General features: G+C 44.1%; 2 protein-coding genes across 2 annotated transcripts; both read right to left on the bottom strand.

The window, feature by feature from the left end:
* Window positions 1-11,457: 11,457 nt before the first annotated feature.
* On the bottom strand, window positions 11,458-27,025 carry CCN3 (cellular communication network factor 3). Its single transcript, XM_081950860.1, has 5 exons — window positions 26,859-27,025; window positions 26,547-26,769; window positions 23,453-23,701; window positions 16,413-16,621; window positions 11,458-11,961 (listed from the first exon to the last, which is right to left on the bottom strand). Exons 1-5 carry the CDS (start codon window positions 26,994-26,996, stop codon window positions 11,689-11,691), a joined length of 1,092 nt encoding a protein of 363 aa, XP_081806986.1. The 5' UTR covers window positions 26,997-27,025; the 3' UTR covers window positions 11,458-11,688.
* A 30,156-nt stretch (window positions 27,026-57,181) lies between these two features.
* On the bottom strand, window positions 57,182-87,399 carry MAL2 (mal, T cell differentiation protein 2; the record flags this gene model as incomplete). The annotated part of the gene is made up of 4 exons (XM_081950866.1): window positions 57,182-60,377; window positions 66,434-66,607; window positions 72,199-72,369; window positions 87,262-87,399. 4 exons carry the CDS (start codon window positions 87,397-87,399, stop codon window positions 60,306-60,308), a joined length of 555 nt encoding a protein of 184 aa, XP_081806992.1. The 3' UTR covers window positions 57,182-60,305.
* Window positions 87,400-111,664: the final 24,265 nt, after the last annotated feature.

Genomic DNA, 111,664 nt, shown 5'->3' with positions numbered 1-111,664 from the left:
TGAGTTAAATAGTTCTGCTTTCTCCCTGTTGCTTGTCACCTTCTTGCCACTTTCTCCTAGCAATGGACCAATTGTTTCCTTAACTTTTTTCTTGTTTTTAACATGTTGGAAGAAGCTTTTTTTGTTAATTTTTACTTTTGTGGCAAGCCTTTCTTCATTGTGAGCCTTAGCTTTCCTCACTTCATCTTTACAGGCTCGGGCTATTTGCTGATATTCTGCCTTAGTTATGTCCCCCTCCTTCCACTTTTTATACTTACTTTTTTTGTCTTTCAGTTTGTCAGATAGTTGTTTATGCAGCCATGCTGGTTTCTTTTGGGAGCTGTTGTTTTTCTTCTTCATTGGTATTGTGTTAGACTGGGCTTTTCTAATCTCATTTTTCAAAATTTCCCAAGCTTCTTGAGTTGTTTTCCCCTCGAGGATTCTCATCCATGGAATTTTTCCCAAGCTCTCTCTAAGTTTATTGAAATTAGCTTTCTTAAAGTCCAAGACTCTAGTTTGACTTTGTTCTACTACTTGTGTTTGGATAATGTTGAATTCCAATATTGCATGGTCACTTGCCCCCAGGGTTCCTATGGCTTCAACACCTTCTATCATTTCCTCTCTGTTAGTGAGAATTAAGTCCAGTATGGCTGATCCCCTTGTTTCCTTCTCTACTTTTTGGAAAACAAAGTTGTCTGCTAGGTTTGTTAGGAACCTGTTGGATCTTCCACTTGGTGCAGAGTTTGTTTCCCAGTTGATGTCAGGGTAGTTAAAATCTCCCATTACTATTGTGGTGTGCTTCCTACATACCTTAGTTAGCTGACTATCAAAAAGTTCATCTTCTTCCTCTGCTTGGTTGGGTGGCCTGTAGTATAGACCTATGGCAATGTCATTTCCCCCACAACCTTTAATATTGACCCAAATGCATTCAAGATAGTTCTCATTATTGTTGTGCTCTATTTCTGTAGAGACATAGTTATTTCTTATATATAGTGCAACTCCACCTCCTCTTTTATTTGGTCTATTTCTTTTAAATAATTTAAATCCTTCTAGCTGTATGTTCCATTTGTCAGTTTCATCCCACCAAGTTTCTGTAATGGCAATAATATCATATCTGCCCTCTTTTACTTGAATTTCTAATTCTCCCTGTTTATTCCTCATACTCTGTGCATTGGTATATAGACATTTGAGTCCATTTTGATTGACCTTGTGTTTACTGTCTACATAACCTGTATTATGCCTGACTGCCCCTATTTTCTTGCCACTTGTGTGATTCATGCACATGGTATGACAATCACTATTACATGCTTGGTTTTGCTTGACAGCAGGAGTGATAATCTTACCCACACACACATCTATGTTACATGCATTTATAACCCTATGAATTTTAGTTTGCTGGGGACAGAGATGTTCTGTATCTATTAATTCTCTGTCCCCGCTCTTCAGTTTAAATGTTTATCAAGAAAATCTGTGAATTTAATGCCAAGTAACTCAGTTCCTTTCTTGGATGGGTGCAACCCATCTCTTTTGTACAGTTTTTCATTGGACCAGCTACATGCTTCATGACTAATAAAACCAAAGCCTTCCCTTTTACACCACTCCTTTAGCCAAACATTAAACTCTGCTACACGCTGGCCCTTCCCTTTTTGTTCCTTATATACAGGTAAAACCTCTGAAAAGATAAGCCTACAACCTATACTATTAAGTTCATACCCCAAGTTCTGGAAATCATTCTGCACAGAAAGTACATCTTTCTGGGATAGATCATTAGTGCCAAGATGTATAATAGCATCAACGTCACAGTCCTTACTTGCATTCTTGACTATCTTAAGAATACGCCTCTTGTCTCTGCTGGCAGTAGCACCTGGCAGACACCTGACCTCTTTTAAAACCTCCTTATCCTCTCCTAAATTAACATCTCTTACGATTGAATCACCAACCAGAAGGTGACTTCTCTTTTTACATACCTTGATCTTCTTCTGCGACTGATGTGTGATACCTGGTTCCCCTTTTCGCCTTTCCGAAGAAAGTTCTTCGTTTTGGACCACGATCCCCTGCTTATTTGAGTCATCATTATCACAACTGCCTTGACCTATCTCTTTAGTGTCCCCATTAAGGTCAGCAAGGGCACTATATCTGTTTTGCTGGGTCACAGCAAAAGCTTTGGGTTTATGGTTCACAGCTCTCAACCTGCCAGATCCCACAGTTGTCCAGACAGCTCTTCTCCTGCAAGATCTTTGTGGTAGAGGGGGCTGATAGTGTGGCTTCACCATAGAGTGGAATGGCTGACGTAGAGACCTAGTTTCTGCTTGGAGAGCACAGATTACAGATTCTAGATAGGTAATCTGCCTATGTTCTTGTTCTTGTTCTTGTTCTTGTTCTTGTTCTTCTTCTTCTTCTTCTTCTTCTTCTTCTTCTTCTTCTTCTTCTTCTTCTTCTTCTTCTTCTTCTTCTTCTTCTCTACTTCTTCCTCTTCTTCTTCTTCCTCTCCTCCTCCTCCTCCTCCTCCTCCTCCTCCTCCTCCTCCTCCTCCTCCTTCTCTTTCTCTTTCTTCACCTAACTGTTCACAGGTGGTCGGTTGGATTTATGAATCAATTGTTCAGAAGAAGCTGAAGGCAGTGGGAAGGGAGGGAAGAAGTCCGTACACTGGGATTTAAGATGAAAGAGCTGCTGGGAGGGAGACTTCTGCAAAATTAGATTGCTGTTTCCATTTAGAGACGAAAAAGATAGTGAGGCCAGTTCTGGAGCCATTAATCTTCTTGAGGCAGTTCCTTCCAATTTCTGCTGCATGAGTTTTCAGATACCAGGTTCCATATTTCATGGAATATATGGGACGTTTCCAATTAATCACAAGAAGGGTTTCTCCCCCCCCCCTTTGTCTCATGTAGGACAGACATTCACAAGCTGAAATCCTATATCGCCTGGGTGCAATGCCCAGGGAACTGCAAAACGTGCAATCGAATTGTAATTTTTAATAGGAGAGAAGCTGAGTTTTATGACACAGCCAGCATGCTTTGCCAATGATCCGGAAGAAGGGCTGTGGGATGTTCAGGAGCCCAACATCCTACTGTTGCTCATTAAAGCAGCCCAATCTTCTCCAGGCTTCTGTCCGTAATAGTGTTGGTGAACCTTTTTGCCGAAACGGGAGCACGGACACATGCAGGAGCACCAGAAACTGGAAGAGCAGCTGCCTGTTGGCACGGGCAGGAGTGCCAGAAACTGGAAGAGCAGTTCTAAAGAGCTGAGCTTCCAGTTTCTGTCATGCATGCGCATGTGAAGGCCAACTGACTGGCGCGCATGTGCATGCCAAAAACTGAAAGCTCAGGGTGTGTATGCATGTCAGGGAGCTGCTCTTCCTGTTTCCGGCACTCCTATGCTGGCTGGCGCACATGTGCATGCTGGAACCCAGAAGAGCAACGGACGACGGCTGGAATTCCTAGAGAGGTCCAAGAGGCTTCTTCAGCTCTGACTGGATGGTGGGGAATAAGGATTTATACTCCTTGCAGACATCTGGACATCTACATTCTTGTAGCTGATTGTTAAGGTCACCTGGGGTCATCAGGGTCATCTGAGTGGTGCAAATTGGTGTGGAGCCTTCTTGGATCTGTTGAAAGGATTGTGTTGTAGATTGGCAATAGATGAAGTTCCTTCAGAACTGAAGAAGCTTCTTGGATGAAAAGCGAAATGACAACCATGACCTGGATGACTGAGAATCTTCATAGACATACAGAGCTGAAAAGACAGGACTCTGCAGAAGTGATCTGCAACGCTTCTGACATTTGCATTCCTCCTGGAGAACTAACTATATATTTGCAAGTTCAACCTTTTAGAAAAAGTCAAAGATGAAGCGATGAATAGCTGCACTCCAGTTGTTCTTGGACAGATAACTACCTCTAACGATTGGCATTTTGCTTTGCACTTAAGATAGCTCCCCTGTTTAAAATCTGCTTTATGAAACAAGCATCTAAAAAGAAAATAGGAACAATAAAATTCAGTAGAAGAAGAAACTGTGGCCTTCAAGGAAATTATCTATAGATGCCCTGGTGGTGCCCAGACACACCATGTTCATAATCTCAGATACAAAATCTTACACAGCAGATTGTGTGGGGGATTCTAAGTGTCAACTTTTCTATTTAAAACCAAGATGGAAAAGAGGGACCTGTTAAAAAAACCACTCAGTGCCTAAAATAAAGATTCCTTTGGACTAATCTTCCTTTCTCCTGGTCTATGAAAACTGTGACTTGTCTAGATTGTGGAGAACATATTCACTCATGCCTCCAAAAGTTATGAGTTATCATTTTCACTTTTGTCTTTGGTCATGCTGGCTGGAGAAATACTTAAATTAACCTTAGGGGTTGCATTCAGTTGGGGCAACCTCTTGAGATCTACTTCTAAACTTCCCACCCAAGCACTAAGCAGGTCTGACTGGATAGAGGATTCTTGGTTTGAAAGAGGGGTAAAAGACACTATCTGTGTTAAAATTAAACAGTTGAAGAAAATGATATTAAGTTACTCTTTTATAAAATGTTAAAAGGTTACTTTTGTATTATTTTACAATGTTAAATGTATAAGCCATTCTATTCTTGCCTAAAAGGTGTAGTAAGTTACTGTGCTTTTGCTAACGACAAAATGTGTTCAGTAAACAGGACAAGATAACCTTTGTTATTCCAAGCTATTTACAGGTGCCTACATACAAGTTACATAGGAAGCCATCTGCTCAGACAAAAGGCACCAGAAAAAACCAAATAAGAGACAGGGGCCTCTGAAGAAAAGGTCAAGTTGACCCTTTAGAGTATGGAACGATGAAAGAAATGGCTTATATGAATGAGCAGGAGGAAGAGAGATTCTTAGTATCAGAGTGTATAAAATGTATTGTTTGAATGCTATTCTTTGCTCTCCTTGTACTTGATCCACTTGGGAAGAGACTTGGAGGCCCGCTTTGCAAACACTTTATTTTTCTGTAAATAAACCTTTTTGAATTGTGAACCAGACTTGTCTCTGTGTGGTGAGGATTTAATAATTGGGTTTTTATCTCACACAGTTCTCTCTCTCAACAGAGGGGAGGAATATGACACTAGCTATCTCCTGTTTACAACATAATCCTTTCAGCAGGTCCAAAAAGGTTCCACACCTATTTGCACTCTGATTCAGGTGACCCGGAGTAGCCAGATAAATCCCTTTGTAGCCTCAAAAGGTCTCAGAGAGTGTGCTAACAAGCAGATGATTTCAAAGGAGTATCTATCCCCCCCCAAACCATTCAGTCCAGGGGTGGGTTTCAAATTTTTTTACTACTGGTTCAGTGGATGTGGCTAGATGGGGGGCAGGTGACTGTGTGGGTATGGCCAACTTGATGTCACTCATGCACACTCAGTCACATGACCCCCACACCAAGCCATGCCCACCGAAACTGTGGTGAAAAGTTTTGACAAGTGGGGTGGCCCTCCAGCCTCGCCGGAGCTAAGGGAGTGCCTGCAAACTACCCAGTAAGAAAAAAAAGTTTTTTCCTCCCCGGCCCCCAGGAACACTCTGCAGGTTTTAGCAAGGCTGGGGGAAGGTAAAAACACCCCCGTTTTTGTGAAAATGGCCAGCTTTTTCCCCTTTCCCCAGCCCTGCTGAAGCCTGCAGAGTGCCTCCCGGGGCCAGGGAAGGAAAAAAATGCCTCTGTTTTTTCTGAAAAATGGCCCATCTCTTGGACCTCCCTGGGACTGGCATGCACACAGTGTTAAAAGGTGTGGAGTTTTTTACATTTTTTCAATGAAGATTGTCCTGCACATGTGCAGAACAGAAAATAAAGATGGTGGTGGCCAGGATAGAACCGGTACGGTCACGTGTCCAGCCGAGTTACTACCTATTCGGCCTAACCAGTAGGAACTCACCTCTGATTGAGTCAGAACTGAGGACGTTTATTGGATGAAAAGTAAAATGTCTTCCTCAAGAAAAGAAACACGCAGCCCATTTTTCCTTTTGAAAAGCCCCTTTGAGACAACCATGACCTGAATGACCGAGAAGCTCCGCAGGCAGAGCTGACCCGATTTTTCAACTCTGAATAAGATGCTGCCATCTGCTGAGATAAAGGAGACTTCCCTGCTATAAATGCTAGTATGGAAGAAACGGTTCATAAGGTACTCAAGAACTAGTGGGAAGGCAAGAGACGAGATCCTGAGTGCACAAAGGGGGCAAGCATTAAAATACAAGAATAGAGAAATAGCCATTCTGAAACAGATCCCAAAGAAAGTTAGAGATAAAAGAAAAAACTATTCGCTGTTAGCGAAGAAACTATACCAGAAAGGGGTGTGGTTTAGATGGCTTTTTCCAGAAGGTATGCTAATATTCTGGGAGGACACGAGAGTTAGAATCAACACAATTATGGAGGCCGAGGCTTTCATGGAAAAAAATAAAGTCCTCCTAGATAAACCTGATGACACTACACCGGACATACAGGACACGGGAGGTGCCGGAGCTCTGCTGGAAGGGGGAGAAGAGGCAACATCTAGAAAACTCAGATCACAAAAATGAACTAGAAAATCTGTTTGATATAAAATGATTGAAATTATTTGAGGATAAAAGTTTATATGCTGACAAAATACTATTTAGTAGTAACAATCTAATGTATTGATAAATGAAAGTGATGAGAATGGGGGAGAGGGCCATTTCCTGCATAATGTAACTGTCAAAATTTGTAACTTTATCCACTACCCCTTTCCTTGATTATTTTTTTAAAAAACCAATAAAATTTTGTTTAAAAAAAAAGAACTAGTGGGAAGGATGCCAACGCTCAAAATACCACCCCAAAAACTCAATAAAAGTTGACCCTTCCTTTTACGATGAAAAGGAAAATTATTCAGTAGGTGGCAAGTAATCACGTTAATTCAACATGGCTTTGCCTGCTTCTTTATTGTGGCTCCATCTGTTTGGTGTACGATTGAAGCAGGGGTGCGTTGCTGCTGGCATGACTGTCGGCTCGGCATGCATTTGCAGCTAAAAAGGTCTGCGCATGTGGACAAACTTTAGAAAAGGGGAAAAATTACATTTTTGTAATAAAAGATTGTTCTGTGCATGCGCAGAACCGAAAATCAAGATGGCATCGCTGAGGATAGAATCAGTTCTGGTGTGTGTCCAGCCGAGTTACTACCTAATAATAATAATAATAAACTTTAATTTATAGACCACACCCTTTCCTAAACAGGACTCGGGGCGGTGTACAGACATATTAAAACAATGTAAATACAAAAATATAGGTAGATATACATAAATAGACAGAGGAGGTAGGTTATACACTGTACAATAGATTAAAATTCAAATATAAATTAAAATTTATATCCCTACTTCGCCAAAGCGGTCCCAACTGGTAGGAACTCACCTCTGGATTGAAGGTTGTCACTCAAAAGGCAAGGATTATACAGCAATATATTTGTTGAAGGTCAATTTCTCCCTGCCCTTCCTTGATCGTCTACAACAGGGGTGTCAAACTCAAGACCTGGGAGCCGGATCCAGCCCATGGGGTGCTTAGATCTGGCTTGTGGTGCTGCCCTGTAAACAGCGAAGGACCCAGAGGTGGCCGAACCGGTAGTGATATGGCGGCCTGGGTCGCTGGAACTGGCAGCAACCCAGGCCTGCCACTCCCCCGAACTGTTTCCCTGCTCGCTGCCATCGCCATCTTGTTTTTTAGTCCTGCACATGTGCAGAACAATTTTAATTGACGTGCACCTGCGCAAGCCAGCCAGAACCCACCCCTGGAAGGACCATCCCACGGTGCCTCTGCCAGTGAAAATGGAGCTCAGGAAGCCGCTGGTAGAGTGCTTGGGCCACCACAGGCACCCCCCCGACATGGGTGACATTGAGCTGACCACGCCCATCCCGCCTTCCTCTCCCCCCCCGAGGTAAAACACAACCCTGATGCGGCCCTCACTGAAATCGAGTTTGACTAGAATCTAGCCTAGATTAAGGATTAGCAACAAAGCAGGTGCATCACCAGTAGATGGCAGTCACTGCCCTCCAAAAGAAAGAAAGCAAAATGTATGTACACCTATTTTTCTAAAATATCCTCTTTTTGGTCTAAATATGAAATTGTGGGAATTGGCTGCATTTTTACATGTAACTCCCAGGATTTGGAACATTTTAAATTTCTTTGCAAGGTTGCATAGTCACACTTACTACCAGAGAGGTTTGTAGACCGTTAGGCAGAATATACTAGACTTAATAACGCAATTATAGGATTCATTCCTAACTTTATTTCCAACATATAATCCAAAATGAAATATTGTTTGAACCTGCCTTATAGCTCAAGAATGATTTACTTTGTCCCACCAGTTCCATGATGGTGAACCTATGGCACGTGTGCTACAGGTGGCACGGGGAACGATTGCTGTGGGCATGCGAGGCGTTCCCCTGTCAGCTCCAATGCGCATGCTGGCCAGCTGATATTTGGCCTTGATTTTCAGCCATTTTTCCTAGAAAGCATCTGGAGCCTGGGGAGGGTGAAAAACGGACCTACCGTTTTCGCCCTCCCCAAGCTCCAAGAAAGCCGTGCGTGCATGCACAAGGCGGGGGGGGGAATCACATGTGCATGAGCAGAGGGCATGGCAGGGGGGAGTATTAAATTATAGGGGGTGGGCATACGTTCATATGCGATAGTGCACGCGCTCTTTTGGCATCCGAGGCAAAAAAATGTTCACCATCTCTTCACCAGTTCCTTTATATCTTATGTCGAGAGGTTTTCTTTACTAATATTAACATTCCAGGGGTGGGTTGCTAACCAATTTATTACCGCTTCGCTCGTGCTTGTGTGCAACACTTCTACGCATGTGCAGAAGCATCTGGGTGGGTTGGCGGAGTCTCCTGCCGCCGTCACTACCAATTCGGCCAAACCGGGAGCAACCCATCTCTGCAACATTCACAGGGGGAAAAGGAGGGTTATGCAACATATGCTTTCCATTTCCATTTGTTGTTTCTAAAAAAAACCACAAGCCTTCTTCAGTTATTTACAGTGTTTGCTTTTTCCCTTAGCACAAATGCCAGCTGGTCTTTGATAGACTGTACACAAAATGAATACTAAGTCCAACTGTAGAAAATTGAGTGTCAACCCACCAAGACAACTGAAATATCTTGGGTCTATAAGACTCAAACGTCCAATGACCTCTTGGCAGTCTCCATGTTTACAACTTTATCTTCACCCTTGCACAAGGCAAGTTCAGTATATTGTCTTTGTAGTGTCTCTAAAAGATGCATAGTTCTGTGCATTTAAAGAAAGAAGGGACTTTGGAGGTCTTCTAGTTCAATCCCCTGCCCAAGCCAGGAGACCTTATACCATACTGGACAAATGGATGTCCAATCTTTTCTTGAAAACCTCCAGTGACGAAGCACCTACAATTGTGGGAAGAAAACTGTTCCATTGATTAATTGGTCTCACTGCCAGGAAATTTCTCCTTAGTTCCACGTAGGAGCTCTCTTTAACAAGCTTCACACATTGCTTCTTATCCTACTCAGGTACTTTGGAGAGTAAGTCAAGCCCCTCTTCTCGGCAACTGCCCCTCAAGTACTGGAAGACTTTAACTGGTCAGGGTAGTTGACGTCCCCCATGATTACAGTGGTATGTTTCCTGCACATCTTTGCTAACTGGTTAGCAAAAAGTTCATCTACTTCTGCTTCAGGTGGGCTTCAAAAATTTCAGCAACGGGTCCTCTGCCCGTTGAGTGGGCGTGGCTGTGTTCGGCATGGCCTAGTCGGCCTCCTGCACCAGTGTGGTGGGAGCATTTTCGCCTTCACCAGGCTCTGGAGGCTTTCCTTTAGCCTTTGGGAGGGCAAAAAATGTATCCCCCGGGCTCTGGAGGCCGTTCAGAGGCCAGAAACGAGCATTTCCGGCCTTCCGGAACTTCTAAGAGACCCAACCCGGAGCATCCTGCACTTACCTGCAAGGGCCCTGCACTTATCTCCCATCCAAAATGTGGAGACTCTTGGGAGGGGAGGGATGAGTGGGGTGGGGCCAGCCAGGGATGGGATTTGGATATTCTCTGAACCAGCCATAATGTTAGCTACAGGTTCTCCTGAACCCAGGTGAACTTATAGCAGCCCATTCCTGTATACACCTATAGCAATGTCATTTCTTTTTCCTCCAATATTCCCCCAAATGTATTCAAGAGGGCTTTACATATTGCCGTAGAGGTGTAATGATTTCTCACATACAGTGCAATCCCCCCTACTTTTTTGTTGGGTCTGTTTCCTTTGAACTATTTATAGCTTTCTGTAGAAAAAAAAATATTGATTGAATTCTAAGGAGGGAATTCTAAGGAGGGATTAAATAAAGTCTACCAGTGGTAATAAAAACATTCCTAGTTGCTGAAGGTATGTCCCTCCCCCAACATAGACGTTGCCATTTTTGTGTATTTGGGGAAGAAAAATCCACACATCTGTAGGCACCAGCTTGGGGAGGTCAGCTCTGGGACCATTTACCATTTAATCAGGATGTAGCATCTGCTGAAGAGCAAGATGAGACAAAGGAGAAAATACAAACTTCAGGGGGGGAAATGGCAAAAGAAGGGACAAAAATAGAGAGGATTTTTTTAATTTGTGGGAGAAAAATGAGCAAGGAATTTTGCACTCAGTATGTTTTTCTGGATAACCCAAGTAACGCTTTTCTTGGAAGAGAGGACTTCAACTCTGATGTGCCCAATTCCTGGCAGATGTAGCTTCCTACTAGTTCGGACCGGTTCGGCCGAGTAGGTAGTAACATGGCCGGTCACGCTCCCAAAATGGTTCTATCGGCAGTGCCGTAGGCGCCGCCATCTTGGTTTTTTTACTACTGCGCATATGCGCCTAGAGCACATCAAGCATGCAAGCGCACAAAGCATGTCCCTGAGCAAATTGGCAGTAATAGAAGCCGGAACCCATCCCTGATTCCTGGCTGTAATAAACATCAAGCAAGAAAGCATACTAGATTACAAGCATCTCACGTCCATTAAGGTCAAACAATTAGTCCAGGGAATGTGACTACAGGGCTGTGGTGGGTTTCAAATTTTTTTAGAACCTCTTCTGTAGGTGTGGCCTGCTTTGTGGGAGTGGCTTGCCAACCATGTGACTGGGAGGGCGTGGACAACTTGTAAAATGTGGTGAAACTCACTTAACATTCTTGCTTAGCTCAGAAACTCTGGCATTTGAAGCACGCAAGTCTTAAAGCTGTCAAGTTACAAGACCCTCGCACCCCTAACCCTTTAGAAAAAAAACCCAGGGGTGTTCAAACTTGACAGCTTTAAGACTTGTGGACTTCAACTCCCAGAATTCCTCCTCTCGCTCTTCATCTTGATGATGTGCGGATGGGCGGGGGGGGAGGGAGCTGGAACCGGTTCTAAACGGCACTGTAGATTTGTGGAACCTCTTCTATAGAAGAGGTTAGAACTGGCAGGAACCCACCTCTGCTACAGGGTAATACATGTAATTCATCTCCAAGAAAGGAGAAACGGCTAAGAAAGAAAAGCTGCACACTTCCCAAGTGACAATATTTTAATGTGTCTCATGTTGTTTGAAGCAAGCACGGTTTCAAAAAAATAATAATCCCACAGGAACTGAACTGGTTTATCTAGAAATCAATATGATAGACAGGATTGGGAAACAAAGCATCTGACCCTTCCGCCCTTCCCCCCCTCAAAAAAGAGAAGATACATGTTACATTAAAGCATCAGACGGCTAATCTGGTGATTTTTTTGAGCGGCTCATTCAACTGAGCTTTCGCCCAAAAGCGTTGCTATTCTGAGGACAGTTCTTGTGACACACGCAGCTAACAATGGACATCACCGGATGTTGGATGGTGTTGCCTTGAGGGCAACGGAATTCCACCGGGATTGTTTTTGTCGTGTGTGGCGTGCAGCACCGTCCATCATTGCAGATGCCACAGTAACGGGGTTTATACATCTGGATGCTGGTGCAGTTCTGGTACTCCAGATGGACAGCAGTGGGAGGCTTTATAATTCGGAGGCATTTTTTCCCCTTCTACGAGAAAGCGCAGGTGGACATTAATTAGGTGGACACTCACATTCAATTTGATGCAACATAGCGGTGATACATTAAGATGGAAGGGGTATCATTTCAATGGCTGGAGGCCCACTTGTAATTCTTTTTGGATTAGAATGGAATCCAGAATGTCTGGGCAAGGATGCAAAACAAGAAATGTGTGCAGAAAAGGTTTATGGAGATTTTTAGTCATCTATGTCATGGTTGTCTCAAAGCTGCTTTTTGAAAAGACAACTGGAGTTTGTTTTTTCCCTTGAGGAGGAAGACGACGTCTCACTTCTCATCCAAGAAGCTTCATCAGTTCTGGCTCGATGGGGGAGTGGAGGGGGAGGGAAGGATTAGTTCTGTGCAGAAACGTGTTGTATGGAAAACTATACCCTTAGGCAAAAGTCTGGCCTAATAAAAATACCTTTCACATAAAGAGGCATTTAAAGGCCAGTCATCTAACAGATGAGCACAATTCAAAGCACACGGATGGGGGTCTCCTCAAGTGGTGACGAAACGTTTGCAACTAAATTGCCAAGCTCGGATCTCAAACCAATAGCCCAAAGTCTGGCAATTTCAGAATTGCATGATTATAGTGAAACTGCAGAAAAAAGTGAGGAATTAATGGAGTTCTAGGCTGCTTAAACAGAGGGATAGAATCAAGGTCACGTGAAGTGTTAGTACCACTTTATAAGGCCTTGGTAAGGCCACACTTGGAATACTGCATTCAGTTCTGGTCACCACGATGTAGAAAAGATATGGAGACTCTAGAAAGAGTGCAGAGAAGAGCAACAAAGATGATTAGGGGACTGGAGACTAAAACATATGAAGAACGGTTGCAAGAACTGGGTATGTCTAGTTCAATGAAAAAAAGGACCAGGGGAGACATGATAGCAGTGTTCCAATATCTCAGGGGTTGCCACAAAGAAGAGAGAGTCAAACTATTCTCCAAGGCACCTGAGGGCAGGACCAGAAGCAATGGGTGGAAACTTAATCAAGGAGAGAAGCAACTTAGAACTAAGGAGAAATTTCCTGACAGAACAGTTAATCAGGGGAACAGCTTGCCTCCAGAAGTTGTTAATGCTCCAACAATGGAAGTTATTAAGAAGATATTGGATAACCATTTTTCTGAAGTGATGTGGGGTTTCCTGCCTGAGCATGGGGTTGGACTAGAAGACCTCTAAGGTCCCTTCCAACTCTGTTCTACTCTACTCTTCTCTATTCTATGACACCTCTTTTCTTATGTACACATTTTGTTTTTGTTTTGTTTTTTGTTTTACAAATGGGTGCCTACAGGCTGTAAATCAACAATTGGCAGGTTAAGATGGACCTTATGTCACATATTTACTTTTGGGGATTTTAATGATATCCCAGGATAACCTTATAGTACACTGGGAAGTCTGACACAGAAAGTTTGACATCTTTGAAATATCATTGGAGGTAGACCCCAATTATTAAACCATAACAGCTGATTATTTGTTAAAGAAATATGGAAAGTTGGGATATAGATGGAATCAATTCTTTAAACTGAGAGTTGAACGATCACCACATTATTGTATGGTAGGCAGGAATACATTTACTGCTACTTCAGATTAATTAATTAATTTAGGATAGAGCTGGAAGGGACCTTCAAGGTCTTCTAGTCCAACCCCCTGCTCAAGCAGGAGATCCTATGCTATTTTAGACAAGTGGCTGTCCAGTCTCTTCTTAAAAAGCCTCCAGTAATGAAGCACCCACAATTTCTGAAGGCAAGCTGTTCCACCGATTAATTGTTCTGTTAGGAAGTTTCTCCTTCATTCCAGGTTGCTTTTCTCTTAATGTCAAGAACTACAAAGGTCTTCCATCTAAGACACTGCCTAGATGGCCTTATTTTGATGGTCATCTAGTAGCACTGCAAGCTACTGTTTGGACTCAGCTGTTACTATGGTACTGATGGTAGCACCTACATAAAGCCATATAGGCTAGCTCCCAAAGACATCTGTCACAAGCATAGATTTTCATCAGTCTATTTTGTACTGGGATCCCCCTAAGGCAGGGGTTGGCAACCTTAAACACTCAAATAGTCACAACGGTCCTAACCAGAACACCCACCCACCCTGGTTCAATTCTGAAGCTGACCGGAAGTCCGGTTCCCCCATCACAGTCTCCTCCTAGCATGATGTCTTTTTTCTTCTACCTGTCCTAACCGAAAACCCTATCAATTGTGGAGCTGACCGGCGACAGGGAGCCGCAGCAGAGGGATGAAAGAGCCACATGTGGCTCCAGAGCTGCAGGTTGCTGACCTCTGCCCTAAGGGAATCTTGCTCAGCTTGTACTTTCTGGTTTTGCTGGGACTACAATTCTCATAACTCCTAGTCAACGTGATCATCAGGAAATCTCAGGAACTGCATCCAACCACATATCAGTTTGCTGATACGTTCACTGCAGCATCAGATTCCACATTGCACTCACAGTATATATGAGTTCTGACCAAAGGAATGTCCACATTGAATCGGTTTTGTGAGTAGAACTATAAAATTAATAAACGGCTTGAGAGATCATAGACCATCTTTTGAGACATTGGCTAGTCTGCAACAGTCCCATTACTCTGGTTGCACCTGTGTTCAATGTGCACCACCAAAAAACTATGTTGTCGCAATGACAACTCCACTTCAGAGTTGTCATTGTGATTCTGCAGATTCTGCAGATAAATGCACCCTAAATGACCTGCTGGATCAGGCTAAGATTCATATCTACTCCACGGGTCTCCAAACTCGACAACTTGTGGACTTCAACTCCCAGAATTGCGCAGCCAGAATTTCTCAGAGTTGAAGTCTACAAATCTTAAAGTTGCCAAGTTTGGAGACCCCTGATCTAGTCCAGCATGGCATTTCCCACAGTGGCTCAATCTAAGACCCCCCCCTATACTGTTGTGGCCCGCCAGCAGCATGTGGAGCTGGCAGCAGATTCGGACAGTGAGGGGGTTGGGGAGGAACATGGGCCAGTCCTGGAGTCTGGGGAAGGCTCTGATGAGGGCTCTGTGCCGGAGGCAGAGAGGGGGCCAGGGCCGTCTGACAGTTATCAGCTGCCTTCAGAGTCAGACATCAGTGGGGCAGACGAACAGCTGGAGCCTGTTCCCAGTGTGTGCATGCACAGAGTTGCCAGACGAAGAGAACAGCTAAATAACAGGGATCGACTTGGAAGTAAGGCCAGAGGTGGACGATGAACGGCCTCTCCCACATGAAATAAAAGAAGAGCGAAAGGGAAGCGAAGTTTGCAGGAGACAATTAGTTCGCTTATTTGGTTCGTGACTCTCTGAGACTCCTTACCAAGTTTTGCAGATATCGGCTTGGCAGCTCTCCAAGCCAGAGAAGGTCTGTGACCGTAAATCCTCCCTTGGAAGACTTTGCTGAATGAGCAGAATTCACAGTAAATTAATAAAAGGGTTTTTTGTCGGGACAAGGAATTTGCTTCATGCTCTTGGGAAGCCTCGGTCAGAACAGCTACTCACAAACAGGTTGGTAGAAATAACTGAAATAAGGAACTTAATAACCATCTCAACCTTTACAATACAATAATACAATACAATACAATAGTAGAGATGGAAGGGACCTTGGAGGTCTTCTAGTCCAACCCCCTGCCTAGGCAGGAAACCTTATACCGTTTCAGACAGATGGCTATCCAACATCTTCTTAAAGACTTCCAGTGTTGGGGCATTCACAACTTCTGGAGGCAAGCTGTTCCACTGATTAATTGTTCTAACTGTCAGGAAGTTTCTCCTTAGTTCTAAGTTGCTTCTCTCCTTGATTAGTTTCCACCCATTGCTTCTTGTTCTGTCCTCAGGTGCCTTGGAGAATAGTTTGACTCCCTCTTCTTTGTGGCAACCCCCGAGATATTGGAACACTGCTATCATGTCTCCCCTAGTCCTTCTTTCTCTTAAGCTAAACATACTCAGTTCCTGCAACTGTTCTTCATATGTTTTAGCCTCCAGTCCCCTAATCCTCTTTGTTGCTCTTCTCTTCACTCTTTCTAGAGTCTCCACATCTTTTTTTACATCGTGGCGACCAGAACTGAATGCAGTATTCCAAGTGTGGCCTTACCAAGGCATTATAAAGTGGCATTAACACTTCACGTGATCTTGATTCTATCCCTCTATTTATGCAGCCTAGAACTGTGTTGGCTTTTTTGGCAGCTGCTGCACACTGCTGGCTCATATTTAAATGGTTGTCCACTAGGACTCCAAGATCCCTTTCACAGTTACTACTACTGAGCAAGGTATCATCTATACTGTACCTGTGCATTCCGTTTTTGTTACCTAAATGTAGAACCTTACTCTTTTCACCATTGAATTTCATTTTATTAGATAGTGCCCAATGTTCAAGTTTGTCAAGATCCTTACCTCCAAGCCAAAGTTCAATATGCTCTTCTCTCCAAAATTAATCACTTGAACATACTGTAAGCCATACCTTATCAGGTGGTGGACTCCTTTCACAGGGGCGCACTTCACATAGCCTCATCTCTTTCACCATCTCACACGTTGGGTTCTTGTTGGTGACTCTGGTAGAGGCTCCCATGCCACAGCTGGTGGAACATGCACTCCACTGCGTTGTCTGCTCAATGCAGTTAGAACTGGAGTCAGAACCTTCAGCCCCCAAGGTAGCTTCCTTTCTGAATCCTGAAGGCAGAATTGCAACAATGAACTGCTCAGTTGCCCACAGGTTCTCACACAGTCAAAGATTAAGATATTAACTCCAAACTGGAAAGGATATAGTTGGCTATCAGTGCATGGCTTAATCGTGTCCGGTGGGCTACAAACCACTTTATCACCCTGTAACCCCTTTGATTAAGGTGGAGTTGGAGCTGTAAATGGAGCTGAGCATTTACAGGCCGGATGCCCTTACTGACACCTATGGGGAGTTCACAGCAGATATTTTCTCTTTGCACCCTAACAGAGAAACATGTGTCGCTGCCTAGTATTGACTTCTCAACCGTGCAAGTGGAGGCTACTAAAGATGATAACTTCTGCAAAAAACTCCAAACAAATTCAACCACAAGGGCCATACCAAGAAACATATTATACAGGTCCTGCTGCACATCGATTGCATTATAGTTTCGATCTATTTCTGTGTCTAATTTAAGTTGTTGTTATTTGTAAAGTTCTAGGATATCTGACATGCCATCTTCTTCCAACATGGCCCAGCCCTTAACGACTACATACAGGTGCTCCTTGACGTATGACAACAGTTGGGAATAGAACTTCCACCACTAAGCAATGTGGTCATTAAGTGCTCACTGCTGTGACACTTTTGCCATAGTTGTTAAGCAAATCGCGCAGCTGTTAAGCAAAGCTAGCTTCCCACACTGATTTTGTCAGAAGCTCCCATGGAAATGTGCAAATGGCGCTCATGTGGCTGCAGGATGCATGCAGCAACTGTTATGACTACATGCCAGTTGCCAGTGCCCAAATTTGAGTGCATGGATGCAGCAACGATTGCAATTGTGAAGACCTGTTGGAAGTCACTTTTTCAGTGCTATCATAACTTCAAACAGTCGCTAAACAAATGGTCATAAGTGGAGGACTGCCTTATAATTCACCATCAAAAGACATTAGGTGGATGAAGATGATAAAATAAGAATTTACCACAGAGGAAAAAAATGTACTAGGGAAATAGAAACATTACACTTAATTTCCAGCTGTTATGTTATTCCTCTTCTGAATGTTCATTGATGTAAGTAAGGGTTGACAACTAATTTCTCTTTCTCAAGGTATTTATTGTCTTCCTTTTTTGTACGCTACATTGATTTAACATTTGCTTAGTTTGCTGCCTTGGGTTCCTCTTGATCAAGAGGAAGTCTATAAATATTTCCATTTGAGTAAATTGTAATTTAAAAAAAATGATTTTCAAGAAACGATGCATTTTGTAATATAGCAAGGATAACCTTGTCTGTGAGGTCCCAAATCTATACTCAAGATGGATTTGTAGTCAATCTAATATAGACACTGAGGTTTGAAGGGCTGCATTTCTCTCTGGGCTAAACTTAATTTTATAGAAAGATAGTTCTTGACTTATGACCACAAGGAAGCCCAAAAGTTTTGTTGCTGCTTTTGTTGCTAGGAAAATTTTGCCTCATTTTATGACATTTTTTGACACAGTTGTTAAGTGAATCATTGCAATTGTTAAGTCAGTAACATGGTTGTTAAGTGAGTCTGGCTTCTCCATTGACATGACCCCGGGACACAGCAACTGTCACAACTATGAGTCAATTGCTAAGCGTCTGAATCTTGACCGTATGATCATGTGGATGCTGCAACAGTCGTAAGTGTGAAAGACGGTCATAAGTAACTTTCTTCAGTGCTGTTCACTAAATGGGCTGTTGTAAGTAAGTCGAGGACTACCTGTATAACTACAAATTTTCACAGCAATTTCTAATTAATACCAGCAATTAAAGGGAAAAAAATCAAAAATAATAAAAGCACACATGAAAACATCACGTAAAATATATACAGGACAAAATCAGCAGTAATCTAACAAAATAAAAGCAGCAATTTAAATTCGTAGCAAAATTGTTATTCAGTGTTTGAGGAGAATAAAACAACTTCGTCTTAAGGAAAGCCTTATGTGGCAGAATGCAACAGCTAGACTGTTTCTGGTCTCTGTTTTTTTTAGCTAGGAAAATAAATATTTTTAGATTTTAGGGCTATGACTGGACCGCCAAAAATTTGAGCACTGTTCTCAGAGTCCCTTCAAAATCAACCACTGAAGTGCAATTTTTCATGACACAGAAAGATAAAATTTTGGGGAGCAACCATACTGAACGTAACTTTAAAATAATTCTCAATTATATTTCAATCCAATGATTGACACATACCCCATACCCCCAATTGTTCAACTGTGGCCCAGGGCTTGTCCCTCCAGGATCCATAGATTCACTATGTTGGTTTACAAGTTTCTCCACACAACTTTAAAGAATTAAAAGCTTCAAGGCACCAGTTTTCATGTTCCATAAATGTCTTCTGTTCGTTCAATGCAGTTGTCAAAAGATATCCAGGATCCTTAAGATCAGCCTTTCTCAGTGGGGGGTCTCTGGAATTCTAAGCTTCTACAAGAGGTTGTGAGAGAGAACTTCTACAATCATAATCCGTGAGAGATTATGATTTGGGGGGAAAAACTGTGCAAACTTTGCATGCCAAAATGGTGGGAATTTTTATGCATGATGACACAGTTGCCAGCCTGCTGTTTTGCTGTTGCTGTAAACATTGTCAAACATGGATTGTGCAGGCTTCAAGAAAATCATTTGGTGGAGCTTGTATGCAATTGCTCCCCCCCAAAAAATTTTTTTATGCACGGGTTCATTGGTGGTCACAGTAATTGAAAATACCACACAGGATATTCACGGTATAAAATTAGTGAAATCTCCCTCCCTATGAACTGCATACATAAGGAGAGGACATAATATCTCCCTTCCTTGAGAGCTTAATGGAAGATGGACAGTATGTATGTATGTATGTATGTATGTATGTATGTATGTATGTATGTGTATGTATATATATATATATATTTGTTTTTTTTCCCGTGTAAGGTTGAGATTGTCTTTGCAACGTTTCGGCAGGATCTCACCTGCCATCTTCAAGCTGTGGGCTTAAAATGTGATCGGAGCTGCCGTCTTTCTGTAAGTCTTGGTGGGAGGGGATGGGCTGCTGGCTTTGTTTCAGTAAGTGGAATGATTGGTTGTGTGGTTGTATCATGATTGGTAGATTGGTGCTGATTGGTGCAGGCTGCGTGTGCATTGTTGTTTTGTATTGTAACGGCTTGGGTGGTGGGTGGTGTTTGTTTGTTGGCTAGGGCTGGTTTCCAGATGTTTGGTAGGCGGGAGGTATCATCACGTTTGTTCATGCTGTTGGGGGTGTTTCTCTATTTCGATGGCTTCCATGATTATTCTCTTGTGGAGGTGTTCTGTTTTGGAGATTAACCTGGCTCCTTCAAAGTTGATTTCATGTCCTGTAGCTTTAAGGTGCTGGAAAAGGGAGGAAGTTTTTTCTTTTTTTCTTACTGCGTTCTTGTGTTCTGTGATGCGTGCATTTATCCTTCTGTTTGTTTGTCCTATGTATATTGCTGGGCAGATTTTGCATGGTATTTTGTAGACTCCTTGGTTTTCAAAATCCAGCTAGAAACAACAATGCACACGCAGCCTGCACCAATCAGCACCAATCTACCAATCATGATACAACCACACAACCAATCATTCCACTTACTGAAACAAAGCCAGCAGCCCATCCCCTCCCACCAAGACTTACAGAAAGACGGCAGCTCCGATCACATTTTAAGCCCACACCTTGAAGATGGCAGGTGAGATCCTGCCGAAACGTTGCAAATACAATCTCAACCTTACACGGGAAAAGACCCGAATACAACAAAACCAGCATATATATATATATATATATATTGTATATGTTGTATTTGTGCTGATAAATAAATAAAGGGAGACTAGTATAGATCCATTTCAAGCTATTTAGCTCTCATCAACTAGCCATACCCTTACTGGGATTCGAACCAGGGCTGTATTACATATTAGGCAGTTATATTAGCCACTAAGCCACAGGCTCTCTCCTTATCAGCTGAGCTGGTTGTAACACAAATACATATATATATATGTTATCGGGCTTGATAAATCGACACTTACAGCTTGAAAATTAATGAGTAGTTACATCGGCCTCTCCTCTCCCCTTCTCTCCCTCAGGCTGGCCCCATTGATCCTCTCCTATCCTCTTCTCTCCCTCAGGCTTGCCCCACAGAGGCCTCTCCTATCTTATCTCCTTCTGTCCCTCAGTCTAACTCCTTAGCATCAGAGCATTTTTCAGGTGGGGAGACGGAGTAGAATGTCTAATCTGCCAGCCTGCAGGCCGGATGAGTCACGTGCTGGCCACGCCCACATGGCAGTTGGAACAGAGTTCTTTTCAGGTGGGGAGGGGGAGTAGAATGTCTAACTCCTTAGCATCAGAGTGTGTTAATAATAATATAAGAAATACTAATGATCTGATGGTCGTTTTTTAAAAAAACTTTCTTAATGAGCACCTAGAAGTCCTGCATGTTATATGAAGGTAATTATTAGCCATGAACTGTCTTGTGTTAAATATGGGTAGTCCTTGACTTACAACAATTCATTTAGTGACCATTCGACAGTGTCGACAACACTGAAAAGTGACTCACAATCATTTTTCGCACTTACGACCTTTGCAGCATGGTCACATGATATACATTCGGATGCTTGACAACTTGACTCACATTTATGACGGTAGCAGTGCGACCTTCTGACAAGCAAAATCAACAAGAAACCAGATTCATTTAACAACCGTGTTACTAATTCAACAAGCGCAGTGCTTCATTTAACAAACGGGATGAGCAAAGTCATAAAGTGGGGACAAAACTCAACACTTTTTTGCACACAGCAACACATAAGTTGAGGACCACTTGTATTTGTCGCTCAGCGTGGAAATGAGGAGTCTTTGGTGCTCTCTGAGCCAAGTTCAGAGAACACCAAGGAACTTTCATTTATTTTCTGTTTCTGGCCTTTGGCTGTTATAAAGTTGGAATGTATATCCATGTGTGCCATACCTGGCTGTTTTATATCGATAGCCATAAGCAATTTCATTAAATGCCTTTTTTTAGGTGTCTTTAGGTGTCGCAGTGGCTCATTGGCTAAGATGCTGAGCTTGTTGATCAGAAAGGTCGGCAGTTCGAATCCTTAGGGCCTCATAACGGAGTGAGCTCCCGTTACTTGCCCCAGCTCCTGCCAACCTAGCAGTTCAAAAGCATGTAAAAATGCAAGTAGAAAAATAGGGACCACCTTTGATGGGAAGGTAACAGCATTCCGTGCGCCTTTGGCATTTAGTCATGCCAGCCACATGACCACAGAGACCTCTTCAGACAGTGCTGGCTCTTTAGCTTTGACACGGAGATGAGCACCACCTCCTAGAGTCGGGAACGACTAGCACATATGTGCGAGGGAAATGTTTACCTTTACCCTTGTAGTTTCCTTAGAGAGATTTCAGAAGTAGTTTGCCATTCCCTTTTTTCTAGGGCTGAGAGGGAGGGACTGGCCCAAAATCATCCAGATGATTTCAGCCTTAAGGGGACATAGTCTCCCATTTTTGAGCCTAGTGTCCTAACCACTACCCCAAACTGGCTCTAATGCCAGTTGCTTATTATAGGACATTGGGTGGAGAAGAAGGCTTTTAACTTAAGGCTTTCCCACAATTTGTTGTTAGTTGCGAAGTCGTGTCCGACTCATTGTGACCCCATGGACAATGTTCCTCCAGGCCTTCCTGTCCTCTACATACCATCCTCTGGAGTCCATTTAAGCTCACGCTGGCTGCTTCGGTGACTCCATCCAGCCACCTCCTTCTCTGTCATCCTTGTTCTTCTTTTGCCTTCAATCTTTCCCAGCGTTAGGAACTTCTCCAGTGAGTCCTTCCTTCCCATAACACTAGAGGTTTTTTAACAGTATCACACTGATTTCACACAAACCTTATGCTATAAGATTTAAACTGGAAATTTTATGAGTGGCAGAATCTGGTGGCATGGAACCAAAAATGAATCTTTGGATGAAGCCTTGGATGACTAATTCTGCATGGCTCTTAAGCATTATATTTAACCTCAGGGCCATCTTAAGAACTGAACATTTGATTTAAGGTTGTTTTGCCATGCTGAGAAGGAAGCCAACACAAACAAGATTTCTCCTGTCTCCCATACCATGGATAGTGCCTTTTCCAATACAGTCCAGAGAGACACAACCATTTTAAAGCTGAAGACCTTACTTGGTCCTTGAATAATGTGCCAAGAAGTCTACTCTAAAAAAGAATTTAAGACCAGGACAAAGAAATGTGAATCACCAGAAGCAGAAAAAAACCCACACTTAACGTAATTGAGTATTAAACACAAGTAACAGGGAACAATCAATTAACTTAAATACAGATAGTCCTTGACTTATGACCACAACTGAACCCAAAATTCCTATTGTTGAGAAACGGTTAAGTGAGCTTTGCCTTATTTTATGACCTTTCTTGCCACTTTTTTAAAGTGAATCAGTGCAGATGTTAAATTAGCACAGGTAGTCCTTGACCTACAACCAGAATTGAGCCCAAAATTTCTGTTGCTAAGTATGGCCTTCCCAAGGCATTATAAAGTGATGTTAAACACTTCACATGGTCTTGATTATATCCCTCTCTTTATGCAGCCTAGAACTGTGTTGGCTTCTTTGGCAGCTGCTGCACACTGCTGGCTCCTATTTAAGTGGTTGTCCACTAGGACTCCAAGATCCCTCTCACAGTTACTACTTTTGAGCAAGGTACTACACATACTGTACCTGCACATTTTGTTTCTCTTAGAAACTTATGTTCGTATCTGCCATAAATTCCCTCTCCATGACTGGCATTGATAACTGGTCTTGAAGAGCACAGTAGATACTTCCAGAGAAGCAAAGACACAACTATAAAGCCTTTACACACCTTCCATTGCAAAACCTGCGGTGTCCTCTGTGTTAGGATCACATGACCACTGTTCACAGCATTCCTGGGGAACTTCAACTTTCCTTGGGAAGGGGCATTCGGGACCAGGAAGCAACAAATCAACATTGCAGAGGGGCACACAGCTGATCTGTCCATCCCTGCAGGTACAGTGGTATTTACAGTTGGGCTGGAAGGTCTCTCCACTTCGATAAATAATCCCATCAAAAACACAGTTGTCTCCTTCAAGGTCTGAAGCAGAAGAAAAGTAAATCAATCAAGCTATGTGTGAATCTAGCTTGTTGGAATCCTCAGGTAATATCCATACCAAGAGAAGGGAAGAAAACCAGTATGAAAAAGATCTTAAATCTAGCAAAAAGATCAAGCCACCTTCAGCTGAACTCCTGGTGATTTCATGCACATCCATACAGCATTCTTGGTACCACTGTGGCCATTGCCTTCTTGATTTATGGAGATTCTTAGTCATCCAGGTCAAGGTTGTCCCAAAGGTGCTTTTTCAAGAGACAACTGAACTTTCTTGGAGGGGGTGGGGGGGTTGAAGACTTTTCGCTTCTCATCTGAGAAGCTTCTTCAGCTCTGACTGAAGAATTTCCCCACCATCCAGTTAGAGCTGAAGAAGCTTCTTGGATGAGAAGAGAAACATTTTCAAAGAAAAACCAGAAAGTCCAGTTGCCTCTTGAAAAAGCACCTTTGGGATGGCTCCTTGATTGTTATTTGGATTTCTCAATCTTCCCCAGAATTCACTGACATCCAAAGAGTAACCAGACCTTACCCTACATAGCTACTCTGCCCAGGCAAGCTTTTTTAAGTGGTTTGTTTTAAAAATTAAAGATAGATCAGGAGCCTCCAGCCTTTATTAGGCAAAAGACTGCACAAACAACCATCCACCAAACATAGAACTACCCAAGATAAAATAATGGCTAAATTTAAGTACTGAATTAACAGATTTATAGCCAAACAAAATGTGATTTAATTTAAATTCAAATATAGTTCCCCCCCCTTCTGTTACAATAAAAATTACAATGGGTAGGGGTCACACAACTGAGAATTTCAGTTCAGGCCAGAAGTTGCAAACAGTCTATCCTTCTTACAAGTTTTTCAAGCAGCAGTAGCTGCTGTGGCAGCATTTCTCACTTTGGCAACTCTCAGGTGCCTGAACTTCAATTCCCAGAGTTCTTAATGCTGACTGGGGAATCCTGGGAGTTGGAGTCCAAACCTCTTAAAGCTGCCAAGATTGAGAAACACTGAGGAAGAACAGGGCCCATTTTGTCTTTTAAGGAATGGGGATCAGCGGTAACATAACCATAAGGAATGGGAAACTCCAGAGTGTTTCCTTGGGAAATCTTGTGGATCTCAGTCAGACTCCTCTTCTCCCAAACTGGGCCCTTTCCTTCTATTTCCATTCCATTCCATTCCTCTCTCTATTTCCATTTCCATTTCTAATTTCCATTTCTTCCTTCTTATTTCTATTTCCCAAGTCATTTGGAGATGACTTGATTGCAGAAAATATGACTTCAGCAACAGAGTGGTGAATGCCTGGAATGCACTACCTGACGCTATGGTTTCTTCCCCAAACCAACAAAACTTCAACCTTAGACTGTCTACTGTCGACCTCACCCCATTCCTAAGAGGTCTTTAACGGGCGTGCATAAGCGCACCAGCGTGCCTACCATCCCTGTCCCAATGTTCCCTTGCATTCGTATCCATTTCATGTATTCACAATCATGTTTATACTTATATGTTATCGAATTCATGCTTGATGAAATAAATTAATAAATAATAAAAAAATAAAGCCCATCTATGAAGGTGAGCCACCCATAGATAGGGGTGTGCACATGTGCACAGCTTGCCTAATCTCCCTGTCCCTTGTATTCGTATCCATTTCATGTATTCATAATCATGTCTATACTTATATCTGTTATCTAATCCATGCTTGACCAGATAGATAGATATAGATATAGATGGAGATAGATAGATAGATAGATAGATAGATAGATAGATAGATATAGATGGAGATAGATAGATAGATGATAGATAGATAGATAGATAGATATAGATATAGATGGAGATAGATAGATAGATAGAGATAGATAGAGATAGATAGAGATAGATGGAGATAGATGGAGATAGATAGATAGATAGATAGATAGATAGATAGATAGATAGATATAGATGGAGATAGAGAGATAGATAGAGATATAGATGGAGATATAGATAGATAGATAGATAGATAGAGAGATAGATAGATATAGAGATGGAGATAGATAGATAGATAGATAGATAGATAGATAGATAGATAGATAGATATAGAGATGGAGATAGATAGATAGAGATAGAGATAGATAGATAGATAGATAGATAGATAGATAGATAGATATAGATGGAGATAGATAGATGGAGATAGAGAGATGGAGAGATAGATAGAGATAGAGATATAGAGATATAGATAGATAGATAGATAGATAGATAGATAGATAGATAGATAGATAGAGATAGATAGATAGATAGATATAGATGGAGAGAGATAGATGGAGATAGATAGATAGAGAGATAGAAGAGATATAGAGATATAGAGATATAGATAGAGATAGATAGATAGATAGATATAGATGGAGATAGAGAGATGGAGATAGAGAGATAGAGAGATAGAGATATAGAGATGTAGAGATGTAGAGATTAGATAGATGATAGATAGATAGATAGATAGATAGATAGATAGATAGATAGATAGATAGATAGATAGATAGATGATAGATGGAGATAGATAGATTAAAGCCCATCTATGAAGGTGAGCCACCCATAGTGCCTAACGTCCCTGTCCTACTGTCCCTATTTATTTGTACCCATTTCCTGTGTTCTTCTTCATGTTTATTCTTATTCTTGTTATCTTGTACCTGAGTGACAAACTAAATAAAATAAAATAAAATAAAATCAGGAAGATCCCTCAGAAGCTTCCCCTCCCTCCCAGAGAGAGACAGCGCCTCTCGGGCCGGGAGGGACAAGAAAGCCCCGTCCAAGAAGAAGAAGGAGAAGAGGCCGTAAGTGCCTGCGGGAGGGAGTCAAGAGAGCCATTTACCCATACAGACGCCCAGGCCGGCTTCCCTTCCCGCCCCGCGGTCGCAGTACAAGCCGGCGCTCTCATCGCAGGGCGTCGCTTCGGAGCAGTTCTCCCCGCGCTGCCGGGCGCAGGTCAGGCAGCAGGAGCAGCCGTCCAAGACCGGCGGCACGCCCGGCGCGCAGGCGGGCAGCTCGGCGGGACACTCGCACGGCAGGCGGCACCGGCGCTCCGGGCTGCGATCCTGCAAAGAGCGAAGAGCGAGAGGCGGCGTCAGCGGAGGCCCCCCACTTTCCCCAGCCGCTTCAGCCGCTCCGACGCGCAAAGGCAAACCTCGGCCAGGGTCCACGGGGAGAGGAAGAGGAGGAGGAGGAAGAAGAGGAAGATGCTCGGCGCCTGGGACCCGGAGAGGCAGCCCAGCCGCATTTTAGGCAGCCGCTTCCGCCCCGCGTCTCCCTGCGCCTTCCCCATCGCGGTGGATGCGGCTCGCCAAGCGCGCAAGCCTCTCCGGGAGCCCGTTTATACCCGGCGCCTCCGCGATCCGCCCTCGTCGGTTGGATGCGCGGCGGGAGCAGCGGAGCCAATGGCGGCCCGCGGTGTCGTGTTCGGCGCCGGGATTAACAGGAGGAAGTTGTTTCGAGGATCTCTTACTTCTAACAAGAACAGAAGCCAAGTAGTCCTCGACTTGCAACGGTTCGTTTTAGTGACCGTCCGAAGTGACCAAGGGCAGTGAAAAAAGAAGGGACTTGGGACCATGAAATACCTTTGAATATTAGGAGCTCGGGTTGGGATGCGGTGGCTCAGTGGTTAAGACGCTGAGCAGTTCAGCGGTTCGAATCCCTAGTGCTGCGTAATGGAGTGAGCTCCCATTACTTGTCCCAGCTTCTGCCAACCTAGCAGTTCAAAAGCATGTAGAAAAATAGGAATCATCTTTGGTTGGAAGGTAACAGCATTCTATGCGCCTTCTGTGTTTAGTCATGCCGGCCACATGACCACGGAGACGTCTTTGAACAGCGCTGGCTCTTTGGCTTTGAAACGGAGATGACCACCATCCCCCCCCCCCCTAGAGTCAGGAACGACTAGCATATATATGCGAGGGGAATCTTAACCTTCAGCTCTGGTTGGGAATTGGGCTGTTGGTTTGAGCTCAAATGACAGAGCTTGGAGTTCAAACTGACAGCCCAACATATGACCATTTTTCACATTTATGACCCTTGCAAGCGTCCCCTTGTTCACATGATGATCATTCAAATGCCTGACAACTGACTCGTATTTGTGACGGTTGCAGGGTCCCCGGGTTTCATGTAATCCCCTTATGCGACTTTCTGATAAGCAAAGTCAATGCGGAAAGTCAATTTGCTTAACAATCTGGTGACTTACTTAACAACTGTGATGATTAATTTAACAAACGTGGCAAGAAAAGTCATAAAACAGGGCAAAACTCACTTAACAAATGTTAGCAACAGAATTTAGCAACAGAAATGTTGGGCTCAATTTTGGTCATAAGTTGACAACTACTTGTAACAGAGTTGGAAGGGACCTTGGAGGTATTCTAGTCCAATCCCCTGCTCAAGCAGGAAACCCTATATCATTTCAGTTAAATGGTTGTCTTCTTAAAAACTTCCAGTTTTGGAGCATTCATAACTTCTGGAGGCAAGTTGTTCCACTGATTAATTGTTTTAACTGTCAGGAAATTTCTCCTTAGTTCTAAGTTGCTTCTCTCCTTGATTAAGTTTCCACCCATTGCTTCTTGTCTTGCCCTCAGATGCTTTGGAGAATAGTTTGACTCCCTCTTCTTTGTGGCAACCCCTGTGATACTGGAACACTGCTGTCATGTCTCCCCTAGTCCTTCTTTTCATTAAACTAGACATATCCAATTCCTGCAATTCCAATTTTGGTCTCTAGTCCCCTAATCATTTCTCCTTAGTTCTAAATTGCTTCTCTCCTGGATTAGTTTCCATCCTTTACTTCTTATCCTTCTGTGTTTGCTGTTGTTTATATACTTATTTTCCTTTCTCTTCAGTGATTGTTCATTTTTATTCTATGTATGTGTGTTTAATAGTAGTGAATCCTTACAGTTTGGTTTTTTCTCATGGAAACCTTCAAAGTCATATTCAAAGATTGGTCGGCTAATCACATTGATTCCATTCCGTTCTATGGCCGATCTCTTCACCAAAACCTGCTGGAAATAATTCCAGACCTTTGTAGATGTACAAAAAAACTTTATGGGAAGTTGTGTAATGCTTGGGAGAGGATGGAGTTAGATGGAGTTCATCTTTTTGTGGCTCCTAAAAGGGGTAATTGGTAGATCTGGTGATCCTGAAGGGCAACCTGGCAGATGTGTGACTTTGCTAATCTGGTAACCAGCTAATCTCTGGTTAACTAATTGGTGGCTGGAGCATTGTGGGAACACAGTGCCAATGGTTATATGTAGTCCTTGACTTATGACCACAATTGAACTCAAAATTTCTGTTGCTAAATGAGTTTGTTAAGTGAGTTTTGTCCCATTTTACGACCTTGCTTGATGCAGTTGTTAAGGGAATCACTGCAGTTGTTAAGTTAGTCGCATGGTTGTTAAGTGAATTTGGCTTCCCCACTGACTTTGCTTTCAAAAATGTGATGACATGACTTCAGAACACTGCAACCGTCATAAATAGGAGTCAGTTGCCAAAGAGCTGAATTTTGATCACGTGACTGTGGGGACACCACAATGCTTGTAAGTGTGAAAAACAGTGATAAGTCTCCTTTTCAGTGCCGCTGTAATTTTGAACGGTCACTAAATGAACTGTTGTAAGTTTGAGAATGCTTGTGCTAAGCTTCAGTCAGATGCAACATATTATAAGTTGGGTTGACATAGAACTCCAAGTTCAAACCCAAGAAATGTAAAAACCGAAAACTGACACAGAAAAAGACCTAGAAAAAGGAGCCACATTAGGAATTAGGATGCAGGATAAGCATTTAACAGATTTATCAGATTAACAGAGTTGGAAGGGACTTTATAGGTCATCCAGTCCAACCCCCTGACCCTACACCATTTCTGACAGATGGCAGTCCAGTCTCTTCTTGAAAGCATCCAATGATGAAGCCCCCACAACTTCTGAAGGCAAGCAGTTCCATTGGTTGATCGTTCTCACTGTCAGAAAATCCTTTCTTACTTCTAGGTTGAATCTCTCCTTGATCAGTTTCCATCCATTATTCCTTGTCTGGCCTTCAGGTGCTTCGGAAAATAGTTTGATCCCTTCCTCTCTGTGGCAGTATTCTAGGTGTGGTCTTACTAAAGGTTTTATGGAGTGGTATGATCTTGATTGTATCCCTCAGTTAATGCAATTTAGGATTGCATTGGCTTTTTTGGATGCTGTCGCACACTGTTGGCTCATATTTAATTGGTTGTCCACTAAGACTCCAAGTTCCCTCTCATAGTTAATGTTATTAAGCCTGGTTTCACCCAGTCTATATGTGTACTTTTGGATTTTCTTGCCTAAGTGTAAGACTTTACTTTTCTCTACATTGAATTTCATTTTGTTAGATAGGGCCCAGTGTTCATGTCTGTCAAGATCCATCTAGATCTTGAGCCTATCATCTAGAGTGTTGGCTATTCCTGCCAGCTTTGTATCAAAGCCTAGCTGCTTTGGCTTATAAACCATATGTTGTCCCCAATTGGGATCTGAGCTGGTGCCGAAGCCAATGATGGACGCCAGACACGAGGTGCATGTTTTCTGATTGCTTTTTATTGGAGTACTCCAAGGAAAAGGGTTCCTGGTCAAAAAGCCAAGAACCAAGAACAAAGGATCAAGAAAGCTTTATACATTTTCACTAAAGGAGAAGGCAGGACAAGGTGAAATAATAAGAAATATCCTCTAATAAACATTTTAGCAATAATTCTACAATCTTCTCAATTGGTCTATAGCTGTCCCATTCCTAAGCCTTGGCTAATGAATGCCCCAGGAGTTATCTAATAGACATTTCATTTGCTGCTGGCCATCTCTATTCCTAACTTTTAGCTGAGGTCTGCAAGTTGTCTAATTCTTGTTGCTTTTATCAACTTTCTAACTACCCATAATTGCTACAAGTTTTACACATGCATATTTCCTGTTGATAAGCATTCTTTGTTCTTGCCAGACGCACACACATGTACAAACACACATCCCAGTTACAGTCTTCCTGATTTACTTTCAAGTGTATGCCATGAACTTGCTTTAGCAGCCAGCCCATCGCATGGTTTATGACTTAGAGTGATATGCCGTCCACCAGGCAGTGTCAGAGGGCGGCGCCCAGGAGTAGGGCCTTCTCTGTGATGGGCCCAGCCCTCTGGAATGACCTCCCCCCAGACATCAGGATAACGACCAATCTCCGCTCCTTCCGCACGAAACTCAAGACCCACCTGTCCCAACTAGCCGGCCTGGCTTGACTAGAACCTTCTAACCTCCCTGGCAATTTTAATTATTGTAAATGTAAATTTCGGGGTTTTTTAAATTGTTTTAACTGTCTTAACTTATTGCTATTTATTTTAACCTAGTGGCTTTTCATTTGTATCTGATTTGTTAAACATTGATGTTACCTCCTCCATGCCACACCTGTATATTTGATTTGATTGTACGTCGCCCCGAGTCCCTTTGCGGAGAGGGGGCGACTGATAAATCGAATAAATAAAATAAATATGAATCTAGCCAATTATGGGTTATTCCACTAATCCTGGTGAAGAAAGCAATGAAGTAGTGCAAAATGTGAATCTGTTTTTGTCTAGGTTTGGACAATATACTGGAGTAAAATATGGTTGCTTAGTAACTATCCTGCAAATCAGTGCAATTGGGTTTATTCTGTTAACTATGGATCTGTTATAAATAAACTATCTTATTATATGATAGTTCTCCTTCCGTGTACAGCTGAAGACCCACCTCTTTCAATTATCTGGCCTGGCTCAATCGTAATTATTCTTATTCCTCCTAACCGTTTTTAAATTGTATTTTAAACGTTAAATCTTAATTTTATATCGGGTTTTTACAATTGGGGTATTTTAATGCGGGTCTTTTAACTGTCTATATGATGTAAATTGTTTACCTCCTCCGAGTCCGTGTTTGTGTATCTGTATGTATGTTCTGTATGTACGCCTATGTGTTTTATATATTTTCTGTGTTTTATATGCCCCATTGTACGCCGCCCCGAGTCCTACTTGGAAAGGGAGCGGCTAATAAATTCAAACTTATTATTATTATTATGATTACTATTTGTGACTTAGCTCAGTGTAGGAAACATGCCTCCTCCCCTCATTTTAGTTTCTATCGTGCAAACGTTGGAGATAAAGTGGAGGATGCTATAATCTTTCCTCAAAATTTGATAGGCATTCCACCAAAATTTCAATTGCCAATTCATTTCCCCCCTTTCATCCAGCACAGTTAAAAATGATCTTGCAAGAATTTGTGAACATCAGAAAAACAAATAAGTCTATCCTTCAATAGCTGCTTTCTTCTTGTAATAAAAAATGGCACCAGGACCAACTGATGAGGACTTGCAAAATACTTTTCATTTCCTGATCTTCTTTAAAGATTCCTATTGATGGGGAAAAAAGTAGAGACTCCAGAATGGTTGATGAGATTCCTTGTAAATTCAAGGCATGCCATGACTTTGTACTATCTGAACATTCAGCAGTGAATAGCTGTGTTCTTGAACGGTTTCCAGCCATAACTTGTGAACTCGTGGAGATGAATCAGGCTGGGCCAAAGGATTAGAGCATGTGTGTGTATCCTGGTATAGGGAATTTCTTTTTTTTTAAAATATATTTTTATTATTTTTACATTTAAAAACAATGCAATACCGCGGAGTCGGAATGACCATACATTCACATTATATACAGCTAATTTCAACCATTAACAGTTAAACTACTTGGTACATTGTCTATCCTTCTGTCCAATCACAATATATACATTTGTTCCAGTCTTGTCATCTTGTCTTATACCAATCATAAAATCTATTCCATACCTCAAAATATTCTGATTCCCCTTTATTTTTAAGTTCAAGAGTGAGCCTATCTGCTTCTGCACAGGCCAACACTTTTCTGATTATATCTAGCTCTGATGGTGTATTTTCTTTTTTCCAATGCTGTGCATAGGTTATGCGCGCTGCAGTTAGTATATGTATAATTAGATAAAGTGTATCTTTCTTAAACCCCTCCGGTATTATGCCTAGGAGAAAAGTTTCTGGTTTAAACATAATTTGTTCTCCCACCATTTGTTCTAACCACGATTGAATCATTTTCCAATATTTTTTTGCCTCATTGCACGTCCACCACATATGATAGAAAGTGCCTGGTGTTTTTTTACACTTGGTTTAGGGAATTTCTTGAACCCTGAAATGTATTGCTCTGTGCCCAAAATAAATAGTTCAGCTCTTTTCAAACCTCCTTCTTCTGGAGAAGAAATGATCTTCTAAATTGGCCCTATGGTGCAGCTGGAACAATCTGGGGCTGAACACCCTTAAATTGTAGAGATGATAGTAGATTTTAGAAGAAGCTCTCCTATTCTACCACTTCTGACAATATTAGGCAACACAGTATCAAGAGACCTTTACACGTTTAAGTTTCTATTATCTCCAAGGACTTGAAATGGACACCAAACCTTCGAACCATCATTAAAAAGGAACCACAAAGAATGTTCTTCCTGTGTCAACTCAGAAAACTCAGTTTGCCCAAGGAGCTGCTGATACAGTTCTACAGAGGAATTATTTAATCTGTCATTTGCACCTCAGTTATTGCCTGGTTTGACACAGCAACCAAACAGGTCAGAGTTCAACAGATAGGGCTGCAGAAAACAATAATAATTGCAACCAGCCTGCCTTCCATTGAGTATCTGTATACTGCATGAACCAGAAAGAGGGCTGAGAAAATATGTATATACCCCTTTATTAAATACTAAAGGGAAAAATTATAGGAGAAGATCTTACATCTTAAAAGTGAATGGAGCAGAATAATTTAACACTGGAGGATATTTACAAACAATGGACACAGAAGTTAATTTTAAGAATGTCTGTCCATTATAGACAATTGTGTTTAAAAGATGGTATGGAAGAGGGAAAAGTTCTACTTGGCAATAATGAGACTGATCTGAAAGTGGATTTAAAAAAAGATAGACTACAACACCAATATGAAAAATATATATTACAGAGGATATACAAATGAAACTGGAGGGTATCTTAATAATTAAAAGGGGCATGAAATAACAAACCAAAGGAATAATCTGGATGTTTCCGTACAAGAGAGTCTTGTTAAAGTTTTAAAGACAAGACAAAGAAAAATGGAAAAGAAATCAAAGTCCAGGACATTATTTGAAAGTATTAAACATCAAGACTGTTAAAAGTAATGGGAGGAATATAAAGTTGGTTTATTTGATCAAGATTAAAATAAACATATTATCATCTCTGGTAACCCTTAATGGACCCTAAATAGATTTCCACTGCTGAAAATTAACCATTTTGCTAAGGAATGTTGAGACATGACCCTGGTGTAATTTGGAGTCACAAGTAAGATGGACAACTGTGGAACTGCCTACCTTGTTTTGAAGTTTGGAGAGATTTTTGTTGTTGGAAATTCTTGATGGTGGTCATCTTACAACATTTCCCCTCTCTAGATTCCTCTACATTGGTCAAGAAATCTTGGAATTTTCTGCAGGTGGAACAGATAGGAGTGGTTGGTAAGAAAAAAGAGGGACACTTATTATTTACAAAAAAAAAAAATGTGCCCAAAATTTGGTTCAGTTAAATGTGGAATTTAAGATGCCCTTCCATCTCTGGGTGTCCAACTTTTAATAAAAACCACTGAATTAGATAAATGGGAAAATTTTTGGGGAACAAACTTAAAAATGACACTATCAGTTGCATACAAGGAAAACCAGTACAAAATGTTTTACAGATAGCACCTGGCACCAACAAGGTTAGCTAAAATCTCAGCAAATACCTCTCCAAAATGTTGGAAATGTGAATCAATACACGGAACATATTACCGCTTATGGTGGACTTGTGAGAAGGCTAAAATTTTTTGGAAAAGGATCAAAAATTGGCTAGAGGCAATAACAGGAGTCAAAATAGATTGGAAACCCAAAGTATTTTTTACTAGGAATAATGACTGCAAAATATAAAAAATAAATCCAGTATTTAATTTTACATATAATTACAGTGGTAAGGATTGCCTTCACTCAGAAATGAAAAAACAAATTAATTCCAAGCGAGGATGAAATAATAAGAAAGGTTATGGATTGTGCCGAAATGGATAAATTAACAAAAGAAATCTAGGGAAAAGAAGAAACAGAATACTACCAGATATGGGAGAAATGGTATAGGTGGATGGAGGAAAGAAACAAGGATCAATGCAGGAAGCTAATAAATCCCCAAAATAGTTAAGGAGAATTAACACATATATATGCATCCAAGAGGTTTAAATTTACTAGAGGTAATCAGCCAATATAGCAGATAGAGGAGTAAAATAAGAGAGTAAAGAATGGTGAAATGCAAATTAAATATACTAGAAGGGAAAATAATATAAGGAGAACGGTATCGATTGGTAATTGCTATTAGAAAGAACAGGAAGTTCCTGTCCCACATATTGTAGTGTGTAAATGTGGTGTACGTTTACGTTTTGTGTGTGTGTATTTTGCATGTTTGTAGATAAATAAAATTTTATTAATAAAATAAAATAAAAATCACTATAGTTTGCAAAAAGCCATCCAGGCTGTCTCCTATGTTGTTTTTACCTAACTCTTGTGGATTGTAAATCAAGACTATATGAACTACCACATTTGGGCAGAAATATTAAAGAAAGGGAGGAATTGAAAGGCAGGCAAGCGTAGTCTTGGCTTTGATAGGAACAAAAGACTATTTCTGGAATGTATTGTTATGCCAAGACCAACAGTCTTCTGCAAAAATAGCTCTGGGCCTATGTAGGTCTTCACTGCATATTTCACTTAAACTTCACATGGTTAATTTGGAGCTTAACTGTAGATGTCATTTTACCATTTTATGCTATAAAAATGTCTTATGAATTGATAGAATGTCACGGTTTTGGTTTGGGCAAAGCACGTCCTTAGCAGAAAGAGGGGTGGGATGAGAATCTTATTTGTGTGCTGTTCTTTCAGGTGTGCCATATGTTCCTTCCTAAAAGAGATAGATGGACCTTGGATGGTTTTTAAATAATGGAAGATGAAAGAATGCTTCTTTAAATCCATGGCTGACCTGGGGAATTTCAGTCTGCCATCTCTGGGCATGGATTTGGGGGCTGCTCCAGAGTTCACGGATGGGGAAGAAGAAGCTTCAAGTCAACAAGACAAAGCAACTGTGGATTGTGAGGACCTCCCAAGCTGCATATTTTCCATCTTTTGTCTCCAAATGAAGTTGCATAAAGAGCTGGTGCAAATTTGGAGGGTCCTCCTTGACTTATCAATGAAGATCTTTGTGTAGGTTCACATTGGGCAACAATTGCACCCAGTGCTAAATTGGAAGTCTTTTATAACGCCTTTAGTCACCTCCTGGTTGGATGGAAACTTTGGAACATAAAAATAATCCCCCAAAGTGTAAGGATGTATAATTATATAAAGATAGTGATGAGAATAGCTGGGAATTGTAACCAAGTCTACATCTCGGCCAAAATTAGACAGGGGCGGGTGGGTTTAAAAGCATAATGACTATATATGTATATTTTTTGTTCTATTTTTTTTTAAAGGAGGAGAATACATGTTAAAATTAAATAGGCATATTGAAAAGGAATTATAAATACTATCAACATAAAATGGAGCTTGCGCAGAAGCTGAAATACACTAAGTCAGGGGTGTCCAAACTTGGGAACTTTAAGACTTGTGGACTTCAACTCCCAGAGGACTCTGGGAGTTGAAGTCCACAAGTCTTAAAGTTCCCAAGTTTGGACACCCCTGCACTAAGTAAATGAGATGAAGAGTGGGAAGTAGAGCTAAGGGAAGAAGAGAGGGATAGGAGAGAGGGCGGGGGGAGGAAGAGGAGGAGAGAAAGGAGGAGTGGAAAGGGGAGAGAGGAGGAGGAGAGAGAAAGGGGAAGTAGAGAAGAGAAGGGCAATAGAGGGAAGAAAAGAGGTAGGGAAGGGGAGGAGAGAGGGAGAAGAAAGTGATGGATAAAGTACAAATATGGTGTATGGAGAGCAGAAGAGCCAATAATTGGTTTCTGGGAGTTGTTGGTAAGATGAACTGATGTAAACATTTAATAATACAATATGATGTTGGCTATGTAATAGTATACATGTGGTTATATGTTATGAAAATGAAAAAATAAAAAAAATCTGTATAAAAATAAAGATAACCCCCGAAGTCCCAGCACTTACAACTCTAGAAATGGACAGCTTGTTCTATCGCGGTGATGGCGAACCTATGTTAGGTACACCACAGCTGCCACGCAAAGCCCTCTCTGTGGTCACGCCAGCCATCACCCCAGCCCAGCTCCACCACGCATGCACATGCATCTCCCGCCAGCCAGCTGGTCTTTGGGTCTCTGCTGTTCATGCACGGGGGAAGGGGTGCATGTCTGGGACACACATATGCATGCTCAGGGGTGCTCGCATTGCATTTTGGGGCCTTGCCCATGCGCCCTACCCCCACCGAGTTTTGGCTTCAAGGTTGGTGCAGGAGGCTTTTCAAAACGGAGCATGGGGGATCACACGCACATGCGCTGGGGGGGCGCATGGATGAGAGCAGGGCATGGGGTTTTTTCACATGCACATTGCATTATGGGTGCGGGTGTGTGTATGTGTGTGCTGTCGGGCGTGCCAAGGCATCTTCAAGGCCCTGGATGTGGAAAATTAACTAGCCGAAACACCTCAAGAGTTCCTATAACATCCCACATTGCATTGGCTGGGTTTGTACTGGTCACGGGGAGAGGAATGGGATTGAAGGGAATAGTTTTTGTCTTTTTGCATAGGAACTCAGTTTCCACCTGACTTGAGTGACTCTTAGTAAAAGTGCCTGAACATGTCAACCTTTAGTGGATGGATTACTTGGTACTAACGCTGAGTCACGGGAACTAAAAGTGCTTGGAAATAAATTCCTAATGGGGAATCTATGGGTCTGTTTATTTTGTTTAGCCCTTTTGGCTAGATGCAGGAGTGTAGCTTTTGTGTTTTGTTACTCCCCTGTTCCCATGGAAATAAATACCTACTAGGTTTGGGACGTGTAGAATATAAATAAGAGATAACTTGTTTTTGTTTTTTTGTTTTAAGTACAGAAGCATTCAGTAACTGTTTCCACAGAAAATGCATATGGCATGATGAATCAGATGATGAAAGATTCAAAGGAAATGACCAGCATTTCCAAGCCTAAAATGGTAGTGTCATTTGTTTAACACCGTCTGCCTAAAATGGGGGGTACCATTTGTTTAGCACCTTAGGCAGGAGATATTTCAAGGAAATTAATTAAATATGTGGCATATACGTGCAAACCTTCTTTACTCTTCCTTTGATGGAAGAGTAAAAACATTGATGAAAAATTTAAATATTGACATCTAAAAATGGAACTTGTTAGAATTTGGATATAGGACTGAATGTATGGTGAAAAAGATCCATAAAATAGGTTGAAAAATTGAAGCTAGAGTGGATAAAAGATACTTCATGAATTAGTATTACACAGCAGAGGATCATCTCAAGTTATCTGCAATATTAGGAGCGAAGTTAGAATGCTGGGCTGATGATTGGCAACCTTGCATTCAAGGCCAGTTGCTGCTAAGAGGTAAGGTGAGCTCCTGTTAAATGCTCCAGCTCCTGTCAACCCAGCAGTTTGAAAGAGGGTGACTGCAAGTAGATAAATGGGTACAACTTAGGTAGGCAACATCACGGGGCACGAAAGGAGACCCCCACCTGGGCATCCCCGGACAACAGTAACGTCACCAGCAAATACTTTCCCCACATTTGTTTTAGTATCTGCAATACTATGTACCTGCTATCAACTTTATAGGTAAAGGTTCCCCTCGCACATATGTGCTAGTCGTTCCTGACTCTAGGGGGCAGTGCTCATCTCCGTTTCAAAGCTGAAGAGTCAGCTCTATCCGAAGACGTCTCCGTGGTCATGTGGCCGGCATGACTAAATGCCAAATGTGCACGGAACGCTGTTAACCTTCCCACCAAAGGTGGTCCCTACTTTTCTACTTGCATTTTTATATGCTTTTGAACTGCTAGATTGGCAGAAGCTGGGACAAGTAACAGGAGCTCACTCCGTTACAGGGCGCTAGGGATTTGAACCGTCGAACTGCCGACCTTTCTGATGGACATGCTCAGCATCTTAGCCACTCAGCCACCACAACTTTATAGATGTATCTAAAACTTTGGTGTTTATACCATAATAGGATTGCATTCTTCTGGAATCAGACATCATCCCCTGTTCAGCAGTTGAGCTGAACATCCTTTCCAGCTCAGTGACTGTACTTAGCTATTATGAAGCTGGTTTATTTTTTGAGATAGTACAGTTCAAAATGTGTGGGTCATTATTCCATTGGTGGAAACTCTTGCTGTTCGTTGCCTTCTATCTCTGGGCTTAGAAGATCTTTCAAGGGGAAAAGCAGCACGATGGTCTGACAGCTTTTTCAGCTTCTCATTCCAATTGCAATTTTGGGAATTTTTATAGTGAACCAAATTCATTATGAAGTAAGGAGACAAACGAGGGTGTGCAAATAATTTATTTTGCTTAACTTTAGTAGTATGGAGTGGATATAAACATTTTGTGGTTGTGGTTGAAAGACCAGTGGCAATTTAGAACTGGGCAGTAATTTTTCCTCACTTTTTCTCCTGTTCTCTAGAGTTAACAGCCATGAATACAGTTTCAGGTCTTCTTGTTTTGAGGAATTGAGATTTGCTATTTTATCTGGTTTTAAATGTCTTGGAAACTGTGCAAAGTAATTTTGAATTGGGCAGCTGTAAAAAATGGAAGAAATAAACAAACACATTTGTAAAGCAAAAACAGAAGTGAAAAAAAAAACATTTGCCCAATATCAGAAATTCTCCTATGACTTTTTTCCCAACAGAACTAAATCCTAATTAAAAATGGAAGGCCAGGGCATTGATTAATTAATTATTATTAAGTGAATTTATGACCACCCAACTCACACATGGGAGACTGTATTCAAAATTTAAAAATCTAAACTATGATTAAAAATATCTATTTTAAAAAATCTCACCCCACCTCCCATGGCAGCACAACACAAATCCGTTTCTTGATTAGCTCCATCTCCGTTTGTGGTCCCTGGGCCTGCTGACAAAGCCATGTTTTTAGGTCCTTTTGGAAAAACCACAGGGTGGGGGCCAACCATTCCTCAGGGGGAGTGATGTTCCATTAAGAAGGGGCCACCACCAATAAGGCCTTTTCATGCTCCCGACAAGATGACAACCACTAATCGATGGGACTATTATCAATTTATTGTCTCTTAATTAGGAACTATCAGATGATATATCGTCGTCATCTTTTAATGATCTCATAATCCCTTGTAGAGTCTAGGCAATGGAGCTGAATGTTTTCTGGCCAGATGCCCTTCCTGTCGCCAATGCGGAATTATATTCAGCAGATATATTCTCATCGTGCCGAGAGAGAAATATCTGCCTCTACCTAGGATCAAACTCACAGGCTCCACATTGTGAGGCGAGAGCTAAGCCACCACGCCACTCAACTATCAGATAACATATGGAATCAATTAATTCATATTGGTAGGCATGGAAGATAACACTGGAAGCTTTCATGGATATATTTACACATAAACCCCAGTGAAGCAGTGGGTTGCTCTGGCTGCCCTGACTGTGTTGGGAAAGAGGCTTAAGCAAGTAGGTGGTTTTGCTAAGGAAAAGGCAAACAAATCATGGTTTCTTCATAAATATTATTAGGTTGATAAGTTAAACCAGTGGCTCCTAACCTTTTGGGCACCAGAGAGGTTTTTCTGTGGACTGGAGGGGATGTGGATTCATGCACTGCCTGCATCCCATGGATGGGGCTTCCCCTGTTTTCGTGGCCTGGTTATTGGCATGGCGCAGCCAAATGCTGGTTCGGACCCCTGAGTTAGATTTCCTAATCGTATGAGAATCCCAGTTAAGATTGCAGCTTCCCATGATTAGTGCTAAGATCAAAGCATCCCTTCAATTTGAAAGGAAAAGAGGATTTAATCTTTCCGTCCAGGTTGTTAATTCAGCCCCAAACATTGTGTACCTCCTTTGGGAAAAGCCAAAAGCCAAGTTTTGTTGTTGTGAAGTTGTGTCTGACCCATCGTGACCCCATGAACAATGTTCCTCCAGGCCTTCCTGTCTTCTACCATCCTCTGGAGTCCATTTAAGCTCATGCCTACTGCTTCAATGACTCCATCCAGCCACCTCATTCTCTGTCGTCCCCTTCTTCTTTTGCCCTCCATCTTTCCCAGCATGAGGCTCTTCTCCAGTGAGTCTTTCCTTCTCATTAGGTGGCCAGAGTATTTGAGTTTCCTCTTCAGGATCTGGCCTTCTAAAGAGCAGTCAGGGTTGATCTCCTCTAGGACTGACTGGGTTGATCGCCATGCACTCCAAGGGACTCGCAGGAGTCTTCTCCAGCACCAGAGTTCAAAGGCCTCAATTCTTTAATTTCTTGGCTGTAGTCCCCATCTGTGGTGATCCTGGAGCCCAGAAAAATAAAATCGGTCACTACCTCCATTTCTTCCCCATCTATTTGCCAGGAATTGAGAGGGCCGGATGCCATGATCTTAGTTTTCTTAATGTTGAGTTTCAAGCCATCTTTTGCACTCTCTTCCTTCACTCGCATCAAGAGGCTCTTTAGTTCCTCTTCACTTTCTGCCATTAGAGTGGTATCATCTCCATATCTGAAGTTGTTGATATTTCTCCCGGCAATGTTCATTCCAGCTTGCATGCGCAGAAGCAAAAAACAAGATGGCCGCAGAGAACCGGTTTGGGGGCGTGGCAAGCCTGGGTTACTGTCGGTTCCAGCGACCCAGGCCGCCAAACCACTACCGTTTCGGCCAACCCGGACTGACTCGGTAGGAACCCACCCCTGGTTCTGACCAACAAGGCTTCAACTTATGCACAACTGGATTAAATGAGACCATTATATATCATATAAAACTAATACAATAGGATTTCTGAAGCCTCCTATTATCCATTTCTAAGCTGAGTATAAACAACGAGAGAGGAATTTTAAACAACGCTGTTCTAAATTAGGACGTATGAAACAGAGAAGATTTAAGGCTAAATTCTGGCATAGCACAGAGTTAGATTTAAGGATGCTGTGATTCTATTATTTCTAATATCTTTTTATGGGACCAGAAGAGTTCCAGCCATTCCATAAGGATATGACTTCGCACCAGCTGCCATGATAAATAGCTCATGCAAAGGAAAACAGTCTTTTAATTTCCAAAAATGAAAAGAAAAGCACGTCCCTTAGCCGACTGTTGATACAACTTGGCTGTCTTGTCAGTCAATCATAAATTAGAAATTCTGATATTGTATCTGGAGAATACAAAATCATTGAATTGCAAGGGGCCGAGGCAGTGGTGGGTTCCGGCAGAGACTACTGCCAGTTCGCTCAGTGGTGCGCCACGAATGTGCCCCCTTGGCGCGCTGCACACATTTGCGCAGCACAACTAAAATTGCTCTGCGCATGTGCAGAAGCAAAAAAATAAGATGGCACTGCCTATGGCACCACCGGGAGAACCGGTTTGGGGGCGTGGCAGGCACGGGGCACTGCCAGTTCAGGCGACCCAGGCCGCCAAGCAACTACCGGTTCATCCGAACTGGGCCGAACCGGTAGGAACCTACCACTGGACCTAGGTGGTCTTCTAATCCAACCCCCTTTCCTCCCTCCCCTCCCTCCCCTCCCCTCCCCTTCCCTCTCCTTCCTTTCACTCCCCTTCTCTCCCCTCCTTTCCCTTCCCTCTGCTCCGCTCCCCTTCTCCTTCTCCAGTAGACCTGATTTGCAGTCATACCTGCTAAAATTCCTAAATGTTAGGCAGGCAAAGTCAACAAAGGACTAGGCCTCAGGCTCTTCGGTGAAAATATTTTAATGTTCTGGCGAGCCACGCATAACTAGAAGAAACTATTTTAAAGGAAAGATGTTCCAATCCAAACATGGATTATATACCATATATAAAACCCGATCACTTCTGTGGGCCTCTCCCGGTGACCCCTCCCTATTGATTCAAGGGATATTTCATACATATTATGAGGTCTGCAGAAGCTAATCCTTAAGGGCTGTTTTAATAAAAACCGCTTTACATCAGCATGGCATTTTTTTTTGCTTAGTCACACAAACTTGTGGATCCGTGAATCACAGCCTACACACAGTTGCATTTTGGACTAATATACAGCTCATTTCAATACAGGCAGTCCTCGACTTTCAACAGTTCATTTAGTGGCCATTCAAAATTACAACAGCACTGAAAAAAGTGACTTAGGACTGTTTCCCACACTTAATGACCGTTGCAGCATCTCCGGGGTCAGGGGATCAAAATTCAGATGCTTGGCGACTGGCTCATATTTATGACGGTCGCAGTGTCCCTGGGTCATGTGATCCCCTTTTGGCAAGCAAAATCAATGGGGAAGCTAGATTCACTTACCAACCGGGTTACTCATTTAACTGCTGCAGGGATCCACTTAACAACTGTGGCATGAAAGGTCGCAAAATTGGGCAAAAATAACTTAGCAACTGTCTCACTTAGCAACAGAAATTTGGGCTAGTGGTCTTAAGATGAGGACTACCTGTAGTCCATTCGTGAGATGAGTAGGACTCAATCCTATATATACTGTAAATGTCTCGTTGGAAAGTACACCATTGGCTGGAATTCTTGTATTTAAACTTTAAGCTATTTCCCAAACAATCTTGCTAATCCAAGCTCTGAGAGGATTAACCACTTCCAATCCAGTGCATTACCAGAGAAGACTGCCTGGTTTGTCATCATTGTGATCGAAAATATATAGATATGATATATAAGCACCTTTATCTCTTCAGGACTGTATCATGTTTGAGCTGCGCTATTTGTCACTAGACTCGAAAGAATGCTGAAAATGGACATTTTCAAGACCACGACGAAGAAGTCAACACACTGAGAAGAGAGCAGCATGAATTCCCTAGGTCAGGGCCATCAAACTTGAGTTCATTGAGGGCCGCATTAGGGTTGTGTTTGACCATTGGGTAGTCCTGATTCCATGCAATTTTAATCTAAACAGGGAACCTCTATCTTGCCAGCATAAATGTGACGAACGGAAGGAGGTCAAACAGGAGGGTCATGCTTTGGGTGTCATCAATTAAAGGCGGTCAGCTTATTGGGCTTCTATTGGTGACCCCATCTGTTAGATTCGGGCAACGAGAGACAGACTCCAGACGATAGTGACAACAACAGCTCTTTATTAGTAGTAGTAGTGATCCAGCTTCCTATGGGGTCGAGTAGTTCCCCTTTTATAGGGATCTGGTACGCCTCCCGACCAATCAGAGCAACCCCTTGTTCCCGCCATAGTGGCGGACCTTAGTGGAGACTTACAGCAGTTTATGCTAATATCTAACACCCCTCCCCTCTTAGATGGAGTGTTCCGGTTAGTGACAAACTCCTGTAAGTATGCCGGTTTCTGCCTTACTCGGGTGGACCGTCGAAGTTCGGGTTGAGTTGGAGCGGGTGCGAGATCGGCGCGTTCTTCCTGTTCTGTTCCGCTGGTAGGGGGTGGTAGGTTTCCCTCACTCGGAGGCTGCTCCTCTCTATCGCTGGTCTCTAGTTCCACCCCAGGCTCCGTAGCACTGTAGTCGTCTGTGTTCGGATGATCGGGTTGTTGCATTAGCTGACTTTCCCATGGAATGAAGTCTTCGTTTGCTGATCTGAGGTTGGAGTGTGTTATGTGACCACGGAGTTGGTCAATGTGCCTCTTCCAGTTTCTACCATCCTCTAGTTCCAATAAATATGATCGAGGACCCGTGATACCAATTACCTTTGCTGGAATCCACAGCGTCCCCCCTGCATAGTTGTGGGCGTATATTGAATCCCCTATGCTAAAGTTCCGAATTTTGCTTGTGGAGTCTGGGGGCGATGTGGCAGAGTAGTTTGGGTGAAGCCGGTCCAGGTGAGACCATAAACGGCGGCCCATGAGGAGTTCAGCGGGGCTCCTTCCTGTCGTGGCACTAGGGGTAATATGCTGGATTAGTAAGTAATGGTCGATTCGTGTTTGCCAATCACCTGGACCCATCCTAGCGAGGGCCTTTTTTGCAGATCGCACCATTCTCTCCGCCTGTCCATTCGATGCCGGATGGAATGGCACGACAAGGGCATGCCGAATTCCCTGACCTGCTCAGTATGTTTCGAATTGCATGGCCGTGAATTGGGGCCCGTTGTCGGAAACCAGGAGGTCGGGCAGGCCGTGCGTGGCGAAAAGCCGCCGTAGTACCTTAATGACTGCCTCTGCCGTGATTGAAGTCATTAGGACTACTTCCAACCATTTGGAGTATGCATCCACAACTATTAGAAACGTTTGCCCCTGGACTGGCCCTGCGAAATCAATGTGTATTCGCGACCAGGGTGCTTTTGGTTTGTCCCATTCTGTGGCGGGCGCTTCAGGGGGGGCTGGTCTGGACTCTTGGCACGGATCACAAGTGGCTACCCATTCCTCTATCTCCTTGTCCATGTTAGGCCACCAAACGTAACTCCTAGCTAATGCTTTCATTCTTACGATCCCTGGATGTCCAACATGTAAAGCCTCTAATACATTTCTCCGCAGTGCGTATGGTACAACAACTCGATCCCCCCACAATAAACAACCTTGTAAAACCGACAATTCGTCGCGCTTAGACCAAAACAGTTTGAATTCGGGTCCCACGTTCCCTTTGGGCCACCCCCTCCATACCCAAGTCTGTACCTGTCTGATTACATTGTCCTTGGCAGAAAACCTAGCAACGTCCACAGAAGAAACTGGTCCTGAGTCCAAACAGTCAATCAAAAGGACCGGTATTTCGGGAGTGGGGTCTGTTAACAGTTCTGGTAGTGGGCAACGGCTGAGTGCGTCTGCGTGCCCTAACGTGGAACCCGGTCGATGTATCAACTTGTAAGAATACGCAGCCAGGAAAACAGTCCACCTGGTCATGCGCAGGGAGAGTGAGACCGGTGTGGGGCGGTTTCCCGCCAAAAGGCCCAGCAATGGTTTGTGGTCCGTGATGAGTTCGAAATCGCGGCCGTAGAGATACTCGTGGAAGCGTTTGACTCCAGCCACAGCGGCTAACGCTTCCCTGTCCATTTGGCTGTAGTTTCGTTCAGCAGATGATAAAGTCCTTGAGTAGAATGCTATGGGTGCTTCGTTTCCGTTTGGCATCCTGTGGCTGAGTACTGCGCCGACGCCGAAAGGTGATGCATCACAGGTCAATACCAGTGATAGAGTTTGGCTGTATTGGATGAGTAGCGAGTCGGTCGTAAGTAGACACTTGACTGCGGCGAAGGCAGCCGCCTCGGAACGTCTCCAGGTCCATTTCGCGTTCTTGGCTAGGAGTCGGTGTAGCGGCTCAGCGATGGTAGCTTTCTGTCTTAGAAAAACGCTGTAGAAGTTAAGAAGTCCGAGGAATGCCCGCAACTCGGTCTGATTTCGTGGTGTGGGGGCGTCCTGGATCGCCTTAATTTTCTTCGATGTTGGGTGTATACCCAGTCCATCGATTCTATACCCCAGGAATTCTACGCTCAGCACATTAATTTGGCATTTTTCCTTTTTTAAACGGAGACCCTTTTCTCTGATTCTGGCCAAAACAGTTCTAACACGCTTTAACAGTTGCTCCTCATTTGCAGCCGACACCAAGATGTCATCAAAATATGGTACGACTCCTGGTATGCCCTGCAAAATCCGTTCCATGACGCTTTGGAACAGACCTGGAGCGATGCTTACGCCGAATTGTAACCGGTTACATTTAAAAGCACCCCTCTGCGTCACTATAGTTTGGGCCTCCACCGTGGCGCTATCCACAGGCAGCTGCTGATACGCTTGTGCCATGTCTAATTTTGCAAATATTTTTCCTGGCCCCAACGAGTGCAATAGGTGTTGGACTACGGGCACAGGATACGCGCTCTGTTGTAGGACGACATTAATTGTGCATTTATAGTCCGCGCAGACGCGGACTGACCCATCTGGTTTAACTGGGGTCACGATGGGGGTTTCCCAGCGTGCGTGATCCACCGGTTCAAGGATCCCTTGCTCTACGAGCTTATCGATTTCTTTGTCAATCTTGGGACGGAGTGCAAAAGGCACTCTTCTAGGTTTGAGTTGGATTGGCGCCACCTTTGGGTCTAGATTGAATGATATTGGCTTTCCCACATACTTACCAAGGCCGGGGCTGAACACATCCTCGAACTCCTTAAAAATCTGCTCAGCGCTGCTGTTCTCCATGGCGTTGATTCCGGTGACTTCTAGCCCCAGGGCTTCAAACCAATCCAGTCCCAGGAGGCTCTGTAATGGCGTGCTGGCAATGGTCACTGGCAGCTGGGCTATGATGTCCTTGAACTGGACCCGAAACGTGCCTTGACCCACGATGGGGACCCTGTTCCCCTGGTAGCCTCATAGCAGGATGTCTGGTGTTCGCAGTTGGCGCTTCTTAAGGCTCGGAATTGCTCTTTTCATGGCTGACCACAAGATAATCGTCAGGGACGATCCTGTGTCGACTTCAAGCTTGCAAGGGGAGTCCTCCAGGAGGACAGTGAGTTTCAGCTTTTTAGGCCGCTTTGTGCGGACCTGACCTATCGTTGTGAGATAGGTTCTCATGGGTTCTCTCTGGGGATACTCTCTCTCAGATTCCTGGGAATACTCTCTCTCTGTTCTCTGCGAATACGCCCTTTCAGCTCTTTGGGGATACTCTCTCTCGGCTGACTCCCTTGGTTCTCTCTCTGGGCGCCCTTTGTTTTTTCGCCAAGCCCCTGGGTTGGGCTTCTGTCGGCGGTACACAGGAGGCTGCCATTGGGAGGCAGGGACTTCGCTCCGGCACACTCGTGCGATGTGCCCAAGTTTGTCGCAATGCGAACAAACAACGTTTCTGAAACGACAGGTAGACCGGGGGTGGTTCCCTCCGCAGCTTGCACAGGGTGGCAAATGGAATTTGGGCTTTCCTGCCGGTCTCGTGTGACTGCTCCGCATGCGATGACTGTCTTCGTATTCGCTGTCCTCGGTCTCTTGGTCGGCGGCCTCGTAGTGCACTCTGGATTGCCTGGCTCCGGTCTGGGCTGCGCTGTACCCGCGTTGTATTGTTTCGGACGATCTATCCGCCAATTCAGAAGCTCTCGCCTCGTCTAACGCAATTTGCAGGTTCAGGTTGGATTTGGCCAACAATCGTTTTTGTAACGAAATGTCTTTTAACCCACAAATGAGGCGCGCCAGGATTTGCTCGTCCAGGTCCCTGAACTCGCAATGCGTTGCTGCTTTTCGAAGTTTATGGATTCTCCCGCCTTCTGGTTCCTCGTGTTGAATTCCTGGCGGCGAACATGGCAGGAAGGTTTTGGTGCGTAATGCGTTTGCAACGTCTGCTGTAGCGCCGTCCATGTTACCGCCTGGATGGGGGTTGGCTCAGAGAGATCTCTGGCCATTTCGAAAACCTCTCGACCGCAGTAGCTCAGGAACATATTCTTTTTCCGGGAATCCGGTACTCCCGTGAGATTGTTTGCCTCGAGGAAGCATTCGAATCTCAGCATGTAGGATTCCCAATGCTCGGCGATTGGGTCGTACGGAGTTGGTGGAGCATGCATCGACATCTTGTCTGCGTTTGAATTTGCTGCGCTGAGATGGCTGCCGGAAGTTCCGCCGAATTCTGGGGCTGGATCGGATTTGTGGCTTCTGGAGGTAGCTTCTTCGTCCTATCTGCCTCTCGATCCCATCTTCGTCGCCACTGTTAGATTCGGGCAACGAGAGACAGACTCCAGACGATAGTGACAACAACAGCTCTTTATTAGTAGTAGTAGTGATCCAGCTTCCTATGGGGTCGAGTAGTTTCCCTTTTATAGGGATCTGGTACGCCTCCCGACCAATCAGAGCAACCCCTTGTTCCCGCCCTAGTGGCGGACCTTAGTGGAGACTTACAGCGGTTTATGCTAATATCTAACACCATCCCTATTGATTCAAGGAATATTTCATACATATTATGAGTCTCTAGAAGCTAATCCTTATAGCTGTTAAAATAAAAATGGGTTTAGAACATATTGTAGAATAATAGGGTTTGTAAGGGAACTTCGAGCTCAACCTCTGCCCATGGCAGAAGAGTCTATACCTGGAATGGTGAACCTATGGCATGCGTGCCACAGGTGGCACGTGGAGCAATTTGTCAGGGCATGCGAGGCATTGCCTTGTCAGCTGGCCAGCGTGCATACGCACACTAGCCAGCTGACTTTAGCCTTTTTTTGAGCCCATTTTTCACCCTTCTCAGGCTCCAGAGGCTTTATAGGAACTTGGGGAGGGCAAAAACAGCCTCCCCTGCTCCCCGGAGGCTTCAGAACCTTCCCTGAAGCCTCCGGAGCACAAAAAACAGGCCCTACGGGCAAACTGGAAATTCAGGAACGGACTTCCGGTTTGCTCGTAGGGCCGGTTTAAGCGCTCCGGAGCCAGGGGCTCCGCAGGGCTTAAACCGGCCCTACAAGCAAATTGGAAGTGACTTCCGGTTTGCTCGTAGGGTTGTTTTTTGTCCTCCGGAGCCTTCAGGGAAGCCTCCGGAAGGCTCATGAATGCTCCGGAGGGCTTAAACCGGCCTGTGCATGCGCGAGCAATGTGCAGCTGGCGCACGCCCTACCGAAGCAAGCATGCAGCAACAACGGCAGCAACCCACCCCTAATTATAGGTGATAACCTATGCCTTCAATTCAATTGTACCCAGAAGCCAAATGAATTGTACTTTTTCTGCCACAGGACCTATCCTTTGGAATATCACACTCTTCAAAATCAGACTGGCCTAACCTTGTTGTCGTATCAGGCTGTTTGTCAGAGGGTTTGTCGTGTGACTACTATTAGGAGACAACCCAGGTGCAAAACACAGCACACAGAGACTTAGACAATTAACAGTGGTTTATATACAAGATATATAGAAACATATCTGGCAACAAATACCTGAGAAACAATGAAACGTCTTCTTAACACTACATGGAGAACTTAGCAATGGATACCAGACACAAGGAGAGAGATACACCCTCTCCTGGCTGCTTTATATAAACACCTGTTAAAGTGTTAAAGACTTGTGTGGACCCCTTCATGGTCTTAAACTGGCTATACCAATGCTGATTCATCTTCATAGCATCAACCTTACATTTCATCAGCTTTACAGTTGCATCAGCTTTACATTGCCCGGTCAGCTTTAAATCATCATTACCCTTGCACTGTTGTTGGTCCAATGAGAGGTTTGTGTTTATTGCACTGTTAGGTTAATACTTGGTGACTGGTTTTTTTTTTTTAAATTCTGCTAATATTGTTTCCTATAGTTTTATGAATTGCTGGCAAGCGAGAGTTGCATTTGTTAGTTGGCTGGTCATATAAATATATTAAATCAATCATTTATTTGCTTGCTAATGTCTCCAGAAGCCTTTGCCTCTTTCTCTAAAGCCTTACACTTGAGGCAGTAAGTGAAATTAGAGTGGATCAGGACTGATTCTTTAGCACACTCAACTTGTCACAGATGGGAAAAGCCACAGGTTTCAGGAAGAATAGGAAAGAGCTACACAGAATTTGGAGGAAGGGACATGAAGTACAATGGTGATCATTTATTACTGCCGAAGGCCTTCCTGCAAGGCAGAAGGATCTTCAGCCAATTGTATTCCACTTTGTTCCTTCAGCCGGCAGATACTTTCAAGAATTGTGTTTTCGTTGGGGAGTCATTCTTAAGAAAAAGACAGCACGTAATCACTTTTAGCAATGCTTGGCCTCGATTATCTCTGCTTCTAGTGTGGATCTTCACAGGTTTTAGAGCAGGGGGTCTCCAACCATGGCAACTTTGTGGACTTCAACTCCCAGAATTGGAGTTGAAGTCCACAAGTCTTAAAAGTTGTCAAGTGTTGTGGCTTGCCAGCGGCCAGTGCAGCTGGCAGCAGATTTGGACAGTGAGGAGGTTGGGGAGGAACATGGGCCAGTCCTGGAGGCTGGGGAAGGCTTGGATGAGGGCTCTGCGCTGGAGGCAGAGATGAGGCCAAGGCCGTGTGGCAGTTCTCAGCTGCCTTCGGTGCTAGACAGCAGTGAGGCAGAGGAACAGCTGGAGCCTGTTCCTAGTGTGCGCAGGCTCAGAGCTGCCGGAAGAAAAGAACAGCTAAGAAATCAAGGTCGACTTGGGAGTAATGCCATAGTGAATGCCCCCTCCCATAGGAAATAAAAGAGGAGCAAAAGGGGAGTGGGGTTTTGCATGAAACAATTCATTCGTTCGTTCGTTTGTTCATTCGTTCATTTCAGATCGTGAATCTCAGAGACTTTATGCTAAGTCTTTCCTTGCACAGCACTGCATTTGGAAAATATTTGCAGCTTTCCAAGCTAGATAAGGTCTGTGGTCATAAATGCACCTTTGAAAGACTGTTTACCAGGCCTTTGCTGGATGTGAATGAGAGGAATTAACATTCGTTTAATAAAAGGGGTTTTGTTGGGATCAGGAATCTGCTTCGTGCTTTTTGGGGAAGCCTCGGTCAGAACACCAAGGTTGGAGATCCCTGCTTTAGAGCTTTTAAGGCTGCACACACTCCTTTGAACTCAGGCTCCAAACAAAAATCTTTGCTTGCCTTTGCACTTCCATGCACACAGAAGCCTCTTTTGGAGTTTACAAGATACCGAATAATAGAGCCTGAAGGGACCTTACAATAATGGCCTCCACTATTTTGGGGACCTTTTGGACACTAGGGACCAATTCCGTGGAAAGATGTTTTTCCCATGGACTGGAGGGGGCGTGGTTTTGCGTGCCGTCTGCACCCTGCGGCTGGGGCTTCACTTGTTTGAATGGCCTGGTTTCTGGCATGCCACAGCCTGCTACCGGTTCACGGACCAGGAGTTGAGGATCCCTGCCTTAGAGACCTCGTGGTCCAACCTCCTGCTCAAGCAGAGGACCCTATGCCAATTATTGGAAGAAATATCCATCTAGTTCAGTTCCAAGCTGGGAGAAAGACACTGGAAACATGGAGGCTGATTGGAAAGATGGTTTAATGATGAAGCAGAAGCACATGGGTGATGCTTGGCAGCTGACCACATGGAGTTGAGAGTGAAGGGTATTGATACCTTCTCTTGGACTTTGAACTTGGGCTTCCTGTTCCTGTGCAAGAACATGTATTCTATTGACTGTTGTAGGGGTTATAGCTGGCTCTGTAGGTTGTCTGAGCCAAACTTGGTTGAAGCTTGGTCTGCTGATGCAATGAAGGGGCTTGTTGGGCAATTCCTTTTGTGGCTGAGGTCTAATCCTACCTTTGTTCAGACCTTGCTGCAGGCAGGAATGGATTACCAAATTTCTAAAGCTGCATTTCTAAAGCTGCCCCAGCTCAGTATCTGGTTGGAGGGCAGTGGGGGGGGGGGGGGGCAGAGAGCTGAGGTTCTGAGTTTCTGTCTCCCTTAAGATTTTTATGGATCTCTTTTAGGGGAAATATTTTATCCTGCCTTTTTAAAAAACATTTCTCAAAATATTTCACTCCTTAGCGGGGTGGGTAGTTTCCCACATATTCTAGACCAGTGATGGCTAACCTTTTTGACACCATGTGTCAAAAGCAGGGGAAGCGCATGGGGGGGGGGAGTGTCGTGCGTGGGAATGCCCACACCCATAAGTCTATGCCGTGCAAACCCCGTGCATGCACACACAACCCGCCTGCATGCATGTACGCGCAAACCCTGCCCTTTCTAGGAGCCTGGGGAGGGCAAAAACGTCCTCCCCAGCCCCTGGAGGCCCTCCGGAGGCTTCAGAAGGCTTTCTTGAAGCCTCCGGAGGGTGAAAAACAGCCGAAAATGAAGACTGAAGTCAGTTGGCCAGCACGTACATGCCTGCTGGAGCTGACAGGGCGATGCCTTGCGTGCCCTAACAAATGGCTCCACATGCCATATGTTCGCCATCCCGGTTCTATGGACAAATTGGACAAATGCCTGGCCAATCTCTTCTTTAAAACCACCACAATTTCCAGAGGCAGGCCATTCACTGATTTACAATACAATAGTAGAGTTGGAAGGGACCTTGGAGGTCTTCTAGTCCAACCCCCTGCCTAGGCAGGAAACCCTATACCGTTTCAGACAAATAAGGTATCCAACATCTTCTTAAAGACTTCCAGCATTCACAACTTCAGGAGGCAAGCTGTTCCACTGATTAATTGTTCTAACTGTCAGGAAGTTTCTCCTCAGTTCTAAGTTGCTTCTCTCCTTGATTAGTTTCCACCCATTGCTTCTTGTTCTACCCTCAGGTGCTTTAGAGAATAGTTTGACTCCCTCTTCTTTGTGGCAACCCCCGAGATATCGGAAGACTGCTATCATGTCTCCCCTAGTCCTTCTTTCTCTTAAGCTAGACATACCTAGTTCCTGCAACCGATCCTCATATGATTTAGTCTCCAGTCCCCTAATCATCTTTGTTGCTCTTCTCTGCACTCTTTCTAGAGTCTCCACATCTTGTCTACATTGTGGTGACCAAAGGTGGATGCAGTATTCCAAGTGTGGCCTTACCAAAGCATTATAAAGTGGTATTAACACTTCACATGATACCACTTTATAATGCCTTGGTAAGGCCACACTTGGAATACTGCATTCAGTTCTGGTTTAGTTGTCTCATTCTCAGGAAATTTCTCCTTAATTCAAAGATGAATTCAAAGTACTGTCCAGCTCTGTAAAAGGTTCACCTCTTTGCCCCAGTGTGCCATAAAAAGTAAAATAAAGCCACTTCAAGTTTAGCCTGACTCATGGTTGTTGACTCCACACTGCTTTCTTGGCAGCAGTATAGCTATGGTGTGTTACTGCTGTCTTCTACTTTTTAAAAATGACTTTCTAGTCTAGCCAAAGCCCTGGACGCTAAACAGGACTGACTATATTTAACTTCTGAGATCAGCCAAGGATGGCACACATGCTGGTTTCTCCCCACTCCCAGTTCTCTACTACATGGAATAAGGATGTCAAGTAATGTTACAGCACCATCTATTGGTGGAGAAGCAGGTTCTGGGCCTCACAGCAATCTTTATGGACGGTTGTGGTTCTCACCATCCTGAGTACTCTGTATCAATAGAGGAGAATATTTGTAGCTCAGGGTTGAAATGAAGGTCCTTGGTGCTCTCTGAGCTTGGTGGTTTTTTTGCAGATGTTTTATTATCCAAACTGGTTGACTGTCAACTCGCAAAGCATCCCTGGCCTGCTTTCGAGTTGCCATAGGAAAGCGGGGATGGGAAACTGATGAAACAGCACAGCAGCCAGACAGTTGCACATTCCAGACTCAAGGCTGTATCCCAGGGATACTTACAGTGGCCGGAGGGGAGTGATCTCTACAACCTGTGAAATTTCCCTGTTGGTGAATGAGATCGATGACACATGCTGGGAGGAGGGGGGAAGTAGGGTCATGATTGGGGCCGTAAATTATGTGGGGTCAGAGCTGGCTTCACTTGGGAATGTGCCGACATGAAGCTCCTAATAAATAATTGGATTTCTTTTGAAGCTTGCCTCGAGGCTCATGATTTAATTAGGGCATCCGTCGGAACCCTGACATTGACATCATCAATGCACTGATGATATTACTTTGTATGCATAATGAAACATCTGCAAGAAAACACAATCAAACTTGAGAGAGCACCACTACTCTGCATCCCAGTTTGCCCCATGTTAGAATATCATGAAGAGCTCATTGTATGTGATTCTATCCCCTTTCCTATTAAAACTTAAGAGTTGGGAAATGAACTTTCAGGCCATCTGGTCAACTTTTCGGTTGTTCTTTTAGGTACACCAATGCCCAACCCTTTTCTCTCTTTTTTGTTGAGATATATTCTCCTTACATAAAATGTTAATTGGAAGATGTATCTGGCATAAAATGTGCTAGTATGAAGGTATAGGAGCAGTTTGGTGCACTCATTTAACATGGCTACTTGTGAATCAGTCTCTCGATACATTTTTTGGATGAAATTCAAGGGGTTGGTTCGCCATCCATAAAACTCCCCCTGGTAGGTTTGATTATTTCTGGGTTTGCTTGTCTCCAAATATCTGTCCGTCCCACAACCTCACAACGCCACCGGATGGGACCGAGGAGGCATTTTATCCTGTGATTCTGTTTTTCCTTCTATCATCACGTATATCGGTCCCATCAAGCCAAAAGAAAGTCTGGAATAATATAGGATCTCCTGCCATGGGCAGAAGATTAGTCTCAAAGATCTCCAAGGTCCTTTCCTGACCTATTATTAGTGATGGTTCTCTGGCCAATGCAGAAGTTGAGGAAGAGCTGGCTTCAGGGATTTGGAGGGGTGTGTGGAGGAGTGTGGGAATTTGCTGAGGGCCCAAGTCAGGAGCAGAGAAGGCAGGCACATTGAAGGGGTTGCTGGAGGAGTGACCAGATGAACATCTGGATGGTGAAGAAAAAGGAGATGGACAGCTGCAGTTGAGAGCTCAGAGGCCCCACCGGAAGCGCAGGATGGAGAAAGTGCACAGTTGCAGCTGACCAGAGGGGATGAGGAGTTGCCTCCTCCATCTGATCCACGGACATGCAGGGCAGAATGGAGGCAGGCTCAGTAGAGGTTGGCGAGGCAACTTGTGAGGAAGCAGCCTCCCTCCTCCTAATGGCCTATACTGAGGTCCTCAAACTTGGCAACTTTTAAGACTTGTGGACTTCAACTCCTAGAATTCTCCAGCCAGCGTAGCTGAAAGTCCATAAGTCTTAAAGCTGCCAAGTTTGAAGACCTCTGGGCTATACCGACGAGTGCCTATATAATCAGATGACTGGAGCAGGGGGTTGTTGGAATCCTATCTTATTCTACTGCACCAAAAGGAATTGGAAGTCAATGCCTTTTCTTTCTTTTGCACCTCTTTTATATACTTTTCCCTTCCCTATTTTTTCTATTATTTTCTTTTGCATTTTTGCATGTTATATTATGAACTAATTTTTACAAAAGGAAACCATCACCCATTCTCCTGCTGTGTGCATGCTTTGCCTTCGTGACCTCTGTTTCCTCGACTCTGTGCTGTGTTTGACTGTGTGGTTAGACTTTGGATTTGTTTGTGGATTTTGGATTTCTACCTTGGACTTCGCGGACTTTTGCTTTTGGATTTGGTAACCTTGTGCAACAACCGAGCAGTGTTGGAGTCAATAGGACTTTGCAGTGGGTGCAAGTAGAGACCTAGGGATGCGGTGGCTGATGCTGAACTTGTCGATCAGAAGGTTGGCAGTTCAGTGGTTCGAATCCCTAGTGCTGCATAATGGAGTGAGCTCCCATTACTTGTCCCAGCTTCTGCCAACCTAGCAGTTCAAAAACTTGTAAAAAATGCAAGTAGAAAAATAAGAACCACCTTTGGTGGGTAGGTAACAGCTTTCCTTGCATCTTCGGCATTTAATCATGCCGGCCACATGACCACGCAGACATCTTCAGACAGCGCTGGCTCTTCGGCTTTGAAACGGAGATGAGCACCGCCCCCTAGAGTCAGGAACGACTAGCACGCAGGTGCAGGAGAACCTTTATCTTTACCTCAGAGACCTAGGGGATTAACATTAAGGGCTTTGATTATCACTAAATTCCTTAAAATCCTTGTGTGTGTGTGTAGTGCACGTGGACTAAAACAGGGCATTATTTGCTGTTCTATGTCTCTCTGAGCTACTCTGGATGTTAGGTGCTTGATCAATTCGAGGGATAAATTCCAATAAAAGTATAAAGGGAATATAAAACAGCTGAGCTCAGATTTAGAAAGGTTTTGAACTATTGCACACCTCCTTTGTTGTGATAACAACAATGACAGTAGTAAGGCCTGCTGATGTTTTGGTCTGCTGGTGGCCTGTGGAGCTGGCAGCAGTCGTACAGTGAGGAGGTTGGGGAGGAACATGGGCCAATCCTGGAGTCTGGGGAAGGCTCAGACGAGGGCTCTGTGTCAAAGGCAGAGAGGAGGCCAGGGCCATCTGGGTCTTATATGCTGCCTCCGGAGCCTCCAGAGTCGGACATCAGCGAGGCAGAGGAACAGGGGGAGCCTGTGCGCGCATGCACAGAGCTGCCAGAAGGCAAGAACAGTTAAGACAAAAAGGGCAACTCGGGAGTAAGGCTTGGAGATGATTGGCCCCTCCCATAAGACATAAAGGAGGACCAAAGGCATGTGAGCCTTTTCAGGAAGCAACTTTGTTCTGGTCAGTTTAAATTCTGAAGCTCCGTTTTGACTCTGTGCTCCATGTGGCCTTGCAAAGCTAATTGGCAATTAGGTCTTTGGCAGCGTTTCAAGGGAGATAAAGGTGGGTGCTTATCAGCCTTATCCCGAAAGACTGTAACAGACTTCTCTTGGACTCTTTACAAACTATTTGCGACTCATTACGGGCTGTGAATGAACAAAATTCACAGCAGTTGAAATAAAAAGAGGGTTTTTTGGGACTAAGCGTGTGTTTTTTACTGTCTCAGGAAGCCTAGGTCAGAACAGCTGAAGTGTTGTATGGCAAAAACTGCCCACCCAGCAGTTCTAACCTGTTTCTAACTAATCATGTTTTATTTTGCTTTGCAGACACAGTGCTCTTTTGACATTGGATATGAATTACACAATAGCTACAACTGTCAAATATATTCCCCTTTAATAGCAGTCATATATTTGCAATAGGAAAAACAGCACATTAAAACTCCTTTGTGATTTGAATTTGGAACAATCTTCCACAACCAGATTGCAAGCAACATGAACCCTGTTAAATAATCTGATCTGCCATTAAGCACCCTTTCTCTGGTTCAAGTTTGATTTCTACCCCTGATAGCAACTTACAGTAACATCACACAAAACACAGGTATCAAGCAATAATCAAATTGAATGAGCTTTTCCCCAGAACCTGAATTGTGAAAAACCGAAACAGAGCATACAACTTCAAATATAAAATTTTGAAAGCTCTGAGGTTCAGAGGAAGCCAAGAAATATCCAGAAGAATTAAGCGTAAACATTTTCATAAGCAGGAACAAATGCATTGGAGACATTCTAAAATATTAGTTGTTTTGCTAAAATAAAAACAAGAAGCCTTTTGGCTTCTACCTCTAAAGCTGATAAATAAATGAGTTTATATGATAAATTAGAAAATATGAGTTTAGAGTAAAAGACGGAGGGAGGGAGGGAGGGAGGAAGGAAAGGAAGGAAGGAGAAAGAGGGATGGAAGGAGTGAGGAAGGAAGGAAGAAAGGGAGGAGGGAGGGAGGGAGGGAAGGAAGACTCTTTTGCTTCCCAGATATAAAAATGGACTGCAGATTCTTAATATTTGTACAAGCAAAACTTGTATCAGGGAACTACACATAGGGTGGGTAGTCCATCTATTTTTTTTAAACTTGCCCCACTAGCACATTTTTAAATAAAAACTGCTATTGAAGAAAACATGTTTCCCTTGAATATAGGCACATAAACTTCAAACACATGACCACAAAATTTCTCAGGTTTACACCACCAATGGAAAATGGATTGTGACATTAGTTTGTCATTTCGCTCATGGGCATGCTCCTGGATTTTTTTTTTTTAAGCCACAACGATCTTTTATGAAAACATCTTTTCTAGCAAAAGGTACCACTAGATTCTGGTTAGGAAGAATCTAAACACATGAAATATTTTCTCCTGCTACAAATTATTCTTTCAACATAGAGGCACAATGCAATATTTGTAAAAGGTTCCACTTCTGTCGATAGTTTAGGATCCGTGCATGACCTGGCTTGTATGAGTATCAGATTAAAACTTGCAGGAGTATTAATCTATTGTGCAAAGCGAGTAAGATTTAACAACCCAAATAGGAATTCTATTTAGGATTACCAGAATTCTGGTAATCTCTCACTTCACAGGACTGCAATTCTTAAAAGATAAACATGTGCTAGGACCAAAATTATAAGGAAGAATGGAAAACCCAAGAGAAACATCCTAGTTTATTTGCCTGACTTGGGAATTTTAGGAATTAAAAATAAATTGTGTGCATGTTTTCTTGTTTAAGAATAAAGAGTGAATATATTCCTTACACTTAAAAAAAATAATACTATTATAGTCCGGCCTAAGACTCAAAGGTTGCAATCTGATACTAGTGAATGATTCTGAGAACTCAATTCACCATCTTTTGGGTCTAGGAAGGGACAATCAAATCCCGAAATTTGGCAACCCATGTCAATCCTGGTGAAATTAGACAGCTGGGCGTGGTGGACCGTAAAGCAGGTTTTAGCCAAAAGTACAGCCTGGGTTCAAGTCCCAAGTGCCACGCAATGGGATGAGCTCCTGTTACTTGCTCCAGCTCCTTCAAAAGCATGCAAATGCAAGTAGATAAATAGTGGGAAAGTAAGAGAGTTCTGTGCGCCTTTGGCGTATAGCCATGCTAGTCGCATGACCATGGAAATTGTCTTCGGGCAACACTGGCTCCCTTGTCCAAGAAATGGAGATGAGCATCATACCCTAGAGTTGGTCACAACTAACAGGGAAACCTTTACCTTTTACTGCAATATTAATCATGCCTTACGTTGTCTTTCTTGATTGCATGTATGCGATATATTGCACATTTGCTAAGAGCTTTAATTTCTCCTATAACCATCAAAGCACCAACATTCAATTGTCTGCTAAAGGTAATATTATAATACTGTGGGATGAGGGGGAGGCAGGTTATAAGTGAATAGACACAATGTTCTTGAGAAGATCAACTTAGCAACTGAAAACACTGGCTGAGTGGAAATCGTCAACACAATATTTTTCATGCACAGTTGACATATTTAAAACATTACAACAGAGAAAATAAGCTGGGGAAAAAAGGAAGGAGAAAAATGTAGGAGGAGCGGATGATATTTTAGGCTTCTGTTTAACCTCTCAATCAGAGGTGGTATTCAGCAGGTTCTGACCAGTTCTGGAGAACCGGTAGCGGAAATTTTGAGTAGTTGGAGAACTGGCAAATACCACCTCTGTCTGGCTCCATCCCCATCTATTCACAGCCTCCTGAGTCCCAGCTGATCGAACGGGGCTGGAAAGCAGGTTAGTGGGGTGGGGGGAATGGGGATTTTAAAGTACCCTTGCCCTGGAGTGGGGTGGAAATGGGGATTTGGAAATGGGGAAGGATACTTCAACTGCCACACCCACCAAGCCACACCCCACCAAGCCACACCCACAGAACCGGCAGTAAAAAAAATTGAATCCCACCCCTGCTCTTAATGCTTTTTGGTAGAGAGTTATTTCAGAAGCACTGTGTGGGGAAGAAAACAAAATATTCCACCTGAAAACCAGGATGAAAATTGTTGCTGTTTTAACAGAAATTTCTACCTTATTCTCACTGAAGAAAGAATATAAATATATATACACTATTGCTATGTCTGCCTCTTTGTCAAGCTAGGAATTTTGTTGCATCCCAAACTGATAATAATCCCTTCTTTTCCTAAGACCTGGGTTCTTAATACTACACCCACTTTGGGGAGACAAGGAAAATGGTGCTGCTGAACCGAGATAGCAGCTGCGATACAATCTCAACATAAACACAGTTTTCTCCCACCCCCACCACCCCGGAGAGTGTGTATATATACGTATGACATGAGTTGGGTATGTTCATCTCAGTGCTTTAGAAAACGACAGACGTCTTCCAAAACGTCCTTTTGAACGCCACTCCTCTTGGATGGACAAGTTGGACTCTGTTTGAGATTTGAGCAGGTGTCAAAATTGGCTAGGATGTAGCGGAGCTGGTGGCCTCTTTCCGATGCTACAATTTCCATCTTCTTAAAGCCAGGGTGGTGCTGCATCCGTAGCACACCGTTGTTACAAAGGAAAAAATCTGGAGGGAGAAGAGGAGGCAGGGGAGAAGAAATAAAAAGGAAAATGCGCATCAAAGTTTGGCAGTTGCAGGGGTCTTTAAGGTTTGTTTCCTAGATTGTTACTTTCACACAATAAACATTGCAGGTTGCACTTCTTGAAGCATTCAGCGTTTCATTAACTTAATGTCTGCGCTTGGCTCATTTCATAGGGGAGGGAGCAGGCACACACATGAGTGATGTATGATCTTTTGTTGTATGGTGGGCAAAAAACCCCAATACTGGGTATTTCTATGGGGATTCTCAGTCATCCAGGTCATGGTTGTCCCGAAGGTGCTTTTTAATTTTTTTAATTTTTTTTATTTATTAAATTTGTTAGCCGCTCCCTCTCCACAAAGGGACTCGGGGCGGCGTACAATAAATAAAAACACATATTATAAAATTGCACATTGTACGGAGGAGGTATAAAACACAATACAATCATTATAATAACATAGAAATATTAAAATAAGTTAAATTAAAACCCCAATGGAGATTACAAGTTTAAAAATTGCCAGGAGGAATAAAATGGAACTATGGTTGAGCCAGGCCTGCTAGTTGAAAAAGGTGGGTCTTGAGTTTTGAACGGAAGGAGCGGAGGTCGGTGGTAATCCTAATATCCGGGGGGAGGTCATTCCAGAGGGCTGGGCCCATCACAGAGAAGGCCCTACTCCTGGGCGCCGCCCTTTGGCACTGCTTAGTGGACGGCACCTGGAGAAGTCCCTCTCTGTGAGAGCGAATTGGTCGTAGGGATGTATGGGGCAGGATACGATCCCGCAGGTAGCTAGGTCCTGTGCCATGGAGCGCTTTGAAGATGGTAGTCAATACCTTGAAACGCACCCGATAGACCACAGGAAGCCAGTGCAGCTCGCGCAGGAGAGGTGTTATATGGGAGTATCTCGTATTTTCCAAGAGGCAGCTGGACTTTCTGGTTTTTCTTTGAAGGTGTTTCGCTTCTCATCCACCAAGCTTTTTCAGCTCCATAGACGTTGAGTTGTAAGCAGTTTTGGGGTTGGTCTTACAGGTAAAAAGGTAAAGGTTCCCCTTGCACATATGTGCTAGTCATTCCCGACTCTAGAGGGCGGTGCTCATCTCCATTTCAAAGCCAAAGAGCTAGTGCTGTCCAAAGACGTCTCCGTAGTCATGTGGCCGGCATGACTAAAGGCCAAAGGTGCATGGAACGCTGTTACCTTCCCACCAAAGGTGGTTCCTATTTTTCTACTTGCATTTTTACATGCTTTTGAACTGCTAGGTCGGCAGAAGCTGGGACAAGTAATGCGATCATGTGGCGCTAGGGATTCGAAACGCCGAACTGCCGACCTTTCTGATCGACAGCTCAGCATCTTAGCCACTGAGCCACCATGTATGTCCCTACAGGTAGTCCTCACTTAAGGACAGGTCTTGTCTTCAAAGTTATGATAGATCACGCCCAAATCTACCTACAACTCAATGTCTATGGAGCAGAAGAAGCTTCTTGGATGAGAAGCGAAATGTCTAAGAAAAAGCAGAAAGTCCAGTTGCCTCTTGAAAATGCACCTTTGGGAGAATACTGGGTTGGAACGCTGATGACCATGAACACTTAAAAGAGAATGCAGTGCAGTGGTTGGAGCAGAAATTCTCAACCTTTAAGGTGCTAAGGAAGAGAAGGTGAGGAACAGGCTGTAGGCACTGTTGCAAAATGGCAGCCTAGAGGAGAAGGCCTACTCCATGGCAGCTAGAGAGCTCATCACTTAGCCACACTGATGAGCCTTCTTTCTATTTGGTAGTGCTGCTGTCACTTGCTGAGCTCCCCAAAGGTGGCAACAAGGCAAGCAGAGTGGAGGAAGGCCTCCCCACCCAGATTGGGACCCGGAGTTTCAGTGCTGCCTGGGAAGAAGGATTAAAACAGCCCCAACTTCCTCCTAGCTGGAGAGCCTGTCTCTTAAAAGGGAACTGAAAGGGAGTGTCAAGAAGGGGGTCAGGAAGGCAGTAGAGATGCCTCCAACCCAAAGATAAGCAGTCTTCAGCAAGGAGGAGAAAACTGCAAGTCTTGGAGCTGCAAGATAGGCTAAGATGCACAGCCGAGAACAGGGGAAGAAAAAAGACTGACCACAGTCTGCAAGCCCACTGCATGTAGCAGCTCAGAGGCCGAACTCCAGAAACCAGTTCCAGAAAGAGGCCTGTTAGTGCAGAGAGAGAAGTCTATTTGCCAGCCTAAAGAGCAGTGATGGTGAACCTTTTCCGCCTCGGGTTCTGTCCCCAAATTTCCGGTTTGTTCGTTGGGCCGTTTTTCTCCCTCTGGAGACTTCAGGGAAGCCTGCTGAAGCCTCCGGCGAGTGAAAAACAGCCCAAAATCAGCCGGCCGGTGCGCACATGCGCGCTGCAGCTGACAGGGCAATGCCTCACGTGCCATAGGTTCGCCATCACGGCTATAGAGGAGACAAAAGGGTTTTTCACATGCAGAAAGACTGCGATGGGCTACAGGAGCAGAAGTCCCATCAAATCAGGGGTGGGCTGCTGGGGTTCGGGAGAACCTCTAGCTAAGATTCTGTCCAGTTTGGAGAACCCCCAAATTCCACTTCTGACTGCCGCTCCCACCTCACTGTGTCCCCTCCCAGGAATCCCCACATAGCCCGTTTTGGATGCAGATAAGTGCAGGGTGTACGCAGAGATTCAGGGAGGGCAAAAAATGGGCCTACCGGAAGTTCAGGTAGGCCCGGAAACAGGCCCATTTCTGGCCTCCAGAGGGCCTCGGGAGCATGGGGAGGTCATTTTCGCCCTCCCGGAGGCTCGAAAATAATAATAATAATAATAATAAATTTGAATTTATTAGCCGCTCCCTTTCCAAGTAGGACTCGGGGCGGCGTACAATGGGGCATATAAAACACAGAAAATATATAAAAACACATAGGCGTACATACAGAACATACATACAGATACACAAACACGGACTCGAACTCGGAGGAGGTAAACAATTTACATCATATAGACAGTTAAAAAACCCGCATTAAGATACCCCAATTATAAAAACCCCATATAGAATTAAAATTTAACGTTTAAAATACAATTTAAAACCAGTTAGGAGGAATAAGAATAATTACGATTGAGCCAGGCCAGATAATTGAAAGAGGTGGGTCTTCAGCTGTACACGGAAGGAGCGGAGATCGGAAATAATCCTGATGTCACGGGGGAGGTCATTCCACAGGGCTGGGCCCACCACAGAGAAGGCTCTGCTCCTGGGTGTCGCCCCCCGACACTGTTTGGCGGACGGCACCCGGAGAAGTCCCTCTCTGTGTGAGCGAATTGGTCGTAGGGATGTGTGAGGCAGGATGCGATCCTGCATATAACTAGGCCCTGTGCCATGGAGCGCTTTAAAGATCATAATCAAAACCTTGAAACGCACTCGGTAGACCACAGGAAGCCAGTGCAGCTCGCGCAGGAGAGGTGTTACAGGGGAGTATCTAGTCCTCCCCATAATCACCCGCGCGGCCGCGTTCTGGACCAACTGTAGTCTCCGAGTGCATCTCAAGGGAAGCCCCATGTAGAGAGCATTGCAGTAATCCAGGCGAGACGTCACTAGCGCATGGGTGACTGTGCGTAGGGCATCCCGGTCCAATAAGGGGCGCAATTGGCGCATCAGGCGAACCTGATGGAACGCCCCCCTTGCCACGGCTGTTACATGGTTATCCATGGACAGCCGGGCATCCAGGAGGACGCCCAAATTGCGCACCTGTTCCATGGGGGCTAGTTGGACGCCCCCGATGGCCAGAGATGGAAGCACCTGGTTGAACCGGGAGGCCGGAAGCCACAGCCACTCCGTCTTGGAAGGGTTGAGTTTTAGTCGGTTGCCATCCATCCAGACCCGTACGGCCTCCAGACACCGGGACATCATTTCGACGGCCTCATTGGGGTGGTTCGGAGTGGAAATGTATAGCTGAGTATCATCAGCATACAGATGATATCCCACTCCAAAACCACGGATGATCTCGCCCAGCGGTTTCATATATGTGTTGAACAGGAGAGGCGAGAGCACCGATCCCTGTGGCACTCCACATGTGAGTGGCCTCCGGGTCGAACTCTGCTCCCCTGTCAACACACGTTGCGTCCGACCAGAGAGGTAGGAGCCAAACCACCGTAAAACGGTGCCTCTGACTCCCAGCCCCTCTAGCCGGTGCAACAGGATACCATGGTCGATGGTATCGAACGCCGCCGAGAGATCTAATAGGACCAGGATAGAGGAACAACCCCTATCTCTGGCCCTCCAGAGATCATCAACCAATGCGACCAAGGCCGTCTCCGTGCTGTGACCGGGTCGGAAGCCGGACTGGCGCGGGTCTAGATAATCATTTTCCTCCAGGTGACGTGGGAACTGCTGTGCTACCACACTCTCTACAACCTTCGCTAAAAAAGGAAGGTTGGAGACTGGACGATAATTGACTAGGTCCGTTGGGTCCAGGGAAGGCTTCTTGAGCAGGGGCCTCACCACCGCCTCTTTCAAGGCGGCCGGTAGAGACCCCTCACCCAGCGAGGCGTTCACCAGGCCCAGGAGCCAGTCACGCGTGACCTCCCAGGATGCCAGTACAAGCCAGGAGGGACATGGGTCCAATAAACATGTGGTGGGTCGCAGACGTCCACGCAACCTGTCCAAATCCTCGATGGCAACCGAGTCAAACTCCTCCCAAAGCGGTCCCTCAAGACTCGCAACGGGCGTCTCTACTGAACCACTGAAAGGGGTCCATCCCATCCGGATTTGAGCGACTTTGTCCTGTAGATAATTCCCAAACTCCTCTGCTCTACCCTGTAAAGGGGCTTCCCGTGGTCTCTCAAACAAGAGGGAACGGGTCACCCGAAACAGGGCGGCAGGGCGGTTATCTGCAGACGCAATAAGAGCAGCGCAATGTTGACGTTTGGCCGCTCTTAGTGCCACAAGGTACGTCTTCAAATATGCTCGTGCCTGTGCTCGGTCAAATTCGGAACGGGAGGATCTCCAACGACTCTCTAGGCGTCTCTTGTGGCGTTTCATCACCCTTAGCTCCTCGGTAAACCAAGGTGCCAGGGTGGTTCTTCGCCGCAGGAGAGGCCGCAAAGGCGCCACCCGGTCTAGGGCCCCGGTAGCCGCACTATTCCATGTGACTACCAGGTCCTCTACTCGGGGGCGGGTCAGGTCCACAGGAGGTGGCCCAAGTTCCGTCTGGAACCTATCCGGTTCCATCAGGCGCTTGGGGCGGAACCATCTAATACCTTCCAGTTCCGCCTCCTCGCGGCGGGGGGTAGCACCAGGGAAGTCCAGCCGGAGAAGTGAGTGATCCGACCATGACAGGGGAATAGTGTCTAGATCCCCTATTCCCAGATCACTCGTCCACTGGCCAGAGACAAAAACAAGGTCCAGGGTGTGGCCTCCCTCGTGAGTAGGGCCCTGAATTAACTGGGTCAGGTCCATGGCTGTCATGGAAGCCATGAACTCCCGAACCCCCTCAGACGCTTCCCCCATCGACGGCAGATTAAAATCCCCCATCACTAAAAGTTTGGGGGTCTCAACCGCCACCGATGAGATCAGCTCAAGGAGTTCGGGCAGGGCTGCTGAAGTATAGCGAGGAGCCAGGGAGAGCAAAAACGCCTCCCAGTCATGGTGCAGGAGGCAAACTAGGCCACGCCCATCATGGCCATGCCACCCAGCAGCCAAGCAGAGAACCCGTTGCTAAAATGTTTGAAGCCCACCCCTGCATCAAATGACTATTATAATTCAGGCAGTCATTAAATGATTGATCAGTGCACTGGCCTAGAGGTGGAGCTCTCGCCTCACAATTAGGAGGCTGTGAGTTCGATCCTAGGTAGAGGCAGATATTCCTCTCTCTGGGTACAATGAGAATATCTCTGCTGAACAAAACTCCGCATTGGCGTCAGGAAGGGCATCTGGCCAGTAAACCCTCTGCCAGCTCCATTGAGTTGCCCAGACTCCATCCCGCAAGGGATTATGGGGTCGTTAAATGAATGGTCATCATTTGAGGACTAACTGTAGCTAGATTTGGCTGATCCCAGAACATCCCTGAGTGATACTCACCGCAGCTGCTATGCTTAAATTATATTCATGGCTATCTAGAAGTGCTCCATGGGTGGTGATGTTGGAGGAGAAATTGGTGGTCTTAATGAGGTGACTGTGCAAAGAGGTTGTTGCAGTTTGCAGTAAGAAGGTCCCAAAGTAGAAGACAAAGACGGCAGCGTGGTAAAGGAAATCCTGGGAGGGGGAGCAAAAACGCAAAAGTAAAAATTGAGAAGACCGAACGTTTGCAGGAATCAAAGGATTGGCTGTGCAAGACAGATTACGTCCCATGTCATCCCATTATTGTTATCTGTATAAAAGGGTTTTGAAATCTTTCCAGCAGGATTACTAGATTGTGTAACAGCTTTGTTCCCTATGCCATCCGGTCTGGTAAACTCGCAAGATTAGTTTTTCTCACCATGTACATATATACAGCTGAACTAGACAATGTCGTTTCTCTGCGTCATATAATAGATGTGGGTATATGCATAATTTTCTGTCTTTCGGTCTGTTTCTCATCTATCTATCTATCTATCTATCTATCTATCTATCTATCTATCTATCTATCTATCTATCATCTATCTATCTATCTATCATATCTATCTATCTATCTATCTATCTATCTATCATCTATCTATCATCTATCTATCTATCTATCTATCTATCTATCTATCTATCTATCTATCTATCTATCTATCTATCTATCATATCTATCTATCATCTATCTATCTATCTATCTATCTATCTATCTATCTATCTATCTATCTATCTATCATCTATCTATCTATCATCCATCTATCTATCATCTGTCTGTCTGTCTATCTATCTATCTAGTCATATTTTATGCAGTTTATATTGGAGGTGCTGACCAGTGGTAGGTTGCTGTGGGTACGGCCTATATGGCCGTTATTATGTACTTAATTGTTAATTAAGATGCTGAGGTGATCCGCAGCTTTATTAAGACTCAATCTATGCATAACAATAACAGAATGGAGAACTCCGGTTTGACAGCTATTTATATAGGAGCTGTCAAACCGGCAACCAATCAGAATAACGTTAGCTCCCCCTGGTGACGCCTACATGAATCAGCCAATCCAGGCATCTGGTTGGTGTTGATTGACACCTTATGCTTGCTTGGTTCAGACACAACACTCGTGAGCAGCTGAGAGTGTACTGGTACAGTGGCTTGTTTTGCCCGCCCGTCTCTCTCTCTCTCTCTCTCTCTCTCTCTCTCTCTCTCTCTCTCTCTCTCTCCTATCTATCATCTATCTATCTATCATCTATCTATCTATCTATCATCTATCTATCTATCTATCTATCTATCTATCTATCTATCTATCTATCTATCTATCTATCTATCTATCTATCATCTATCTATCATCTCTCTCTCTCTCTCTCTAATCTATCTATCATCTATCATCTATCTATCTATCTATCTATCTATCTATCTATCTATCTATCTATCATCTATCTATCATCTATCTATCTATCTATCTATCTATCTATCTATCTATCTATCTATCTATCTATCTATCTATCTATCTATCTATCTATCTAATCTATCATCTATCTATCTAATATATATAAATAAATGGCTGTGTGTGTGTATGTTCCTGCATTACTCTGGAACGCCTCAAGCAATTTCAACCAAACTTGGTACACAGCTGACTTACTCTCTGTGTAAATATTGTGGGGTAAGACACCTCGGGGTATGTTTTAAGTTCTGAGGTAATAAGGACGAGGCGGCTGCTGAACCACCAACTGTTTATTAACACAACTCTGACAGGAACAGAACAACAACAGACCGGCTGACAGCTATTTATACTGACAGCTGTCAGACCGGTAACCAATAGGAGGACAAGGATTATCCCGCCAAGAATTTAGCTCAGCTAAACCAATCAGGGGGAAGCGGGCCAGCGCCACCTGCTGGTGGACGCTCTTGGTACACAACAGTATGTGTTTTGTTAAGATACAGCCTGTTGTGCCTTAAAATGGCTTCTATTATACTGCCATAAAATGGCATCTACTGTACAGCGGAGTGGAGTTCCCATGGTAACGCTTTCACAGTACTCCACGAGGGGTGAAATCCAACATTAGAAATTATGTTTGGTCCGGACATTTCCCCCCTATAAATAAATACCCAGGCAACGCTGGGTTATCGGCTAGTCTTGAATAAACTTATCATCATAAAATGAGTGGATCTTGTTCTATCCTCGACTTACGACCTGACAGCCAGCAACAGCCAAGCCGTGCCTGATTGGCTAAAATGTGGCTTGGCTGAGCACGGGCTGTTCAGGCCGTTCCTATTGGCTGCCCTGCTTGACAGCTCTGTATAAATAGCTGTCAAGCAGGGAAAGGTGCTGAACTCCGTCTGTACATAGTTTTGATTGCTTGCGTCTTAATAAATCTGTTGATTTGCCTCAGAACGAGTCCTGCCTCATCCTTCGGCCACTCTTTTATAGATCTGTCATCTCATTGACTGCTAATTGGTTTAAAAAACAGAAAGCAAAGATGGGGTGGGGGTGGGGAAACAGAGAGTTTTTCTAAACAAGGGGGAAATTAGATGGCCCACAACCTATTGATTTTTCCAGGAAGCAATCATAATGTGCTTATGCCAGAGAACGTAAGAAAAACTAGTGGCCCGTCTCCTTCAGAGGTTTACTGTTTCTCTTGTAAATGCCTGAGGATGATCGTGAACTCAATCAAATTATATCTCTCAAGCAGGGGTGGGCTGCTGGGAGTTCGCAGGGGTTCAGGAAAACCTCTAGCTAAGATTCTGTGCAGTTCGGAGAACCTCCAAATCTCACTCCTGGCTGGCCCTGCCTACTCCACCACGCCCTCCCAGGAGTTCCCATGCAGCCCGTTTTGGATGCAGGTAACCGCAGGGAGCATGCGGAGGCTCCGGGAGAGCAAAGAACAGGCGTACCGGACGTTTGGGAAGGGCGGAAATGGGCCCGTTTCTAGCCTCCAGAGGGCCTCAGAAGCCTGGTGAGGCCATTTTCGCTCTCCTGGAGGCTCAAGGAAAGCCTCCAGAGCCTGGGAAGGGCAAAAAGGCCCCCCTGCTACGGTGCAGGAGGCCTACTGGGCCATGGCCACAACCACTAGAGCCACGCCCATCCCGCAACTGGGCAGATGTTTGACCCCTGAACTTAGTTATATAGCATGAGGCTGTATATTCTGCAGTGGCGTAGCGTGGGTTGTCAGCACCCGGGGCAAGTAATTTGCGCCCCCTAACCCGAGGGCGGCCCGACTGCAGCTGCCCCTTGGTCAACATCAGTCAAGTGAGGCTCTCCATGCTGGCCTCCTGCCTTCCTCCCAAGGAGGAGCTTGACAGGGCAGCGGGAAAAGGCTCGACTGAAGGGAAGCAGGTGCCGCGGGGGTGGGAGGCGCACCGGGGGCTTCGGGAAGGCGCCGGCTCCCCGGGGCGCTCCAGGCGGAGCGGGAGGACGCGGTGGCGTTGCAGCCGCGGGCAGACGGAGCGCAGCGCCGCTCTCCTTCGGCTCCCACGGGGGCGGCGCGGCGGGTCTTGGCGGCTCCGCTGGGAGGTAGGCGGTGCGCAGGAGGGGCCTGGGCGGGCCGGGGAGCTTAGTTCGCGGGCCAAGCTGGGCGCGGAAAGAGGCAGCCACAGTCCGGCAAAGGGCGGCGCAGGCCGAGTCAGGGCGCCCCCCCGATGTTGCGCCCAGTGCAGCCGGCACCCCCTGCACCCCCCACGCTACGCCACTGATATTCTGCAATATTGGGACTGTCGGTGAGTCAACAGTGGGTCAGAGGAGGAGTTGCTATGGGGGTGGGACAGAGATGATAGTTGCCCTTTAAAAATTATGATCTAAATTGAGCTGATTTAAATCAAGCCTTTTTAACTTGATTTAAATCAAATCCACCCTGACATTCATTCAATTTTAATTTTAACCGGTTGTTATTAATTTGCATTTCTTCATTCTCCTAGGTGAATAAGAATAACAGAATTGAAAGGAACCTTGGAGGTCCTCTAGTCTAACCCTCTGTTCTTTCATCAAACTTGGTCATCTATGAATTGAATCTGCAGATCAGTGTCTCCTGATCTATGTACAATCATGTTTTACAATGCAGAAAATTGATACTGAAATTTGGGTCAATTTATTTTCCAAAGCACCAGAAGGTAGGACAAGAAACAATGGATGGAAACTCATCAAGGAGAGAAGCAACCTGGAATTAAGGAGAAACTTCCTAATAGGGAGGACAACTAACTACTCAAACAGCTTGCCTTCAGAAGTTGTGGGTGCTTCATCACTGGAGGTTTTTTTTAGAAGAGACTGGACAGTCACTTGTCTGAAATGGTATAGGACCGTGATGGCGAACCTATGGCACGCGTGCCACAAGTGGCATGCGGAGCCATTTGTCAGGGCACACGAGTCACTTCCGGTTTGCTCGGAGGGTGGTTTTAAGCGCTCTGAAGGCTTCAGGGAAGCCTCCGGACAGTCCCTGAAGCCTCCGGAGGGCCTCCGGGGGGTCGGAGGAGGCTCTTTTTCACTTTCTCCAGGCTCCTATAAAGCCCCTGGAGCCTGGAGAGGGCAAAAAAAATGTAAAAATGGGGGGGTGTCGCGCGTTGTGCGTGCATGCGCACTGGGGGGGCACATTGCATTATGGGTGCGGCACGCCCGCACTCGACCCCCCTGCGCTCCCCCCACTTGTGGCGAGCCAAAAAAGGTTCGCCATCACTGGTATAGGATCTCCTGCTTGAGCAGGGGGCTGGACTAGAAGACCTCCAAAGTCCCTTCCAGCTCTATTCTATTCAGAATACGAGAGAAAATTATATCAGGAACAAATGCATGCCAAATTTAGGGATTTTCAGGTGGATTTAAAAAAACAAAAACAAAAACAAACAAAACAAAACCAAAGTTGAAATGCTCGTGACACAACAGACCTGACCAGGGTTATTTTAAGTTTCAACGTTCACTTTAATACCGAGCAATGGAACTTTCCTTGTTTACTGTGCAAACAAAGGCGGAATTAAAGTGAACTCATCTTGTGAGTTTGCAGCTTTCCAGAGCAAAGGTGCCCTTGCAATCCTTCCACTCAATCCCAAAAAGAATAAACAAAAGAAAGCCAAAATCCACAACAAAGGCATCAAAGAGCACACACAAGTAAATCATCATGAACTTCCATCTTTCTAAGTTCATATGCGTGCACTTTTTTCAGTGCTGCTGCAGCTTCCAACAGTAGCTAAACAATAGTTGTAAGCTATTGTAAGGGGTAAAATGCTACCAGTTCAGACCAGTTCTCCCAAACCGAGAGTTTTAAAAAAAAATGCTACCGGTTCGGTCGAACTGGTATTTCCCGAAGATCAGCTGTGATCCGTGATTTATATTAGCTAGAATCATCGCATTTCCTAGCTATTCTAAATCGAGTGGCACAGCTGATCATTGGAAATACCATGGATTTCCCCCCCCCCCCCCCCGGGGCTGTTCTACTTATCTTTGCAGGCGTGCTCAGTAGCAGGCCCCGCCCACCCACCTGGATGTCATCAAGTAGTTTTTGACACTCTGCGCATGCGTGAAAGGTCGAGCAGAGGTCGAACATGCAAGCGGAACAAGCACATGTGCACACTCACATTTGACCGGTAGTGAAAGTTAAGTTGATTTCACCCCCAGGTTGTAAGTTGAGGACTACTGAGATGCCGAAGCAAAATAAATGTAGTTTTGTGATAAGCATAAATTCATTCCTGGAAATGTCTCTGACTTGTTCCCAGGTTTTTTTTATTTTTTAAAACTCGCAGCCTTTTTTTTTTCTTTTTTTTGCATGCTTACCAAACGGTTCCAGTCGATGGCAATTCTCTCTCGATAGCTGAAGAGAAAGACCGAAAGGAAGATGATGGAGGTGAAACAGGCCGTCACAGATACAAACATCACCCAGCCTTGTAGCAGAGGCAAAGGAACTTTTGTGGCAGCTACTAGCATCCATACAAGTGCTCCAAAAAGCTGTAAGATACAAACAGATAAAAGAAACTGTAAGGAAGCACACATTTTTTTGGAAAATATATGCAACTCACATACACTCCAAAACACCCACCCACCCCAAAAAACCAAACACTACTCAGAAAGTAATTATATGCAGATAAATCTTCCGGACTTGTGTATCTTTAAATTGCCAAGTAATTCTGTGGTAAATCTTTTCCTGTCACTTGCTTAGGAAATCAACGGAATTTCTTTCTTCCTCTTAAACAAGGTGTTAAAACATTTGAATTTTTCAAAAAAAACCAAAACAAAATGGCATTGCTACTAAGCAAAAGAGATGGTTTTTATACTGGTTCTTCTTTACCCTGTTGTAGAGAAATTAATCTGATCTACTTTATCATTTTATCCCCATGGGAGAATGTCCACCTTTGCTTTAAGCTGCAATGTGATATGCACTTATCTGGGAATAAGATTCCACTGGACATAATGGGACTATTTTAGACTTTCACAGGAATGTACTATAATTTCTTAGATTATTCAGGTATTTGAAAAAACAGTTGATATTGTTGTGGCCAGGCAGCGGAGCTGGCAGCAGATTCAGACAGTGAGGAGGTTGGGGAGGAACATGGGCCAGTCCTGGAGTCTGGGGAAGGCTCTGATGAGGGCTCTGTGTCGGAGGCAGATCCAGGGCTAGAGCCCTATGCCAGTTATCAGCTGCCTTCAGAGTCAGACATTAGTGAGACAGATGAACAACTGGAGCCTGTTTCCGATGTGCGCATGCGCAGAGTTGCCAGATGAAGGGAACAGCTAAAAAACAGGGGGAAAGGCCCATTTTCGGACTTCCAGTACTTTCGGGAGGCCCGTTTTTCGCCCTCCCTAGGCTCCCGAGGCTTTTCTCGAGTGAAAGAAAAGGCCATTTTCACCCTCCCAGAGGCTTGCGAAAAGCCTCTGGACTCCGGGGAGGGTGAAAAGCCCCCCCCCCCCCCGGTGCAGGAGGCTGAATAGGCCATGCGGGGGCACATTGTATTGTGGGTGTGGGCATGCGTGCGTGATGGTGTGTACACACACAATTTCAGCACACAAGGAGAAAAAGGTTAGCCGTCACTGTGCTTAGCTTAAAGGTTTATTTTAGCAAAATAAGCGTGTTCAGAGGCTGAGGAGTTTAAATTAGCCACATATTCCAATCTCATTCTAGTCAATGGAGTGTCCTCCTGATGTTGTTTGCCTGCTTTATGGGGACGGTCTTTTCGATAGGAAAACAAAAACAAAGATTTTATGGCATTAGAAATCGCGTTCCAGTATCGATATCATATGGAGAGGAATCCAGCTTCAATCCCTGACATCTGCCCATCATAGATCTAACAGTGACCTCTTGACCAGAGGTCTGAAGGCAATGATTGGAAGTAATCAAGCTCATCTCTCTTAGTGCATACAATAAATACAGAAATACTTTGGAGGGCTACATCAAAATAGAAGAGTGTTCCTGTTATTGTTTTTTCCCCCCCAGCTATGCCTCTGTGGCCATGTAATGATTCATATTCCTGTTGCCAAGACAACATAAGTATGATGCCAGTTCCAACGCCAATTACTACTGCAAGCCAATAGTTAGTTAGTTTCGGTCGATGCAGCCACGGGGACGTGTCCTTCGCATTGCCCAGCTACGGCAGTACAGTTTTGTTAGGGCACGTTGCCTGGCACTATGGCAATGCTGCCAAATCACATGCAAAACATCCCAACACTATGGAGCCATTCACTAAAAACCAGCGCAGGCATTTGAAACAAACAAGCAAGTAAAAAAAAAAAACAGGCTCTGCTGCCAATCACAACAGCTCTCAACTCCCTTTCTGGATTTAAAAAAAAAAAAGCTTGCAAGGAGGCCGTAAGTATATTCAGTTGAACCTATTTACAATCTCCCATAGACATGGGAAACCCAATTATGCAAGACTGTGTTCCCACGGAAGGCTTTCAACTTGTTGAATGGAATGGGACAGACACAGAAATATGTGGAATTATCTGAACAATCTGAATACCTGCATTTTCTTCTCTTTTTTAATGCTTGAAGAGGACTTTGGGGATCCCTGATTTATTGGGCTTATGGAGGAACTGTAGTTGGAAGGATCAGCATAGAGGGGACAGTAACAGATTTAACTGAATAAATGAGTTGGAAGGGACCTTGGAGGTCTTCTAGTCCAACCCCCTGCTCAAGCAGGAGACCCTATACCCGTGATGGCGAACCTCTGGCACGCGTGCCAGAGGTGGCATGCGGAGCCATTTGTTAGGGCACGTGAGGTGTTGCCCTGTCAGCTCCAGCGCACATGCACGCGCTGGCCAACTGACTTCGACCTTCATTTTCGGCCGTTTTTCGCTCTCCGGAGGCTTCTCTGAAGCCTCCAGAGGGCAAAAAACAATCCAACGCGCAAGCTAGAAGTTCGGGAACGGACTTCCAGTTTGTGCATTGGGCTGTTTTTTGCCCTCCGGAGGGAGAAAAATGGCCCTACAGGCATCCTGGAAGTTCAGGAACAGACCTCCGGGTTGCCCATAGGGCTGTTTTTCACCCTCGGAAGGCTTCAAGGAAGCCTCCTGAAGGCCTCTGAGGGTGGAGGGGGAGGCCGTTTTCACCCTCCCCAGGCTCTTAGAAAGCCTCTGGAGCCTGGGGAGGGTGAAAAAACATGTCCATCACACTCAAAAAGCGGGGGTTGTGCGCACATGCGCAGGGGAGGGTCGCACACATAGAATGAGGGGTGTGTCCACGCCCGCGTATGACTCCTCTGCACTCCCCTTGCTTTTGGCATGCGATGGCAAAAAGGTTAACCCTCACTGCCCTATACCATTTCTGACAAGTGGTTGTCCAGTCTCTTCTTAAAAATCTCCAGTAATGGAGCACCCACAACTTCTGGAGGCAAGTTGTTCCACTGGTTAATTTTTCTCATTGTCAGGAAATTTCTCCTTTGTTCTAGATCGGATCTCTTCTTGATTTGTTTCCATCCGTTGTTTCTTGCCTTCGGGTGCTTTGGAAAAAAGACTGACCCTCCCCCTCTTCTTTATAGGACCCCCTCAAATATTGGAACACTGCTGTCCAGTGACGTGCGGTGAGGTTTATAGCTAGTGAGGCAGCAATTTTTTTAGACTTGTGGACTTCAACTCCCAGAATTCCACAGTCAAGCATGCTCAGTTGCGACCTGCTGCCCTCCACCCTGGGATTCGGCCACGGCACCGCCTGCCAGAGCTGCGCGGAATCCGGGGCGCGCTTGTCGGGCGAGGGCAGTGCAGATGGGGAGCGGATGGAGCGGAGGAAGCCTCTCCCCCCCTCCCGAGTCTAGGGCAGCGAGTCATTCGATAGGAAACTTGCCTCTTGGAAGGAATGACTCGGCTTGGCTCCTGCTTTGTCTCTCCTGCCTCTTCGCTTCTCCGTTCGGTCGTTGGGCTGCAGATCGAAAGCGGGAGCCAAGCTGGGTCATTCCTCCCAAAAGGCAAGTTTCCCATTGAATGACTCGCTGCTCTGATGATGAGAGGTTAGGCTGTGCCTCACTTGCCTCACCTGACTGCACGTCACTGCTGCTGTCATGTCAATGTGGTCCTTCTTTTCACTACGCTAGCCATACCCAATAAAGTAGAGTGAGTAAATATAGTAAAGGTATAGGTTCCCCTCACATATACATGGTAGCCGTTCCCAACTCTAGGGGGTGGTACTCATCTCCGTTTCAAAGCCAAAGAGCCTGCGCTTTCAAAGGTGGTTTCTATTTTTCTACTGGCATTTTTACATGCTTTCGAACTGCTAGATTGGCAGAAGCTGGGACAAGTTAACGGGAGCTCACTCGGTTACACAGTGCTAGGGATTCGAACTGCCAACCTTTCTGATCGACAAGCTCAGCGTCTTAGCCACAGAGCCACCGCGTCCCAAGACTAAATATAGAAGCTGCAAAGGAGTCACTCTGATGTGAATATGGAGGTAGCAGATACCTATGTTCAACTGCAGTCCCACTATACATGTGTGTTAGGATACTCAACATGTCTCCTACTTGGTGGGATGTGGGCAAGGTAGAGTCTAGATTAGAAACGGGAGCTTGCATAGAATACACTAAGCATGCCTTATGCACACAATAAAAGGATGGTTGTTGCATTATTGGCATCCTGGCCAAAATGTTCATAAACTGACTAGTATGTTCCTAAATGTGCTGGCACATGTAATAAATTCCAAGAAAATGTCAACGCAATTCTCAAGACCAATTTGTATCTAGCATAATGAAGGTGGAGTATCTTTTTGTTATGTTTCTTCCTTTTCAAGGACTAAGGTTTTTTTCTTTCTTTCCTAATCTGCCCACTCCTTCCTGTAATAGTCTGACTCCCAGGATCTATTAGACACAGATCCTCATGTATGACTACTGCAGGAACACATATCCTGTATGAAATAAATACAGAAAGTGAGATTTATCCGCCGGAAGAATAAGAGGAAAATAATGAAAGAGGATGTGAAAACTGCTTGGAACAGGGTGAACAGAATTTCAGAATTTCTCACCCTAATGGGAAGTACAAAAGAGTATATTTATTGGGATGATGATGATGTGAAAGGAGCTGAAGAGGAGATAAAAATGCATCCAAGAAAATAATTACTGCAGAATAAGAGAATATATAGAACCATTTTGACAGAAATGAAATACTTTGGAAGTGGGTGAAGAAGGCTAAGGAAGGAACATTGGTGTTTAAGATAAAATAGATGAAAAGATTGGAAGTGGTATAGGCATATGTGAGTTTTCTAAGGACATATTTAGAGATTTACATAAAGAGATATTTAGAGATTTGTATAAAATGATAGGGGGGACATGGTGGCTCAGTGGCTAAGACGCTGAGCTTGTCGATCAGAAAGGTCGGCAGTTTGGTGGTTCAAATCCCTAGTGCCACGTAACAGAGTGAGCTCCCATTACTTGTCCCAGCTTCTACCAACCTAGCAGTTTGAAAGCATGTAAAAATACAAGTAGAAAAATAGGAACCACCTTTGGTGGGAAGGTAACAGCGCTCTGTGTGCCTTTGGCATTTAGTTATGCCGGCCACATGACCATGGAGATGTCTTTGGACAGCGCTGGCTCTTCGGCTTTGAAACAGAGATGAGCACTGCCCCACTAGAGTCGGGAATGACTAGCACATATGTGCGAGGGGAACCTTTACCGTTACCTTTTATAAACCAATAACAATCTATGCAAGTGGGGATTGAAACACCTGCTATTAATATTAGAGCTCAAGAATAAAAAGATGAAGCCATTAATGCGGCAGCAATGTTGTGAATCATATAAAGTTTTGTGCAAATATGAAGTTAAAGACTGGTTGCCAAAAGTGTGAGAACAAATGAAGTCACATGCAAGGAAAAGTGTCCATGAATTTTCATTCTAAGCCCCTCTTCTTCAGAACTTCAGCAGAGGGAATGGGCCTTTCAACTCCAGTTCTCTATTAAAAACAGATCAATGTTTCTTAACCTTGGCAGTTTTCAGACGTGAGGACATGAATTCCCAGAATTTCCTAGCCAGGATGGTTAGAGTCCCCATATCTTAAGTTGCTAAGGTTGAGAAACCTTTGTCTATGCCAAAATAGGGTTAGCCTTATGCAAGCAAGGGCAGAGGTACAACCTCTTTAAAAGTTTTAAAGAAACGATGATTTTAGTAAGTATAAATGTCCCATTGGTTGAATTTCATTCTTTCAAAGAACGATTCAAGAGGCAGGAGCCATGTTGTATTGCTACTGGGTATTCAATCTGGAATTGAAGAAGTCCTGTCCAGTGTCCATTCAGATAGTCTCTTGTCTTACATGACCATAGAAACAAACTTTTTTTGTGCCCTCCTAACTGTAATTTGGTCATATTTACTGTCCCGCAAAGTGAAGAAGGAAATTGACTTTATGATTCCTGGGAGAATCGCTGCATTGATTCTGAAACATTTATAGACACCACCAACAAAATTTATTCCTAAAGGTAAAGGTTCCTCTCACTTAATGACAGGTCTTAAGTTCAAAGTTACGACTGAGCCACCGCGTCCCTCTACATTTTATTTCTAAAATTGTAAGAAAATTTTATTTCCTACTGTATTTAAAAAGAATAATTCCCAGAAGAATTACATATCACACATAGGTTGTCACTGGACAGGTAAATGTATGTAAGTTGCCCAGAGTCACCACTAGATGAGATATGGGCAGCACATAAATCAAAGAGATAGAAAGAGAGAGAGGGAGGGAGGGAGAGAGAGAGAGGTAGAGAGAGGGAGAGGTTACTTAATTTCATTTTTTCATGCCAATTCAGAGTCTTTGTGCCCAAGAAATTAAAACATTGTAGCATCCCAATCAACATATGAATTATATGGATATTATAAAAATAACCGAACAAAGGACTGGGATCATACACTGCAGTAAATCCTAACTGTTTTTGCTTCATTTTTGCTTAGTGGGATATGTGGTTCTAGCTATTTTAATTGTTACCATAATCAAATCGCATCCAATCTGTTAAAAAAATATAAATTCAACCACCCAAAGCTATACAATATTCAGTGTGGCTTCTTGAATTTTTCCTAAGCCTTTTATGAGAAATGGCCACAGTTATTGTATCTTCTTAGAGATAGTTGCTGTATCTTCTTCTACATAACAATGCAATATGTCACGCCTCTGTGTGTGTTCGTGCTCTCTTACAGTGTCCCTACTGTATGGGCATGTATGGATGGGTGTGCTGGGAAGCATGAATCAGATTATATATGCACAGTTCTGAGTCATATGAATCAGGAAGACAGTGGGAGGGAGGCTTAGAATGGAGAAGTCAACAGTATTAGTAGCGTTTGACTTCTCTGTGGCACTGCTTGCCCTCTGGGATAGCAATGGCAATAACAGACTTATATACTGCTTTACGGTGCTTTACAGCCCTTTCTAAGCAGTTTGCAGAGTCAGCCTATTGCCCCCAACAATCTGGGTCCTCATTTATCCACCTCGGAAGGATGGAAGGCTGAGTCAACTTTGAGCCTGGTGAGATTCGATCTGCCAAACTGCTGGCAGCCGTTGATCAGCAGAAGCAGCCTGCAGTACTGCACTCTAACCACTGCGCCACTGTGGGATGACATCCCCTTCCCCCAAGATCCAGGTAACTATACCTGAGGATACTTTGGAAGCCACTAAAGAGCCAATTATGCTCTTAAATGCTATTGGATATACTTCCTTCTGTTTCACAAGTACGCCTCAACTTGCCATTGGGACCAGATTTTTCATTGCTAAACAAGAGGTTGTTAAATGACTACACCAAATTTTATGATTTTTTGCCATGGTTGTTAAGTGAATCACCCAGTTGTTCATTGAACTAGGTAGTTGTTAAGTGAATCTGGTTTCCGCCGTTGATTTTGCTTATTAAAAGCTGGCTAGGAAGAAGCCAAATGGCAATCAGGTGTTAGATTAGACACTGCAACCATGGGAAGGGATGGCTGCTGGTTACCAAGCACCCAACTTTTGACCATGTGCCTATGGGGATGTTATGATTGTCGTAAGTGTGAGGATTGATTGTAAGTCTCCTTTTTCAGGGCCACTAGGGTTTTTTGGGGGGGTCTTTGTACTTTAAAAAACAAAACAAAAAAGAATAATTGTAAGCTGTCCAGAGCACTGGGAACTAAGCAACCTATAAACTTAAGATGTGCATTTTTAAAAAAACCAATGAAAATAAAAATGACCAACTATTCCTTCCACCAGGAAAAAATATCTGATTTCTTTTCACTATAGCCTCATTTTAAAAGTTTTTTCTCCCCGTCACCTCAAATTCAGTCCTATTCTGTTCTATTTTAGAGAGTTATTCTGCTGACAGGTGGACAAAAAAAGGACCTACCATTTACCTAATTTATTTCCACATTTATTAGATTGGAAAAATAAAAGAACAAAAAACCCGTTTTAAGTAGCTGCTTGTTTTCCCTCTCCTCACATTAATCCCCTTCCACAATGGCCAAGTAAATAGATTTGTCCTGCAATAAAGTAGCATATTTTGATAGCAAACAGACACAAAATGATAACACCAATATATACTATCCATTTTGTTAAGAGCTGGCATCGTACAAATACCTTTTACTTAGTTACTAATTCATTTTTCAGCTTTGCACAATCCTCTTTATTATAAGCTAATTAAATGGGGTGGATTTATCCATCCAACTAAGTCATTAAAAATCTAACTACAGTAATCAAAACTAATCAAGCTTAGCATATCCTTTGAATATAAAGGCTAGTTTAACTCACAGATAGGTGGTAGGTAGTCTTCGACCATAATGGAGCCCAAAACTTTAATTGCTAAGCAAGACAGTTACCATATTTTTCAGAGTATAAGATGCACCTTCCCCCCCCCCCAAAGAGGGTGAAAACTGGGTGCATCTTATACACCAAATGCAGCATTTTTGGCCTCCCAAAACCCTGCCCCCTTCACCAAAATGGATGTGCAGAGGCTTTGGGATGCCTGCAAAGTGCTCCTGGGGGCTGGGGAGGGTAAAAACAAGCAAAAAACAGGCAGTTGTTTGCTAATTTTTGCCCCCCAGCCCCCAGGAGCATTCTATAAGCCTCCTAAAGGCTATGCATGCCCTTTTAAAAAACGGTCCTGTTTTTGCAAAAAAATAGGTTGTTTTTTGCTCCTTTTTGCCTCCCCAGCCTCCAGGAGCACTTTGCAGGCCTCTCAAACTCTCTGCATGTCCCATTTTTCACAAAAAAATGAGGCATGCAGAGGATTTGTGAGGTCTGCAGAGTGCACAACCTTTTTTTAAAAAAACACCTCTTCAAAATCTTGGTGCGCCTTATACTCCGGTGCGTCTTATACTCTGAAAAATATGGTAAGTGAGTTTTGCCCCAGTTCAGGACCTTGCTTGCCACAGTTAAGTGACTCACCTCAGTTGTTAAGTGAGTCACATGGTTGTTAAGTGAATCTGGTTTCCCCATTGACGTGGCTTGCCAGAAAATGGCAAAAGAGGAACACACCAACCTAGGATGCTGCAACCATCCTAAATACATGCCAATTGCCAAGTATCCAAATTTGGATCATGTGACCATGGGGATGCTGCAACGATTTTAAGTGTGAAAAAAAGGTCATAAGTTGCTTTTTTTCAGCACCATTGTTAACTTTGAACAGACAAACGGTTTTAAGTCAAGGACTGCAATATCCTTTCAATGGGGCTTGAACCACTCTATACCACTCAATGAAGCCCTAGTAAGACTACACCTAGAGTACTGCATCCAGTTTTGGTCACCACACTATAAAATAAGATGTGGAGACTCTAGGAAAAGTGGAAAGAAGATCAATCAAGACAATTAGAGGACTGGAGGCTAAAACATATGATGAACCGTTGCTGGAACTGAGCATGGCTAGTCTAGGGAAGAGAAGAGCCAGGGGAGACATGATACCAATCGTCCAATATTTGAGGGGCTGCCACAGAGAGGAGGGGAATCAAGCTATTTTCCAAAGCACCTGAAGGCCAAACAAGGAATAATGGATGGAAACTGGCCAAGGAGAGATTCAACCTAGAAATAAGGAGGAACTTTCTGACAGTGAGAACAATCAACCAGTGGAACAGAAGTTGCCTTCGGAAGTTGTGGGAACCTTATCACATGAGACTTTCAAGAAGAGATTGGACTGCCATTTGTCAGAAATGGTGTAGGGTCTCCTGCTTGAGCAGGGGGTTGGACTAGATGACCTATAAGGTCCCTTCCAACTCTGTTAATCTGTTAAAACCATTTGGAAGTTGTAGCTGGTCCAGACTGTGGCAGCACAGGCAATGAAGAACAAAACATGACATCCCCATTTGATCATCACTAATTTGTGACCTGCACTGATCAGCTACTGGCTTTCAGGATGCAATTCAAAATGCTAGAGTACAGTACCTTGCATACAGACTCACTGGTTTGAGAGATGCGCTGGTATACAAACTGAATGAATGAATAAATGAATGACTTAAAAGCTGCCTGTGGAATTAGATCTGGTTATTTGAAGGAGTGCCTATTTCGAATAGGCACTCCTTCATTTATCAGGACCTAAGAAATAGATCTTTTGATATAATATCAGCCTCTGGAAAAGTATTTTCCCAGAGATTCATATAGCTCCCACCCTGAAGATATTCTAAAGATCCATGAAAATCTAGCTGGTTTCCCCTAATGTTGAGCCTCTGTTAGAGTAGTGTTGTTTTTTTGTAAGCTGTATATTTTCTTTTCAGATATACATGATTTCCTTTCTTTATTTTATTGTTCTTGCTTTTTAAAAGGCATGATGCCCAGAGTCACTTGCAGCCAGGTAGCCTATAAACGTAATACAATAAAATAATAATAGTTTAATGGGTCGTGTGAATCCAGCAGCTGAACAAATTGCAAATCCAAATGTGTCTTGCTTGGCTTTGGTCCAGAATGCTGTATATAGGCAGCTACTTATGATTTATTCCATAACATAGTATCTGGAAGGGCAGGGGACACAACTTTCTGGGACAATAACAGGGTTGTGCTAGAGAAAATTTGCAGAAATCTCAGGGGGAATTTATCAGAGTTCCTTGCTAACAAAAGAAACCCAACAATTACACAATCACATTATGACCATGCAGAGTGATGAGACAATGTGGAGAAAAGCACCAAGGAACTGCTCCCAGCAGTTTAGTCATGCCTTCAGGGATAGAGTAACCAAGAAGATGTTTCAAGAGTTGTGTCAAAGTTTTATTTTATATAAGCAATGACGAGTAGAACAATGTTTGAGTAGGACCTGTGAGATGCTAGCTTTGTGCACTGCTATCTAGCTGCATTAATCACTCTTACTTTCCTCCACTAACTTGGTTCCAGGAAAGAGCAAGTGAGGGAAACAGGATCTCATTGTTTTTCAGAGCACCTGTTAAATGCAAATGTGAAGAACCAAGGTGGTTCAAACAGATACAGGTTTATTGCATACTAAAACTCTATACAAGAATCTGAACTAGTAACGGTCCAAGTAAATTGGCGGTAAATAAGAGTCAATGGAATACAAGGTGGGCCGGACTTAGATCTCTTATGGACACAAAAGGTCTTGAGACTGATGATGTGTTTGATCCCTCCTTCCAGGTCAGTCTACTTATCTCCTTGTTGTTGTTAGTTGCGAAGTCATGTCCCACCCATCACGACCCCAATGTTCCTCCAGGTCTTCCTGTCCTCTACCATCCTCTGCAGACTATTTAAGCTCACCCCACTGCTAATTGTTTCAGGAAGTGAGGTGTTGATGCTGTTGACTCAACTCTTTAAAGTGCCCCTTGATGCTACTTTTAGAAAACCAATAAATATCCATCAAAGGGATCAAACTAATCTACTACTTTTCTGTAATGAACATGTTGTTCTTGTTAGTTGCAAAGTCATGTCCGATCCATCACAATCCCATGGATAATGTTCCTCCAGGCCTTCCTGTCCTCTACCATCCTCTGGAGTCTATTTAAGATCACCTCTACTGCTTTGGTGACTCCATCCAGCCACCTCATTCTCTGCCGTCCCCTTCTTCTTTGGTCCTCAGTCTTTCCCAGCATTAGGCTCTTCTCCAGTGAGTCCTTCCTTCTCATTAGGTGGCCAAAGTATTTGAGTTTCATCTTCAGGATCTGGCCTTCTAAAGAGCAGTCAGGGTTGATCTCCTCTAGGACTGACTAGTTTGATTGCCTTGCAGTCCAAGGGAATCACAGGAGTCTTCTCCAGCACCAGAGTTCAAAGGCCTCCATTCTTTGGTCTCAACCTTTCTTTGGTCCAACCTTCATATCCATACATTGCAACTGGGGAAACCATAGCCTTGACTATACACACTTTTGTTGGCAGGGTGATTTTAGTATGCTGTCTAGATTTGCCATAGCTTTCCTCCCCAGGAGCAAGTGTCTTTTAATTTCTTGGCTTCCCCATCTGCGGTGATCTTGGAAGCCAGGAAAATAAAATCTGTCACTACCTCCATTTCTTCCCCATCTCTTTGTCAGGAATTGAGAGGGCCAGACGCCATGATCTTAGTTTTCTTAATGTTGAGTTTCAAGCCAATTTTTGCACTCTCCTTCTTCACCCACATCAAGAGGCTCATCTCCTACATCACCAAATAAAAAAACTTCTGATGCTTTGTCTTCCGTACTGATTGTCTATGACTGGAGAGCCCCTTGTCAACATATTGGCAAAAGACTCTGGTTAGGAGTCTCTGCAATATTCAGATGGCTGTAGAAGGCCACCCAATGATGCTGTGATGTCATGGAAAGGGATGGGACAACCTGTTGTAGGGTTTTCCTGGAGAGCTTTAACAGCAGGAGGCAAGCTTCTTTTAATCACCTGAAGACATCTTTTTCACTTTCATGACAAATGTTTTGATTACTCCCACCCACCCCCCAAAAAAATAATTAGTACTCTTTTGGGGAGAAGGAGTAATTTTGAATTTTTTGGGAGGAGGAGAAATATGGCCTCTCTGCTGTTGAACAGATGCAACACTATGTCCAGATGCTGGAGGCCCTGTGCAGACCATGTTGATCTTCCCTGTACTAAATCATGATTAAACCAATCATGGTATCATATAATAGGTGAGCTAGGCATTATGACATTCCTTTATTATCACCTGTCAGTGAAGACAAAGTCAGAAGAGGGTGAAGCCAATTCCTAAAATGAGCTGGTGATGGGACTTTTTTCTGATAATTGGGCTAAGGGGCATTCAGGTGACTCTTGGACTTCTCTGTTACCTATCCTTGGTACACCTTGATCCTGCAAAGAATAGCAGGAAGAATGACATTCAGATACGAGCTGGCAGGCAGGAAGTGTTTGGAGGAGTAATAACAGTGTGCAGTTTCAACAACATAGGTGTGCTCGAGAAAGGTGTAGGAGATATACAGAGATTAGAATATAGGAAAACATTGCCAGCTTGGTTTCTAGAAAGGATCTTTTGGTTTATTGGCAATATGAGAGATGAAAATCCAGCAAATAGAATAGAATAACGGAGTTAGAAGGGACCTTGGAGGTCTTCTAGTCCAGCCCCCTGCTCAGGCAGGAAACCCTGTACCATTTCAGACAAATGATTGTTCAAACACTTCTTAAAAACTTCCAGTGTTGGAACATTCACAACTTCTGGAGGCAAATTGTTCCACTGATAAATTGTTCTAACTGTCAAGAAATTTCTCCTTAGTTTTAGGTTGGTTCCTTAATTAGTTCCCAGCCATTGTTTCTTGTCCTGCCCTCAGGTTCTTTGGAGAATAGCTTGACTCCTTCTTCTTCGTGGCAACCCCTGAGATATCAGAACACTGCTATCATGTCTCCCCTGGTCCTTCTTTTCATAAGACCAGACATACCCAGTTCCTGCAACCGTTCTTCATATGTTTCAGGCTTCCAGTCACCTAATCATCTTTGTTGCTCTTCTCTGCACTCTTTCGAAATGTTATTTCTTTTAATGCTGCCCTCTCCCTGATAAGGAAATAACCCAGTTTGAGACTTGCATGCATCATAAAAGTGTTACAGGAATTTTAGGAAACTTATTAGAGAGACGTGATGACAGATCCTGCCTCTGAACTGACTTTTAGTGGCGTGTAATCAGTTGTCATCACCACACCACCTTTTGTGGTGTTTGGAAACAAAAATACAAGGTGATCTTGAAAGAAAAAGGTGTGGTGATGTAGGGAAAAAAATGAATAAGAAGTACAACTGAAGAGGAGATGCTCTGTGTGTATTTTGTCCCATCTTGATTTCCAGAGGTAAGTTTCCTCAGGTACAAAGGCAAGAAGAGATCTCCACTTGAGATTCTAGGAAACTAGTTACATAAAACTGGACTAAATTACCTGATCTCTTTATTTGCCCAAATTAAAAGGCAATGGGGATTTTAACAGATGTGACAGATTAACAGAGTTGGAAGGGATCTTATATGTCATCGAGTCCAACCCTCGCCCAAGAGATTTATAATTAAATAAGACAGCAGGAAGCTTTTAACTAAGTAGATAAGGGAGAACCAAAGTGAAAGTCGAAGGTCTAATGCACAAATGAATAAAAAAAGGATACGCCACTAAAACAGATCCCCACAATAATCCAAATTCTAAACATGAACTCATTTCTTATGTTCACCTAACATGCCATGATCAAATCAATAAGATTAACACCGTATGTGCTAAAATAACCTCTAGAGGTGGAGCTCTCACCTCACAATCAGGAGGTTGTGAGTTTGATCCTAGGTAGAGGTAGATGTAGGGTCTCCTGCTAGGGGGTTGGACTAGATGACCTGCAAGGCCCCTTCCAACTCTGTTAATCTGTAAATATGCTACGCTAGAGGTGAAGCCCATCCCCGTTTTATTTTAGCTTGACCTATTAGGCAGTTCTAGTTATAATAAGAGCTGCATCTGCAAGCTACTCTGATTTGAGAAATACAGCAGCCCATGAGAAAATATATATATGGAATATTATACTGTAAAGGCCTCGGGGGAAAAATACGCAACATAAATAGGAACGGAGGAAAGCTGGAGCTTGAGGATGATGTCGCCAGAAGTTGGGACTAAGGGACAGGCGGCTGTTTTCCCTCTCCTGAGCGTCCGACAGCTGTATACAAGGTGCAAAATCCAACAGGTGTGTCTGCTTCCCTGCATGGCCTTGCAAGACCGATCTGTGCGTAGTCAGGGTTCCCCCCCGCTCTCCCTTCGCGGAAGTCAACTTTTCTTGATCTGCCCAGCTACCTACCCGATCGAGTCCTCCTACCAGTCGATCGCTTTGATTTTCTTTTAAAGGGGACACGGCCGAAAACGAAGCAAGCAAGCAAGGGCGCTGCTAGAGCCAAGGGAAGGAAAAGAGAGGGCCCTTCCCTCCCACGATCTCGCAGAAAGGGGTGAGCGAGAAGAACCTGTCCCACCTGTTGCCCCTCCGCCGCCCGCGGTTCTTTCTCCCCCTCTTTCCCTCCTCCTCCTCCTCCTCCTCCTCCTCTTCTTCCCGTCCCTCGGCACTCACGATCTCCAGGCAGATGAAGGCCCCCGAGTAAGTGCGCAGGATTTCCACGCCGGAGGGCAGGTTCACGCGTGGCGGGGGGTAATAGGCAGTGGCGTTGGGCGGCGGAGGCATGGAGCCCCCGCCTCGAGCGGGGATCATGGTGCGGAGGGATCCGAGCGACCGGCCGTGGCGGGAGCCCCTGACGTGGCCTCGCCAGGTATAGCAAGAGTTACGCCAGGCGGAGGAAGCCGGAGCTGCAGGTGGCGGCAGGGCGGGAAAAGGGGGAAAGGCAGCCGCGTTGGTCCGGCGCCGCCCGCTGCCCGCCCCTTTCCCGGCTGTGGCGGGGGCGGCTTTTGCGCCCACCTTCCCCGTTCCGGACCGCCGGCTTTCCCCTTTGCAGAGTTTCTCACCGGAGCCGTTGTTAAGCACAACCACAACGGGGAGGCGGGGAGGGGGCTTTAGGAGCACAAAATAGTGCCTCGAGTGACGTGACCCTCCGCCCGTTTACGGGGTAAACCTTAGTCCAGGCTCCGACGCCAAATTCCTGCCTCCCCGCCCCTCCAAAGGGCGAGAGAAGGTTATCTCGGGTTAATATTGCCGCCAGTCGTAGGGAAGGGGACCCTCGGCCTATTCGCGCGACGCCTTCGCCCGCGTTTACCTGAGCGGAGCCTGCTTGGGCAAAGCGAGCAAAACGCGCTCGAGTGAATCTCAGGTAAAGGGTTTTTGTACGTGTGTGTGTGTGTGTGTGACTGCGCGTTGCCTGGTTTGGTTTTTTTTTTTTTTAAGGGGCAACGGGATGATGTGAACCTGGACTTCTTTATTTATTTATTTCATCAAGCATGAATTAGATAACAGATATAAGTGTAAACATGATTATGAATACATGACAGGGATACGAATGCAAGGGAATATTAGGACAGGGACGGGTGCGCTTATGCGCGCCACGAACTGGGCACCTAAGCCAGCTGGGTTGGCGCAGCCTGGACTTGGTTAATTCAGAGTGTTGAGGGAATAGACGCTTTGTTGTTAGTTGCGAAGTCATGTCCGACCCATAGTGACCCCATGGACAACGTTCCTCCAGGCCTTCCTGTCCTCTACCATCCTCTGGAGTCCATTTAAGCTCACGCCTACTGCTTCAGTGACTCCATCCAGCCACCTCATTCTCTGTCGTCCCTTTTTTCTTTTGCCCTCAATCGTTCCCAGCATGAGGCTCCTCTCCAGTGAGTCCTTCCTTCTCATTAGGTGGCCAGAGTATTTGAGTTTCATCTTCAGGATCTGGCCTTCTAAAGAGCAGTCAGGATTGATCTCCTCTAGGACTGACCGGGTTGATCGCCTTGCAGTCCAAGGGAGTCTTCTCCATCACCATAGTTCAAAGGCCTCAATTCTTTGGCGCTCAGCCTTTCTTATGGTCCAACCTTCACAGCCACACATTGCAACTGGGAAAACCATAGCCTTGACTACACACACTAGAATAGGCACTATCCTAGTAAAAAAAATCATTATTTTCCCCCACAACCTCACTTTTCGAAATAAGTAAGGGAGGGAATCCTTCTGGGGTTATGGTTTTGGCAAACTGTGTCCTGTTTCTTACCCAGCTAGTGAGCCTCCCTCCTGCAAACTTTGTTGCTCTTAAGGGGGGTGGGGGGCAACCTTGCGTCTGAATAGTGGGAGACCAGCAGGTGATTTGCAGGATTCTCTGGCAGATCACCTGGTGGTCTCCCACTATGCCGATTGTCAGGATTGTTTGGGATGCTACATATCTTCTTCAGGACCTGTTTTCCTTGTTACCTTCTGGGAGGAGGTTTTGTGGTTATCTGAAGCAGAACATCCAGATTCAGTCAGAGTTTTGTTCCATATACAGAATTTCATTTTTAGAAGGATTATATATATTTGGAAGTATGTATATATGTGTGCAAAGGGATGCAGTGGCTCAGTGGCTAAGATGCTGAGCTTGTTGATCAGAAAGGTCGGTAGTTCGGCAGTTCGAATCCCTAGGGCCGTGTAAGTGAGTGAACTCCTGTTACTTGTCCCAGCTTCTGCCAACCTAGCAGTTCAAAAGCATGTAAAAATGCAAGTAGAAAAAGAGGAACCACCTTTGGTGGGAAGGTAACAGCTTTCCATGTGCCTTTGGTGTTTGAAACATTACCATTGAAGGCAGTAACAGACTATTTCCATTTCATGTCATGGAAAATTGGCTCTGGAATCAGCAGCAAACAAGCTCAATTCGAGGGAGACCTTACATTAAAAAGTGTGAGAGAAGGCTTCAACTCCAGCAACTAAAATAGCAATAGCATTTTGCAATAGCATTTAGATTTATATACCGCTTCACAGTGCTTTACAGCCCTCTCTAAGTGGTTTGCAGAGTTGGCATAATTGCCCCCAACAATTTGGGTCCTCATTTTACCCACCTCCGAAGGATGGAAGGCTGAGCCAACCTTGAGCCTGGTGAGATTTGAACTGCCAAATTGCAGTCAGCCGGCAGTCAACAGAAGTAGCCTGCAGTACTGCACTCTAACCACTGTGCCATCGTGGCTCATGTTAGGCTTATATACTGCTCCATAGGGCTTTACAGCACTCTCTAGGCGGTTTACAACGTAGAAGCATTATTTGCATGTTGCCCCTAACATTCTGGGTCCAGATTGGACAAAAGCAAAAAAACTGATTGTGTTCATGTGACTTTGTTAACCTAGATTCTGAATTAACTCATTTTCTGGGATTATAGAACCTATTGAATTTACCAAAACATCACGATACATGAAATCAGTGGAAAAAAAATGTTAGGCCCTGGCACAACATGATTTGTGATGTTGTATGAACACAATTGTTTAGAGGATTGTTGATGGCTTACAATTGCCTTTAAATAACGTCTTTGATAGTCATGATGCAACCCAATTTCCTGAGTTTGCAACACACATGAAAACATAAATAATAAACAATGGTTTTGAGCCACACACTAAGCTCACATGAACTTGGCTAATTTGTTTTTGTTTTCTGCTTTATTTATTTAGATAAACGACACTTAATAAACCGAGATTAAGGAAAAGATAGATATGGACAGAGCAATCAACCATACTTCTATGTAAACATAACTGGCTAAACTTGTTGAGGTTGTGATGGGCAAGAGCTTAATTATTAGCCATTTCCAATAACTACCTGAGACTGCAAATGATACTTGCATATGCCTGTACCTTACAAGACTTTCATAATAAAAATTCAGCTCTGTTTACACATGGTATTATTGGGCACTCCCAGAAATATATCAATTTAGATGCAAGATAAACCATCCTATTTTCTTGCAGCTGGATCGGAATGAATGCCATATTTACTTCCATTCTTATAACCGGTTGGCAATTCACACTATGCTTCTCCACAGTATATCCATTTACTTCAGCAGGTTCTGACAGATTCTGGAGAACCAATAGCAGAAATTTTGAGTAGTTCCTAGAACCGGCAAACACTGCCCCTGGCTGGCCTCAGAGTGAAGTGGGAATGGAGATTTTGCAGGATCTTTCCTCTGCCATGGCCACCAAGCCATACCCACAGAACTGGTAGTAAAAAAATTTGAATTTCACCACTGCATTTACTGTATATAAATGGAGAAAAAAAATTGCTTCTTTTTGTAATCCAGATGTTATTGAATAAAAAACGCTTTAAAAAAAACAAATACTTGATAATGTAAATCCCAATGCAGATAACAGGTTGGAAGAAAGAGCATTTGTAAAAGATAACTTAATAGATGAGTTCATGCTGCATATTCTCAGGCTCTTGAGTAGATTGAAATAATCTTGAAATATTGCTCAATAACAGGTTTAAGATCTGTATTGCAAGTTCAGGATTGGTCTGAATCTCAGTATACCGTATGTCTCTTTGTAGTGTGCATAAGGGCTTACCTGTACAGAAACCCTGAGTCATATTAGAGATCAGAAAAGCGTGAAAATTGAATAGCTCCTTGCATCATTTTGTATAATACTGTTGGTCAAAACTATTCCAAATTGCTCTCACTCCAATTAAGTGGTTGCAAAAATCCTACTTAAAACTTCTTTCTTCTCCAAGCTAATCAATGAAGGAACATTTTAATGTACCTGTTTCATTAATTCAACATATACATTACAGGTAATCCTTGACGTAATCATTCTACAGCAGGGGTGTCAAACTCAAGGCCCACGGGCCAGATTTGCCCCACAGGGTGCTTAGAGCTGGCCCACAGGACCACCCTAGAAACTGGCCTGCAGTGCCTCTGCCGGTGAAAATGGAGCTTGGGAGGGCTGCACGCTATCCTCCCGAGCTCCGTTTTCACTGGCAAAAGGTTGCAGGAGGCTGTCGCAGCCGAAAACGGACCTCGGGAGCCTGTTTTCACCGGCAGAGTGCTTGGGCCACCATAGGCACCCCCCAATTTGAGTGACATCGAGCTGACCATGCCCACTGTGGCCACACCCACCACGGGCCCCCAAGGTCAAACATAACCCTGATGTGGCCCTGAATGCGGTCCGCAATTTCTTGAAGTTATGATGATGCTAAGAAAAGTGATTTACAACTGTAAATCAAACATACAATTATTCCAGCATTCCCTCGATCACATGATCACAAACCAAGCTTTTGGAATCAGCTCATATTTACAGTGATTGCAACATCTGGTGGTCACGTGACTTCCATTTGCAACTTCCCAGCCAGCTGACAAAGTCAATGGGGAAGGTGGCAGCAATTTACAATTCCATAATGTTTCACTTAACCATGGTTTTTAAGTGAATCAACCACTTAAGAACCATGGCAAAAGTCATAAAATTGGGTGTAATGCCTCAGTTAACAATTGCCTTACTTGTTATTTTTTTTTTTGTATCAGTTATGGTCATATTCAAGGACTACCTACTGCAGGGGTGTCCAAACTTGGGAACTTTAAGACTTGTGGACTTCAACTCCCAGAATTCCCCAGCCAGCTGGCTGGGGAATTCTGGGAGTTGAAGTCCACAAGTCTTAAAGTTCCCAAGTTTGGACACCCCTGACCTACTGTGTTTCCCCCCAAATAAGACTAGATCTTACATTAATTTTTGCTCCAAAATGCATTAGGGCTTATTTTCTGGCTAGGGTCTTATTTTTTTGGGGGGGGGGGAATACGGTATTAAATGCGTCTATCTGGCTGGCAATCTTAACTGGGCCTTATTTTTGTGGTAGGGTTTATATTTAAATCGTACTAGGACAAACTTGGAGATTTTCAGCTTGGCTATAGGGTTAAATCTTAAACCTATTATTAGCAATCGGATATCTATTTCCAGACCCTATTTAGAATTCTTTATGTGATTTCAAGGGCCTCCTATAAGACCTCTTTTTAATTTTTTTTTATGCACACCCTTGTAGGTGTGACTGTAATGAACATCTGTGTCTATGCGTCATGTTGCAAGATTCTTTTTTAAAAATTACTCATCGTATTCCTGTGGCCCTAGCAGCACCACTCGTTCAGGTTCAACTACATAGTTGCATAGCAGTCTATAATCACGAAATAAGTCCTGGATTATCCCAATGATCCAGATGGCTCAACACAGCTCTGATCCTGGCCTAGGAGAGGAACGGCTTTGAAATAGCAGCTCTGGTGTCTAATGTAGGAGACGATCTGTGGTCTTAGCAAGGAAATATTCAGCTTTCAAAAAAAAAAAAAAGAAACTATGGCTAGAAGAATGAAGCATCCATGAGTAAGGCTGTCTAAGAAAAAATTGGCTTGGTGTGCTTATTACTGCCAAGAGAAATATGAGCCGATGCCAGATGGCTTGAAAAAGTACTCAATAAGGAGGTACTCTACTCAAGGCCTAAGATAAAAAGCCCTCTATGCATCCTTGTCTTGACAGAAACCTATATTGGCATTAAAATCTACTGCCCCACCTCCCCCGTCCTTATTTCAGGCCATCTCCAGGTATTAGTTGGTGAAGCCTAGCAGGTTTTATCCATCTTGAGAATGTCCTTTGATGGTTTTAGGCCAAGAGTGAAAATGCTAATTGAATGCCAGTACAATTAAGTAGGCTTGAGGAGAGGGGTGCAGCCGGTACATTGTTCCGGGCTCCATGGAGCTCAAAGGAGCCCCATGAAGGGGACATTTTAAAAAAATGTTTACAAAACCAATTTTTAAAAAAGAAAAACAATATTGGCTATATACTTCATACTCCATACCAGTGATGGCTAACCTTTTTTTGTTGTTGGGTACCAAAAATGCGTAAGAGCAAGCGCGTGTGCCGGCATCCATAATGCAAAGTGCACCTCCACTTGCGCATGCGCGTAGAACCCCCCTCCCCATACATGCTCCTCCCCCACCCATGCCTCACTACTCGCCTCCAAGCTGAGCTTGGTATTTCCTCCAGGGGGGGGGCAGGGGAGGCCGAGGAAAGCCTCTGGAGCCTGGGGAAGGCGAAAAATGGGTCCAACGGCCAACAGGAAGTTTGGAAATGATCAGTTTCCAGCTTCCGGAGGGGCTCCGTTTTTTTGCCCTCCCCAGGCTCCGGAGGCTTTCCTGAAGCCTGGGGAGGGTGAAAACAGCCTGCCCTGGCTCTCCGGAAGGCTGAAAAATCAGCTGGCTGGCACATCCATGCGCACTGGAGCTGATGGCTCGTGTGTCAGCAGATATGGCTCTTTGTGCCACCTGTGGCACTTGTGCCATAGGTTCACCATCATGGCTCTATGCTTTGTGTGTATAGCAAAACCGCCTTGCAGCCTTGTTTGATATAACCTTTATTAATCTGAAACTCTGTGAACTGTAATTGATGTAACTTATTGAATTTTAATTTCATTACTTATTTAGTTAAGTTTGCAAGTTTATTTCATTTCATTTATGAATGTATTTTCATTTCAGTTTATGAATGGTTGTGAAATGTCATCTCAAAAACCTGGAGTTTAAAGAAGCAAGAAAAAACAGAAACGTGATGGAATTAATGAAAAGGGGCGACAAATGCTTTTTCAATTTGGCATCAAATGCAAAACAAGTGAAACCAATCAAAATGTCCTCTTTTTAATATATTTGCAAGTATGTTTGAATGGAATGAATAAATGTACAACTATGACATTATTCATTTATGTGTCCATGTGTAGCAGGGGTGGTATTCACTTACCTTCCCTACTGGTTCGCAAATGTGAGCACACACCCATGTGCTCAGCCTTCTGTGCATGCGCTTTGGCTAAAAAAAGTGGAATGCCATAGAGCTGGGATGGCGAACCTATGGCACGCCTGCCACAGGTGGCACACGGAGCCATTTGTCAGGACACGCAAGGCGTTGCCCTGTCAGCTGGCCAGAGTTCAGCTTTTTTGAAAGCCATTTTTCGCCCTCCCCAGGCTCCAGAGGGTTTATAGGAGCCTGGGGAGGGCAAAAACAGCCTCCTCCACCCCCGGAGGGCCTCTGGAGCCTTCGGGGATCTTCAGGAGGCTTCCCTGAAAGGCTCTGGAGGATGAAAAATGACCCAACGGACAAACCAGAAGTCACTTCCTGTTTGCTCGTATGGCTGATTTTAGTCTTCCAGAGCCTTCAGGGAAGCCTCCTGAAGATCCCCGAAGGCTCCGGAGGGCTAAAACCAGCCATACGAGCAAACCGGAAGTCCATTCTCAAACTTCTGGTCCTGTTTTTTTGTGCTCCGGAGGCTTCAGGGAAGCTCCTGAAGCCTCCAGAGGGCCTCCGGTGGGGGGGAGGCTGTTTTCGCCCTCCCGAGGCTCCTATAAAGCCTCTGGAGCCTGGGGAGGGCAAAAAAGCATGCCCAAAATGGATAATGCCTGTCATGTGCGCATGCGTGCTGGGGGGGGGGGTTCACGCATTGCATTATGGGTGCAGCATGCCCGCGCACGACCCCCTTGCGCTCCCCCTGCTTATGGCATGCGAGCCAAAAAAGGTCCGCCATCACTGCCATAGAGCCTGGATGGGTGGGCGAGGCCACCCGCGATTTCCGCTATATGATTTGCGCAAACCAGTCCGAGCCAGCAGGATACCACCTCCGATGCATAGGTGAAGGGGTCCATATTAGTCTTGTGCCAGCACTTAATAATCCTCCCTGCGGCCCTGTAATTGATGACTTAAGCATATCACACTCATGAGCTTGGAATGTGATTAAGTCAACATCAAAGGGATGTGGCGGGGGGGTGAGGGTGGGAGAGAGGGAGAGAGAAAGAGAGGGAGGGAGGGAGGGAGAGAGGGAGGGAGGTGTGAAAAAATCCCGAGAGAGGTGTTTCCAGGATGTGGGAGTATATTATGATTAGGCAAATAGGAAAGGCCGTCAGTCTTGATCTGAAGATATCAATACAAGCAATGTGTGTTGGTAGGGTGTGTGTTATTCATTCATTTGTTCAGCACATATGTCAGTCAATATGACTTTGAGCAGTGTAAACTTCAGCGTTTTGTAAACAGGTTAAAAATCATAAAGCCAAAATACTCCAATTAGAGAAGAAAAGACAACAATTCTGAAAACTGTTGAGGAAGGGGCTTTCCACTCCAAGCCACATTTGGAGAATCCCAATTTCAACAGCTTCCTACTGGAAGAGTTGAGTGGGAGACCTAATTACAATTAGAATTAGTAGGTTGGGCTCTGATTTGCAGGGTTTATATGCATAATAAGAACAGAATTCTAGTTCTGTGCCAGTTTACATCCATGGGATTTTTATCACTTCATTTGGATGCCTGAATGGACCAGGCAAGGTAGCTAAAAAAGAAAAGAAATCCAACCTCCTTACCTTCATTCAACAATGTGAAAGTGGATATTACAACAGATTTGGCTTTTCAGAGAAAATGACTTCCTAAGATCCCTTATTTTATTAAAATATTGCTTTGAGAGTCAGCTTGGTTTAATGTTTAAGGCACCGGAAACCAGCAGACTGTGAGTTCTAGTTCTACCTTAGGCATGAAAGCCAGCTGGGTGATTTGGGGTCAGTCATATTTTCTCAGTTCACAATGTCAGATTTGGGTGACAAGCTGATCAGTCAATTCCTGTTGCAACCAATGGATCAACTGTCAGTTGATTCCTAGAAGGAGGAGGAAGAGGAGGAAGAAAAGAAAGGAGAGAAGAGAAGAAAAGAGAAAAAACAAAACATCTGGAGCATTATCGGAGCATCTCCCAACATGATACCTAAAGGGTCCCAGAGCTGTTTGTTGCTATTATTGAAATATGTGTGAGATCATTAAATTTTACACTGGTGTTCCTGTTGATCTTCTGAGATATTAGAACAGGGACACTAACTTTCGTGAGTTTTCAAGCAAAAACACAGATCTACAGTCATTAAGGACATTTGATCTCTTAAGTATCTGAGATCAGGAGCCATGGCGTTAGATCAGGGGTGTCAAACTCAAGGCCCATGGACCGGATCCAGGCTGATTAGATCAGGCCTGCGAGGCTGCCCTGGAAACAACGAAGGGCCGGTCCACAGTGCCTCCGCCAGTGCAAACGGAGCTCGGGAGGGCTGTGTGTGTCCCTCCCGAGCTCCGTTTTCACTGGCAGAGGGTTGCAGGAGGCAGTCACAGCCAAAAACGGAGCTCAGGAGCCCATTTTCACTGGCAGAGTGCTCAGGCCACCACAGGTGCTCCCGACACAAGTGATGTTGAGCTCTCCCCCCAAGGCCAAACACAACCCTAATGCAGCCCTCAATGAAATCCAGTTTGACACCCCTGCGTTAGACCATCCCATCTTGAATCCAAAAACCAAGTATACTGTAATCTCCTTTTCCTATCCATTATTTATTTATTTGTCAAATTTATATACCCGCCCAATCTCACAGACCAGTGAGTCTCCGCGAACAGCAAAACTAAACAAAAGGTTAAATTAATAAATAGTAAAGCAATATTGTTATAAACCTATTAAAGATGATAAGATAAAGCTGAAAATAAATATTTAGGCAAGATTAATAATAGGAGAACCATCAATAATCCCTCTGGGTCCTCAGCCTAATGGCACAACCAAGTTCTGAGGCACCTTTGGGTTGTAAAACCTCTCTGAGTAGCTTGGGTAATACTTTAGAAACACACTTTCTTATGATCAGTTGTTAGGTGCTGCAGAGTCTATTTCTTGTCTTTTGATTTGCGGTTGTGTAATTTCACTGTTGTGCCACAGGTACACAGGGAAAGGAGGGTCATATAAGGATGAAGTTTAATGGCTGCTTAGTCAATCTTAGTGTTTTTCTCCCTCCCACTCATCCCCCCCCCCCTTCATCCCTGACAGCCAACTAATTAAAAATAAAAAAAAATGCAATGAGTAGATACCACCATTAAGATTACAGAAACTCCTGAGGAACCAACTAACTTTTTATCTCATTTGTGTACTGCATATTTAACCCTACTCAAAATACACATAGAGTAGGTCAGGAATGTTCGTTCTTGCTAGCTCTGGGTGTAATTTGTAGCTGCTTAAACAAACAGAACACTTGCTTTTCTTGGTTTCTATCCAAGGAGGAGTTCCATCCTACGATAATGGTGTGCTATCACAGCCTGGGATGTTGCACAGAATTCCTATGCTATTGTATCTTATCAGCAAGTTAGGCCAGATCTGGTGTCTGTAAACCTCTGATGAAAAATTAACTTACTAATGGTGCTTTCATATTTGAATCTTGAACGGAAATAAAAAACGGAGGTTTAGCTGGCAGAATGACCAACGTTGGTTCCTTATATTGTGGCACTCGTAATCAAATTTCTCCAGCAGAGTTCTCCTTGTTTAGTTATATGCATATTATGCCCAGTTTGTCTTCAAGAGGCATATCCTGGCTCTCCCAAAACCCAGTTCTTTCTCCCCATAACAATTCTGTGCGGGAGATTGGGCAAAATAAGGGGCCTACATGCATCCATTGAACTACATGGCAGAATGGCAATTTAAATCTAGCCCCCTCCAATATTGTTTTGGACAGTGTCTCCGACTCGACAAAAGAAATATCCCTTGGCCTTTGGCTCAACCTCCCAGAACTCACAATCAACAGTTTAAATAGATTGTAAAAACTGGTTATTCAACCACATCTGGAGCCATATCCACACAATATGATTATAGCAGAAGAATAGAGTTGGGAGGGACCTTGGAAGTCATCTAGTCTAACTCCACAATCAAGCAGGAAACCTATATCATTTTAGACAAATGGCTGTCCTATTTCTTCTTCAAAACCTCCAGTGTTGGATCAATCACAACTTCTGGAGGCAAGTCATTCCACTGATGGTTCTTACTGTCAGGAAGTTTCTCTTTAGTTCTAGGTTGCTTCTCTCCTTGATTAGTTTCCACCCATTGTTTCTTGTTCTACCTTGAGGTGCTTTGGAGAATAGGTTGACCCCCCTCCCTCTTCTTTGTGGCAATGCTTTAGATATCGGAACACTCTTATCATGTCACCCCCAGTCCTTCTTTTCATTAAACATTTGTTATAGTGGTGGGATTTCTTCCATGTGTCTTTGAGTCAGTGTTGACTCTTGATGACTTCCTAGACAGAGCCCTGTAATTTTCTTGGCAAATTTCAGAAGTGGTTTTGCCACCTTTTTAGAGCTGAGAATTGCAGTAGTTCTTGCTTAACAACAAGTCATTTAGCGACTATTCAAAGTGATAACAGACTTCTGGATAGTTACTTAAAATAATGGGACTGGAGACTAAAACATATGAAGAACGGTTGCAGGAACTGGGTATGTTTAGCTTAAGAGAAAGAAGGACTAGGGGAGACATGATAGCATTATTCCAATATCTCAGAGGTTGCCACAAAGAAGAGGGAGTCAAACTATTCTCCAAAGCACCTGAGGGTAGAACAAGAAGCAATGGGTGGAAACTAATCAAGGAGAGAAGCAACTTAGAACTGAGGAGAAACTTCCTGCCAGTTAGAACAATTAATCAGTGGAACAGCTTGCCTCCAGAAGTTGTGAATGCCCCAACACTGGAAGTCTTTAAGAAGATGTTGGATAGCTATTTGTCTGAAACGTTATAGGGTTTCCTGCCTAGGCAGGGGGTTGGACTAGAAGACCTCCAAGGTCCCTTCCAACTCTACTATTGTATTGTATTGTATTGTATTATAATTCCAGAGTTCCAACAACTGTACTCCTTTCATCACATGATTGCAGTTTGCGTGCTTGGGAACCGGTTCACATTTATGGCTGTTTGCAGCATCCTATGCAGGGGTGGCCTTCAAAAATTGCAGCAACGGGTTCTCTGCCTCGTTGCTGGGTGGGCATGGGCATGGCCTAGTTGGCCTCCTGCACCATGGCCCAGGGGGGTGTTTTTCACCCTTGCCAGGCTCCAGAGGCTTTCCTCGAGCCTCTGGGAAGGCAAAAACTGCTTCCCCCGGACTCCAGAGGCCCTCTGGAGGCCAGAATCTCTGGTAGGCCCATTTCCACCCTCCCCGAGCCTCCATGTGGGCCCTGCACTTACCTGGCATGATAAACAGGCCGTGTTGAGACTCCTAGGAGGGGCGGGGCGGGGTGGACAAGGTGGGCAGGGCCAGCCAGGAGTGGAATTTGGGGGTTCCCCGAACCATGCAGAATCTTTGCTAGAGGATCGCCCAAACATGTGCGAACCCCCAGCAGCCCATCTCTGATCCTATGGCCATATATATGACCATGCTTTTTGGCATTTCTTTTCTAGTTTCCAACAAAAATCACCCATTGAAGGCAACAGATTCATTTAGCGATTGTGGCATTTACTTAACTTCTGCTGCAAAAAAAGATAGTAAAATCAGGCATGGACACCAGGTGAATTGCTTAATGACCACTATGACTTAAAACTGTAATTCCAGCCTCCAATACAGTGGTTAAGTTGACAATTACCTGTATTGGGCCAAGATCACTAAACTGGCTTTGTGTGCCTAAGTTGGACTAGAACTCTTGGCCTCCCAATGTTCCAGCGTGATGCCTTAACCTGGCTTTGCATGGTGGTGGGCAGAATTTTCAAGCATGTAAAGTCTGACATGTTCTGCTTTGAGTTTGGAGCACTCCATAACATAGAGCTACTCCAGAATTTCTGGGAGTGATCGAAACTGCTCTGACCCTCCTGGACGTGCTCTAAACTTGAAATATCCTCTCTGTAGCCCAAACTGTTGTTTCCAATCCCCATCAATTCCAGAATGGTTGAGAGGGTGTCCAATATTTTCGGTAAAGTAAAGCAATCCGTTCCAGATTTTAGACTCATTTGTATTCCTACATTTACATGAGCAAGGCAGAGATGGCTAACCTTTTTGCCGTCATGTGCCGATAGCATGCATGCGTGCCCACCCCCCATAATGCAATGTGCATGTGATACACACACTCCAACCCCGCACATGTGTGCATGACCCACCACTCTCCCCCACGGCCACCCTCACATGAAGCACAACCCCCATGAATATGTGCATGTCCCAAGCATGTGCCTAGCCCCCCGTGCATGCATGGCAGAGACCTGAAAATCGGCTGGTGGAAGGCCTGCGTGCATGCGCAGTGGAGCTGAGCTGGGGCGATGGTTCACTTGCCTGCAGAGAGGGCTCTGCGTGCCACAGGTTCGCCATCACGGGTATAGGGACCTTGGAGGCCTCCTAATTCAATCATCAACGTGATCCGGGGACCCTATACCATTCCGGACAAATTGTTTTTTCTTCTTGAAAACTCTAGAACATGGATCCCCAACCTCTTGGACCTCAGGGACCACTAAATTCATAATTTTAAATCTTGCGGGCTACCAATATAATCTGCTTATTGACTGGCTGGGTGGGTGTGGCTAGGTCATGCGACTGGGTGGGCATGGTCAACTCAGTGTCGCTCATGTTGAGGGGCACCTTGCCAGCTTCTACTTGCCCCTCCTGCCAGCCATTCCTCCCCTCCCCTCCCCTCCCGGCCTGGACTCCTTAGGGCCCAAACAGAAAACAGTTGTTGGAGCTAAGCAGCCACCATGAGAAAGAGTTGGCAAAACAGCTGGCTCAGTTCAAATTGGATCTGACTGAGAAGGAGGCTCAGCAGAATTGGCTCACTGAGGATTACGAGTGTAGGCTTTCCAAGCAGAGGGAAGACCTGCAGGAGCGCAAGGCCAGGTACCTGCGCCTGGAGGATCAGCAAGCTGAGATGATCAGCCAGTTCCAGGCCATGATGAAGTCCCACTGGAACAAGGCCCTCTGGCTCTTTGCCACCAGCGGCGCTTCCCTCCAGCTTTTGCCCAGTGTCCCACACCAGGAGGCTGAAGCAGGCCCCAAGTCGGAATTTCTGTCCCCCTCCGACCCACACAAAAAGACCCTGAAGGGGAAGACTCTCAGCAGCAACACAAACGTTCATTGCATGTATGTGGCCCAGGGGCCGTAGTTTGAGGACCCCTGATTTAGTGCAATATAAAAAGTGCAAATAATTTTTCTGCGGACCACCAAAATTTTCTCATGGGCCACCAGTGGTCCATGGACCACTAGTTGGTGACCACTACTCTAGAACAGGGACGTCACATTTAATTTGCATCAAGGTTGTGTTTGACCTCAGGAGGGCCGGGGAGGGGGCGTGGCCAGGATGGGCATGGCCAGTTCGACATCACTTGTGTCAGGGGTGTCTGTGGTGGGCCGAGCACTCTGCCAGTGAAAAGGGAACTCCATTTTCACTGGCAGAGGCACCGTGGGCCTTGAATTTGACACCCCTGCTCTAGAAGAACCTAAGATTTCTGGAAGCAAACCATTCCACTGTAATTATTCCCACAGTCAGGAAAATTTTTTTCTTAGTTCTAGGTTTACTTCTCTCCTTGATTATTTTTCATCCATTGTTTCTTGTGCTGACTTCAGGTGCTTTGGAGAATAGGCTGATCACCTCTTCTTTGTGGACACCCTTCGATATTGGAAGACTGCTATTCATCCCTAGTCCTTCTCTTTATTTACGATACAGAAAATGAGTTCAGACTATCAGTTTCTCTGCTCTTCCTCTGGTATAAATGAGATTAATAATCCAAAACATTTGATCAAGGATCCTTTAAAGAAAGGAAGCAGGTTTGATTTTTTTTGCAATTCCTTTGTCAAAATGTAAGCAAGTTTATCTGCATTCTTCTGGATTGCTTGTTTCCTTCTTGTGGAGGAGTAAAAGTCATGCATCACCTAGAAGGAGTTGTAACTTGTCATCTTAAAATCAATTCCTCTTTTTAAAAAACTAAATACATGAAACCAGAAGGAATGCTGTAAGGCTTACAACTGAATTCTATTATTCTAGTGGAATTTGGGTCAAAATATGTAGATCCTGCAAATTGAAAATGTAGAATTTGTTACCCCTTGAAATATTCAACATCTCATTAAAGAAATGATTGCTAACACGATCATTTTTTAATCCATTTGGAAGAAATATGAAAAAAGAATCATACTTAGGCTTAAACTTAGAATAACTTTACTGTTACTTTGAATGCACACTAATCAGCATATATTGAAATTTTGTTGCACAAAGTTCTCAAAGGGTCACCACCACCTATGTTATACACTCCATAAACAAGACAAAACAAATAAACAAATATGCATATACCTACATATACCAATATGTCACGGAGAAACAACACAGTCTAGTTCAGATGTGTACATCAATATGGTGAGAAAAACGAATCTTGTGAGTTTACCAGATGGATGGCATAGGGAACAAAGCTGTTACAGAATTTAGTAGTCTTGCTATAGATACTATGAAACCTCCTCTCACCGGGGAGCAACAGAAACAGACTATAAAGTGGGCATGTGGAGTCTCTAACAATGCTTTGAGTTCTAAGCACACATCTTAAAAGCAGTATCCTGAATAACAGGAAGAGAGCTTCCTATAATCTCGGCTGTCCTTACCACTCTCTGTATGGGCTTTCTATCTGAGGCACTGCTGCCCCCAAACCAAACAGTGATGCTAAGTTTGCTAAAATGCTCTCAATAGTGCCTCTGTAAAAAGTGGCCAGGACAGAAGGAGACAGATGTGCTCTCCTCATCCGACGCAGGAAATGCAGACGCTGGTTTGCACACGTCATTCTTTTTAAATACAGTTTTATAATAATAAATGCAATGCTAAACGTTCTCAGAATCCAGTAGAAGAGAATGGACCGAGCACTGATGTCACCTAGTCAGATAATAAAATGTCTGCAAACATTTTGGAAGCTAGCTTTTAATTATCCCATCAGCTTCAGCTGGGTTTTAAAATCTAGACTGGGCCCATTGTGTGGTTGTAGCCTTGGGTAACTGGGCTTAAAATTAACCTTAAGTTTCACTGCTGAATCATTACCAAGCATGGGCAGTGCCTTTAAAGACATGGACCATATCCTGCAAGACTTCATAAGATTTCTCCTTCCTGCTATGTTATTCATAAGATTTCTCCTCTTCCTGCTATGTTATTCTCTGCTCAACAGGACTATACTTGTTATGATGAACTCCACCCTTTCTAATAAGTAAAACGTTGGCTTTGGAGCGGCGTGGTGAAACTTTCAAGCTGGATAAATAGTTTGGAGCTCTCTGAAATTGGAGCAGAACGAAAGCCTGAATGAAAGAGACAGACTTGCACTTAAGGGCGGGGGAATGCCCACCATTTTCAATGCTGTACTTGTGCATGTGAATATAATATTTTGCCATGGTTCATCTCTTTTTCAGATAAGTGGACTATAAGTAGCATCAAGATATGGAACCACTCAGTGCTAATGCAAGTTTTAACCTGAACAATCATTGAATGTTCTTCAAAATATTTGAGCATATTGTACTCTAGAGAATGAACAAGAAAGGGAAGGCAAGAGAGGGGTGTGTATATGGGTGTTTTCTAATTTTTTCCCCACTGTAATACTATTGTGTAATCTATTCAGTTATATGTGGCATCTGCCGGTTTAAATCCGAGATCTACAATCAAGTCTCTTCAGATGTCCAAAAAAGTAAATTTATTTACAGGAAGACTGACAAGGAAACTCAGCAACTTTGTATATTTAAAACAGTACGTTTCCTGCAAAAAATAAAATAAAATGCAAGGTATGCAGAGGTGGTATTCAGCAGGTTCTGACCAGTTCTGGTGAAACGGTAGGTGAAATTTTGAGTAGTTCGGAGAACCGGTAAATACCACCTCTGGCTGACGCCGCCTCCATCTATTCTCTGCCTCTCGAGTCCCAACTGATCGGGAGGAAATGGGGATTTTACAGTATCCTTTCCCTGCCACACCCACCAAGCCACGAGGCACCCACCAAGCCACACCCAAAGAACTCGTAGTAAAATTTTTTGAATCCCACCACTGAATACAAGGTACACTATATTTCCAAAAGTATTTGCTCACAACTGCTTCTGATTATGTGGATGGGTGAGCAAATACTTTTGGCAATATAGTGTATGTGCAGGTATCAGGCCTGTAGTTATGTTTCTTTTAGGATCTTTGGCCTGAGACACTTTCTATTAATTTCTTATGCTGTTTCATTAGTGTAGTAGTTGGGAGGGGGGAATAGAAAGGAGTAGGATTGTGGAATGTATTGTTGTCATTCTTTCTAGAAGCTCAAGGTCATCTTTTGTCTCCGCACCTCGACACCTGACCAGAAGCAGAGGGGTGTAGATGCCAGCGTGGAAGATGATGATTGGAACATGTGATGGATTATGGGGTGTGGGGATAGATCATGAAATTTCAACTAGGTGGAATTCCAGGAAGAGAATCAGAGTTGGAATTCCACAGCAGTGCCAACATGCCTGTATGATTAAATTGGAAATTTAAGGATGATTCTGCCTTGGTCCCTGATTGATTTCATGCATGGTATTTGGAACGCTGACAGCAGGTAGTCCTCAACTTACAACTGGTTGCTTAGCGATGTTTAAAGTTACAACAAACTCCAAAACAGGAACTTGCAGGTTAGATTTGTAGTTTTGATGCCCCACAAACCTGTGACATAATCACCATTTGGGTGCTCGGCAACAGTTTACATTTATGACCATTTGCAACATCCCAAAGTCACCTGAACATGATTATGTTTGGTTTTTTTTTTTTTGCCAGAAATGGGCTTAAATCTAGCTTCCCTCGTTGACTTTGCTTGTCAAAAGGCAGCTGGGAAAGTTACAAATGGTGGTCACATGACCCCAGGACAGTGCAACTGTCATATGTAAGTTGCTAAAGTGCCCGAATTTTGACCATGCAACCATGAGGATGCTGCTATGCTTGGGCAAAAACCAATATGTCACTTTTTCCGGTGCTGTTGTAAATTTGTACGGTCACGAAATGAATGGTTACAAGTTGAGGAGTACCTGTGTGCTACTCCTTGGAGTATGTGAGATGATAGTGTCTGACTTGGGGGATTCAGGTTCTTCCTTCATCTTCCTAGTGAATACAGACCGTATCTTCCTTGTGGCTTATGAATTATAAGGCAAGTTTAACTGACTTGAGTTCATGGAGTAGTTGCTTCTGCTGATTCTGGCCTTCGCCCTCCTCATATTGGTGATGTGACCAGCCCTCTCCCAGTTAGTTACTCAGGCACCGTGGTTAGGATGATGGGGGTCCCAGTCTAGAAACTAGTTTCAAGTCCCTGATGGCCTATCAAGGGCTTCTTTTCAGTGTATCAGAACTGTCTAATCTGTTTCAGATTCCAAACTCATACAAACTCAGTTGCTAGGTGAAAACAGCAATTTACTCAAGGCTGAATAGATCACAGACAAGGAAAGGGATGTAAATCAAAACAGAGTATTTTGGAGAAAAATGCCTGCCTGAGTGGTTTCACTTTCAATAGAAGCACAGAGAAGAATACTATACTGTAGTCAAAATTCAGTCCAAAGTTGAGAGAGCCAAGTCAGGTTTGTCAAAGTTTGTCAATCCAAAGTCAGTGTTTTGTAAGAATGACCTACCCGAGCAGGAAATCAGACAGGGCTGCTTCTTAAATCAGGTTATAGCCAGTTGTCTTTAATCAAGGGTTACTTCCTTGCTTGGCAAGGAGCCTCATTCAGTGACTGCTCCGCTCCCCGAGTTCAAGGGCTTTAAGACTGCCTGTCATCATCTGATTGCTCCAGGTGTTTGAATGGTGCCTGTGTTTGATGTGTCTCAGGTGGTTTCCGGCTTGGCATCTCCTGAACTGACATTTCACAGGTTCAGTTGGAGCAGTTTTTTCAGTGTCCTGGGTCCTGACCAATGGTGGGTTCCGGATCCCATTGCAACTGGTACGGTGCAACGGGGCCTGGCGTCCTTCACATGCACACAGAGTGTGCATGCATCCTTACCTCCTGCGATGCCTCCGCGACACCTCCACAATGCTCCAGCTGCTCGGCGGAGCATCGCGCAGGCGCCGTACGCTCTGTGCGCGGAAGCACTGAAGAGCTCAAATGCAGGTGGATTTGTAGTATTACTAATTACCAAGAGGTACTTTGGCATAGAATCATACAATTTGGAGAGGGTTTGCCTCTGTCAGGGGTGCTCAACATAGGGGGTCCCCTGAGGGTACAGGGCTGTGGCTTGTTGGGAACCTGACTGCAGAAAAGCAGTAGTCAACTGAACGAACCTCCATTTGCACAAGCAGGGTGTGTGCATGAACCTTTCCCCCCACTGCTGCCGCTGCTGATCCACAGAGTCAGAAAGGTTGGGGACCCCTGGTGTACGTCATCAGGACCAACTCCTTGCTACAGTGCAGAAATCCGAATCAAAGCACTCCAGGAAGAGGATGGCTTAGCCTCTGGAACGCATTCAAGGAAAGACAATGCATAATTTCTTGGGGAAGTGGGTTCCGTTGTCGGAATGCTGTTGGAGGTAGTCCTCTTTTAGTGACTTTGTTAAGCAGAGTAGCTGCTAAGTGAAACCACAACCGTGCTTATGATCTTTAGCTTCCCTTTGCTGTCCTGCAAAGGTCATAAATGCAATAATTGGTGGCAAGGGTACTTTTTCATCGCTGTTGTAACTGTCCCAAAGGAGCTTTTTCAAGAGGCAACTGGACTTACTTTATTAAACCTTGAAGGTGTTTTGCTTCTCTTCCAAGAAGCTTTTGAATGAGACGCGAAACGTCTTCAAGGAAAAACAAATGAAGTCCAGTTGCCTGTTGAAAAAATACCTTTGGGACAACCATGACGTGAATGACTGATCATCTCCGTAGACACCATAAATTATCCCTAAACAAGGACCACCTGTAACTGCTATCCTAGCACCGTGATGGTGAACCTATGGTTCGTGGGCCACTGGTGGCACAGGGCACCCTCTCTGTGGGCACGCGAGCCCCAGTTCAGCTTCGCTGTTTATGTATGTGCACCTCCTGCCAGCCAGCTGGTCTTTGGGTCTCTGCTGTGCATGCATATGGGGCGGAGCGCGTGGGGGGCACGCGTGCCTGCGCAGGTATTGAGCGCATGTGGGGAGTGCATGCATGTGCGGGGGTGGGGGCATAGGGGCACATGCATGCATGGGGGGCACAAGCAGGAGCACACACATATTGCATTTTTGGCATTCGGGCAGGCATGCACGCTTCGGGCACTCGTTCCGGAAAAGGTTAGCCATCCCTGTCCTAGAGGATTAGAATCACAGGGCAATTTGATCAAATCCAAGTCTCCTTATTGTAGGAATCTAAACTAAAGCCTCTCTTTCAAATGGCTGGCAGGCCTCTGCTTGAATATGCCTAACAGACATCATATGCATGAATTGCCTAGTTTTGCTTCCTGACAACTTGCTGAAATGCAGTAGTCCTTATAATATTGTAAGTGTGTTTTATAATTAACAGAGCCACGTATTCCGTCACACTGGCGATCGAAATAGGATGGCCGTGCTTGATTGCAAACCAAAGACTTCTGAGAAGCGAGGAAATTGCTCTTTGTGCTAGATTAAAGCAGACATGCTTCAGAAAAGAGGAAGACCGAATCCTTTTTTATGAAAAATAGGCACCGTAAAATCTCCTCTTGGGTCCGCAGCTTTGGAGAGGCACAAGGCTTTGTGTTGGCACATTGTGCTACATCATGAAGTATAAAATTGACAAGAATTGCTACCTGACAAAGGATTCTTTTCATCATGCAGAATGATAAGATAGGAAACCCAATTTTGAATGTATTTGCTTTAATCTCAAAGGATACACATACCATATAATGTTGATTTATGATGCAGAGTAGAGAAGATGTAAACTACAGTATGGTTAATATATACTGTATGTATGTGTGCGGGGTATGTATGTGTGAGAGAGCATGCATTAATCCATGTGTGCATAGAGAGAGCAAGCAAATGTATATATAGAATAGAATAGAATTCTTCACTGGCCAAGTATGATTGGACGCACAAATTTGTCTTTGGTGCATATGCTCTCAGACTACATAAAAGAAAAGATACATTCGTCGTGAATCATAAGTACAGCACTTAATGATAGTCATAGGATACAAATAAGCAATTAAATCATACTAGGAAACAATATAAATCATAATGATACAAGCAACAAAGTTACAGTCATACAGCCATAAATGGAAGGGGATGGGTGATAGGAACAATGAGAAGATTATTAGTAATAGTAGTGCAGCCTTAGTGAATAGTTTGACAGTGTTGAGGGAACTATTTGTTTAGCAGAGTGATGGGGTTCGGGAAAAAACTGTCCTTGTGTCTAGTTGTTCTGGAGTGCAATTCTATATAGCAATATACAATGAACACTCCATTCCATTGTATATGTTGCTACTTCAATTTTTCTGAGATTGCCAATTCTTCAGAGAGATTCCTGGAGAGGAAGAATCTTTTCTTTTTCTAAAGTCCTTTTTGGGGATGGCATTGAAAGAAAACAAGTGTCTTAAGCTTAACAATGGCTTCACACACTCCTTTTTGTTCTTATTTCCATGGAAAAATAAAACCCAACATGCTACGAGGAACTGGTTTTGTATTCACTAAATTTTGGCAGTGCAATTGTAGAAAAGCTCTAAGAATGGCAAAACAAGATCGGGGAATTTATGGCTCTTAAGTTGCTTGTTCTCGTTTTAGGCGAAGATACATTTGCATAATACGATAATAGAATTCTGCACAGTCTCATACATAGGCTTGGAAGCCAACCCAGGAAAGGTTTTGCCAAATGCCATTTGGGGATCAGTGTGCAATTAGTTGCTTCAATGCCCTCTGCTCTTTCTCCTGGACACTTTTTGTACTACTGTAATAGAGTGCAAAAGTGCCATGGTTTGGCAGTATTAGCAACTGATATCCTTTTCTGAGTGTTTTAGTGCTACCATAATACAAAAGAATAGCAAACCACACAAAATGCAGTAGTAATCATTCTGAATAATAGAAAATATATGAATAACCAGTGTAATGCCACAATGAGTAGAAATATTTCAGCATGCATTTAAATTCCAACAGAGTCCTATCAACCTGCTATTCTTTATGTGTTGCATTTGTATACTGCTGAATCTGCAAAGATCGCCTGCAGTTAATAACAATAGCGGCCGACAGTGATAAAGCTAAAACATCCAAATACAATTAAAATGTCTGCAAGAAATATGAATACATTTAAAATATGATAAATAGCCATAATAGTGAGACAGGACTAGAGAAAAGACACAAAATTCAAATATCTGCAAATAGAATGACTGTGGCAAAAGAAAGGAATGATAGTACAGATAGTAATAGGCACCTTGGGTGCAATCCCAAAACAATTGAATCAGTATCAATTGAACATCATTGGCATTGACAAAATTACCATCCGTCAATTGCAAAAGGCAGCTATACTTCGAACAACTTAACGGTATATCCTGCGACAATACCTTTACCACCACAAAACATCAATATCTGCCTATCTCAGGTCCTTGACAGGACTTGACAGGGATAAAAATGTCAAGTCCTGTTTAAACACCTGGCTGACTGTGACCAATCACAAAAATGAAGCAATCACTAAAATTAATTATATTGATAATGCATCTCGGTTACTAATGAAGCAAACTTCAGTTCTAGCAAGAGGCCGTTCCATTTGACGAGTCATGAAAGATAAGCAATCACTTTTAATGTCCCCAAAATAGGGGACAATCTAAATTAATTCCCAGCATGAGTGCACCATCTGGAGTCCATTCAAGCTGGAGTGGACGAAATTTCTTATACACTAAATGTTATGAATCCTTGGCAATGTCATTTCCTTCTTAATATTATCTCATGTGAAAACTGAGATCTTGTGAAAATTGCTGCTCTCAACTGATTTTGGCCAGTTTATTTCATTTGGGGGTTCCAAAACCTTGTTTATACTATTGTATGTTCGTTACTGGAACCGAACTGGACACGGAAGCACTGATTGGTTCAAAATTGGGAAAGGAGTCCGGCAAGACTGTATACTGTCACTCTGCCTATTTAACTTATATGCAGAGCACATCATGAGAAAGGCGGGGCTAGATGAATCAAAAGTTGGAATTAAGATGGCCAAGAGAAGTATCAACAACCTCAGATATGCAGATGATACCACTCTAATGGCAGAAAGTGAAGAGGAACTGTAGAGCCTCTTGATGCGGGTGTAGAAGGAGAGTGCAAACGTTGGCTTGAAACTCAACATTGAGAAAACTAAGATCATGGCATCTGGCCCACTCAATTCCTGGCAAATAGATGGAGAAGAAATGGAGGTAGTGACAGATTTTATTTTCCTGGGCTCCGAGATCACCGCAGATGAGGAGTACAGCCAAGAAATTAAAAGACGCTTGCTCCAGGGAAGAAAGCTATGGCAGATTTAGACAGAATACGAAAAAGCAGAGACATCACCCTGCCAACAAAAGTGCGTAGAGTCAAGGCTATGGTTTTCCCAGTTGAAATGTATGGCTGTGAAAATTGGATCATAAGGAAGGCTGAGCGCCAAAGAATTGAGGCCTTTGAACTAAGGTGCTGGAGAAGACTCCTGTGAGTCCTTTGGACTGCAAGGCGATCAAACCTGTTAGTCCTACAGGAGATCAACCCTGACTGCTCTTTAGAAGGCCAGATCCTGAAGATGAAACTCAAATACTTTGGCCACCTAATGAGAAGGAAGGACTCACTGGAGAAGAGCCTAATGCTGGGAACGATTGAGGGCAAAAAAAGAAGGGGATGACAGAGAATGATGTAGTTGGATGGAGTCACCAAAGCAGTAGAGGTGAGCTTAAATAGACTCCAGAGGATGGTAGAGGACAGGAAGGCCTGGAGGAGTGTTGTCCATGGGATTGTGATGGGTTGGACATGACTTCGCAACTAACAAGAACAACATGTTCATTACAGAAAAATAGTAGATTAGCTTGATCCCTTTGATGGATATTTATTGGTTTTCTAAAAGTAGCATCAAAAGAGTTGAGTCAACAGCATCAACACCTCATTTCCTGAAACAATTAGCTTTCTCCACAACCACTAATATATTTAATCTTCTGCCCTTGTCTGCCTCTGTCCCCCCCAAAAATTAACTATGGTTGGATAATACTTGGCCTTCCTTTGGATGACACCCTGTAATTATTTTTTAAATAAACCCTTCTTCCCTTTTTCCAGCATCTCTGTGAAAGTAAAGGTGCCCCTCATACATGTATGTACTCGTCGTTCCCAACTCTAGGGGGTGGGGCTCATCTCTGTTTCAAAGCCGAAGAGCCAGCGCTCTCTGAAGACGTCTCTGTGGTCATGAGGCTCACATAACT

Source organism: Natrix helvetica, assembly GCF_964273705.1.
Source record: "Natrix helvetica genome assembly, chromosome: 4".
Lineage (NCBI taxonomy): Eukaryota > Metazoa > Chordata > Lepidosauria > Squamata > Natricidae > Natrix > Natrix helvetica.
The sequence above is the reverse complement of the archived record's forward strand: the minus strand, read 5'-3'. Positions and strand labels throughout refer to the sequence as shown.

Coding starts and splice junctions, on each gene's coding strand:
- CCN3 (XM_081950860.1), bottom strand. CDS start 26,996: ATGGGGAAGGCGCAGGGAGACGCGGGGCGGAAGCGGCTGCCTAAAATG. Junction 26,770..26,858: donor CCCCGTGGACCCTGGCCGAG/GTTTGCCTTTGC, acceptor CGCTCTTTGCAG/GATCGCAGCCCGGAGCGCCG. Junction 16,622..23,452: donor CGCAGGTTTTGCAATGGAAG/GTGTGTAAAGGC, acceptor TTCTGCCTTCAG/GATTCAGAAAGGAAGCTACC.